The sequence below is a fragment of the Eleginops maclovinus genome, chromosome 9, assembly GCF_036324505.1.
Source record: "Eleginops maclovinus isolate JMC-PN-2008 ecotype Puerto Natales chromosome 9, JC_Emac_rtc_rv5, whole genome shotgun sequence".
Classification (NCBI taxonomy): domain Eukaryota; kingdom Metazoa; phylum Chordata; class Actinopteri; order Perciformes; family Eleginopidae; genus Eleginops; species Eleginops maclovinus.
Genome location: NC_086357.1, coordinates 20,626,113 through 20,761,292, shown reverse-complemented (window position 1 = coordinate 20,761,292; position 135,180 = coordinate 20,626,113). Strand labels below are relative to the sequence as shown.

The window sequence follows — 135,180 nt, the reverse complement described above, 5'->3', positions numbered from 1 at the left end:
CGCGCAGCTTACCAGACTTTGTCCCTCCTGAGAAGACAACTGAACCGATGAGAGTTGTGGATCACCCCGTCGGTGACTCATGTTTGTGAATTAGTTGTCACCAGCAGAGTGCATTGTTTATTTAGTTTCCAAACAAATGACTTGACATGGGCAGAAATTCCTGAATCCTGGATGTAGACTCCACTCAAAAAAAGCTCCTCACTCACATATGTCCTTGACTGTGATGGCTCTCGTACACGCTGTCCAGCAGAGAAGTAGCTTTTTTTTCCCTCCAGGAGCGCGATTGAAAGCGCGTCCTCTCTCTGCGCGCAGAGCTCTGTGTGTGAGGCTCTGCTGCGAGGTGTGAGACTCTCTCTCTCTCTCTCTGCACTCCCTCCCTTGCTGCCTCTCGTTCTGCACACACTGCAGCTCTGCACACACACAAAAAGCACTTTGTGTTTGTGTTGCGCTGGAGTTTTCGTAATGGTCTTATTGTAAGAGTGACGTCACCAGGTGTTACTTTCTTGAGAAAAACTGAACAATTGAGTGCAGAGAAACCCCAAGTCTCTATCTCTCTCAAATTAAAATTCAAAGTAGCTTTATTTGCACGAATGGTACACTACCGTTGTTGCTAAAGCCAGATCATCAACCTTAATCTCAACCTTAATATATGATATGAAACAGGATGCACATTTTATAATCTCATCACATCTTATTACATGGGTTTTAATTGCAAAAGTCTACGTAAAATAGTTTCTGCAACACATTTAGTCAATTCATTACATGTTACTGTCTTTATCTGGTGTGTGTGTGTGTGTGTGTGTGTGTGTGTGTGTGTGTGTGTGTGTGTGTGTGTGTGTGTGTGTGTGTGTGTGTGTGTGTGTGTGTGTGTGTGAAAGCAGCAGCCTCTTAGCCATGCACATATCTCACAAGCCTTATCTCATGTCCAGTGGTTAAATTCTCCTCATTCTGTCCCCCAGCGGCTTGTTGACAACATAAAGTGTTCAAATTGGATCGTGTGTGTGCTTAGCAGTTAATTATTTTGGCATTCTACAATTTTTAATTTGAGAAGACACGCATTTAGCTGTCCATATTTGTTATCTGAACATTGGACGCTGATGGGATGTTGATCTCCACCTCTGTCTTTGCTGCCAACAATGTGAACAAGAAAAGCAGTTAAAGGTAGATTTTGTGTTAAGGTGGCAGATGCATAAAGAAGTTGCCATCACAACCATAGATTTTCCATGCCATCATGTTTCTATAAATATCAGAAATATGAATGATCATGAATATTATTCAAAGAGATCCAAATATTCTTGCAAAAAAGCCTATTACTGATTACGATACAACCAATTGATTACAATATAGATGCTTTAAAAGCCTAGTTTCTTTAAGGGTCAAACAGAGGTCGTTCATTCAAAACATAATTAGGGCCAATTAGACCACTTTTCCCCTGTTTTTCTAAGATATTAATGACAACCTAGACATACTGTGAAACAGTATGTCTAGGTCGGCTTCCTCTATCTTATCCTTTTATAAATACAGCAGCTAAAGCTTATAAATTAACACGTTATACCATGTTTATTCCATTACAAAATGAAATAAACCCCAATCAAACATAAACTAAACATAAACCAAGTCAAATACTGTCCTATCTGGACTCTTCTCTTAGATGTTGGAGATGGATTCACAGTGTTGTTAAATTATAATTGGGGGAGGAAATAATAGAAAAACCAAAATTCAGCCTCCCAAAATTGTATTTACGTTTTACCTCTTTGATTTCAAATGCAACAATCTGAGAAGAAAAAAAAGGACTCAATTATTACATTCAAACAGTGGACATCCACTCAAGGAGTGAACACAATTTAACGTGGTTTGGCTTCATATATAGAGTTGAATCTAAAATCATTATGGACAAGTCAGAATTCTTTACCTTTTTTCTACAGGACAACAGTTTGAGCTAAAGATACGGAACCTAAAGATATTTGCCAAGATGGAAAATGTTGAACTGTCATTCCAGAGGATACATGGTTTGTATATTCAGCTAAATCATTGGACAGACGGTATGAAAAACATATTAATTGTGAAAACATTACCAATGAAAACTGTACAGCTTATCAGAGCTGCTGTGATCAGGCATGGTTTTCTCCAGTCTGATCATTGATTATTGAAGGAAAGATCCACCGAGTACAGAGCAGCAGGGAGGAAAATGAGCCAATTTGATTAGTGTCGCTTTCTGCTGGCCTGCCTGCTCCCTCTGTCATGGGTTTGCCGTCTAAATGGTCCTACTAGATCGTGTTTGCTGATACCTGCCTCAGATCAGAATCATTGATGTAACTTTCCTCTCTCTCTGCTACCAACGGTGTGTTCTTCCAGACATGCTGTTCTGTGGATCCCTGTGCATCTGTGTGCATACGTGTGTACGTTTATACAGTTGTGTCAGAGTGACATGCTATTTGGAGGCCCTGAGCTATACTTTTATGTGGTACATCTGTGTTATATATCTCAGCAGGGATGTTCCCTGCCTTTGTGACTCATGATCGTGTGTGCGCTGTGTGTGAGCTATGTCTTTATTTTTTAATAAGGGGGCAGTGTCGGCTGTCAACTGAAAGACAGCCGGTCTGATCCCCAACCTAAAGGGAAAGAGCCACCTGTGCCATCAGTTGTTCGTCACCTTTGCTTCACACCAATTACATCACATACGCCATCCCTAGACTCAATACTGACATGTTAAAGCTAGAGTTTCCTTTGTCCCTTTCTCTTCCTCCATGTGTAGCTATAACTTCTCTTTCCTTTCCCTTCCTCACTGTGGCTCAGCTTGGTCGTAAATCCTGTCCCCTCTTGCTAAAATGTCTTTCAGGCTGTAAGTCTTACTCCATCCGACCAACTCCATCATTTTAATGTAATTGAACCAAGATTATGATCCTCTATCAGTCACCCAGACTGCCTTTATAGTGGCTGGTCTGTTTGTTTTTAGTTTTGCCTATAAGGCTTCAGTGTCGCTATAAAGAAAACTGACTTGAAATTGGTCCAATTAAGTTTGGAATTACTTTGCTACAAGCAAAAGCCTTGCATTTAAATGTTAATGAAAGTACAAAAGTATGAGCAGCGAACTAAGAAAAAAAATACAAGTACACATTTTGCAGCCTGGAACATTTTAGAACAAAGCATATTATAACTGAGTTTTAATTTAAGGTTTGATAATAAAATATTTTGAGTAACACTGTGCATTTATAGCTGCCAGTTTTGCAGTATCAGTAGTTTTAGTACACCCCTTGCTTCTGTACTCTATATTGAAGTAAATGTGTTCACGTGGTGGAAGTCTCGGCCCTTAACACACACTCACAAACACATTTGCATCCCTTCACACAAACATTTTCTCTTATCTCCATCACTAATCCTCATTCCCACACATTCATATACACACACACACACACACACACACACAAACACGTGAGAACAAAATGGTAGTGTGGCACAACTGCTGTTTTTCTTCCATGGTTTCATAAGTAAATTACCTCATTACATGAGTTAAAAACAGCCTGGCCTGAGGGATGCTTATTTTTTATGGGTGAATGTATAGAGCAAAAAAACATGAATGTAGACTAAGCTCCAGACAAAGAACGACATATGTGTGTTAGTTTTATAGTACATCTATGTAGTAGTTACAGAATACAGGATTTATTCTACCGTACAATATTTAGTTTACATTCTGTATTATCTATACTATCTTTCATTTTTCTATAAATATCTTTTTAACGTCTTACTTTACACCATTATGACTATTGCAATAATTTCTTGCACTTTTTAATGTATTTTCTTGTTGAGTTAAGTGTATTGTATGCTGAATTGAAAGATTTGAATTGCCACAACTATGCTGTGGCTATTGTGCATGTTGCAATAAAGCATACAGCAATAAAGCATCTTAATAAAAAGTCAGACACAACGATCAAATAGAGTGCACTTCCCCCGAGCAGAGCATAGTGCTAACTCGCTCTTGACAGACAGCTCCAGTAACAGGACCCTACTCACTCCCTCTGACTCATTCCCGGCCTCGTGCCTCATCACCAGGCCCGAACTCAGCCCTGGGCTCTGATGAGTCTGCCACCGGAGGCCTGTCTACGGAGTTCTAGAACCAACTCGGCCTCCTAGATCTGATGGGAGAACATATCTTTGGGAAAAGGGTGGTGGGGCAAGTTTCAAAGATTCAAAGGCTTTATTGTCACGTGCACAGTAGATACAGTGCAGATATGGCAAAGAAAATCTTAAGTCTCAGGCTCCTCCAGCAATGCAACATAGATATATATAAGACATAAAACGGAAAAAGAAATTTAAAACGGAATAAAATAGTGCAAGAAGAAGCAGAGTAGTATAAAAGTAGAGCAAGCTTATCTTGAAACACCAATGTGCAAGTAATGCAGATGAAGTGAACTACTATACATTTTTTTTAAAAATATGATAAGCTAAATGTTGCAGAGAATGCTGTGAGTGAAAAAGTAAACGCAGGAGTCTATATACATGTATATATATATGTCTTTAGTTTGTCACTATGGCAAGAACCAGCCTCCAGCAGCCTAAATTTATATGACATGAGCACTAGAAAGCAAAGAGCAACAGGAGCGAGTAAACAATCCTCCAATCGACCCTCTGATGCAAGGCTGACCCCTGCAGGATAGGAGGGGACATACTGTGTGGCTGGCATCATCTTACTGTGAGTGTGCCATGCCCAAGATGTTTATTGGCAGAGTGTTAATGTGTCAAGTTGAAGCCAAGAAATTATGCTATAGGGCCAATTAACTGAAACACACTGGACAAAAAAACACTCTACTGCTCTGTCAATCTTTGATGATTAATGGCAGCCATGTCCTCTGTGTTTCTGAGTTTGTGTTCCTGCTGTGTTGTGTGCCAAACCTGTGTTTGTTGTCCAGGGACAGACTGGCAGTGTTCGTCACAGGCCATCAGGCTCGGTTTCTGTCACTCACACCCAAACGTCATCCACCTTCCATTTTCCATCTCAAGGCTAACGTTCACATGAGAAGAGTAAAACACGTCTGCCAGACATCAAATCTGAGCAGCCTGTTGGCCTCCAAAGCAAACCTTAGACATCCATCAGGTGACATTTCACTTCCCTGCAACAGAATCTGCAGACTAACGCAAATCGAAGTGATCTCTCTTTACGTCCCCAATGGCCTTCACCGACTTAACACTCAAATTTAACACATCACTCAATGTCTATTTTTCAGGTTGAGCTTTCGATTGAAATATTTACCAAACAAAATAGTTGTATTTCAACACAAACGCCACATATATTTAGAAAAAGTGTACATTCATTTATATGCTGAGTGGCCAGGGCTAGTTTTTTAGTTTGATCTACAAACTTGCAACATTTGGGCGATAGAAGAACAAATGCAACTGCTCTTCTTCTCAAATATAAGCCAATAAAAATATGTATAATTACTGTGTTTCGATTCAGTTATAGTTTCAGTTTCACTTTATCCACTTAACCCGGACCCAACACCCAGCAGCACAGAGCCACCTACGCTCTACACTTAGGATAGATTTACATCTCAGTTGCAAATTAAAATGATTCACTGCCCAGAGTCAATTGCATCCTTGTCAATTAAGAAGAGTAAACAAAGCCAGGCAGCAATAAAAATGTCCTTCCTGTGGCAGATGGGATGTAAGATGAGCGATATAAATGTAATCTGATGTACCTGAATGCTAAAACATTATTGTAATATTTCATAAATAGCCAATCTCTATTACAATGCCTGGTCCACAGGTTGGATGCAGGCCTGGCTGCCTTGCTCAGCTGTGCCATCAGAGCCACTATCTGACTGTGTGATTGCATAACCTGTAAAGACCTGCTCAATAATGCATAGTCAGACTAGACATGGGCAGCCTGACGGAAAACCTTACCTCAACAACTTGCTTTGTTCAGCCTGGACCCTCCAGAGACAGAGCCAATAGGAATTATAAAAAATGGGACAACGTTTATCTAATATTATCTAATTGGGCCCTAAACATTAACCATAAACCATTGCATGGGCCAACCTTTGGCCTTGAGCCAGGCTCATATGAAACCTTTGAACAGCACCTTAACAGCGGGTCTAATGTGTTTGTTTTTGTGTGATTTAGTATGTGTGTTTGTGCCTGTGAAGTACAATTCCCACTTTGAGTCTTGCTGAGTGAAATGGAAACTAATATCAGGAAAGGCAAAACATCCTGTTACATAAACCTTTTTCAGTATACAAAGGCCCTAAAAGAGAAGTGAGAAATCATATTCTGTGATTATTATTATGTCAGTTGCCTAATCTCATGGTTTAAGGATAGATGGGGAAAAAAGTATTGCCAGAATCATTTTTGAGGTTCATAAGTTCTCCATAAATACTAAACAACAACGTAACAACGTCTTTATATTAATTTACACAGCATTTTCCCGGACGAGAAGCTGAATGCTTAAAGTCCCATTGAGAGCATGGGGTAGTGGTTTTACTTCAGCCTCTTGTGGACAAAATGAGTATAAAACCTATAACAACTACAGAAAGGTCTTCATGGATCGAAAGCAAATGAAAGAAACTAGAAATCTAATCCTGGGTCAAACTGACATTGTAGCTCTGAGATGCACTGCCTTGTGTGAACCTGTGTGTCACTGCTGTTTGAAACGAAGGTCAGCAGCTGCCAGTTACTTTAAGTCCCTCCTCCTTCAGGAAGAAACATGCATCTACTTCCTACATATTATTCCTGCAACTGAAAACTAAACAGCAAGCATGGCAACTCTCCTTCGCAGACTGTTAGTGCCCGGGTGTTCATCGAGGCGATGCCTGGGAGTGATTCTGCGGGAAATGCACTGCCGGACTTCCACTCTGAATCCCCGGGACGGACCGCGACTGCTGGCCGGTAGCAGTTTCCCTCTGACGGCGTACAGTCGCACTCAAAGCCGCTGGCAGCACACAACTGCTCCAGATCCTCCAGAGGTGGAATTACATCGGTTAGAGGGGGAAGATAATGGTAGGGACACACTTACATGTGATTCAACATTGTTCAAAGGAACACGGATAGACTCTCCTTCCTGTAAATGTACAGTTTGACAGGCACCTCTCAGTCACTCACCTGATACCTCAGTGTACTGTATCTCATGTAGGACGATGCTGTAACTGTATACTGGATTTAAACACGCTATATTAGCACACGACCTGATAATTATGGGATGTTGTAATGGGAACGTGAAGTAGGAGATACTACAGATTATTCTCTTTACAGATATGTCCATCAGTGCGTATATTGCTCTTTTTTCTGAGCTTTAATCTGCATTCAGAAAAGAACCTTTATTGGGAATGTTGTTACAATATGGAAGTCCACGCTTGCCAAGTTGATAAATATATCCATTACAGTGTATGCAAAATGATAAAATAAATAGTTTCAAAGTCAGTTTTCAATCAGGGATGCAATAAAAAAGTGTTATATTTTTAATATACTGACTTTTTTCTATGTAAATTGTCAGAAAACAATGAACAAATACCAGTTAAACCATCTTTTTGTGTTGTTTCATTTTAATTAATGAACAGGCCAATGTTTTTACGAATTTAATAACTATTAAGTTATAATGTAATGTTTCTTTTTCCATCCACCTTTCTCTCTCTCCTTTTGCTCTCTCCTCTCAGGGATTGTGGAGGTGTTGATGTGCCGACACAAGGCAAGAAACGCACTGGGCTATGTGTTTGTTTCACAGGTGAGCTAATCTCTACCACCACACACACACAAACACACACAGACAGACACACACTGACTGAGACACTGTGTTTCCTGTGTGTACAGATGAGGGGGCTGGTGTACAAGCTGTCTGATGACTCCACAGTCCGTGCGGTTATCTTCAGGAGTTTAGTTCCAGGTGTTTTCTGTGCAGGTAAGTGTTGTTGCTGAAACCTGGCATGGCTCTGTATTTTTGATCAAAGCTTTTCCTAATGACATCTGTACGTTATGATAGGGGCAGACCTGAAGGAGAGAGCTAAGATGAACAACGCTATGTCTGATAACTTTGTTCACATCCTACGATCCCTCATGACTCAGATTGGTAAGAAAGTGAGCAGTTGATTCCCAAATAGCAAAGCCCCTGAGAGTGCAGATTAGTCTATGCATATGTTAACCCTCCTCTGTCCTCACAGCATCATTGCCCATGCCCACCATCGCAGCGATGGACGGTGTTGCCCTTGGCGGTGGGCTGGAGATGGCCTTGGCCTGTGACCTTCGCACTGCTGGTGAGTAACCTCTAAAACTTCTTCTTCCCTATCAACTCTGAACTGGCCAAGTATGAGCATCATGCTTTTGTATATTTAATATTCCTCTTTTCTTCCTTCAGGTGATGTTAATTGTGTATAAAAGGGGATGGCAAGTTGTCTCCACAGCTGTCACCAGAACAGTCATGTCAGATCAGTGGTTGGGTCTCAGCAGGATGTATGAAGATAGCATCCATCAAGGGACATTTTTGACAACTCCCTCATAGTATCCCACAGTGTAGAATACAGAACAAGTTCTCAACCAGCTCTATTGTTGAATTGTAAAATACTGGATAATTGTACCTCTTTAGGTCTTTTATTATCAATTAAAATGAAACAAATTGCTTCAAGTTATTTCATCTTCACATAAAGGGTCAAGAAATAAGTTTCTATCCCCTAACATTTCAAAGCACCTTTTTATTGTTATTTTTCAACCAGAGTCAGGTCAAGGTCAGGTAAAGTCATATATATTTTGCCTTCCTTTTTTTTGTAATTAGATCATGACTTTAAACTCAATTTGGAGAAACACTTAAAATCAGATTTTCCCAACTCATACTTAATTTTTAGGATATGTGTATAAAATGATGAAGACATACAAAATGTTCCATCCATCAAATGATTGACTATCTTAAATCTACATCAGGAAATAGAAGGTTCAAACTCCACAGCGGTCAAGCTAAAAACCAGTCTGTAGTTGTTGCTTATCTCCCAGTGTTAATGATTTGCTGTTGAGTTGAGCCAGGGGACTAATGATAACCAGTGAGGCCTGGCACATATGCCCAGCTGTTCATGGAGCTGAAAACATGTGAATGGTTAAATTAGTCCTAGCAGCTCTGTGATTGGCTGAGCGCTGACGGGCTAGGTGAGCAGGTGTTTGCGTCTGTTGCTCTGACAGATGCATCAGTCAGACTTTACGCCCTCCACAGCTTAATGGCACTCCGCAGCTCAGACCTTCAACTGTCCTCTGTGTGTGTGTGTTTGTGTTTCAGCACATTCGGCACAGATGGGTCTGATTGAGACGACACGAGGGCTGCTCCCAGGGGCGGGTAAGATTAACAGAGGTCACAAAAAAGACCTTGCAAAGTAAGAAAAGTAGAGGCAAAGCAGCTGGGAGAATTTGACCTTGAGGTGTTTTGTCCTGCAGGGGGCAGCCAGCGGCTGCCAAGGATGGTCGGCATGACTCTGGCCAAAGAGCTCATCTTCACAGGTGGTGTTACAGAAACGCTGACATGTTGCTGTAGACAACAGGATGCTCATCTGTCAGCGAGGGCTTTGTTTATCACACACTCTCTCTGTCTGTATGTTGTCAGGTAAGCGTGTGGGAGGGCAGACAGCTCTGGAGATGGGGCTGGTAAACAGGTCTGTGGAACAGAACGAGACGGGAGACGCTGCCCACAGAGAGGCACTCAGCCTGGCCAGAGAGATACTGCCCCAGGTTAGAGAACAACACACGTTTTCTCACTCTGCTCCTGATGCCTCCCTTCCCTTCAGTGTGTGTTTTCCTCTCATAGATGGAGACCTAATTGCTTCTTGTTCACAGTTTGACTGGGGTTAAAAAATACAATAAGAATAGAGCCTTTATTGGAAATTCTGTAACTACATGGACGTCCAAGTTAATAATATACAGTATTTACTGACTTTTTTTTCTCAAAAATGAGATACATCATTATGAAATAGTAAAAAATGTCAGTCAATCACATGTTCTTCTAAATTCTTTAATACGTTGCGTTTGTTGTTTTGTTTTAGCTGATAAATTACATTTTTCACTATGCTACTGATGCATCCCTCCTTCAGACCGGGACCTGCTCACTTACCTCTTCCTCTCTTTCCCACCAGCCATGTCTTCTTCATATTTTCATTCGGTCTTCACTCTTTCCTTGTGTATTCTTCCCATCATGTGTTCCCTCTCTCTCTCCAGGCCTCTGTCGTTCCATATTTCTTTCACTCCAGTTCAGATGCCCGCAGTTGGCAGGGCCAGAGTGGCATTCAAGAGTAGAAATAGACCACAAATAGCATCACAGACACACACGCAGCATGGATTCAGTGATTGACAGGGGTTTGCATTGAATGAAAGTGAGGTAGCACAGAGGAGATAATGAGCCGTATGAGCCCAAGGTCTCTTCTCTTCTCAGTGTTCATGTGGCTTCCTGAGAAAAAACCCTCCATTATTTTTATAAATCAAGGGAAGAAGCTTCTACAGTCCACTGCTTAAATGGTTGGAGTCCTTACAGTTTGATCTGAGTGCTTTTTAAAAGGCTACTCCACAGGTTCTGCAAAAATAAGATCTTCAGTTTAAGTGCCTTGTATGAGCCAAGCTACCAAAAAGCTGAATCCTACATTTCCCAAACTGTCACTTTCATTTTCTTTCATCATAAACACCACATTCTTTAAAACTCCTCAATTTGGAATTTAAGCTTTCTGTTAGAAATGTGACTTGTTTGTATGAATTCCATTTTTTTTTACTGCAGGCATTGCATTATGAAATGTTAATGGTGACAGCTAAACAGTATGGTGCTTTACTGATACCATTAGCATCTAATTCTTGGTGTTTTGTTGCTCAGGGTCCTATCGCTGTGCGGCTGGCGAAAGAGGCAATGGATAGAGGCATTGAGGTACATTATGATTCATGGATTTTATAGTCTTTCTGCTTCAGTGATGGTACTGAACTGAGTCTTTCTTTCCCAGGTGGACATCAATTCAGCAATGGTAATAGAAAGGATGTGTTATGCTCGGGTAAGTCTTCTTTTTTGTTTAATTACAAAAATACTTACTTCAGACGTGGCTGACCGCAATTATCTTTTCCCGATTCATTTCCAGTACAAGCAGTACATATTATAGTAGTATGTACTGCTTATAAAAGCTGAACTGAAACCCATCTCTGTTCAGCTTTGATGCTCACTCTGATGCATTTGGGAAAGCCTCTGAGGCTGCAACAAATTATCTTTATTATCAATAAACCCGCAGATCATGTTGGTCTATAAAATGTCAGAAATTAGTGTAAAATTGTAAAAATCCCTGTTTATTACAAGGTGATGCCTTTTTAGATGGTTTGTTCTGTCAGTCCAAAACCTAAACATATTAAATGTAATGTTATCTAAAACTGAAAATTGGGAAATGTCAAAGTTTGGGAAGCTTTTCCTGTCATTTTTGAAGAAAAAAAATAAAATCTTTAGACGATTAATCAATTATCCACAGATTTTTTTCTGTCAGATTATCTCCACACTGTTGTCCTGCTGTAACCCTCAATCTCTGTTTTCAGGTCATCCCCACCCGGGACAGAAAAGAGGGAATGGATGCATTCATTGAAAAGAGACCCCCGCGGTACACTGGGGAATAAACTCTTTGCACATATTGAAATGTCTCTCTCCGTCACTCAGCACTACTTCATGTCTGATAGACAATTAATGCCCATTGATTTTGTGTGTGCATCCCAGACAGTATCAATACATTAGATAAGGTCAACATTGGCAGCAAGTGTTGATTTTTTCCGAGTCATGAGTGACTAAGGGAGATGTAGAAAAAGTAGTTTTATTCTGTTTATTCACCCGTATTTCGATATTTGTTTGTCACATTTTATCCAAAATAAAAAGAATCATCTCCAGTTTATGGGAATGTACATTCTTTATTTCCAAACTTGAAAACGAGACTCTCAGCAGCAGCATGGCACAGTCACAGCAGACATACCACATCAGGACTTTTTGTATCTTTCATCTGAATGAAACTCTTATGAAAAATGAAACTGGCCTTCATTCAATGTGATGTTCGGAGGCCACAATCAAACACATCCGGAGTAACCGAAAATAGATTCTGTGTCATCTGTCCTTGTTAAAGATGATGCGATTAGCGAGCTCACACATCAACTGATTTACAGAAAACAATAAGGCCATAATTCACTGAGCAGATGAGGTGATGTTTGTTTTGCTGACAGATGTTTTAGAGTACCATTAGCTGCCCAATATATTATTTTTATTACCATTAACATTAATTATTTATATCAATCTTGAAACCCGTCTCTTATTTCTGCTGAAGCCAAATTCAACTCCGCCTCAGAAATGTTGTGTCAGGGGTTTGGCATAACTTTGCATAAGCAATAATTTGCAAACAGAAAAGTCGGTGTCCAATGCGATTTTAATGATCAATTTATCAGCCATTTATTTCCTAGAAGAACCGTTCAATTCTTTAGACAATTTCCATTTTTTTCAGGTTTTTATAGAACAAAGTCTGAGGTTATTTAAGGCGTAGTGTTTGTTTCCCTTCTGGGGTTTATTTTATAAAATGTACGTGCGCCTGGGATGTGCAGTCTTTAAATGTAAAGTTATTACATTCCAACTCCCAAAGATAGTTTGATAATAAGATACAAAATGGAGAAAAGCAGACGTCTCAACTTTTTCCTGCTTTTTTTCTGCCAGATTTGTATGCAATCACTTAAAATAGGAATTTTGTCTAAATGGTTGCCGATTATTTTTCTATCAATCGACACATCATTGCAGCTCTGATGGAGAGTAATGATGGGACCTTAATGAGAACAAAGAGCTTGTCTAGACAGCAGAAGGGCTAAAATGGCATTCTGGAGGAAAGTCATTTCAGAACAGAAAAACATGAAGATTAGCGATAACTCTCCCAGACTTTTCCTTATTTGTTTTCTTTGTTCTTAAACATCATTCTCAGATAAACACAGCCTGGAACATTCAGTATAATAATTTCCATGCAACCAATTCAACCTCTCCTGAACAAACGATTACCATTTCTCTCATTTTCTATTATGTACAAATTAAATACACTCTTTAAGATGCAGCTAGTTGTCCAGATGTACTGTACATACACACATGCTCGCACTGAAGTGCTGTCTGTTTTTAACACGCAATGGAAAGCACAGTCAACATATCGATATACAGTGGGGCAAAAAAGTATTTAGTCAGCCACCAATTGTGCAAGTTCTCCCATTTAAAAAGATGAGAGATGCCTGTAATTTTTATCATAGGTATACCTCAACTATGAGAGACAAAATGAGAAAAAAAATCCAGGAAATCACATTGTAGGATTTTTAATGAATTAATTGGTGAATTCCTCGGTAAAATAAGTATTTGGTCACCTACAAACAAGCAAGATTTCTGGCTCTTACAGACCTGTAACTTCTTCTTTAAGAGGCTCCTCTGTCCTCCACCCGTTACCTGTATTAATGGCACCTTTTTGAACTCGTTATCAGTATAAAAGACACCTGTCCACAACCTCAAACAGTCATACTCCAAACTCCACTATGGCCAAGACCAAAGAGCTGTCAAAGGAGACCAGAGACAAAATTGTAGACCTGCACCAGGCTGGGAAAACTGAATCTGCAATAGGTAAGCAGCTTGGTGTGAAGAAATCAACTGTGGGAGCAATTATTAGAAAATGGAAGACATACAAGACCACTGCTAATCTCCCTCGATCTGGGGCTCCACGCAAGATCTCACCCCGTGGGGTCAAAATGATCACAAGAACGGTGAGCAAAAATCCCAGAACCACACGGGGGGACCTAGTGAATGACCTGCAGAGAGCTGGGACCAAAGTAACAGAGGCTACCATCAGTAACACACTAAGCCGCCAGGGACTTAAATCCTGCAGTTCCAGACGTGTCCCCCTGCTTAAGCCAGTACATGTCCAGGCCCGTCTGACGTTTGCTAGAGGGCATTTGGATGATCCAGAAGAGGATTGGGAGAATGTCATATGGTCAGATGAAACCAAAATAGAACTTTTTGGTAAAAACTCAACTCGTCGTGTTTGGAGGAGAAAGAATGCAGAGTTGCATCCAAAGAACAGCATACCTACTGTGAAGCATGGGGGTGGAAACATCATGCTTTGGGGCTGTTTTTCTGCAAAGGGACCAAGGACGACTGATCCGTGTAAAGGAAAGAATGAATGGGGCCATGTATCGTGAGATTTTGAGTGAAAACCTCCTTCCATCAGCAAGGGCACTGAAGATGAAGCATGGCTGGGTCTTTCAGCATGACCATGATCCCAAACACACCGCCAGGTCAACGAAGGAGTGGCTTCGTAAGAAGCATTTCAAGGTCCTGGAGTGGCCTAGCCAGTCTCCAGATCTCAACCCCATAGAAAATCTTCGGAGGGAGTTGAAAGTCCGTGTTGCCCAGCGACAGCCCCAAAACATCACTGCTTTAGAGGAGATCTGCATGGAGGAATGGGCCAAAATACCAGCAACAGTGTGTGAAACCTTGTGAAGACTTACAGAAAACGTTTGACCTCTGTCATTGCCAACAAAGGGTATATAACAAAGTATTGAGATGAACTTTTGTTATTGACCAAATACTTATTTTCCACAATAATTTGAAATTTAATTCTTTAAAAATCCTACAATGTGATTTCCTGGATTTTTTTTCTCATTCTGTCTCTCATAGTTGAGGTATAGCTATGATAAAAATTACAGGCCTCTCTCATCTTTTTAAATGGGAGAACTTGCACAATTGGTGGCTGACTAAATACTTTTTTGCCCCACTGTATACAGCAGTTTCTCAAAAGAAAAGACAACAGCCTGGTCAATACACTTCCATCATGACTATACTGACCACATTAATATTGCCATTTGTGGCCAGAGAGGATACCCTCGTTAGCAAACATAACGATGGTATCATTTTGACACATGTACATTTCACCCTGGGTCTTCTGATTTACAGCACGCCTGGTTTGCAACTGGTACGTCTGATTTAGGAGCTGCCAAATGCTTAGGAAAAACATAAACTGGAGCTTCTTCAAGAGATACAATTTCTTTATAATTTAGGTTAAGTTTGGAACTTTGAACCCATTGAAAACACTTTAGGCAAGTGTCCTGTCACATTGAATCAAATGCATTAGCTGATGAAAAACTAAATAACGAAGTGAGCAACAGCAGTACTGAGGACCTGGAGGCGCTGGGTTTCAGTGAACGCAGCACTGCTATAAACAAACAACCAGGCATTCCTAAAATGAACAGTACCAGCATTCAGACAAACTCCAGCATGCTTGAGCTCACAGCAGGGCCATGCGTATATGTAATGAGCTAAAACGACCGACTCAGACAACCAGGGCCTTCAGTAATGTACAGGAGCTGGAGGGTGTTACCCTCAGCCGAGCTTTTAGGGGTTTAAACTCAAACTGTACACGAGCACTGAACGTTTTTTTGGTATTATATTCATCATGGTTCAAAATGAACAGCGAGCACAGACAGAAACCTCAGGATGAGATTTAAGCTTTACTGGCCAATAGTTTTCATAATTCTGTTTATAGTCACGAGTTTAACACACACAGAAATTGTTTTGTTTTGAGACAAATACAGAATCAACAGAAAATAAATAATGTGTGTGTGTGTGTGAAAATAATTGCCTAGCGTTTGTCCTTTAGTGTTTCCTTTCTCTGGATTCTTGATAAAGTGTGTTTGTGCTTGGGATATGCACACAGGCATACACGATTCCTCTCATGGGACCCAGCTTATATCCAGAACTTGGTCAGAGAGCCTCATTTTCTGAAAGACAAAATAAAAAGAATGATAAACCTCCACCGTTTGTATGAGTGATCTGGCGGGCGGAGGTTGGTGTGAGTGTCTTACCTTTGTGAGGTTACTGTGGTGGCGGGTGGCGACTGGTGTGCGTCTGAACAGGCTGTCCGGTGCGCGCTCTGTGGCGCTGCAGGCTCTCCAGAATGCTCTTAGCCAACAGTTGGACATCTTTGTGGGTCTGTGGGTGTGTGTGCACGAGCTCCAGCTGCTGCAGGCCGCCCTCCTCCAACAACATGCTGCAGTAGCGAGCGGCTGCAGACACACGGGGTGAAAATATAATGAAATCCTTAAGCTATGCGGGGAATAGGTTACTGCCTGAACAGTTGTCACTATTTTATTTGTGAATGAACTAATGTATTAGACCAGAAGAACAATAGGATCTGTTTTTGTGTCTGTCTTACCATTCTTGCTGCAGACATGCTGCATGGCCCAGGCCGCCCACAGCTGGACCCCGGGGGTGTGAAAGCACTCCAGAAGGGGAAAGAAGGGGTTAAATGACCTAAGGAAAGGAAAACAATGAGAATATATTTAGTACTTGCTCTATATAGCATGATTATGTTTAGGCTATAGATTGTTTAAGAAAACTATGTTTTCAGACAACAATTAAAAAGTATAACGCTCTAAATGAAGAAGTAAAAACAGACTGGATGAAACCTTCTCCTTTCAGCCATACTTTTAAATGGATGTATTAGTATTGTATGAAATATAAACTTGAGCAGGCTGTATATAAGTTATACATTTCTAGTTCTTTTTAAATTTATTATGACTGTAGAGAAGCTGCATCTCACCTGTAAGCCACCATTTCACACTCAGGCGCGGGCCACTTCATGATGACATTATGCTGGAGAGACACGAAAATGCAAAAGAGTCAAACAAACGATTCAAAATAACTGCAGTATTTATTTAGAGTAGTTTTGCTGATTCCTACCAGCTGCTCCAGCAGAGAAGACCGGAGCTCGGGACTGAGCGTCCAGGTTTCCTTTCCTCGTGATGTCAGATGTGCGAGGATGCCCGCGGCGAAGTAGCTGACCTCCACCTCAGAGCTGTGCAGCAGTTTGCTGATGTGGTCCAAGAAGCTCTGCACCATCAGCTCAACGTGCAGCTCCCCCACCTCGGCTATGTTGTTCTACACAACAAATGGGGAAAAGCAATAATGATGTTATAACATTGTTAATTAATTAAGCCTTCAAGGGTCATAAAAACAGTACACTCACCAGCAGGCCGAGAACCTTCTGCTGAATAGAGGACTCATTGGGGAAGGACTGCAGAGGGAGGGGGTGAGAGGGAGGTAGGGGAACAAAACAACAGTGAGTCGATTCCCCCGAAGGCATATAGGCTGCTACACAACAACATGTGATTAATTAGCATGATAATCTGCTCTCAGTCTCTCTTAAGGTACTGGATTTTTACATGTTGATATTTCTATGTACCTCTAAAACTTTAATGAACAGGTCCAGGCCCTGGTTCTCAATAAAATGGCGGCAGGTTGTTGGTGATTCATCCGTGAGGTTCCAGAGAGCGCTCAGTGTGAATTTGAGGGTGGCATCCACCACGGCCTGAGTTGCCTTCTGACGCACAATGTGGAGCAGTTGCTGCAGGGCAGGATGGGAGCATTATTAGCAACGAAATGTGAATATTTAAGTAAATGAGTAAAGGCGGAAGAGAACAGAGCAGAAAACCTTACCTTCACTATGAACAGCTCTGCTCCCAGCTGGGCTGTCTGCTCTGTGGACAACTAGGAAAAGCAAACGTCAAGGAGTTTAATAATAACTCTATAATTGTGTATTCAATTAATTAATAACAGCACAACACAACATATACCTTAGCAGCCAGTATGGAAATGATAGCCACAGCCATCCTCTGCATGTTCTGGTCCTCATGGTTGCAGAGCCACTGCATCACAAGCTTGGCAGCTTCAAACCTTGCAAAGAACAAGAGGAAGATATCTTATTAACATAAGATATGTTTTATTTCATTACAAGTTTAAGATATTACTTATTGCTTAACTGACACACATTTGCTGTTTATTGAATACATGTATTATTTATAGTACATGATAACTGTATGTTAAAATGAAATGAAATGTTAAAGTAAGAGGAGTTTTTCTCACCTGTTGAATGGAACCTCCTGCAAAATGCGGTCACTGCACAGAGACAGCAGGCAATTCTTCTGGAGCTGAAGATAGAGAAACCAAAACAGACATCAGACCCAAAACCTGAACAAGTTGAAAGATATTGGGTAAGAATGAAGGCCGATACAGTTGTATATAGATTTAGATCTTGGTGTTTTGTCCAACGTTGATGGGAACTGGTGACATGTCGCACAAACATATCTCATGGCGAGAATGTCCTGTCTTTGTGAACCGAATCAGGTTCAACAAACTGCAGGCATAAAGCTACCTGTTGGTGGTTGGGGAACGTCCTCATGGCCTCCAGCAGAAGCTGAGTGACGATGCTCAGCAGTCGCACCGGCATTCCTGCTGCCAGATCCTGCTTCGTCAGGTTGAACACACAGGCACTGGCTGCCAGCTGGACATTCAGAGTGGCAGGGTGATTCTTCATCCCCAAAACCACCAGCTAGAGAAAAACAAGAGAATATGAAGTTTAGTGATGAGGAAAATGATAATGGGGTGTAAGGCTTAGACCTTATACTCTCTACGCGGAAACTCATCACATACAAATTATTTGGTTTAGATTTGACATTGTATCTTAAGGACGACAAAAAATATACTGTGGTAATGCACTGTCTTACAGAAAAGGCAAGAGATAGAATGACCCCTTGGGGTTGTATGCCTCGTACCATGTTTTAGTTTACAAGTCTGTTCAAAATCTGCAACATTTCCCTTTAATTACGAAGTACAATAATGTGCGTTCACCTTAAGGATGTCAGGCCTGGGTTTCTCCATCACATGGGTCAGGCTGAACAGATGAAACAGAGCTTCTCTCACAAAACCTTCCCTCTCACTGTAGCGCCGCAGGGCCTCACAGATCTGGGTCTCGTAGGCTTCTCCTGTTACCTGTTTCCACACAAAAGTTTACTTTAGCAAACCAGATTTTTTGCCCAATGGTTTCAAAAATATTTCACACTGTACTCTACCTTAAGATTTCCATCTCCAGAGAGGAACTCAGAAAATCCAGCATCTGTGGCCAGAAGTCCCACAAAGGTCATCCCTGGTCTCTCCTCAATAAATGCCTTGACAGCTGCATCGGTCACCTGCAAGTTAACATTTGTTAAGAAATGACCACCATTCTCTACAATCTAAATGAGATACTCATAGATAAATACACACACACACACACACACACACACACACACACACACACACACACACACACACACACACACACACACACACACACACACACACACACACACACACACACACACACACACACACACACACACACACACACACACACACACCTGTTTCCTCCCTGACACATCCAGGGAAACAAGAGCAGGCAGGATCCCTGGCTGTCCAAGCAGTTGTCGAGCCACATCAGAGGTGAACTGCTTATCATCACTGATGTCCAGGTGCTGCACAAACACAAACAATAGTGTTGCCATTGCGATTCATCCGGATTATCATCAAAATATGATTAAAAATCATATATGCATTACGGTCTCCCTGCATAAATGAAGGCTAATTAATATTTCAAAAAATAGCCAAATTGTTAAGAGTCTGACAAAACAATAATTCATAAACAGGTTTAAATGTAGACACGGTGCAAAATTCAGCTTCCTCCTTCCACTAACCTGCAATACATTCAACTGGCCGATGACTCCCAGCATCTGAGCAGTGCTCATCTCCAGCCTCTTCAGCTGGTGCAGTGTCAGTGAGCGCAGCCGCTCCTTCAGGCCCAGCAGAGGGGTCAGGTTGGTCACTGATGTGTTGGAGAGATCGAGGCTCTCCAGCCGAGGCAGGGAACACACGTCCACAAGCCCAGAGTCATAGAAGTCTACATTGGCAAGAGAAAGGGAGCGGAGGGCTGGGAGGGAGCTGAAGCGGTACCGACTGGGTTCCTCCAGAGACGACATGGTAAGACCTGTTAGGACAAGTCGCTGGAGGGACTCCTGCAGGATGATTGAGAGGGGGAAAGCAAAACCGTAAGGGAACATTATTTTAATAAGAAGGAAGTAAAGGCTGGTTTGACAACATGTCTTTTTTTTCTCACAAGTTGATATTTTCTCACTTTACCTGACAGAATTTGTTGGTGGCCAGTCCTTGAAGAATATCAGGAATAGTGAGGTCTGCATTAACCCTGGCAGCATCCAGCTCCAGCAGTCTGTGAGGGCAGAGGGCTTTCTGAAAAGCCTCAGCAGAGATACGCGCTGTACGGATGCAGGCTCGTCTCAGCCGCAGGTATTCACAGTTACGAAATACCCCCGCTGTGCTGTCATTCAACAGACCTGTAGTGGAAAGAACTCAGGTTAAGTTTAATCTTTGGTTTGAAGACCACAGTGATTAGGCTGAGGTGACAACATAACAAAAGGTTTTTACATTTTTGTGTTATTAAGAGTGTGAAAATAAGATATGAATATTTACTGTAGTGGTTTGGTTGGTTTAGAATTTACCAACTCTATTTGTTTGTTTAGAGGGGAGTGTCTCTATGAGTCTTTTCCTATTTACATGACACAGTAAGAATACATTTCAAATGGTTTTATGTTCTAAGCAATGCTGTTTAGGTCATTAGGTCAAATGTTGGATCTATGTTTTACTAGGGGCAACACAAGGTTAGCACTGATATGTCACTTTGAATTCTTATATCATGAGACACACAAGTCTTGGGAACATATTGATGAACCCCCCTTAAAATGTCCAGGTTTACCTTCAGTGGCCATCTTGGCCAGCAGCTGGTCGGCTAGCTCCTGAGGGAAGAGGACAGCCTCTCTGAAGCACAGGGAGCCATCAGGGCGCTTCACACAGAAACATTCCAGGTTTTGGCTTACATGAGTCAGGCACAGATCTGTCAGAGCCGGCGGGGAAGCCTCATCCTGAAACATGAAGGGGCTTGTTGATGCAGACGCATTGAAATAAAATCAAAATAGCACTTTTCAAACAAAAAGGTAACTCAAAGTGCTTTACAATCCAAACAATGATAATACAACAAAAAATCATCTCCTCCTTCCCAGGTATAACCAGAGTAACACATAGCTTTGTGACTAGAACGAAGACTTAATACCAATGCAAAGAAGATCGAAGAGTGAAGAAAAGTCAGGAACAAAATAATTAAATGTAATTAATGATATCAAATGTGTAGTAGTAGTGACTGTACAATAAAACCGAAAGCTCAACAGGACCTACCGTGTTCAGGAAACTATAGGCCATGGCTTTAAAAACTCTAATATATTAGCTTATAAGACCGACTGGTGTCTTTCCACGACGGGAAAAATAAAGTAGTGCAATCAAACTGCAGCGCTTTTATCCGTCTTAGTTTTTAGTGTTTGACTGCATGAGAGCCTGAAGATATCCTAACACTGTTGACAAAATACAACCGTAACTATGGAAAGAGAGCCCAGACGATCGTTAGCGGAGAACCAGCTAGCTAGCTAACTTGTTGTCGCCTCCTTTTTGGAAAATCGCTCTCCGTACAAAGATGTCGAAAGCTGTCTGCAGTGACGGAATTCATGTTAAAAAATTGACTTTCCACTGTTGCGGCTGAAGCTCTAAATTAAAGACTCAAAATGGCAATATGGTTTTGACAGCCGGTAGTTAGGTCTATTTTTGACTAGAAGATCGGTAAACAAAAGGTCAGTGCTCTGGAAGTACATTAGCGAAGGGGCAGGACTACGGAAGCCCGTTGGGTTTCAGCGTTATTATAGAACCAGGAAGAGATCACCCGGAGATCGAGAGACACGCATGGTCATGTTTTTCTGTTGTTTTCAATAGAAAACAGTACAAATTATTCCAGCACAATTTCATAAGGATATTGTGGTTAACTGTAATCAACTCTATTGCAGTTTTTGTTTTTTAAGTATACGCTTGTGTAACACAGCTCAGTAACTCATTCATCAAGGTCACTAGTAACAGCGGCGTGGATGTAGTGGGAGATAAACCCTAATCAGCCAATGCGATTATAGTAAGGTTTAAAACAAACGTGTGCGAAAATATGGCTGGACTTATAAACTTTGAAGATGAGAATGAGGTGAAGGAGTTTTTGGACAATTTGGGAGTGGAGTACAGCTTTCAATGCTATAAAGAAAAGGATCCTGAAGGTAAAATTGTCTTGCGCCATTTAGATTAATGGTGCTGTTTGTGTCAGTCATATAGGTATTAAGTCTTGGCTAAAAGAGAAACAACATCTTTTCAACGACTAAAACCTCTGTAGACATCTGTATTAAGTTATTTTTGTGTTTGGTATTTCTTGGTGTATGTTCTGGATTGATTTGCGGATGTTTTCTTTTCTTGTTTTCGTATTACATTTGGTAAAAAATCCACTAGGGCAGGTGTTATAATAAACAAAGACACTGGACACCAGCTAGAGATTGAAATGTAATGTTTGATATGTTTAAGTGATGTTAGACTCATCATTAATCTTTTTTCCATGTTCTTTGAAGGGTGCCAAAGGCTTGCAGACTACATGGAAGGTGTGAAGAAAAACTATGAATCTACAGCACAGGTGCTCAAACTAAACTGTGAAACAAATGGACACCCGGAAAGCTGCTATAAACTAGGGGCTTACCATGTCACAGGCAAAGGTAAAGCAGCAATGTGGCTAATTGTTACCTTATTTGACCCTGTTTGATGTTCGTGGTGTGTAACACACTTTTTATGTATGGGACTATTACTATGGCATTAAGTATTCAATAAATGAACTATGAAGCTTTAATTGAAGTTGCTTTTGCTTGCATTACTTATAATTGAGTCATTTAAAAGTATGTCTTCTTTTATTAAAGAGAGGGATTTGTATTTTACCCTACAGGTGGAGTGACCAAGTGTCTGAAGACAGCCTACTCCTGCTTTTTGCGCTCTTGCAATGCCAATGGAAAGAGGTCTATAGATGCTTGCCATAACGTTGGTCTGTTAGCCCATGATGGACGAGTCAGTGAAGAAGGACCCGACCTTACTGTAGCTCGGCAGTACTACGAGAAGGCCTGCACTGGCGGCTATGCTGCTTCCTGCTTCAACCTCAGTGCTATGTTCATTGAGGGCAATACCAAAGGATTTCCAACAGATATGAAGCAAGCTTTGAATTACTCTAACAGAGCTTGTGAGCTGGGACATGTGTGGGGTTGCGCCAATGCAAGTCGTATGTACAAACTTGGGCATGGGACTGAGAAGGATGACAAGAAAGCAGAGGAGCTTAAGAATCGAGCAAAGGATCTGCATGGTGCAGAGAAGGAAAGGCAACTCAAGTTTGGGGAATGATTATGACACTTTATATTTATCTTTGTTTTGTTTTGACTATATCTGTGGTTTTCAGTCAGGTTGATTATTTTAGAGAAGTAGGTGTGCAAAACATGCTTAAAGACAGGACATAATATGTTGTTTTAAAAAAGATGAATGTGTTTGCATCATTTACAGAGTGTAGAAAGTAACAACCAGAGGGAGTATTTACCTGACTTTTAGAAATGGTAGTTTTTCAGCCAAATGTAAAAGTTGTGTAAATGATTAAGCAATAAAATAAACTGGATTTATACACCATAGTTGATTATTTATATTGATTTAGAGAATAGAGAATATGAAAACAGGGAAACCTTCTTTTTGATTATAAATTAGTAACCGGAGGGATGGTTTCACTATCACTGGTAGGCACACCGGCGGTCAGACCACAAGAGGGAGTCAAAATCCAAGACATGAACTTTGCGCCCTTTTTTGAAATCTCAAAGGGCGCTTTATCCTAAAGACCCTACAATAGGCACCGGGTATGCTACTACCATCTGTCAACATTTGAACCAACACCAAATCATAAACCTGTAGAGAATGCAGACGCTGACATAAGTGTGTGTCTCTGTAAAGAACTTTAACTAAGCCGATGTGTGTTGATGATGGGCGGACTGCTCAGCTAGCTCCGCCCGTTACCATCTCCTCAGCCCTCATTCAAAACAGAACACAGCTGTTGCGAGGCGCAGCGTCGTGTCCTGGTCGTTAGGCTAAAATCTGTTAGCTGCTGTCTGCTGCTCTGCGTTTCTGATGTACCCACTGGAATACCGGAAGAACAAGAAACAAAAGGACGTACTACGGTGAGTTATAGAACAGTAAGAGTGAAAGTTTTGTATAGACATCATTTAGAAAATCCCCCCAACCGTCGAGGTGGTTAGCTAACGTAACGTTAAGCCCCACCAACGGTTTGGATGTGTTTGTTTTTATATGCAGGATGCTCCGTTATCAAAGTACATCCATTAAGAGGCGGGGACAAGGAGATGCGAGAGAAAATATAAAAGGTTTTTTGTAATGCTGACTTTCTGTTGCAGGGTGCAGAGGTTTATTTTAGCCACCTATTTATTTTTTTCTTGTCCACCCACGTGAAGGCACCGTCGCCCCACCACACTCCGAGAGGCAGCAGCCAAGGAGTTTGATATAATGCTAATAATAAATCATGCGCTCCCCTACCACGCTAAGTCAGCTAACGAATCAAGCTAGCCGGAATTAAAGCATGCTAATGTTGAAACATCTGAGAAAACAGTGATGAGAGTCAGTGAGTTCGCAATATGTGATTTCCCCCCCTGTGCAGTCTTACTTTGTTTACTTAAGTCGCTGCACAGTTCGTTTTATTGTAGGGGAGACGAGGGGGCTTTATCTTCTGTTTGTGCTGTTAGCCGAACAACCATACCTACTGCAGAAGCTCTGCTCTGGATAGCTCATTGGCGGTGAACCCCTGCACAGTTCCCCTCCGGGGAGTGCTTTGGGTGTGGCGTGGGTTCACCCACGAACAATGCTGTGCTCGGCCACAGCCTATCTTGTTTTAGCAAAAGCGTGTGTCGGTTTAAGAATGAGCACTTAGGATCCGTCGTGAGGGTATTATGACTAAGGTAACTGAATGGCCAACAGTTCCTTACTTCGACTCCGTGATAATAGAATTAAATTAATAAAGCTGTGGGACCATAAGCTAGATAGGTTCCTCCAAAGTTCAGCTGGTGGGTGTTTTTCTCAAGTAAAGCACCTGTATGTATTCTCAAAAACCATCAGCATCAGCAAGCTGTCTTACATTTGTCTGATTACTGCTATCCTGTATTAATGTAATCAAATGTGTTGATACAAATTATCAGGATGGATGAGTGAACATTTATCAACCTCATGTATATCAGCTGAGATGAAAGCATGTTGCCCATTAATGTCATGAATCTGTGACTATGGTGGTTTTATAGCAGTGGTCAGTGTAGGTTATTCTGTCTGTATTGCTTAAACTTTGTTACTTGTCTGTCTTGTTCTCCTCAATGTGTGCAATCATGAATATCCACAGATATGTTCATGTGCTGGGAGCAAACACACACTTGAGTGGACAAGCTGTATTAACTGTCAAGCTGAATGATTATTAATCTGAATTCACATCTTTTTGACTATTCGGATGCCTTTTTTTCTTTAACAAAGCCTCCCTCTTCTCAAACTCCCCATCTAACACACTCTTTGTTAATGTCCTGTGTGACGTTTGTGTTGCTTGCCCTGCGCTTCCCATTTTAAAGGACTCCAAGGAATGTTCCATATCGATATTTAGTATGGTTGTGTGGAGCTGCTGTTCTCAACACTTAACATATGACCCAGAGGTTACTGGTTCAGACTCATGACTGGCATGCCTTTACAGTGCTGTGGCCTGGTGCCCCGAAGACCGAAACAATCTAATTGGGTGTCAGCAGTTTTTTACAACACTAATATAGATGCAGAATCTATTAATTCTATAAATTCATAATTGCTGTCACGCTAGTTTTAAAAGCATTGTTTGATTGAATGGTGAGATAAAACTTGTTTAGACCTAACGGGGGGGATGAAATCTTATTATTTCCAAATGCAGGAGGAATTAATTCCTCCATATGTCAAAAAAGGAATCTGAATAAAATTCCTTTTGGGTTTGACATTTTTTAAGGACTTTCACCAGTGAAAGTTACACCAACATGACAGCGTTTAGTGAGTTCAAAGTGTACGTCTGAAACGCTTACTGAAGAAGGGCTTAGGTTTTAATCCAATTGAATATGGTAGAGTCAGTATTGTATCCAGCATGGAGATTTGCACCCTTTGTCCTAAGCAGCACAAGTCCCATTTGTACACATTTAGCAAATGCTGCATTGCATTATCATTGTGTGTTTTGGGGGTTATTCTATTTTATCTATGTAAACAAGAAGCTTCACGTTGCATATCTGTTGCTTGCCAATAGAAACTGTGTGAGTTCCCAGAGGATACGCCGAAGCACCCTTGAGTTAGAGTGCTGTTCTTAATTTCGGTTACATAACTTTGGTGTTGCACGTTATTATCTTTGGCTATGGGTTTGCATGGATGTAATCCAACAGCCCTTAATTGAAACATTTGATCTTGCTGCAATGGGAGGGAGAAACCCATTTGGTGGTTACCTTCAAAGATGCAATAACAGGTTTCCAATCTTTATTATTTTACCTGCTTGGGTAAGACTTCCCTCAACGTCATTTCACTTTCTAGAAACTACATCTACATACCACCTCCACCTTCTGTGCAGTGCTAATCCCATGGATGCCTGATGTACACAGGCCCATCTGGTCAGCAGTGTGGTATGGCTGCTCTGTCCAAGGCCTGCAAATGTGATTAGTTGGAGATTACATCTGTTTGTGTGAAATGAAACTCCCCTTTCAGAATCAGAGCCGTGTGTTTACAAGAGAAAGGGATAAAACATTGTAGGGCTTTTGTGTCATCAAGTTCAATCTGTGGTCTTTCTCAGGTTATGTTTCTCAGCCCTGCATTGCATCATGTTCACCACACAGTTTATATGAACAGTTCCTAGATGAGTCCGTTGCAATTTATACTGTTTACTGCATCTTGCCGTTTGATATCCCTTCTGAGTGAGTAAGCAGTCATTTGCTCTCCTTCTGAGTGCTATACATATTCTAAAGGCGCTATGGGATCAAGCGTCTTCTCTGCGTGGCCTCCAACCAGTGCGGTTTCTCAGTTGCCAGGGTAACTTTATGCCTGTGTCTGGCACAGATGGAACTGCAAAGTCACACGTCGTCACAATTTTTACTCAGATTCCTTCCCAGCCTTGGCTCTGTCACTACAAATACAAAGCTAGTTATCTGTGTTCACTTTCTGCTCTGGTTTTCATGTCAACTCCACAAAGTTGTCCAACTTCTCTGTTGCTATTAGGAGTAATATGAAAGGTCTCTCTGCTTGACAAGTTGTTTTGGAACACTGATAATGATATTGTGTGTTTTGATAAATACTTTTTATATATGAGGTGTTTCTAATGTTGCTGGCAGTTGGGTGAAGTGGGTGTTGTAGATGTGAGCTTGGCTCACACCTGACTAGCTGACTGTGCGTAGGTGTGAGAAGGCAGATAAAAGACCAGGATAATCCATGTCCTGCCTTTCACTACTGCATGAAAGGCAGACACTGACTGAGTACATTGAGCAATGGTTTTTTTTGGGGGGTGTAAACAGCATTTGAGGAAGTATTGCAAAACTGCCTCTTCTTATTGTTGTGAGTACAGTTGCCATGTGGTTCCTGCTGTGTTGTAATCACAGCCCTTGTTTAGGAGAAGTTGAGGCCAACAGAGAAGCCGGACACAGATAATGTAAATGCAGAGCCATACACAGAGGGTTCGCTCATGACTTTGGCCTGAATCTCTCTCACACAGACAGACACACACCCTGCTAAATGCACGCCACAATAGGCTGAGCGGCAGCAGGAGGCCCTGAGCTTTGAGAACATTTTAGCCTGAACTTAACCACTGATGGGAGTGGCTCCCACATGAAGGGCTACACCAGCAAGTGGACAACTTTGTCTCCCATTCCCCTCTCTAGTTCCTATTCTTCTCCTTTGTGCTACTTCATTCTCAGTTTCTTTTTCATGTAGCTTGTCGTGAGTGGGATCTAACGCTATTTTAGTCCTCACTTATCAGCCTAAGATTCAGTCTGTGTGGGCAATTTAAGTATTAGGCCTAGGCAATATGCCTCACAATGCTCTGACATAGGGCTGCGTACCTAAACGTAACATCAGGTACAGGTACCGGTACAGAGGTTTAGGTACAGGTCCGGACCTATCTAGCGTGACGAATGGCCCGCTAACAGCGGCCCCCCCCCCCTAGCGGGGCCAGTTATAGCCCTAGAGTGGGAGATAAGCTGCTGGCAAACTCCCTTGCTGCCAAAACTTCCCGCCTGAAAGATCTGTTGCGTATTAGTTACGCTGTCCCTAAGTGTCACTTTGGTCACGTTTGGTGTCACATGAGGCCATGAGGTTAGGAGATGAAAACTAAAACATTTTAATTTGGCCCATGTTTTATCTCAGAATTCTACTACATTCTTAGCTTAACAAAACAAAAACTTGCCCTTAATGTTGAACATGGACGCAATGATCGTTCCATACTCATGTGGAGTTGTCTCAATCTTGTGATGACGACGTAAATGTTTTGCTATGTTAGACGTTCCACCGCTGCACTGAATGGTGGCATTACAGAGGTTGCACCTTGCGTTCTGGCCCCCTGAAAGCTTTGTTACGTGATCCCAGACCTTACTGGTCTTCCCACGTGGCATGACAAACAAATTCACTCCGCGCAGTCTGCGGCCTTTAACTAACGCGGCAAAATTACAAAAAAGCAACAAAGTCTTTTTGACCAATCAGAACGCTGGATCAGCCAAGCTCTCGCAATGTCCGGTGAGACTGTGGCGAGAGGATCTCAAATCAAAGATGGCTCTGATTTCAAGTTTCAGCGTGGCATTTTACGTCTTTTCCAGTGCTAAATGTTCGTCTTTGTGGTAGGATTTACGCATCTTCAGTCACAAAATAACCCTATACTTGGTGTAAGTTTATATTGGTACAGTACCGGTACTTCAGGATCCGGTATTTTGGACATGTGCCGAATCGATTTTCACAGTACAGTACCCAGCCCTACTCTGACATATATACAGTGGGGAGAACAAGTATTTGATACACTGCCGATTTTGCAGGTTTTCCCACTTACAAAGCATGTAGAGGTCTGTAATTTTTTATCATAGGTACACTTCAACTGTGAGTGACAGAATTAAAAAAAAATCCAGAAAATCAAATTGTATGATTTTTAAGTAATTAATTTGCATTTTATTGCATGAGATAAGTATTTGATCACCTACCAACTAGTAAGAATTCCGGCTCTCACAGACCTGTTAGTTTTTCTTTAAGAAGCCCTCCTGTTCTCCACTCATTGCCTGTATTAACTTGACCTATTTGAACTCGTTACCTGTATAAAAGACACCTGTCAACACACTCAATCAAACAGACTCCAACCTCTACACAATGGCCAAGACCAGAGAGCTGTGTAAGGACATCAGGGATCAAACTGTACACCTGCACAAGGCTGGGATGGGCTACAGGACAAGGCAAGCAGCTTGGTGAGAAGGAAACAATTGTTGGCGCAATTATTAGAAAATGGAAGAAGTTCAAGATGACGGTCAATCTCCCTCGGTCTGGGGCTTCTAGATGATCCAGAGGAGGAATGGGATAAGGTCATGTGGTCTGATGAGACAAAAATAGAGCTTTTTGGTCTAAAATCCACTTGTTTGGAGGAAGAAGAAGGATGAGTACAACCCCCCAAGAACACCATCCCAACCGCGAAGCATTGAGGTGGAAACATCATTCTTTGGGGATGCTTTTTTGCAAAGGGGACAGGACGACTGCACCGTATTGAGGGGAGGATGGATGGGGCCATGCATCGCGAGATCTCGGCCAACAACCTCCTTCCCTCAGTAAGAGCATTGAAGATGGGTCGTGGCTGGGTCTTCCAGCATAGGGCTGAACGATTTAGGAAAATAATCTAATTGCGATTTTTTCCCCTCAATATTGCAATTGTGATTTAATATGCGATTATTTTTTCTTCCTCTTCTCATGTATTTTTTAACAAACACAAGCAATAAATCAATCGTGATTACAATCGTGAACCTCGTGAGGTAGCAACAGTAGCGAGGTATGTTCTGCACAATAGCTGACGTTGCGCAGCATCTTCCTTTTTAAAGCCAAAATAATTCCACACAACTGACGTGCCGCCCCTCTTTGGTACCAACCTTCCAGCCGTACACTCTTCTGATGAGCCTGAGGCCATTGTGCAACAGGTTCAAGCGCAGCGTTGACTTCTTTCCCTGCCTGCTCGGCTTCGCTCGTCTCGGCCAGATCACGTGACCAGTCAAATCGCAGCCTTTGCGGTTGGAAAATGACGACCCGAAACACACAGCCAGGGCAACTAAGGAGTGGCTCCGTAAGAGGCATCTCAAGGTCCTGGAGTGGCCTAGCCAGTCTCCAGATCTGAACCCAATAGAAAATCTTTGGAGGGAGCTGAAAGTCTGTATTGCCCAGTGACAGCCCTGAAACCTGAAGGATCTGGAGAAGATCTATATGGAGGAGTGGGCCAAAATCCCCGCTGCAGTGTGTGCAAACCTGGTCAAGAACTACAGGAAACGTCTGATCTCTGTAATTGCAAACAAAGGTTTCTGTACCAAATATTAAGTTCTGTTTTTCTGATGTATCAAATACTTATGTCATGCAATAAAATGCATTTTTGTTTTAGATTCTGTCCACAGTTAAAGAGTACCTATGATAAAAATTACAGACTTCTACATGCTTTGTAAGTGGGAAAACCTGCAAAATTGGCAGTGTATCAAATACTCCCCACTGTATACATTTACCAGCCCACAAGCCTCTACTTCCTTCTTTCTCCCTCCCTCCCTTTTTTTTGTCCTCTAGGGACTTTTCTAAATATGTCTCATTTGAGATCACTGGTGCAAATACGGTAAAAAAAACAAAACTTCTGAAATGCTTTTGTAGGTTTTTCCCCTCATAAGACACAAGGTGTAAATTAATCTTTATGTTATTTCAGTAAAAACCTGACCTATCACTCAAAAATTATTGAGGTTGTACACCAAGCCGCCCTACTTACTGATCGTATGAATCAAAAGGCAAATCACCTATGACCTCATCCGTCATAATTGCCCTTTAATCTGGCTGCCAACTTCCATTTCTTGCCCAGCCTGTTGGTGTTGGTCCTTGTTAAAAGGACAGCTGGAATCTGGATTAGATAAAGCTCTAGCTGCTTGTACTGCGGATATTTAATTGTCACAACATTTCTGGATATGCGTGGGTGGTAGCTAACCAGCTTTGGCTCAACAAACTAATGAGATACTATAGGGTAACATTTCAATTGAATACAGCAGTAGGCTGTAGTCAAACATTTTGGGGAAACTCCAGGGCTTCCCTTCCTGCCTGATTTTGGTCCATCTCATGTGACTGTGTTTTCTTATTAAAGTACAGCTCATGAGGAAATTCTTGTTTTAAGCTTCTCCGAATGTGACCTATTATGTTTTGTCAGTTATAATTTATCAGATGGAAACCCCAGTGCTTGACCAAGGAAAGTCCCAGGTGTCAAATGATAGTGAACTGTGTTGTAGAAATCACGATCCCCAAACACAGTGTTCTTCTTAAATTATTTCAATATTTCAGTTATGCAAACTTGAATCCCTGCCTGAGTTGTATCACACACTACCTCTGACTGTTAACAGATCTTACCAAAAATAGAAAGATGACTTTGTATTGAGAAGGTTGTGTTTGTCAACTTTTCTCAAACTCCTGCTTGTCCAACGCATGGATGGTTTTCTTTCATTGCTATTTATCTCTGTGGATGTGAATCCACGTATATTTATGTCCATTATTTCTCTCTATTTTATTGAAAAGTCAACATAAGCTTGGATAACCCAGCTAATGTGTGTTATCCAGGGTTGGTGAGTCAGGTTGTATTCGTTTAAGGTCACGGGGTTAGGGGTTAAAGGTGAGTTTAGGGACAGGACTATAGGAATAGAGCCAAGCCTTAAAGGCATGCAGAATGTCCACTATTAGGGTCTCGTTCCACCTGACACTTTCAGGCTGGTCTTTTGCCTCCTGTGTCATGTGGCTCTGCATATCTGGAACATTCTCACCAGAGGAAGTATTATTTAAGGAACAAATGCAGAGCATGAAGTAAGGCAGGATGAGGTCAGTTTTAGATTGGAATTGAAAACAATGGGGTTCCTTCATGGATATAAACAGGGTGGACAAAATATTAGGAATATCTCTTAGTTTCAAGCAAGGCTGTGGATTTGACACCAAACAATCATCATCTATCCCGCCATGTCTCATAGACTTTTACTTGTATGTCCGTTGGCTCAGGTGTTTTGAGTTATATGGAGGTCAGGACGAATTGGGGAGGTTTTCTTCTACAAAAACAGCAGTTGTGCACAAACGGATAGACGCCGCTCCCTTCCACTTCCCCTTCATATTGTCCTAATCCACCAGTCTGTATTGGAGACAAGACGTGTTCCAAAACCACAGCCTGATCCATCTTCCTAATCCCTGAGTGTTTTGGCTTTGGAGTCTAACGGAGAGCTGAGCGTTGGTTATCTCATGGAAACTTTTGAACCTGTACCCGAACCCTGCCAGAAACAATAGATCAGATACAGAAAAACATCACTCCACCTTGTGTTCCTTCTCTCTCCTTTTGCTATTACTTTCATTTGCTGAGCTCCAACATTTTCTGTGTTCCTTGAATACACTGTGGGCTTTTTGGTTATTTAGATCGCCTTGTACAAATGCAAAGTCTCATCCTGCGCCCCTGTTCTGCTTTTATCTCCATTTCAATCATCCTGTAGCTCTTTAATGACTGAATAGGGATGATTCAGCGTGTCTTAGGAAGATGTCTTTCTCCGTGTCATCTCTCAAAGAATCCTTTTAGTTTTGTTTGACTGAGACAACCTGTTTCCTGTCTCCTTTGTCAGGTTTCCCACAGGTCGAGTCTTGACAGGCAGACAGAGACTTGTACTCACATGCCTACAGTTACACACTTTACATCACCAACTGTCAAACCGGGTGTTAATCCATTTCATTCATGGCATTTTTGTGTAATTGAAAATGGCTTCTGACTTTATATGAGTACAAAGACACTCTTATGCTTATTCCAGACAGAAGTTACTGAGTTAGCACAGACCAGGAGGAAATGTGTTTTAATCCAAGTATTGTACAAATCTTGAATGCAATATCATTTCAGAGTATGGCAAGACAAGAAAAAAATGCTGTGTGTATTTTCTCAAAAAGACAAAAACTATTCTGTTACATGTCTACATATTATGGACTCTATACAACTGTTATGGATTCATTTGTTTCCTTGTTTTTGCCTGCTTTTCAGTTTGTTTTTAATGTTGCTGTAAAGGATATTTGCAATTTTTATGAAGATTTTAAATGTATTTTTTTATATTTTATGTGCAAATTCAACATGCCCATTCTGCAAAACCAAATGAAAAGCAAACTCCTTCCCAACTGTAACCATAATAACTGAATTATCCAAGCTTAAGGCGTAAAAGAGACTGACACCTGACAAAAGTACCTAGAAAAACTTGATGACAGAATACATTCGAGTTGTTGAGATTTTAATGGCAGAGTTTAACCTGAAAGTTTGCTTTGCTCTCATAGTTAAAATCTGACTGAAGCTGGGAGGGTTGAGAGGATTTGGGAAGAGAAGAGGGAGGACGACTTTGCCGCTGGAAACAATGTCTTTTGTATTTTTAGTCAATAGATGGATGTTTAGTAGCACATGCATCCTGCCTGCGCTTGTCCTCTGAAAGCCGAACAGAGGCCGAACCAGTAGTGTAACCACTCTGGTACATGTTGCGTGTCTGTGTGTGAGTGTAGCCCCTGGCCATGTGGCTCTGTGGGAGAGGAGGGTCAGAAAAAGGGGTGTGAGGGGCTCATTCAGGGAGAGAGGGCACGAGGGGGAGGGGAGCAGTGCAGGCGTTGAAGAGATACAGCTGTTTCTCCGGTCTCAGCTGTTGCTCCTCTTCCATTAGATGCAGTTTCCCCCTCTCTCTCAAACACACACACACACACACCCTGACTGGAAGAAGCACACAGTGTAACATTGTTCTGCCTTGCGAGAAGGATAAAAGAATCAATCTTTCATAGCTGCTATCAGATGGGAATAATGAGTCCTCGCCATATTAGTGAGTGAGAGAGACAGTCATGGCCAAAGTAGGCAAAGTCTGTCTCTGTGTTCATCACGTTGGGTTGTTGTTTCGCCTTTCCTCTATTTGGCAATGCCCCTCTGTTTCCTTCTCATGAGGTTCGAAGGATCCAGTTTTATTTTCTTAAAGAATGGTGTAACCTTTTCAACTCTTACTTCCATTGTAGCTGTCTTGTGTTCTCCCTTGACCTCTGTGTGTGTGGGGGTGTCATGTTTTATTCCCCCATTCGACCTCTGACCTAGTGAACTGTCAGACCAAACAACTGTGTGGGTAGTCCTTTTCTTGTATGAACCTCGGCCAATGTCTGGAGAATCAGGTCCAGACATCGTCCCGGTTTCACCTTTTACTTATGATTCACGTGTCAGAAAGATTCAGACTTTCTGGAAATACTCTTAATGTGAGGGATATCTTACAGGATGTAGGAAATTATGCGGTTTACACCAAGGCTCTTGCCGTGCCTTGAATTACTCTGGCAATTTTGACGTCTGTTCTAACATACAGAGGTTCAAAAAACTCTAGTAAGACCTCTTCGTTGACATCTTCATGTCTATGACTTATTTTTCACCATTGGATGTTTGTTTTCATCTTGTTTACACCGACCGCAGTAAAAGAAGAAGGCAATCTAATTGACCGCATTTAAATACAACTTTTCATTCTTTGCGACCCCTCAATGGACTTCACACACATTTATGCAGAAGCTGCCGTATGCCAGGAATTCTCCGGACAAAGAGCGCTCTATTCAAACGGGCCAAATCGGACACACCACTGCCTTTGTAGTTTGTCAGTTTATGGTCCACATTTATTTCACCCTCACACACAAATGTTTGACCAGCTTTGTGTGACAGTATGAATGTGGTTTTGGCACAACTTCCTGGTCCAATGCTGCGTTTGAAGTTGGCACACTTATTGGTCCCGTTTTTCTCCCTCAGCTTTCCCTCGGGCAGGGCTCTTTTTGTGTTTTTGATTGTAATTGGCGTTTTATCAGGCCCTGGAGACAGGGCAATGGCATGTTAGAGGAAGTCATGCATACAGCAGTGTGTGTGCGTGCGCATTGTGTGAGCAAGCGTTAAGCCGTTTGGGAGGCATGTTATCAGTCTTGCTCAGTTAAGCAGGTTCAAAGTGACCTGAGTTCTGGATCCAAACTAATCTCATAACTAAATACTCAAGAGTTTAGCTCAACAATATCATCTACAGAGCTTTCTTGGCTGCTAACGTTTCCCCCCTCTTTCTCTCCCTGAAAACTTGGCAGTCTACACTTCATATTCATACATATGATGAAAGACTAACAATAGCTTGCCTGCAGTGTGTTTACCTTTTTAAAGACACCACAGAGTCTGATTTCAGTATTGGCTGGTTCACTGCTCTTTTGGGTCAAGTATGTGAGCAGAAGAGGCCTACATCAAAGAGCACGGAATAACTTGTTGGAGGAGCATGAGCTCATTGTGATATAGAGGGTAGATTTCCCTGTTTTTATCTGGGAATGGCTGACTTGATGTATTGTACTGAAGGAAAATCAGATAGTAAAGCAGGATTAGAAGCACTCAGTCTGTTTTCTTTCAGTGGGTCTGCTGTTATTTTCTCTTATCTCATTCTACCTCATGAAACTTAGCCTTGAAGTATTATAAATCAAGTCAAGTTTGGCTGCAAGGATAACCTTGGACCGAAGAGCACACATTCCTCCCACAGGATGGCTACAACATGTGATCAAATGAAATCTAATAAATGTCTGTTGCAGAAACATCGAGGCTGGATGACCGTTTGGCTGATGGGAGCAGGCTTATTCAGCCAGCAGCTTGCCCATTAGTTTTCTACCATAGTCCGTTTCCTGTGCCATGATGTTCAGAGGTTGTTCTTTCTAAATAAGAGCGTATTGTTGTCCCGTGTCTGTAGGAGTTTGTGTGTGTGTGTGTTTGCTCTCCTATAATCTTATGGTTTGTCATGTTGCAGCATGCCATGTCTCTTAAGTCTGTGTCTCACTCAAAAGCCCCCAAGGGCCGATCTGGAACTCGGTCCTTGGAAATGCTTCCTGACTGTCTTTGTGGTACCATAAATGTGAAGGCGGAAGAAACATGTTTTGAGTGGCAGATATGGAGATGAGGTTATTTGTTTTTTAAGTGTGACTCACAAACCCTTATAACATGACGAAAATCTATGGAGACATTATTTATGGTTATGATGTAAGTTTGTTTCGGGACTCAAATAGGAGATCTGGCGAGCGTTAACGCCTGACTTGCAGTGTTGTTCTCAGATATAATTATAAAGCAGTTGATAAAACTGCAACATGAATATTGAAAATATTTAAATGCGGTAATTAACTTCAGCTAAGCCAGCATGGAATAAAACTAAACATTTACAGTTTCTTATTAAGTTATTGTAATCACTGTTTGGGCCATCATGGTTATTGTACAAAAATCTAATAGCAGTACTTAGACATTGTAAAATGTTTTAAATGCAGTGCCAAAGCTCATTGGGTCAATGGAGCCCTGGACTGAAAGGGAAGCAACCCTTGTATTTTTGGATCGTCATGCCATGTCTCCTTTATATCAACCTTAGTTAACAGGTGATGGATGTCAGGCCATTAAAAGCACAAATAACCGAAACTAACATGCCTGTTATAGTAAATTGTGACATTGCCCAGCCCCAGTGACCTAGAAGCTGGATAGTTCTACAGTTTGGTGTTATTAACCAGTGTATTCAAACTAAATGACCCTTTTCCCATTATAATCACTTCATTTGATGTTGGACAGGGGCAAGTTGTAGCAGACTGAGGCCAAGAGACAAATAAGAAAGGAAGAAATATATGGTTTTTTTTGTCATGTCATTAAGGCCAATATCGTTTTAACGTTTATCTCCTGCTTATGCAATTCATACGGGAGTCTGTTTTCTTGTCCATAACATCATTTGTCTGCATATCTATCGTACTGTGTCCCTTTTTTTTGCCTGAATTGTTGTTTGCTCTGTCTCCATGAGGATGTTTTACTGCGGTGGGTTAGACTTGTGCCATGTCCTCTGAGACTCATACAGGAAGACATAGAGATCTTATCAGTTTCCTCTAAACATTATGGCTCTGACTGACTGCTCTGTTGCTCCGTATTGTTAGCCTGCCCTTTCCTTGTTAATAGTCCGTGCAGGGAATGACCACAGACAGCAGTCCTGCTGCCAGCTCCGCACTTCCTCCACTTCCTCTCCCCCCTCCGCCTTTCCCTTTCTTCTCCCCGACTCATCTCTCACCGCGCTCGGGTCGCCTGGTCTTCAGTGGTAAAGTTGAACTTGGGCTGGGCTGCCTGCCTGCTCCCATTCGGTCTACAAATCAGGCTGAAGTCAGCACGCGCAGACATGGACTCCCCAACTGTACGCCAGTGCTCTGCCCACACACTCTGCTGCTCTGGGCCCTGCCACATGCCACTACTTTACAAGCTTGGCACCAAATCCTCTCTTAGGTTGATTTGATGGCTAACCAGATACCCTTATCAAGATCAGTCGGCCCTTGTATTGGCTCTGAATTATTGAATTTGCTTCTAGCTTCAGGCTGGGCGATTGAAGGAAGGCGTTATGTAGGTCTGTGAGAGCACATACCAAGTGTGTCCGTGTCACTGGGGGATGTGCCAGGAGAGAGACCGAAGCAGGGCCTGAACAGCCTGTCTGTACAGCCTGAGCTCTAATTATCAACTCGGAGAGCTGAAGGGATCGAGGGAGAATGGAAGAATGAGGGTGAGAGAGAGAGAGAGAGAGGCGCAAGTGTATCTAAAAAAAGCCTAATCACACCCCACGGTGCAAGCTGCTGCCATGGCACCGATTTAGAACTAGTGGAATTTCACAAACAGGGTATACAGATCTAACTTCACTAGTGTGTGCGCTTGTGTCTCCTTGGTATTCATCATGGCTGCTGTATGTCTTGGGAGAAAAATAATCAGCTGACGATGTCATCCAGTTGACCTGGTGACCGATTATCCGTCCAAATGGTTTTGTGTCCCTTGTCAAAAATGAAGTCGTCATTTTATATCCCATGACTACTATGTGGCAGTGTTAACCGCATGGTTGTTCAAAAAAGGAAACTTGATAAAGGACATGACATTTCATTTATAAAGAAAATCAGGTTAAGGAAAAGACAGAGGAAGGCTTTTTAAAGAATGTTTCTGAAGACTATCTTGTGATGAGCAGTGCTAGAATTTGTCCTGCGCTCGGTGTTCCTGATCTTTGCCCCCGTTAGTACTCGCTCTTCTCATTTCGTACTGATGCCTACTGGTCAATGCCAGCAAACACAAAACCACAAGTAAAAACACAACAAAGAAGAATGTAGATTGGATTCAGAATGTTGAAAAGCAAAGAACAGAAGACTCAGACTTGGAAGAAACTTTATTGACTTTAACTGGTCTACTATTTTGTAATCGATTGATTGTTAATTGCAGGATGTGCTGGGATTTTCTGTTTTTATATCACACTAAAGGGATTTTTTTGGGGTGGGATTTTGGATTGATTAAAGAAATCTTCTTGGACTTCATAGACCAATTGCTTAACCGAGACATAATAGGCAGATTATTCAATATTGACATGCAAAGGATATTTATTACTCGTACCATAATAAGTAATCTAATATGTGCTGTGGCTGGTTAAAATGATGATCACCGAAGAGGAAAATCCATTTTGCCTAGTGTTCATTTTAGTTCAGACAAGTGGATTCAATTGTCAATGTAGATACCAAGAGCATTATCAGCTATTCATCAATTTTCTTACTAAGCACCATACTACATTCATGATGGTATGGACATTTTGCTGCTGTGATTTTGAGCAACACTGCACTTTTAAATGAATATATTTTCTAAGGTTCAAAGTAAGATAATTGTCTTCAAATTGTACTGTGCTGCATCTCATGCATTTTAACACCCTCTTTGCCCTTTTACCCCTAAGATGATGCTTATTTCCAGTCACAGACGGGCTTAAATATTCATGAACTGATGACAGTATGTCAGAGGGTAGAGCACAGATGCTTCAGTGTCAGGGTAGTGAGAGTCTGTGTGGTGTCACTGGGTTCATTGCCTATTGATTTTGCAAAAACACCATTACTGTAAAATTTTATGACACCATTAAATTGGTTTCATCTTGGCATTATGCTGCTGCCATTATGATGCTACCGCGATAAAATCTGCATGCTTTTTGTCTGAACGGTTTAGCGCATTTGGAAAATAGAGATCGCTTCACTTCCTGTTGTGTGTGTTTTTTTTCTGTGTTGATTGTTTCATTCGACAAGCAACGGGGCTCCAGAGTGGGGTGTTAGCTGTGTTAGCAAACCATGTGATCCCCAATAATAATAAACCTGTTCAGTGTGTGACAGTTAAAATGATAAAACACCAAGTTCTAGGATAGTTCGACTACCTTGGGCAAATACAAAAAGAATGAAACATGTTTATTATAAGCAGTTTTTTTTGTGTGTGTTTTTGCTCTACCTTTTCTGATGTTGCACTCTGTGAAGCTATTTCTACGCTTACTGGTCCACACTTCCATGCCTCTGTCACCTTATCGACCTCCATCGAGGATCTGAACACGGACGGCATGTTAAGTGATGGTGTGAAGGGGCTGTTGGTCATGTTCCCCCGACTGCAACACGCGGCCACACACCATTGTCTCTCCACAGGCAGTTCCACTAGCCTCTGCCTGAACAGCGGACCTGCTGAGTGAAAGCAGTGTTTATCGAACTGCTGTGACATGCAGCAACATGCCGTGTCCCTGTGTGTATGTGAAGGTTATTAGAGAGTGTGTGTGATCAATCCAGCACCTCCTCGCTCCAGATCAATAGTGGTCAAAGGGGGAGGCTTGACTAGAGCCCGGGGAAAGACAGAACCTCGACCTTATGTTTGCTGCTGTAGCAATACTGAACATCACTCACTAACTCTGGGGATTAACTGGCACTGCAAAAGTTATAAACACAGTTGGAAATAAGGCTTTTGTGATCTTATAAAGTGGAAATAAGGCTCTTATAAATTTGAAAAATAAGGCTTTTGTGATCTTATAAAGTTGGTAAAAGGGGTGATATTCTTGTCTTCGCAGTGTCTTCTTTTATGTCATGCAGCTACTACAATATTGTGCAAAGATAATTTGCCGGTAAGATAACTGCTTTAACTTTGAAGGTCCCAGCTCTAGCAGCCTTGTGTGTGTACTGTGTGTGTTCTGTGTCTACTAAAGATATAAAGAAGAAGGCACAGCGTAATGGGCTGTCAGACTCCTCACTGCTCAGCTCAACACACTGACCTACTTCTGTTCCCTGACTTTGGTGCATCTGCGGCATGCATTTAAAATGCATCAAGCATGTGTCAGTACAGTGCATGCATTATACAGACGGTGACAGAGAGGATGTGCTCTACATTTACATTTAAAGTGGCAGACCTTAAAATGTCCGCCCTGGTTGATTGTACCATACTGCTGGTAGCAGCACATGCAGTTTAACCCTACAGGTTCCGGATTACTGGGGCAGAGAAACAAACTAGTGTTTTTAATGAAGATCTCATGCAACAAATGGCCTTTTTTATCGTTCTGTAGGCAACCATGATTCGATTTAGTGCTGCATACGGCATGAGTGTGAACATCATACATACAAAGAGTTGGTTATTTCCTGTAGAACCTGGAGGTGTGCGGCCTGTCACCGCCAGCTGCCATCTTCTAGCTAGCTCACTGTGGCCTCTCCTTTGTCTTGTTCCGTCTTGCAATATTTTAAACAGATCTTCTATCAAAAAAAGTCCCAAAGAGACTGATGACTATTTCCTTATAGGTGTCACCTTGTGTTGCGCCAGTTAAACACTCTAAATTTCAACCTCCAGCGGTAGCAAATGTTCTATTTGTATTAACTTCATACAGCATTTCTTCTTCAAATGTTGCCAAAGACACCCAGTTTGTCATACTGCAAATATTTGAATATTGCTGTACTTTCACACACTTTCAAAACTTGTACGTATAAATATCATTAATATGAGGTCTTCACGTCCTGCTGTGAGCATGAGAGGAGCTGGGTATTTGTGGTGCGCTCTCATGCAGTGGGAGCAGATTGAGAGGCGAGGCTCACAGGACTGCTAAGTGTCAAAGACGGGCCTGCAGTGCTGCACAGTGACATGCAGAGTGTTCAAAGCTGTGAAAGTCACACAGCACTCTGCTGAAGCTGAACGTTAGACACATCTCACATGTCTGATCCTTTATTGACAGTCTGACGTCCTGTGACCCTTCCCTGAACATTCCTACAGGTCCCTCCTTCACACACGCTAATCTTTTGCATTTTGTGCCTATGTGTTAGCTCGTGCCTCGTGTTTGGACTGAGGATGAGTCGAGGGTAAACATGTAAACACATACAACAGTAAATAGGATTTGGAGCAGCCTGGTGCTTTGAATGCCAGGTTTTATAGTGTTTTGCGCTATAAAACGCCATCTGTGGTGCAGTGCCACAGTTTTGTCATGGCTACCTCAGATTATAAATTATGAACATTATATTATACATCTTTCATCAAAAGATGGCAGGGAGGAAGAGACCACTGCTGTCACCGATGTTGGTGAGGTGAATGCTAATGGGAGACTTCAGTTTATTAACACCAACAAATTCATGTACATGTTGAATACTCCAGGAGGATGTTAGGACGAGGATGTTGATTTTTGATCATTTACTAACACGAGATGGTATTTAACTTTATGGTTTGAAGTGAGTCTTTTTTCGATTGTATCGGTAAGGTAGTATATTAGAGCTTTAGCATTTATCAAATAATCTGCGTATTATATTCTTTATTAGTAATTAATGCCCATTATAATGTCTTTGAGGGAACATGTCAGACCAAAAGTCCAAAACCCCACAAGATTTAATTGAGTGATATATTAAAACAATAAATGTAAAAAATTCAATAAAAAATGTTTAATTTCTAAGAAGTTGGCGCTATTTTTCTGCTTGTAAAATTAATTGAACAGCTTCACATGAGAAGAAATAAACGCAACAAATAAGTAGCTGAAATAAGAGCCTGTGTTGTATTTTTGCTTGAAAATCACTTAGTGTTATACCAGTTATTGAAAATAAGTATGAATGAATGAATAGATTTTTGGGCCGTGTGTGCGCACTATTATTGTTCCCTCTGAACAACAACACTGTCATGCAGTGAACACTCGAGCTTTGTTCACCTTTTATTGTTGAGCAGAGGTGATGGAGACCTGCTTTCATGGCACTGGATAATGTAAAGGAATGTAAAGGGTCGGTGCGGGATGAAGAATATGTTGTCACATGCACAAATACGCCAGCATTGTGCGTGATGACACACAGAAACACTTGCTGATGCTCGTTGTGCCCTTTAGTAACATGGCTGGTTAGGCTGCCCTGCACCTGTACCTGCAGTCTGATGTGAATGTCAAAAGTCTGATAACACAAATAGAGGGAGGGAGGGGGAGCCGACTTCTCTGTGCAGTGCAATGACTCACATTTAGCCTAACATTGACACATCATCTGAGACCACTTGAGTCATTCCCCTTTCTGTCACTCTTCCTCTGTTATTCTCGCCCTCCTTCTCTAAACTCTGTCATGTGCAGTCGTATGCCGCCATCCCATTGAAACACCTTCACTTTATCGCCGTTCGTTTGTTAACCCTTCAGCTGGTCATATAAACATTCCCCACACTTGAACCTCAGCAAGTGAAGCATGAGGACACAACCACATGGAATTATGTCACCAAACACAACATGTGTCGGCTCAGCTCACTGTCACCGGTGCGCGGATGCTGCCAAAAGCAGAAAAGGCCGAGCTCTTACATCAGGAGCTTTGGCTAGTGAGGATTGGGTAGGTAGGGCAGTGACTCAGAAGGAGGGGGTTGCTGTCTCTCTCTGTTTTTCAAGTAGCATAGCTGGAGGTGTGGGCGTCGTAAGAAACTGAAGTTCAGAGAAAGAAACTGGTCCAGGGTGGTTGGGAGGGGGCACACTGAAGCAGACGAGCAGAGACAGGCTGTTGCCAGGGGGTGTTAACACTGCGGAAGGTATAGAAAAATCAACACTTTAGCTAGGTGACATGACACTTAGACTTTAGTGTGGGGAAAAATATGTTATTTCCTACAGCACCCCATGGGTTGCTCTGGGATGGTGTTTACTTGGCAAGATGTGATCTGTGAAAGAATGCATAGGCTTAAGTCAGCAGAGGTTTAAAGTTTACCTTGGTGAGTGGAAATACTAATCCGCTGTTTGTTCTGTGTGTGAGCTTTGTACCCTTACCAAGCATGATGACAACCTGGAGGGGATGACAAGATCTTAGTCCTTACCTGATGGCTAAAGGCCAACTGCGGTCTGCCAACATGCAGCATTTGTCTTCAGAGTCCCACACAGGCTTTCATCTCCTAGAGAAGTGAGACACCTACTGGTTAATGTGAGCACTGTCACATGAGATGTGTTGGAGGCAGAGAGCCTGATGGGATTTACCCTTCATTGGCTGATTTTGTATTTCCTGGGGTTCAGACAAGTAGCTTCTGAAATTCTGACATTTTATAAACCAAATAAATGAAAGATAATTAAATAAAATTACAACTAACTCTCAAATTAATCAACAATGAAAGTAATTGCTGCTGCAGCCATAGTCATGTCTTGAGTTGTTGTGTTTAATTTTAATTATGTGTTGCAGGGGCAATTTATTTTTCAGATGCAATCTTAATGTTATTATGGTATTTAGGTGACCAATAATGCCAAGTAATTATGAAGAAAATTATATTATACCACCTCTAGCTTTTGGCATTGCATTTAAGATTCCATTTGTCAAGGAAGATTTACTGATGATCAGTTTGTTGTTATGGTTACTTCTGTCAATCTGCCACCTTTTTATTTCTCCTGACGAGAGCTCATGCTGCATGTTGTTAAACTGATCAGCATCGAATCGCTACTGGAGTTTTGGCTGTGTGCATTCCTCATTTGTGTGGGTTTTCCTCATGTTCAGAAGACTCATCTTTATTTCTGTCTCTTTTATGCTCTTCCCTTTCACACAGACAGCAGGAGCCAGCCTCAGAGAAAGACAGGACTCAATAGACAAAAGCAGCAATAAAGAACAACAGGCTAACATCACATCCAACATTATGCGCATCTGACACACAACTGGTAAGTAAGGCCTTTGGAAGAATAGCTTGTTTTCAGAGGTCTGACGGCAGTAAATGTGTGTCTGTGGGCTTGCGGGGGGGCACACTAACTGTTTTTACTCTCTTGTAATGCGATCACAGTCGCACACATCGTGGTTAAGTGAGCAAAGATGACTGCACTTTGCTGATTACCACCCTGCTGTTTTTTGTTTCAGTCTGTTTATTGATTTGCCAGCAGTATTATAGAGACCCATTTTTGTGAAACTTGTTCAAGAGTGTAGCTGTGGCCAAGGAAGATACGGTTACATTTTGGAGCGAGTCCTAATCAAGGGGCAGACCCACATTATTTTTCAATCACTGTGTGGAAATGACTTTGGCAGAGGGCTGTGCTTCCTGAGAGCACCTCGACACAAATGTCTATAATAAGAGACTACGGGATCTGGGTATTTCTGTATGTTAGAGTGACGTGAGACATATTCACAGGTGACAATAGATTGTGTTCTTTATGACCTTTATTTTAACTCGATAAAAGATAGTTGTGTTGGACTCTTGCCCATCTTATAGTGTGTTCACATGATCACAGAATTGACACTAGTTTAAAAACATGTGCTGTGAGTGTTTTTGTGTTTACCTGTAGACAAAACCCCCAAGTGATAGTTGACATCATAGCCCAGAGGCACCCCAATCAAACAACAAGACATGCATTGGTATTAGAGCAGGAAGTAAGGTAATTACAGACGTATGACTTGATAAACGGACAGACTCCGACTTGTAAATACAGACTGGCTATTGCTTCCTGTGTATTCTCTGATGTCAAACAATCGGAGGGAAGTCGACATGATGTAGTGCTGTTTGCTCTGGGCTTAGCAGAGGCATCTGGGGAAAGCAGCTAATGGCTCACACACACACACACACACACACACACACACACACACACACACACACACACACACACACACACACACACACACACACACACACACACACACAGAGGCCTGCATTGTCAAGCACAAAAGAGATGCCTTTGCTGGCCTAGTAGCTTCTTATTTCTCCCTTCTGTCTCCTTGTGTGCCTTTGGCCAAGGATTCTCTTTGAAGTGTTTTCAGTCATCCTTTGGCCAAGGATTCTCTTTGAAGTGTTTTCAGTCATGGCTAGAGAAAACTATTCAGAAATATAAAGAATCCATGACTGATCATTTTTTTGTTATCAGCAAGACAATGGAAATGTATGTTGTGCATAATTTAAAATCAGTGTTCATGCTGAAGCTACAAAAGGTTTGTCAGATTAAAAAAATATAGCTGCAATATTGAGACTTGATTTAATCATTTAAGTTATTATCAACAAAACAAACAGCTTTGAATACTAATCTCTTTTCGATATTTGGTAATGTCACCAAATGCCATCACGTGTAACATTTTAGATTACAGTAGCTTGTGTTGTGTGATTGTTATTCACCTTCAGAGAGTTGCTAGGTTCTTTGTATGAAACTGGCATAAATAACATACATACAGGGCGTACGTTTTCAGAAACTCTGGATTGGCTAATCAACACTCAAGTTTAGGGAAGAACAAAATTACAATAAGTAACCGAGACATGTGAATAAACGTGGTTTTCTAACGATTCCATCGACTACATCAGTACTGAAAATCCATGAAATTAAATTGGGATGAAAATCTTCTCTCTAGTAGCCAGTCGAAGAAAAGACAAAGGAATATTTCCTGTGTTGAGATCGATCTGCAGAGTCTGTAGAGTGACTGCAGGTCATGCTCCAGTGTCAGGTGTACGCTGTTCAGTGTTGGGACTTGTACTGACAGCTGCTCTTTTCAAACTCCTTTCCCAGAGGATCTCTTCCTAATGGTCAGCCTAAGCTCCCTCTGTCTTGTCCTCTGTCGTGTGTAGTAAGCGACAGGCTGTGAAAGTGTACGTCCATATGGCCTTCACAGGCCTGCTGGGACGACTGTCAACACTTTCATCGCCATCTCAAGTTCAGCCGTGCCTATTTTTCTCAGTAGTTGACCTTTGATGTCTTTTCACCATGATATGATCCTGAGAATCCTCCTGTATTAGCCAGTAGGTGGAGCTGCTGTTTCAAGCTGAGTGATTTGAGGTGATAATTGACCAGATGAGTTGCAAAATGTAATCACTCAGTGTGCTATATGTGTTTCCAGAGGGCCGGGCGGGCTTTGCTGCAGCTGAGGATGATGAATGGTCTTGTTCACTTGAGCTAGATGGTGTGGGAATGATGGACCTCCCTAATGGCCAGTCAATCATCACCACCACCGCTGCATCAGTCTCTGAGGTGAGGCCACGCCCACTCACCACACCTCCATCTACTCTTTTCACAATTTATCCCTGGCATGCTTCTTCTAGACTTTTTCAACTCAGAATTCTAATCTTCCAATATTGAGTGACAGGATGTAGCATATTTTCAATGGCTGAGATATAATATTAACATTATTTTCTTCAGATGACACATTTAACAGCTGTGCTATTACATCATGTTGTGGTTTTAAGCCTCTTATGCCTTACATCTCTCTTCTGCTCGATACTTGTCTCAAACAGCAGAGCCATCACTCCTCTCACCTCACAATGTGTGTGTTTGTGTTTTCTAGAAGAGCAGCAGCTCAGAGTCTCTCAGCGATAAGGGTTCCTCAGACCTAAAGAAGAGTTTCGATGCTGTTGTGTTCGATGTATTGAAGGTCACCCCCGAAGAATATGCAGTAAGTGAACTGTGTCTGCCTGCCCCTGTCTGGTAAATCAAAATATTCTATGGGTATGTTGGAAAACGAAATGTTCTGTAAGCACAAATGTGATGTTCTGACTTGAGACAGGAGGAGATGGGGTGATGGAGGAGGAAATGGGGTCAGAGTTTGGATCATTAATAACTGATGATGTTTGGCAGTGCCAAGCAGGCTCTGATGGATTTCCTCTGGCTGCCTCTACACACACTTTCCATGGCATGGACAAACAGAAGTAGCAATTCTGTTGCATTGACCTTAGCTTTTTGAGAAATGTATTGTTGCTCAGGATTGTCATATAATAAATAAATAAAAAGCATGTTCCCTATGTCTCTCTGATCCTGTATCAATGCTTTTATTCCATTGGTATGCCCTGTTCAACCACAAGAGGGCACTCTTTATCTTCTTTATCTAATATTGTCTTTATTTTACACATTTCAATGCTATATCAAGGCATTTAAAGGTTCAATAAGCAAAATACCATTGCCTCTTTTACCTGCTTGTCGGGAAGTAAACCTCTCTAGCAAAAGATGTGTTGAACTGTTACAGACACTCTTAAAAGGATCCTTACAGCTCATTGAATTAACGCTTTATTCCTCCTGAAAAGGGATATTGTCTTGTATACTTGCATGCCATTGTGGTTCCATGGAATAAAACAAGATGAATTATTGTTTGATTTACCAGGATAATCTAAGATGACTTGTTGTTGGTGCCCCATAGAAAGGAAAACAAACAATGGCTATATTCTCATTCTCAACAGAGAAGGAGTCATGTTGTTTGGTATTCTTTGTGCACCACACTGAACATGAACCAGAGGAAGCAAAGGGGATAGTTGTTGGAGGAGATCAGAAGGAAAATAATAGATAAGCATCCAAAGAACTGTAGCCAACATCCCAGGGTGTTGTCGCAGGAGGAAAATCAAGCCAAGGTTGACCAGAAGGATAGTGCGAAAGGTAGAATAAAAAAGCAAGATTACCTGCCAAACAGATGCAAGCCGACCTCCAAGGTCAGGGTACGTCAGTTTCTGTTGTGTTTTTGGGCGTCCAAGAGAGAAGACCCAGAAGGACTCCAATTTTGAAAGAAAAGCTTTGAAAAGCCTGCTTGGAATTTGCGAAAAAATGCATATTAACAATCCACAAGCCTTCTAGGAGAATTTACTAGATGTTAAATGAACTACGATGAAACATGAAGGAGGCTCGGTTTCATTTCGGGGCTGCTTAGTTACGCTGGGCAGTTAGTACCTTGAAATTGTTCAGGGCACAACAAAATCTTAAGTCTATCGAAGCATCTCGAGGAAAATGAACTGCGTACTGTAGGAAAGCTGTTTTCAGCCACAGATAATGGATAATGACCAGCCGAGACCTGAATGCAGCTAATGACACCAAAGAAAGGATTAAAGAACAGTGGACTATTCTGGAAGGGCTAGACTAGTCTGGAGAATCTTCAGAATAGCAGGTGTTTCTTGAAGAGTGGGCCCCACAGATTAAGGGTCTATAATTTTTTTCCCATACCATTTTAACTTGTATTATTTTAAACTATAATGTGGAAGTCTGATGTTATGTTAGATATAGAGTAAACAATGGCAAATTGCATTCTTTTTTGTCAGTTTGACCCAATTTGAACAGCGCAAGTCTAACAACGGTTGTGTTTTTTCCCCACCAGGGCCAGATTACACTCATGGATGCTCCGGTGTTCAAAGCCATCCAGCCAGAGGTGAGCTGCACTCGGATCTGTGCTGTGGTGTTGACAGCTTTAGTTGTGACATGTAGTGCGAAAAATCAACTCATTTTGAGCTTGAGGTGTGACATTTCTAAAACTGCATCTGCACGTCTGAAACACATTTCCTAACATCTCAAATGATGCAGCAGTGACACACAAAACAGATGCTAATTAGTCAATTACAGATAAGTTGATCATTTACATAATTGCTTTTTTATGTATATTTAGGAATGTATTCCCTTCCCCTGTTATCTGCTGCCTGTCCATCTTTCTCTTTTCTTTCTCTCAAAATCTCCACACGGTCGATCGTCCTGTGGCACGCTGTGCGAGGAGCAGCTGTGATCAGTGCTTCCACAAAATGCCAGTTATCATAATTATGCAGTGGCATCTTGTTGCACACCTGGTCTTACGCTTCAGTGAGGTGCTTTGTAATTTCGTGCTTTTTTGGATTGTTGGGCCTTCCTGACAGCTGTCATGGATAACCTGTGTTTAGGGTTGGCCACTGTGGGCTTATAACAGCAGCATGCAGACCACATCCTAATGCGGTGTACAGTGTGACTCCAGCTATTGCACATGTTCAACACGTCTTGTCTCAGCTAACAGCGCACAAACACACTCCCCTGGCATGATATTATTCCCAGACCCGGAGTTTGATTTAATTTAGATAACAATGTAATTGTGTGCCGTGACCTTTTTGGATTCTCGTAAAAAGTGTGTTGTGTCTGAGTCATGGAAAAGACTACAGATTAGTCCCCGAGTAGCTTTCATCATGGCTCGGGTTAGAAGTAAAGCTGTTTCCTCACCCAGAGGGAAGTCATTGACGTCTTCTGGACCGCACAGGGCCAAGTTTACAGAGAGGCGACTGTTGGCTTATAAATGCAAACGTGCTCCTGTGCTCAGTCTGGTTTGACCGCCTGAGTGGGTTTTATAAGCATAATGAAAATGTGTCCATGCATTTCAGTCCATTGTAGCAATTTGGAAATGAAGGTGAATGTTTAAAGGGTCAGGGGTTTTACATATTGCTTCAAGCTGGTAAGATCTTTTTGAGGTGTGTGTGTGTGTGTGTGTTGGGGAGGGAGTCACTGGTCTGTTTGAGGGGCAGCTGACAGAGATGAAAGCTGCAGTCTGGAGGGAGAGAAGGAGGTGAGTGCTGAGTATACAGAGTGACCCCACAGCCTCCTGGCAGGAACAGAGTGAACCAGAGGTGCTTTTCCTGCTCTCACGGTGATTTTGTCTCGAAGCACTGGCTGAAAAAAGATACAAGGCTATGACCGAATATAAACTCAACGAGAGTTTCCATTGCTGTCAGTCTCCTCGCCCTCTTCAGACGCATAATGAGGAAAGCAGGTGTGTGTGTGTGTGTGTGTGTGTGTTGATTCACTAGGATCCCTGCTTGAATAGGAAAGTATTAAATTACATGGATCTGTGAGTTGTGCAATAATAATGTTTTTACTGACTTGCAGCCCATTCTTGCCTTTTTAAATAAGAATCTACAGACAAATTATGGTTTGCAATAGATTTGAGACGGTATCTGACATAAATTGAGGTTAAAAAGACATTATCCTAGAGAATAGTAGACGAAAGACAAGGTTAGTTTCCATGATTTAATATGTACACATTTTTGACTGATGTATATTAAGTGAGTCCTCGTGTTCTTTTCAAGGTTTCAAGTTGACATATTTAGACTTCTTCTATGATATACAAATCAAAATGTCTATAAGTTCCAAGTATGCTGGTCTGTGGTCGCACGAATCACATCTCTTTGACTTCTTTTACAACAGAGTAACTGTAGATTAACTAAGCTTGATCTTTAGTCTTTCTTTTGAAAAGTGCAAATATTGTTGTCTTCAGGCCTAACATGCTTTCTAACAGCAGTCTGTCATGTTCGGTTCGACTGGTCTTATATTACCGTATTTGAAAGACTAAAACCAATTGAAGTAGTCAGTACAGTTATTATGGAAATGACTGCAATGAACATAATAAACTAGCTATGACCTGGGGTCTGTTTTAAAGATTACATATTTTTCCCTCTCCATAAACGCATAACTGCCTTTTTTTTATATAAAATGTATTGGACTGAGAAAGAGAGCCCCACAGAGAGAGATTGAGTGTCCAAACACTGTTTTGTGCACTCAGGTTCACAGCATTTTTACATGTGTGTATGACGCACAGACAGACTTTCTGGCATGAGCTGGAAAAATTACCCCAGACAGGATTGCAGTACAACACAGGATCTCATTAACTCAAGTGTTTCAGCGCTGACATGGAGCAGATGTGTGGAGAGCAGCCTGACAGGGCTAGCCAAAAAACTCTCTGGACGAGGAAGAAAAGATAAGCATCCGTCACAATAGCAATAACGGTGTGAGGACATGGTGTGAAATCTGGCCAACACCTCGGGGAAAGAGTCAATATGTGCTATTCTCTCTTGTTCCCACCCGTGGATATATAAAGTAGGGGGAACGTTATTGATGATAACAGGATTGGCCAGTATTTCTTAAATGCTCTTTGATATCTACAAAGCTTCAAGAGAGCCAGGTTCAAAATCGTAAAGCTTGAACTCATGCCACTCTGACACATCAGACAGCAAAGGAGCTAAACTCATATGCTTTTAATAATAGGTTCAAGTGACAGCTCATAAGACATTACCATGCATGAAAGCTGCTCTAATGCACTTCCTACAAGTAATGGACCACTTAATACTTGTGGTTCTTGCTGTGACCAGAAAAAGTACAAAAAGATATCAGAGGAAGAGCTGTTGAGGGCAACATGGACAGACTCTTGTGTATAATTGATGAGAACACATGAAGTTATTTTCCGACAGTAAAATAATCTAAAGTGCAGAGCAGACTGATGTTTTATCTACAACCCTCCTCTGAATTGCTGATATTTTCTTTGGCTGTTTGTTTGCAATTGACATGCCATTGAAATGACAAGGCGGATCATAGAGAGGAGGAGGAGAAAAGATTCAAGGGAGTATCAAAATCTTCTCATCCAAATTTACGAGGCCGTGGTTACTGATGGGTTTTAACAACCCAATTGATTTTGGTTTTAATCGACAGTGAACTGGACAGCTATTGAAGATGGATCAGCTGACAAGAGACATGTAGACATTAAAATGATGTGCAAGTGAAAAGAAGATGTTGGACCTTTCCTCCCTTCCTTCGTCTCTCTGTTTTCTCTCCCAGAAGACCTTTTATAATTTTATAATCAGACCGCACTGATGTTTATGAAATACAGTTTGGGAAGGAAAGAGATTGAGTGATGTAGATAACTTAAAGAGGGGGGGGTTGCCTGCCTTTTTGTTTTAAACGCACAGTCATGACAACAGCCAAGTTAGTAATTTAGTGGCTTTGGCTGGAAAGCTTCAGCTCTCGGGGAATAGCTATCGAATTGCATTCTACGTACTGCTGGGAAGTATGTCAGTTCCTCTCACGTCTGAACACACAGCATAAAGATCCTCCGAACAGATTGAAAGTCTCATGTGAGACGATGATGACTTGTAGTTGGAGGCAGGTAACGTTTCATATACTCAGCCTTGTCTCGCTTGCGGGCTTAATGTTTTCCAGTACTGATCGTGAGATGAAACACATTTGCTGAAGTACTGCGTTTTTATAACCGTACATTGAATGTTGAACGCCGTTTTCCGCACGCCCTGTATTCTGCACATGTTGTTTTGTGGAGGAGGGTTGGACAATAGTTGCAGGACAACAAACACAGAAGGGAATCCCACCCACACCAGAGCCTGTCAGCATGATGGTTAATACACATTCATCATGCTGAACGGTGAAGAAAATAATGTTTTGGCAGTAAAGAGAGACAGAGAATGAGCCACAGGGAAAAGTTTTTCCTTTGTAGAGTGGATTTTGTCCAAAACACTGAGAATCAATTTTCAGAAATGTGTCGATGGAATACTTTTCCAAGGCATTGGAAGAAATCATCAAAACACCTTTAATAACATTTGAGATGTAATCATGTGTACTGTCTTCCTTTATAAAATACCAGTAATTATTATGATGAAATCTTATTGCCATCTAGAAGATTAACAATGAAATCTTCATAAAAGAACATGCTATGTCTGGTCTCACTTGCCATGAAAGAATGCCTGTACTGCCATAAGAATAATGGGGTACAAGTACATGTACTAAAAGACCTCCTGGAAAAGTAATTCTTTCCATGGTGTGCAAACGGTTATGGAGGCTTGTGCTCGCTTGTAGGTCCCTGCCAAGGTCTATAGTTTAAAACTGTCTGAGAGAATAATGCATTTTACTTCTTCTCCTTTCTTTGTTCCTTTTATTTAATGTTCTGCTTTGCTGCCTTTTCTTTCTTACTTTCTGAATACAACGGATGGTAACAGGTTAACCTGTAGACTAGTAACTTTGGCACAACATCAGTTTAGGCTTCCCCTGTTTTGAAGTACAGAACAGAAAGAGTATTTTTGATTTTCCACTGTATATCTCGACCATCCCCTTTCTTTTTGCAGCAAACCTAATTTCTTGTTCTCTCTTCCTCCCTTCTTCTTCATCTTCTTCCACCCTGTTCCTATTAGTCCTTCATGTCTTGGCCTGTGGCCTCTCCCTCATACTTCCTGGGATCCCAACACTTCAGTTTTCCATTTACAATGAAGAGAAAAAACGACAAAAGGAATCTCTGTGGTATCTTACATGAGGTCATAGCAATTTGTGGCTTAGCCACAGCTGGTTATCTTATTCAGCCTGTGCCATGTTTATGTAATACTGCTCACAGTGTGGTTGTAAAACACAGTAGACTCAACTCAAAGCTGAGTAAATAGTTATGGAAATCTAAATGTAATTTACGGGTTGTTTTGGATTAGGCAACGTTTTGCTTTGTTTGATACTTGGATATGAATATTCAAGATGGAAACTTTCCATGGGGACTAAAGAGAAATAACAGGAATAAAATGAAAATAAAATGTAATATAATTATACAAACAAATCATTTACCTTTATGAGCATATCGTATCCACTTATTTATTTATTAAGTTTGCCGCATTGTAAGTTTGTTGAATTACAAGTGAATTAAAGGAAAAGTGTCCTTTTTGCGCTGACAATTTTATGGTGTGCAAACTTGGTGTTTAATGTGAACAACTAACAATAAATAACAAATGGACATTGAACAAAGTTAAACTCATTAATTAGCATGCTCAATCAGACGACACCTCGCATGATAACGGCTAACAATCACAAACTAGCAGAAGACCCCTACAAGCTATACACTTTGTATCCTGCTTTAGTTTACTATGTACTGGCCAACAGAAATAATCTACCTTCAAATCTATTCTCTCATGTAATGTGTAGTCTCAGACAGTGCTGCAGTTTGGTCTGCACATGGAGAATGCACTGTGAATGCAGAGGGTTCAATTTGACTGAATTCCTTTTTAATGGCAGGCAGTGAATTAATGTGTGTGATGGAAAAATACTCTGCTGAGTTCAGTTCATGGTTTCAATTTAATAGGCATAGTCATAGCTATAGCGTGCCATAATAAATAGTAGTTAAGGTTTATTTACGCCCTAAGTTAGCTCACTATTCAATGGTATGATTTTTCTATTGAAATTGTGCAGAATTCCTGAGCTTAGCATCATTAAGACATCTTCAGAATTTATTCAAAATTTCAAGACATTTCCAGAGCCTTTGCCCTAATGTTAGCTATATATGTGCCCAAACAGTGCAGGTAAAGACAGTTTCTAGCAGCGCCACAGTGCTGAGCTTTAATGAAAATGCTGCTGTGCCAGACCAGCATGTGGAAATGACGGCTGGCTGTGGCTTGGCGGCGCAGGCTTCTCTAAACTGTGCTCTTTTTTCTGCAGCCTTAAAAAGTCTCTCTTTACCAAAGCAGCCTCGTCAAAGCCTTTCTCTCAAGTCTCGACTTTTGTCAGATAAATGTTTAAATGTAACTTGAGTGTGAAATAGCACTATAAATGTGCAGGGAAAATAAAGGAAATAAACTCTATATGTTTCTGGAGAGGCTGTGGATCATTGCAGGCCTGCTGTTCAAACACACACGAGGCACTGGCATCGGTTGTTACACAACAGCGGAAGAACAATAGAGCGTGAATTACTTCAAACCTGGCGTGATGGGCAGATGGAGGGGAGGGTTAGTTTAGAAGACAGTCCCAGGTGGTCCAGGATTGAAGGATTATGTAGGTTGTTGAAATGTTGTGGTGAGGAAGACGTAGGACGATCTGTGCACCGCCTACCTGGGTGGTCAGGTGGTGGTCCGAGCTGCCAGGCACACAAACACATCCACCTCACACTGACTATGGAGCGTCCTTGTTTTAGAATCATCACCAACTTTGTGTGTGTTGGACAGAAGAGTGATGACAGGAAGAGGGAAAGCGCTTATATAAAAAGGACAGACGTTAAATAAACGATGGGCTCTCCCCGATGAGACGGGATAGTGTCTCCTGCCCTCTGATTTAGCTCCAACCTGTGACAGGGACAAGATGCTCCGACTCTCAGGAGGCTCCTCACAGGCTTGGAAAAGTTTTGCGGGGGATGCTGTTAGGTCTTCTACAATGTTGTCTTTTATAGTCCTATAGTCCCTTTAACTCTTCCCCACTCTCATTTTTCCTCTCCTCATCCTTACTCAGGCAACATAGTCCCCCAAGGCATAACCTCCCCACGCATGAACGTCTGCTTTTAACATCTGTATTTGATATGTTGCCTTTTTTTTCACCCCCGCCGGCTGCCTCTAACAGCTCAGACGCTCACCCCTGAGTGAGCATGAACTCTCTCTGCAAGGAGCCTTCCCGATGTGGCCCGGGTCACAGAGTTGTGAGCGGTTAGCTGGAAGTTATGTGGGGGAGCTGCAGCCTGATGCGGCTCTTCATATTTGTAGCCCAAGTGGGCCGGGCTGGCAGGGGTTAAGAGGAGAGCTTGCACAACATTTTTCCAACTGTTACGTCAGTGTCCCAGGCCCCCGGACAGCCAGTCGTGGCCAAAGAGGGTCTGGGTTCCCCTTGCTGTGTCTGTGTGGTCTCTGTTTTTAACTCAGCTGCAGGGCAATATTACTTATTGCTATTTGTGTGTTGTTCAACTTTTCCAAATCCATGCCCTTTCTCTTCTTAAAAAGCCGTGAAATTAAATTTCTGTCTGCACTACTGCTCCTACAGCTGCCTCCACAGCTGCTGTTATCTATTGCTAATACACGTGCAGAAACAATTCATTAAATAATAAATATCATATGATTACACAATAATGTTTAGACTGAAGAAATCAAACTACTACATTTTAAATGCGACAATTGGCAACTCTTCTGTTCTTGTCGTTAGTTTTAGCTTTTTGACATCACTCGTCTTTTATTAAAGTTTGCTGTTTTTTATTAATTTTATTTTCTTTAATTTATTTGGATCTATACTGTACCAACGGTAGTTTTCACTGTTCATTCTTTGGCTAAATAACCCCTGTGTTCATGGCGTGCATTAGCCTCTTCCTGCATGGAAAATATTAAATTACATTAAGTTTTGGGTGTGCCAGGGCATGACTAAATGGGGCAGGGTTTCCATTAATATTACTATTTACAGTAGTGGTTTTACTTACTTCAATGTTAGCTAAAAAACTCCACAATGACAAAAAAGTAAGTGAGCAGCTTGGTTGAACATTGGAGTACGTAAAATCAATATCACCAAGTGTTCCTACCCAGCTTCTCATGTTTGTTTTTGCGTTCATCCATCAATCTGTCTGAGCCTTCACTGGATCACATTCTTATTTTTTCTTCCTCCTCATCTGCTTTCCTCTACTATCATATCCTGCTCTCGTCTTGCCTTCCCACTGAGTGACCTCGGCTCTAACATGACTGTTTAGTCCATTCAGTAAAATGTTGGCATATGCAAAAATATACTTTGGGCTCAGTGCATACAGTAAATGTTTCCCTTTTTGTTTGTGTATTTTCAGGAGCTGTCAAGCTGCGGCTGGAACAAGAAGGAGAAGCACATCTCTGCTCCAAATGTTGTGGCCTTTACTCGCAGGTTCAACCAGGTGAGATGCATTCAGCTTTGTCACTTCAAGTATGACCTCAATCGATACTACTTTTTTGATTTACAACTCTTACAAAGGGCTTCACAAACTCACAGAAATTTCAATATGGGACTGATAAAAGATCTAGATCAATTAAAAGAAAAATTCAAAAGGTGGTAACTAAGGTCTCCGCCCATAAAAGGAGAAAGAAAATAGTCCCTGTACCAATTTTAAAGATTTATGAGCCTTGGTCTTCGAGGAATGGAGAGCTTACAGCTCGTCTTTCCATCGTGTCTTCTGTCCATCCTTCAAGTACTAAATCAGTTCCCCAGCTCTCTGAGAGGTGGTGTTTTCGAAGCGCTGCTTTCCATGGCAGTGCCCAATAATCATCATAACAATAATGTGTTTGTCCCTGCTTGTCATGTGTTCATAAATAGCCCCCAGATGAAAGGGGTCAGATGGTAGTTTGTTTTGTCTCCAGCTTGTCCTTGGCTCTGGCACTCATTAAGTTATTAACGCACTTCTGCATGTTGGCGCAGCATGTGTGGAAACATAACCAAATGTATGCATCAGTGGGTATGACATGCCCCCCCAGCGCCCTGTAAAATCATCAACAGGAAGTTGTGGGTAATGATGTAAGGGGCAACGATGCCCTTTAATTCCCTTCCACTATTATTGCCAGGCTCCTTTCAGACTCACTTCCATGGCCTCCAGTATAAATATGAGATGATCTAACAAGAATGTGTAGCTGTGGAAACTTCCCTATGTAAAGCAGATCCCAAACTGTGATTCAAGATGTTAGCTGCACACATTTCAGCTGCTTGGGAGACAAGGAAAAGGAGCTTTTTTAAATAATGTGACTTGGATCAGGAGAGCAGAGAGTCCCAGAGTGCTCCTTAGAAAGAGCTGAAGCCTAATTCTCCTCTTCCTTAAGTCCAGCCAGTGGAGCAGAAAACTGGGCCGTCTATCTAACAGGCGGCAAAGGGAGACTAGTTCAGCCCATTATGATCAATGAGTAATCTGTCTCATTGAGTTTTGTGCAGAGAAATCATCAACTTGCATACAGTAGTCAAAAAGCAAATGTTTATATTCAGAGATAATTACAGGAGTTGAATAGAATTAGTGATGATTATAACCAAAACAGATTATATTCTAACCAGAAGGGAAAGAAGAAATCACAGCAGTGTATATTCAACAGACAGTCAGAAATACGAGTAAACCTTAATTGTTTTCTTCATCGTTATACATTTCCCAAATAACAGCACTGCGTGAATGGCATAATATTTGCATGTAAAGTTGAATGGCAGTAACAACAACGCCACTGGAAGAGCGCTGACATCTGCCAAGGTCAATGCTACTTCATTTCTGAAGATGGATAGTAATTCTTCCAACTTGGTTGTAATATGGAAACCACATAGACATTCAAAAGAAGGGTCGTTATACGCCTATGTTACACCTCAGCTTTCAAGTATTTGTTTTTCAACGAAGCACATAAAAAAAATAATATGCAAATCACGAGACGTGTAGCAAATTGTGCAGACTTTCAGAGTCACGTGAATCTGCCTAGTGGGGGTATTTATTTTTTTCAATCATACCAACACCTTACACATGCAGCACAAATGTACAACACAGCGTTGTTGACAAAAGTGACATTTGAGTGTGTCTATCGGACCCCTGATGTGATCTGCTTCCAAAGTTAAATGGTCCTTCATTGACCCAGCCAATGGTTTTTCTGTAATCCTGCTGGAAGTCCAACAGACAAATTGAAGCAACAACATAACCTTGTTGGTGCAGGGTATTGAATATGCTGTCAGATAACGGTAAAGGAGTGATATGACTCCACTCAAAAAGTATCAGCTGTGATTACAATTCTCCACCTTTCTCGAGCGAAGTGGCTTCTTAACGCAGGTCAGTTGCCTCAAGTCTGCCCGTCGTCCCTGTCTTTGGCATGATCTTCAACTCCTTCCATCTCTTCCTCCCACCAGGACATTAAACGGGTTGATCCACAGCTATGAGCTCTGTGACGGGGTCTGTATGCTTCTGCTTTTTTATGATTATTGAAGCGCCGGGGCTTCTCAGCTCCATCTGGAGGCCCTGATAGACTCATAAACACAGCCCCTGCAAATACATGGTCTTTTCTTCAGGACATAAAGTGAGTTCAAGACAAACCCCCTTATCCCCAAATCCCTCGCTCAGACCCACATACAGACTGGTGAGTGCACTTGCGTAGAGTCCTGCCATCCTCGGTGATCTCATTGCTGTTTAGATTTGGAGGCCAAGGCTGTCGAGGACACAGGCTCTGTAATAAGACCCATGGGAAAGCGATTTGGACAGACATGCTTTGTCCAGATTGACCTTGCATATCAAGTGAGACCGCTGAGGAAACTAAATGTGAAACTGCAGCATGTTTTGCTTCCAGATTGGAATCACATTTTACAGTCAATGGAAACTCCTGTCTACTGTACACTGAAGGTAGAAGGAAGATGTGACAACACTTGAGTTTTTATTTTCTCAAGAGAACCGCTTTTCAACATGAGGTCACTGGCTCAAGGCAAAAGATATCAACTTAAGTTAACGCCAATGCAAGTTAGGGACCACCGTCTATGTGTTCTCTGTCCGTTTTCATCACTCCCTCATCTTTTTGTATAGACGTCTAATGAAAAGGCGATAATGAAACCCATATGGCTATGTTTCCTGGTGATACAGTACCTGCAGGGAATGAGCGTCTGTGACATGTGTTTATAAAGAGAGATGGAGAGAGACTCTTAAGTAGGTTGATGAATTTATCTCCTCACTCCTCTCTCCTAGAACAAAAACAAATCGAGGGGCTTTATTCCACGAAAAAAGGGACAAATCCAGCTATGGGTACACAAAAAACATTTTTGAGGAACGGGTCTTTCAACATTAATTTGACCATTAATCAAGTCTTTAATTGAGATGAATTGTTTTTTGTTATAGTTGCACTGAATGAATATGCTGGTGGTAAACTTTGAGGTTTTGCTTGTAGTTTGTTTATGTAAAATGATTTGTTTGATAGAGACACTTTTATATTGTAATTAATGTATTAATTTTATTCTTTGTGTACTTGCCCAGGGACTGCGGATGGAATAAGCTAATAGCTAAATCTGCCATACGTAATTCCCTTTTTTCAGATGATCATTGCTTGGTTCTAATTTAATAAAAATGTTCGATAATTTAATAAATGGTTCTCAGATCAACAATGAAGAAAACCATGGTGAAGCATACACAAACATACCCTTATTTATCGAAACACACAGAAGAAACACCTAGTAGTCTTCGGCATGAATGGAGGGGAGTCTATTAAACAAGCGCATAGTACAATCCAACAGTAGTGAAGAATGAGTGTTGAGAGAAGAATTGAGAGATAAGTCTTTGTGACAAATAAAAATAAAGATGGTAAGTGAGGGATGGCCTTATCAGAACACAATGTGCAGACAGATGTGTGCTTTGAAGGGCCTCAGAGCCCTGCAGCCATGAAGCTAACTTCCCTTCCCGTTAACTCCTCTCTTCCCTCAGTCTTCTCCTTTTCCGTCTTCCCAATCCCCCTCTCTCCAGGGCTTTAACACTGATTGATTCACTGACTTATCCTTGTGTTTGTGTGTGTGTGCGTGTATAATCAGAACTTTGGCTTTACCAGCATTCCCCCAAAGAGACAGATTTCCGAAATCACTCTCTGCCTGGCCAAGTGCTATAAACGTGCACACACACACACACACACACACACACACACACACACACACACACACACTCTTCTCTCGGTTGACGGATTAGGAGTTATGGTGTGTATCTGTTGTGTAATCAGTTGGAATCAGTTGGATTTTCCTCTGAAGCTCTTGTTTTTCCTCAAGATCTAATTTATAATCTAATCTAATGGAGCGTTCCCCTTAGCAGCCGACCCGCGCTCTCCTGCCCCGCTTTGTCCTGGTATCAGCCCAGAGTTGTCATGACAGTCTGCAGGCCTTGGCTCCAGACTCAAAGATTGAGATTTAACAAGGCAGAACAGCCTGTCTTTCTTTGTAAACACCTTGAGTCATTATTGTGCTTTGGAGAAGGAAACGCATGAGAAATAAAGTTTCTGCATCATCAGTTCTGCAGCATCCTAGGTCGTTTTTTTTTCCTCTGAGTTTTTAAGAGTAGCTTGGTGTTGTAATCTCTAATCTCTGTTTGTGTGCATTTTCTTTAGACGAGTTTCTGGGTGGTACGTGAGATCCTCCATGCGCAGACGTTGAAGATCAGGGCTGAGGTGCTGAGTCTGTATATTCGCACTGCCAAGGTACACACATCCACGCTTAGCTTGACATTGTTGTTCTACCCTCAGTGATGTTTGTATTTTAAACCCAACTCAATATGCGCTCTTTGTACTTGAACTTTTCACAGAAACTTTGTGACATGAACAACCTACATGCGGTCATGGCTGTGGTGTCAGCGTTACAAAGTGCCCCCATCTTCAGGCTTACCAAAACATGGGCGGTGAGTATATTTGCCTTAGTTTGAAAGAGAGTCTGGTTTATTAGTAGAGGGCTGTTAATAAACGGGGATGTCGCGTAGATCTGCACAAAAACACTGGAAAGATAAACAAACTCTAATGAAAACTAGCACAGAAGTGACATCACACGATGAATGGCAGAGTTCAGGAAAATGAAATAAATGAACGCCACTGTTTATAATATTTAAACCTTGAAATCACCCCTGTTTATGGGATGCAATGAGAATCTGATAATCCTCCACCCAGGAGAACTTGAGGTTTTCAGAGTGATGGCTGTGTCCTTTTCTGTCTTATCTTATTGCTGTCAATCGTTTCGTGAACTACCCAGAACCTCCATACAGTATCTGGAGCAGGAAGATCTTGAACAAAGTATTTTTTAGTATTCATTTTTCGTGCAGGAATTGATGTGGAAAAGCATGTAAGGAATAACCCATCCATCCCAGTGTTTTTAATGAAAGATCTGACATAATGGGATGATGATGCTCTGATGTAATGCTGAAACTGTCTTATACCCGGCTCCACAAAACCACAGGAGATTCCCTTTAGCCTGTAGGGAAATGCTGTTGCTAGCCAGGACATAGCTTCGAGAAGACAGAGGGCACGCACACATACACACACAAACTGGTCTCTATAGGTATCATTAGTACTTTCTGCTGTTGGCACAACCGTTAAACTTCCCGTGTCAGTAGATAACCCTTACTGTGGTCTGATGATTTACCACTCTCTCATAGCTCAGTACTCTGAAGTTCAATCCTCTTGCAGGATATACACTTCCTATCTGTAGCTGTTACAAATGGACTAACAGACACACACACAAGCATGCAGCTGTGTCTATTTAAAAAGCTGCAAGCACTGTGGCAAGTTCATTAAAACATGCAGCTGGTTTGAGAGTAATGCTTTTATTCTGCTGAATGTGACCGCATGTATAGACTCTCAATAATACATATACATTATAGCTGTGTGTTTCTGTTGAGCGCTCCTCAACTCATTACACTTTTTCTGTGCCCCTTTAGTTACTCAGTCGGAAGGACAAGGCAACGTTTGATCGACTCGACTACCTGATGTCCAAAGAAGACAACTATAAACGTCTGAGAGACTTCATAAGCAGCCAGAGCATGGTCTCTTGTATACCATACCTAGGTAAAAGACACAAACATGCACGTTATTTCTGCTTCTTATCTTTATGGGCTGTTAACGGGCTAGGCTAATCTAAAGAGAAATCATCTGAGTTTAACAAAATGAGCTGCCTCTGCATGTGTGTCTGGAACCATTATCTCATGGATTATTCAGCGCTAGAGTCATCCGTCAGTCACGTTTTATAGTCTGTTGTTTCTCTGGTGTTCCTCTGTTTCAATAAGCTACTTGTTTCCACTGTAGCCTCAGTCGTTTAATTTCCTGGCTTTTCATTTTACTCTGCTTCTTCGGGTAGAGGAATGTCGAACATAAATTTGCGGATCCTTTGTGAAGCATCTCCAAGTAGCTGGAAGAAACACATGAATCAGCGAGAAAGGAAGAGGAAGAAAACTATATTTCTTCGACTTTTTCTTAAATATTTTATCCCGTCTTTCTTCGGCTCCACTCTATCCCACAGCAATCGCTGATGAGTTTCGAAAGGAAAACACTCTACTGTGATGTAAGAGTGGACACGTGCATGTCGTTTTATGGCTGCACTGTTTGTTCTTGTTTTGACTTGATGATGAGTGGAGGACTTTGATGTTCTTTGCTGCCACGGCTGTTTCTCTTCTAACCATCAGGCTCTCATCATAGCTACTGCTGAGTGATTAGATGCGCAAGTATTTTCCAACAAACACAGACAAAAGCACAAACAAGCTCAAGAGTCTGTTTGTCATTTTTTTAACTGTTTGAATGCTCATTTTCCACATTGCGTACGTCATAGAAGTCTGGACACAATGACAGATCATGAAACAAACGCAAAGCTAAAGCTGTCAAACGCATTTGCCAGTTTAACCCCATGGCCCCCTCATTGTGTGTGTATGTTAGGAAGATTTGGTAAGCGTTTCAGTGAAGTGTGACTAGTTGGCCGTTATTAGGGTGGAGTCTCCTTGGGTTGTATGTCGTTGTACGTGTGAGCAGGCTGGTGTTTCCTTCCATTCTGCGCCTGTCAATGATGTGTGTGGCCGTTTGATGTCTGCCCAGCTGGCTATCCTTAGGGCTGTCCTGAGCCAAGTTGGCACCAAGAAGGGAAATCACCACTCTCTTGTTCTCAATGCGCCTCCTCCATCATAAACCCACTGAAAGCCGCATTGCTTGTTCCACAGCATCACCCCCAATAAGTGCTGGGTGTGTAACGGTTAAATCTGGGCTTGGGTTTATCCATAATGTCTGTGTGCTCATGTTTACCTCTCTTGTCACATCACACTGTTGAAGCTCCACAGCAGAAGTCTAAAATGACCCTGTGTGTTTTTTCTAAGTGCTTAATACACCTCGGGTGGGTTCACTTCTAAAAAGTGTATCTGTGTAGTTTTGAGACTTCATATCATGTTCTTGTCTTCGCTCCATGTGCACCTTTTTAGGTCTGATGCTTATCTTTAGTGATAACGGTGCTGGAGAAAGAGCCTTTGTCTGTTATGTAGTCACCAAGCTTTAATTTTTCCACAGTGCTACACTTGTACTTTCCTGTGTATGTGTGTGTGTGAGACTGTGTGAACCCTGACCTGCTATTAGGCTTGGCAGACACAGCCCCCTCCTGTCTGCGCTCACCACAGGGCCAGCCTGTTAAATGCTCAGATGAGCTTGTTCCTGTTCTCTGGCCAATCATGCAAAGACAAAGAGCCCAAAGAAACGTATGGCTCCACTGTTACAAAACACACACACACTTTAAAAATTTCCCCGAGCTGTTATGCTTTCACCTTCACGTTTACACCACCCACGTCGTGAAAGCACCACAACAGCAGTAGCTTCAAGCCTTCAGTGATGTGTAAAAACATTTAGGCTAGTTAATTGGACGTACTGCAGTGCTTTCAAGTGTTTTTACAGTCCCCACATTCCCAAAACACTGTCATGTAGTGACATTTGTAAGAGGAACAAACATTTGCAGTGCTTTAAAGCAAATCTAACAGTTTTGTTAGACAGATGAGGGAGAATCTGAACATGACCTTTTGCAAACACTCTGTAGGTGTGTTATTGAGCAAGAGCTCATTATGTTGCAAAAGAATCCTGCAGTTTCTGCATTGTATGCATAAGAAACCGTGAGAAAGGTCGCTAACTAGGTAGTTGGGATAATGATGATTTAATGATTTTCCTAAGCCTTTTCTTAAAGCACATCATCACTGGAATCCTGTAATAGTCTCTGTCAGTGGAAAAAGACTAAAGAGGGCCAGAAAGCGGCACAAGGCCCCTTGACTCCCTCCTGCTCCAGCATGCTGTTGCTGTAGTTTTCGTTGTAGCTGTGAGACAAAAGCAATGCTGGAATAATCGATACACGGAATACCATAAGGGGTAAGGTGTCATATGTGTCGGATCAGAAATGCAGTAAACTCTGACAGTTCCTTTCACCTTCACCTTTTTGTGTCAGGAGATATAAAAGACAAAAGAAGCTAGTACAGCCAAGCCTGGGCTGTTGGACTGCATGAAATATTTTAGATGGCTGACAGCAAGCCTACCTGTCAGTTTTGTTGGATCACTGTGTGTGTAAGAACTTAAGCCTAAAAAAATGGTTGACGGTGTGTCTGAGCTTCTCCTTCTGCAGTGTTTGCATCAGACGGCTCCTATCTGTTCTGACTTACAGCTTCTCAGAGGGAAAGGTACACAGGGGAGCCACAATTTTCGAGATATACGTTTGTAATTTACGGAAAGAAAAGCTCAACGGTTTAAGTGGAAGGAATGTTCCATCCTCCTCTTCCCCGTCTCTCCATCTCTTGCCTTTTATCATCTTTACTGTCTCCCAGGTTCTTATTTCAGTGTAAAATCTTCCATTATGGCATCATTTGATCTCCTCCACGTTATTTATTTATGACCGTAACTTGATAAATTTCAATCTGCTTCTTCAAGACTTTCTTTTTACCCTTAGATGTTTCTTTCAAAACCTCTCCTTTTCTTTAGCTGAATAATTAATATTGAATTTCCTCTCACAGGTTTTCAAAATTCTTCTTTATTTTGCCTACCTACTTACATTGATTATTAAGTTAATCGTTATCCCTCTGACCTCCTTCAGTCAGGTATTGGCATGCTTATATTGCACTTCAATCAGAACAAAGAATTCTAAAAGTGTTTCATTTCAGGTAATTGTATCAACCTTTATACCGATAAAGCCTAAGCTCATATTTGACATACTTCAAGTTTGACAATAACAGTGCAAATACTTTTAAAACTTGTATTTTACTATTCATTAGTCTCACCTTGTGAACTAGAAAATTAACTAACTTTGTGTGTGTGTCCTTAATGTAGCAGTACATGGAGAAACAATTTTTAGAGAATTGTTTTATTACAGGGCTTGATATAAAACAACCACGACTATACTTACTATAAATACACTGATAAATAACAACGAATGGCACAAAGAGTGACAACATTGTGAATAATCGGCCTGAGCAGAGTCACACCGCTTAAATTACCATTCACAAATAAAACCAAATATATTTACATACCATAGCCAGCTCAGCCATATGTACATTGGTCAAGCACACTGTTGCACAAGATCATTTTCCAGGGGGTTGGATAGAAACCCCAGAAGTCCAAAAGGAAAAACCCAGTAACAAGTAGACTGAAGGTTGAGCAAGTCCTGTCACCTAACCGTTGGATCCTCAGGGAATCTAAACGGCAACACAACATTTGAGCATTTTGACATATATTTGTTAAACATCCCAGTAAATCCAATTCCCTCTGGCATGGGTGACACTACTTTAATTAAGTCATCATTAGCTGCTCAGAAGAAATCTCTAGTAAATGACCATTTCCCTTTTTTTAAACATAGAGTATCATCAAGATTGAGTAAAATAGGACATTTGAGAGTAATACTGGATTATCCTAGAAAGCTTGATGGACCATTACTTCCCAGACTGAAAATGGAGGAGAGCAGTAACTTAGAAAAGGCAGTGGCATCAGTTTTTATCTCAAAGTCAACTTGGGAGCTAGCCATAGTGCAACACTGCTAGAGTCTTTAAATTGTCCGGATACGCATGCCGCCGTCTCTTTCTGCTTCGTATTTTACAAGGCACTGTTGTATGATGTCATGGATTCCTGGTTCTGCCTTTACAGTCTTTGTTTATGGGTAGATAAAGATAAGGAGTGAAACTGAGTTGCGTTCAAAGGGAACCGTGGTCAGTGTGTCAGTCTATCGGTCGGATCATGAGACGGACCGACTTAAGGGAGTAGAAACCTCCTCCATAGTCTGCCCAGAAGATCCCATCCTGAAATTTGCTCCGGTAAACTCCCCCGCTGTACCACACGCCATTCAGGTTAGTCTGGCCACATGAGTTGTACCACCAACCACCCTTATGGAAGTGGGCGCAATTGCCTAAAAGACAGAGAAACAACGACATAAAATACCATGAGTATAATGAAAAGACAAAGAAGGAGCTGACTCTTTTGATGTGTTACTTTACTGCAGGTTATTGAGAAAAGCATTTTGAATTCAGCTAGCTACTCCCCCTTACCTGAAAATCCATCCTTATCGCGATCAAGCGTGGTGAACTGTTTGCCGTTGTGACTGCTGAAGGAGTCCCCGGCATTGCCCTGGTAGGTGCCGAGCCTCAGCCGATAACCCCCACTCTCTGGCTCCAGGTGGAAGCTGCTGTACTCGGCGTACACCTTCTTTCCCGTCCAGTCCTCCAACTCTATCATCAGCTTATAGTCGCCCTGCTTCCCCAGGTTGTAAATGTTTTCCAGCCCAAGCCAGTGTTCACCGTCTATGTTTCCAAAGCCTCTCTATAGGGGACAAGCACCAGAGCATGTTCTTTCTTACTCATTGTCAGTTGTGGTTTCATGTCAAAACGGCATTGCAATGTAGCGCAAACCAATAAAGTTCTGTATTAATACGAGTAAGTCGACACTCAGTGTGCCAAGTGGTGAAAGAACCGTTTTCTTTTTATTCTGTGGTTACAGAGCGCCTACCATGTCCAAAAAACATAAACAGTAAAGCTGAGCGAGGTTAATAAGACTTTTGAGGAGGGTGCTGAGTTTAAAGGAGTCTGCAATCAAGTAAAATGAAATCAGATCTGCTTATTGTTGAGCCGCTAATGTGTTAAGGTTATGAAGCGTGGTTTTCACTCAAGACAATTATTGAATGGCCCGGGCAATAAAGATTTGGCCGCCGCTGGATTGATACTTGAATACAGCTAAATGCAGAGAAACATTTCTGTTCCTGACAAACGGCGCGTTAGTATTGGTTTCTTCAACCAATTTTATGGCAGAGAGGAAAACTCTTGCCATTTCCAGATGTTTTTCCGAGGAACCTTGGAGACTTGTCAGCCTGTATATCAGTGATTATTTTTATTTCATTGTTATTTTTTTTTAAAATGTATCTGTCCCCCGCTTTGTTAGTTACTTTATCATCTCAATCACAACATTTGAAGCATTATAAGAGAAGGTCGAAGTGAACTTTCCCAGTGATGTTGAACTGTCAGCCTACAGTTTCCTATAATTCCATGCAGATCCCTGGTTCTAGCTCTTGGCTGTGATTTCAGTGTGAGGAAATCCCCCTGCCAAGCTGTTTACATTGATGGAGATGGTGCTGGCTTAATGGCCCCGAAACGAACTGCTAAAAGTGGGTCGCTTAAGAAATGGGAAATGAAAAGCTGTGAAATCATTTCTCGCTCCTGCTTAAAGATATTTAGTTCTTTTCCCCCCAAGAATCAGATTAAAAATCTTGTACTAGGCTTATCTTGTATAGGGGGTGCGAGGGATGTATATAGAAAATCACAATATGTATTACCACATACCCCAATGTACATATTGCAACAATATGTGCTTTTACAAATTATTTACACCATGTCATATTTTTATAAAGAATCATCAGTAATATGTATATAACCACTAAGTGTGTTAAGTTAAAGATGAAGCATCTAGAATAGTCTGGTAAATTCATTAAAAAACATCACTTTACTGTGATCCAGCCTTTTAGACCAGGAAGACACTTTGGCTATACAATGTTATGCTATCCCAAAGCTAAGTCGATGTCAACCCTACCTTGTAGTTATCCCAGTTCCGAAAGAAGTTTACAGAGCCATCTCTCCTCCTTTGCAACACAGTCCATCCTCCATTGTCAAGGCCATGTTCACACCAGGCTTGGATTAACTGGTCACTGCCATCGGTCTTAAGCAGGTACATCCCACTGGTGGTGTGGCCTGCCTGTCGCACCTGGAAACAGTCTTTGAACGGACCTGTGGACAGAAAGAGGGTTGAATGGAGACATGATTTGACGGTGTTTGTTTTTAAGGGAATCCCTTTTTTAATCGCCATTTTCTCACAGTCTATTGTAATAGGGCAACTTGCATTATCATGATATTCCAAATATTCCTCGGTTTCCAAGTATTTTAGGTTTAGTAGTTCATGATGCTCAGCTCAACTAGTAAAATGCCAGTTTGGAACTCGTAACTCAAAATATTGTATAGGTTGTTTATCCATGTGTTTTTGTTACTAACTTTAGTTATGATTTCTGCTAAAATCCTCCACAAGCTCACTGAACTAATATACTGTACAGTTCCTTGAGTTGAACAAGATGTCTGGTTTTATTGCATATGCAAAACTCATCATCATCAAGTCTAGCAGTTCGAGACAGCAGACAAGAGAAAAGGGAGTGAAAGTTTGGTTTGACTGGATGAAGTGGTCACATTCTTTTAAAAATCCCTTTCTATTACAAAGTTATATAAAGTAATGTAAGTAGAAATGTACACAAACTTACATGTGTACACTTCCATTGTTAAATGAATATTCACTTAGGTTTAGCCTTTGAATTAAGCAATATGGTAGCACTGCACCCAAAGCTGAAGCAGCTGAACCCCAACCCGCCATATTTCCTCTGTTTTCCCCTGTGTGAATGTGTATTAAACCGGCATGAACACCAGCATTGTGTGGGGGCCTCCGGGGCCTAAAGGTCCATGGAAGATGGTTTTCTCAGCTGAGTGTAGGCGCACATAGGTACCCAGTGTATTGCTCTAGCACAGATACCTAAAACTCCCCAGCATAAGCTTGTATTTTTCTTGTAATGATATGTCTTCATCAGGCCTGTCAGTGAGGGGGTTCTCTAATGTATTCCCTCTTTCACTTTCTTGTTAGGTTCTTCGAACAGAGCTTTTAGGGGTTGAGGTTTAAAAATAAATCTGGCAAACAAGCACTGGGTACAAGGTACTGTGCATTTCTACAGCTAAAGTAAAGTTCCATGGTCAAACGCCTAATAGTATTATTTGGTGGCTTGTATTTATGGGGGTGAACTTGTACCTATTTTCATTTCTGATTCATATCCCTTGATACCAAAACTTGTGTACATTTAACAAAAAGGACAAGTACACATCCTTATCACAAGGAATAAGGTAAATATGTGGTATGGAGACGAGATGTAGGAATATTTGTTCTTCTACTAGAAGTTAAACATTGATGGATGATGCGTCAGCCAACAAATCCAATAGGATCCGTCTCTGGCTTTCCGTTGCTTCTTTTGGTTGTAAATACAACGGGATCCAGATTGAACGCTTAATTTATGTCATTGATGCACTAATACTTCAACTTCTCCGAAGACCTCCCTCTCAGTTAAAGACCATTCCAAAAATGAATGTCTCCCATGGGTGCTATCGCTCCATTGTTGTGGTTGTTTCCATGGTGCCCAACCCACACCATAGTAAATGGATTTTTTGTTTTTACCTAAACTCTTTTGTGAGTGATGCATTGAATTTCAAATTGGAGATAATGTTGCTTCAAAGTGAGAATTCCTCCATCTCTGTGGAAAAAAAACTACAGCGGAGTCTCTTCTTTCTGATACCTTTTGATGTCCATCTGAAGTGTTTGTTTAAACCTGGCTCCTTATTGTTGCATCGGCTTACTGTAAATCTGACTAAATCCTATGAAGAAGCTTTATATTACTGTTCTCTGATGTATTTTTAAGGCAATTCGAAGAGGTCTTATCTGCATCCCATTAATTTAGTACACATGCTCAGTGTAGTGCAGCCAATACAAACAGCCAAGTAGGAATCATAGGAATGTATGATTTCACTGCCTTTATACAATTACAAGGATTAGTCTGCGCCCAACAATACCAACCTTTTCCAAAAATTACGTTTTTAATAGCATTTAGTAATTGTCCTAATTAATCTCACACAAAACTTCCAAAGAACAATACGTAAGTGTTCAGACAATTATTTCTTCAGTATCCCATGCCAACTTAAAATTGGTACTTACCATCAGAGGTAAGTGTTCCCTGCGGTGGTGGCGGGTCAATCCCAAAAGGACTTGCAGTAGGGGAGTCCATGCGTGATCCTCTAGGAAAGGCCCGGTTGTTATTGTCCCTCTGTATCTCATTGGTGAAACGGCTGTTAACTGGTAGATGCTGCGGTACCACCTGCACCAGTGGGGGAACAACAGGCAACTCACTGCGTCCCAGAGTCCTCAGACACTGCTCCTCCAGGGCAGAGATGAGAATCGACTGGTTGTTGACCACTCCTGCCATTGTTGCAAACCTGGACTCCAGCTCCTTATACCTTGAAGCCAGTCGCATCATTTCAGAGGTCACATTGAGGACGCGGTTTTCCAGCTGGGCCAGCTCCAGGGAGTTGTCTCTTTTCCTGATGATCTCATGTAGCAGCTGCATGTAGAGTTGGGTCACCCTGGAGTTCATGTTCCTGCTTTCCTTCCGCAGCAGCTTCATCTCATTTACCAAGTTGCCATCCACATCCACTACCAGCTGCAGCGTCTCAATCTCACGCCTCTGTTTATTGAGCACCTCCCGCACATCTGAAATGTCCATTCGGGTCACTCGGTCCGTGTCTGGCTCTGGGCCTGTGGTGCTGGCACAGATTGGACCTGTTGACAGATATGAAATATTAAGGGGATTACCAGGAAGCGATTTGGATTTTTGAAAAGCAATGTTAGGAAAAACCAAAGCTATGTGACTAAAATAAGTTATCATTTGAACCTGTGATTCTCTGCTCGGGCACAAGGAAGGTGTAGGAACACTTTTTGCCATCAGGATCGATGGGGGCTCTTTTACTCCTACGGAGAGTAGGCTCTTTGGTCCTGCGGGCATCAATGGAGCTCCTGCAGCAACTTTCCTCCCAGAGGGAGAGGCAGAGCAGGGCACACAGGCTCCACACCAGCCCCTGCATGCTTCTGGCTGGTTAGATGGATAGATGGACAGCTACTGGTGCTCCCTCCAAGTCCCCCCAGGCCTCCCTGCAGGAAAACAAGATCTTAAGAGTCAGGACCCTGAAACAGACACTTCTTTGTTTACTAAAGTTTACAAAAGGAACGTCGAAAGCAGGGGTGTTGGATGTATGCTGTACCAGAGTCGAGGAACTAGCTGTCATATGCTGCACGATTTTAATGAAAAGGTATCTGACACTTTTTCAAATATTCAGACAACCAGTTATTATTATTTTAAGTGCTCACCCAGTGTTTAACCAGAGTTGTCAGGTCATTGTTTCACATTGAGTTGTTTATGTTAAAAGAACGAAAGAGAGAACATATTTGCTGTCCAGCCCACAGGACGAGGTCTGCTTTCTGTCTCTGGTAGTTCTCCTGCTTACAGACACCCCAGTTTTTTTTAAGGTCCTGTTGCTTTCCCCCCTATCAAAGGCCCTGTTCAGACCAGGCATTAACATGGGTATTTTATGAATGATCTCACGTGGACTGCTGGCAACAGAATGTGCCAATAAAATGTCTCTTGAATGACCAATTGTTAGAAGAAGACACTTCCTCACTCTATATGTTAGTGAACACATCATTTCTGTTGGAATATACAATATACATCATGCAAAATCTTTTAAATTGTGTGTATGAATATTAGATGGTACTGTCATGTAAAGTACAAGATTGGCCGTCTTTTTGGAGCCTGTTTGGATAAACAGAGATGCAAACCCCCAAAAAGAACTTTAAGCTTCTGATTCATTTTCTAAGCGGTTGGTTTAAAATGCCTCTAAAGGGGATCAAGCCCTCCTTTCCTGCTTAGATATCTGACATAATTGTCCCGTTCAACACTTGACTCGTAGTAAAACACATTGAACCCATATTCTGATTTGACTTTCCTGTGAGAGCGGTTAAATGTGCTAACTACAGGGGTAGGAGTCAATGCAAGGAAAACAGTATGTGCTAATCTGAAGGGGGACTGCTGGCACTCCCTCTCAGTGCACAGACAGACACACACACACACACACACACACACACACACACACACACACACACACACACACACACACACACACACACTGCTCCATTTAACACCCTGACTTGGGCATGCACAAGACTATCTATTCCCCCTCATCCACTCTGTCACTCTCCATCCAATCTTTACTTGGTGCCACGTCATTAAGTCCTACCTCCACCCTGAAACTCAGGTCCTTTGTGACCCATATGACGCCATTGTGGTTCTTTAGGAATTCTGGCCATTCTGTCACTTGGAACAATATCGAAATGGACAGAATTACAGCTAGTACTGGAAATTTGCTGGTATGCATAAGCTTGTGTGTCCATCTGTATGATTAAATACTGTGCGTGCATGACTATCCAGAGACATTATTCTTTTTCATGGCCTTGTGTTTTTCCAGCAGCCGATGTGTCTGACAGCGTAACCAGGTACTGTATCCTTGCTGACCTCAGTGAGAGATGCTAATGAGTTTAACAGCAGCGTCAGCAGTATCGAATCTCTCAACTATGTCTTCTCTTCCAGACTTGGCTTTTTCTGTTGTTGCTTGGGGCTCCATAAGTGTTTATATCCAGCATCATTCACATGCCCCCTAAGTATGAACTGGATCGGCAACATTACAGCTCATCCATCAGCAGTCACCTCCTTCAAATATTTCTTGTAATACTTTTACTTTTTCCGTCTCCTCCACTCTGTTCTCTCTTTCCTGTCTTCTGGAGTTTGATTTCCTCTTGGTAGGTGGTTCTGAGTACGAAGGGACCTAGTCCCTTTCATGGATCCACAACATATGAAAGACATTCCCGGGAACATGGAGAGGTCACCAGTGTGTCTTTAAGTTTACAGCGCTTCCTCAGAACAAGCAGAGCAGCTTTTTTTTTCTACCCGTACAAACCAAAACTGGACCCTGTTGAAGTACTTGGGGACTGGGAAAGCCTTGGAGTGGAAACTGTTAAGTGGTCCCCAATGGGAATAAAGATCCATGCAAAGGAATGGGCCTTTGCATACCAGGTTTGCAGTCAGTACGTTGTTTTTGCTGAGATTTGGATTTCCCGCTGCAAACTCATAGCTTATAGCTGATGCTTGTACAGATCTGTGCAGCTGCCCTGCTTGACCAACTATATTGGGTTGTCAGTATTGGAATGGGCCATTAGTCTATGAATAGCATCGGCATCTTTTCAGATACACCAGAAATACTAAAAGTCCACTCATGGCTGACCAGAAAACCACTTGGATGTTTCTCAGCAGGATGCACTTACATTTGAAGGACCAGTCTGTTACTGAATCTCAGTTTAGGTTACAATAGAAGCACGTTGCAATTCCTGTATTTAAGTGTGTGTGCATTTTCTACAAGTAGAGAGGATGTACTATATGCTTTGATTTTTTTCCAGTTTCTGTAGTAAGACTACTGTTTACTTTAAGCTATTGTGTTCTAATACTACATGTCTGTGGTAGTGTGCCTTGGAATTTATAAGCACTCTTCCCATCATTTTGTGACTCAAGTGTTATTTAGCTAGAAATGAATCACTGGTCTATGAGAGCAGATACTCCAGAGACAGAACAAGGGAAGGAGATGATATTGAAATGATAGTCTGTAAGTCAGCAACAAAGTACTCCGATTTAAAAAGAAAGCAAGCACAAACAGCACTAGATTGAAGATGTGAGAGACTTACAGGGATAGAGTGTGTCATTTTCCCATTCCTGGCCAGGTATGAATTTAAGGCATTGTCTGTCTTGGATTGAAAAATTCTTCTTCCACCTTAGCCTTGAAAGATTTGCACTTTTTCCTCTGTCTATTTCTTTCCATTTTATTACTTTCCTCTCTGTTTAAAACCCATCCTTCTTACTTTCCTTTCCTTTCCGCTTTTGAAAACTTTCCTTCCTCTTTCATTTTTTTTCTGTTTTGTGTCCCCTATTTTCTCTCCAGGTCTTTCGGTTACAGCTAAATCACTTAAGCAGCAGGTTGCAGACAGATATGAAAGTCATAGGCTGTAAAAAGTAGAGCAAATGATAGAAATGTAAATGGATTATCTCTTCAACTTGACTAAGATTTGTTACATTTCTTGTTGGCTCCGGCCTACTGATAAATAAGATAAGATAAGCTGTTAAATTCCGTAACATCCATGTGAAACGTGGAATAAAAGACTTGCAATGGGCCCTAACTTTGCCTATATTTTGTCATCGGTATGAGCTTCCCAAGTGCAGTGCTTGGTCCTCACCACACTTATAGTTATACATAGCCAACAGACACATGCCAGTGTCTTTTTAATTGTTCTCATTTCCGTCTCTCTCTGTCTGTCTGTCTGTCTGTCTTGGCTGTGGTTTAAATAATCATCATGGCTGTGGCAAAGTTTAAGGAAAGGCTCTGTTTATATGTGACATACTTTTGCTTTTTTTACACTTGATAAAGCCCACAACTCTTTCATTATGGGTTTTTCTTGTTTAAATTATGTTCACCCCAATCTCACACTGGAACTGTGCATATAGTGAGGACACTATCATTTGTGTGGATGCTTTTACTTTAATGATCATTAGCAGTGCCCCCGAGTTATTTTTCTTCTGCATGTCGTCAGCGAGGAAATGTGCAGAGAACTCATTAAGCTGGACGGCTGCTTACATTACTGCTGAACAGGAAAAATGTGTTTTGCCACATTGGTTAAACAGTGTAATGGATGTTGGTTGTTATCTCAAAGACATCCATATGTCTCACTGGTGGCTTCAGGTTACTCTGTATATAGAACACATACATCCTCCGTGATCCAAGCCAGAGCATCCTGCCTAATAAACTAATTGGTGAACAACTTTTAAAAATGCTTTCATGGAAAATTGGCCCGATGCAGGTTTATGCTGTATGTCCATGTATTTACTATACTCATGTTTACTTATAACATGACCATACAAGCGAATTTAGATCTCTCTTAAACAGTTTCAACAAAAAACTGAACAATATAACATTGATGAAGGTAGATTTACTGCAGAACTGTTGTATGAATTATTTGTAGCTTGGTTTACCTTATACACTGGCACAGTTTATATCTGTACATCATATATAACAGTCGTAAGAAAAGGTAGCACAGAAAGGCAGAAATTCCAATGTGATAGTTTGCCTCTCTTTGAACTCGCATGAAACACAAATCAACACATGAATCAGGTAGGATATGTTGTGATGATGTGCTAGTACATATTGTGCACTGGACCGTTCATGCATGCATCAGGTGAGAAGCGTGAACTAAAGCCCACAAGAGTGTCACATTTATATCCAGGCTGTCATCCTACCAGAAGCACTGTTTGACTGTTGCGTGGGTTTCAAAGCTCCCGGTCTCCTGCAGTGATTTACCCGTACAGATGTGTCTCTTGTAGCCTGATGAAATGCTGGAGACAAATTATTTATATTTTTATAGCCGATGTATTTTCCAGCCTCAAAATCCCTAGCTTCCACTCCTACATCTGGCCCTCAGACTTTCCAAAAACAAGTCCAAAATGCCCTAAAACATACAACACATCACTGTTCAGAAGAGAAAGGGAAAAGTAAAAATAATCTGGGGTGAGTGAAGGAGAATAGAGAGTTGAATAAACTGCAGCACTGCTTTACATGACAGCATGGAGTGCAGCCAGTCTTTTATCCACACATGATGTCACCAGTGGCCACTGTTTTAGGGTTTCATGACCATTCATATTCTCTTCCCCTCAAAAGCACAAAGTGACTCTTTCTTTTTTGTTTGCTAAAACAATTGGTTACAGAGCCACGAGTGGGGAAAAGGGAGAAACACTGATGGCTGAGAAACAGTCTGACTAATCTGTAATTGAGGACGGCAAAGAAATTGCTACGTGAGGTTATTGAGGACAAAGGCTGTGAGCCCAGCATTTAAAGTGCTGACATTATGAAACAATTACAGAAATCAACACTACGGTCTTAAAGCAGCTCTAACAAAAACAGGGAAAAGTCATAAAATCCTCATCAAGAAAATTGAAGAAAGCTAAGTGTGATTAAATGCTGCTACTATAGTGGAGTGGGAAACGTGTCTCCTCATTGAACAGTGTATGTTGGAAATGAAAATGGGAAAGGTGAATGCAATAAATATAATGGGATTTTCTCTTTGTTTGATAACTTAAGCTAGAATTTGAGACTGGAGCCTCCGGGGTAGACTCAAACGAAGAAAGATGATGTGGAAAAACAAAGGCTAATTTTTTTTTTACCTAGGAAGACATCAGTCTGTGGCTGGAGCACAACCAAACCAATAAAATTAAGACGTTTCTGCCTCCTGCTTTCAGGCTGCTGAGTGGTCTTCCTTCATGATGCTGTATTACTGAGTGGGGAAACCCCAAACACCCCTGAGGCCCCACGGCCCCCATCTGTTTTCTTTCTTCTGTAGTGAAACTCTAAACATGTGGGCTGATGTTGAGGGTCAGAGGTCCATATGCGGGATTAGGGTGCAGCCCCACCCTTCCTCTGCCTCTCCTCCCTCCCCTCCCCCCCCACCCGTCCGCTCAACAACCCCCTGCAATCAATAGGTCTTTGTGAAAAACGGGTTCCCCCTCTTCCTCTTTTTTCCCCTTTGTATAGCACAAACATAAATGCACAAACACACACCTCTTATGTTCGAGGTATCCAGAGTTCAAATGAGGCCGCCTCTCTCTATCTGTCATACTTTGTCAAGATAAGGACTCTCCAACACCCTCCTCCATCTCTCCATGACATCCTCTCACCTCACCCCAACCCAGAACAAACACACAGCCTGTCCATCAACACAAACACAACTCTCATTGTGCACAAACTCACAATGATATCTGCCGGCGAAATCTTAATTTAGACCCAAAATCTGCACCAGTTTATCTCAGCAATTTATTACACAGGCTAATAGCTTAGTTGTTCCCTTGCCAGCTCAGGTGGCTTTTTTCTCTTATTGAATTCTACTCGTAAAGTGACACTAGGCTTCAAACAAACACATGCTGCAGCTAATGTTTCACACATTGGAAAAGAGCTGGAGGAGGGTCAGGGCAGAGAGGAGAGCCAGGAGGACGGACTATTAACATTTTACAGCATTTATACAGATGTTTGTTTGCCTGGATGGTGAACTTTTTCAGATTTAGGAGATAACCATTTAAATTCTTTCTTTGTTTTTTGAGTCGCACCTCACCTTCAGCTCATACCTCTGACTGCACATGCTTTGTGTTAGTTGAATTGGCAAGCAAGAACACATAAATTCAAACAAACACACGCTCATTGCCCACTGGCTCTACTTAGTTACATACCTCCACTTCTCTTGAGTGTTTGTCCTGACCTCCAGCCTGACCTCTTCCTCCCTATGGTGACCTGTCTGCTCAACTGTGTCCAAGCTCTCATTAGGGAGATCCCAATTAAGCTTCACATTGCAGCTAGAGACTTGTCTTTGATTTTTTTTGCTACAGCCTTGGCTTGTTTTTCTTTTTTATGATTCTTTACCAAATCCAGCAGCGCTACAGGCAGCTCTGGTGTATGATTTAGGTTTGAGTTTTAAGAGATAGAATGTGTCTTGCTTGTTTTTGCTCTGGCTGGTTAACCGCATGTGGTAAGCAGTGTTTTCAGACAAGCGCATGTCTGTATCCAGAGAGTGTTATCTGTGTCTGCTGTTCTACTGATAAGCCGAGCCTGTTTCTGTGCAACACACAGCCTCAGGTTGCATAGTGAGATGCGATTGGCCGCGTGCCCATCACCTTAAGAACACAAGTTGACTGTTGCTGGCTGATTGAGCTATCAATCTCCTGCTGCGTAACAACATAGTGTGTAACAGGGCGGCCGGGGGAGGGCAGCGGTTAACGGGCTCCGACTGCTGCCACACACACTACATGACCGCTCTTTATTGCCATGTCCTGGGAGTTTAAAAAACTTAAAATAGGAAGGACATCAAACAGAAAGTCTGATGTGATTTACAGTCCCGGTTAAGGGTTAAGAGAATGGTTAGTTTATGTGTGGGTTGGTGGTAATGACCCGTTTAAAACTTTCTCCCAGACTCTTGTCCCCCATGCAGGTGAACCAGAGGGCCATGTTTGACCCTACAGCACAGAATGTTCTGGATATTTCTCACAGCTGCTCCCTCTTTGTCTTTATCTTTTCAGTTTTTCTTTTTTCTTTTCCAGGCTGAGTTATTATAGGTATTGATATTCTGATTTATTACTGTAAGGGACAAGCCAGCAAGCTCATGAAATGTTTTCTCAGCCTTTTGCCATCTCTCATTGAAGCCCTTTTTCTCTAAGCTTTTTGAAGCTCTGTGTGTGTGTGTGTGTGTGTGTGTGTGTGTGTGTGTGTGTGTGTGTGTGTGTGTGTGTGTGTGTGTGTGTGTGTGTGTGTGTGTGTGTGTGTGTGTGTGTGTGTGTGTGTGTGTGTGTGTGTGTGTGTGTGTGTGTGTGTGTGTGTGTGTGTGTGTGTGTGTGTGTGTGTGTGTGTGTGTGTGTGTGTGTGTGTGTGTGTGTGTGTGTGTGTGTGTGTGTGTGTGTGTGTGTGTGTAGCGCTGTCCAGCGCTGTCCTCGCTCATGGTCGTTTACAGCAATCACAGATGTGGCTTTGTAGCGAACACAATATTTTCCACGGAACCCACCAACAGGCCATGAATGTAAGTGAAAACATTTGAAGATAATTGTGAGTTGCTGATATGGAATGGCTCCAGATTGATGCTATTAAGGTTCAAAGCCTTTGAGATCTTGGCATTTCAATCGCTGTCTCTTATGTCCATGGGGTGTATGAGATAGAGGCTGTAGTCAGGGTTGGATTACATTGTATCATCACTTGCACCCCCAGCCCGCTAACAGACTTCTCTTAGAAACATTGTGATAACTTTGAAGGAAACGGCAGTGTGTTTTCTGTGCATCTCAGTGATGTCCCGACCTGCAGGCGAGGAGAAGCATGTGCTGAGAGATATGCCCATCACCTCATTAGGCTTAACATTATTGATCTAATCCTGATTCTACCGGGTTAACTCGCCGCCAGCCCTGCACCCCACCACCATATCGGCTCAGATGCTGCTGTATTAGGAAACCAAAATCCCCAAAAATAAACAAGCCTGGCTCCAGAGCTCAAATCTCTCCATCCCATCAGACCGGTCTCACTCGTGTTTTGCTTTAATGTCCTACTTTCATTTCTCCCTTTCTCTCATTAGCTTTCTCTTATTCGTCAGATTCTGCATTTTGTAAATGTTTGTTACATTTAACACCTCTACTTGCTCCATAAGAAAACAGTTTATATTTTCTACACAATGGAAATGCTAAAAGCACCGTACTTATCCGTTCCTGTATTTTGCCACCACAAATGGCATTCTTTCACCTTTTAACATCCGATATTCCCATAAGCTACAGGTCACATGTGTTGAATTTATTACAAATGATGATGATGATGATTTCAGCATGCTGTACACAGTGTATTGCAGGCCTCAGAGTCTAGAGAAAAGCCAAAGAAGCGTTGCTAAATGTTTCTGTCTGCAGCCGGAGCCTCCAGTCACGAAACGTCCTAACCTCTCCAACCTCTCAGCCAGAGCTCTCGCAGCTGCCCAGACACACACCCATGCTGTCATGCTGACACACACACAGACACAAACTCCAAAACAAACTTTAAAACAGAATTAACAGAGGCAACATTTACCTTTTTTCTGTTACCAGTAGTGGGGGTGTGTTTCCTTCAGTTATAGTTTCACGTGTGTATTGTTTTGTGTCTTCACCGAGCTGCAGTGTTTAAGACTCATCTCTCTGTCTCTCTGTATCCCAGTCTTCTGAGTCGCTCCTCCTGTCCTGCAGCATGAAATCACAATATCAAAGCTTTTTTTTGTGCTAAAGCTCTACTTCCGAAAGATGCGCTCCTCTCTGTGGGCTCAGCTGTCCTTGGGCCCGGGCTGGGGCATGGTTCAATAGCCGGCCACTTCCACAGACTGAGCCTTGACGACTGATGCCTTGAGTTTTTCACAAAGGATGGGGGAGACCAGTAGAGGGAGGGGAAGAAGGAATAGAGGGGAGGAGAAGGGGGATGTGGGAGTTTGAGATTGCCTTTTTTCTTCTTTTTTTTTCTTCCCCTCTCAATTTTTTTTGTGGCCAAGCCTACCTCTGATGTCACTCTGATGGAAAAAGGACAGAAAAAGAGAATAACAGAACTGCCTCATTAAGTTTGCCATCCTAAGCTATATCCGTCTTGGTTCTAATATAGAAAAAAAGTGCGTTGACTGAAAGGAAATGAGACCTGCTTGACTCCAGAAGTGTTTGTGCCAAGTGTGGGGCACAGGTACAAACTGTTCTGACCCATTTTCTTTAATGACAACCTAAATTCCCCTCTTTCTCTTTGCTTTTCCCTTTCGCAGTTGGAAGAGCTGATTGTAATGCTGCCGAGGTTTTTGAGCAACTTCCTGTAGCGCTCCAGCTGGGTTTATGAGAGCAGGAGAAAAAGGAAGGCAGATAATGAATCCTTGCTCCGGGTGCAGTTGAGCGGGTTTGGTCCTTATCAGTGCTGCCATTTACTTTGTGTTCAGCTGAGTGACACATGGACACATATTTGGAAAATTTGGAGGTTACTACCTTAAAAAAGCCGATAGAGGATGAAGTTTTCTTTCAAATTTTCTAATTTGATTTTCGTAAACGTTTGGCCACATGTGAACACACCGTAACCACTGGGTGTGTGTGTGCGTGTGTGTGTGTGTGTGTGTGTGTGTGTGTGTGTTCGTTCTCCAGTCAGTATGGATTTGTCCATGACTAACTGCTGTTATCCCTGACATGGCTTTCAAAAGTGCAGCTCCAGCAGCTAAGCCTTCAGGATTCCTCTTCTCCTCATCTCTCACCTCCCCCTTTACAGCTGTGTCTCAGAAACTCTTGTAAACTGCTTCTTCTCTCTTTGATTCTAATCAGGTAGTGTTGTCTTTGAGTGGGTGTGGTAACCTGAAAACAACGTTCCCCCTTTTATCTGCTAGATCTGTTCCTGCAGTTCTGTTGTTGTTGTTGTTTATTTGTTCATCTGTGTTTAGACTCTGCGTACATAATGTTGTAATGCATGTGTTTGCGAGCACATCTGTGAGTTCAACACCACCTTCCAAGGAAGAGGGAGTGTTGGTGTCATGTAGTCTACTTTGAGATAACTCTTCTTACATCTGCAGTCAATCTCGTCGGTGGTGTGTGACAGAAACATTTAGTATGAGAGGGAGAAAGAGAGAGAGGAGGAGAAACGTTCACTTCTGAAGCTTGTTAATCTCCGTTTTCAGAACATTGGGAAGGCACTACTGGGTTTGTCTCTCACTGTTAATATTTATGTAATGAGAGGCTAAGAATCTCAGCTCTCCTACAAGTCTGCCAAAAAGAGGCAAGAAGAAAGGGAAGAGGGGAAAAGAGGGATGGTCGTGAGGTGGAAAGGCTGAAGAAGAGATCAATCATCCTCTCAAGGAAATACTTTAGATCCATAGAGAGCAGATCAGGGAACCAAAAAAAAGAATCCTTGCAATAAGAAAAGCTGTGAAGAGTTCTTGTGAGAATTCAAACAAGTAATCTGTGATTACCAGCTGGTGTTCATTCTTAGAAATCCACAGCTGCAAGGCATCATGAATCCAGGAAAATCTGTCCCCAATGTCCATCCTTGTTTGTGTTTATGTGTTTACTTTGTAATGAGCCAGGGTTTCTGTGTTCAGGGAGGAAAATCCTTGTGTCTCCCACTGGTGTCTCAAATAACACCCTTAACAGATGGACCCTGTCCTCATTTGGCTTGCACGGGGGCACTTGACTCACCAAAATATGAGAGGGAATGTGAGCAGGGCTGTGTGTTTCTCCTGGTTTGTTCTAACATGGCGCATATTTTTCTGCTGCTTTATTTCAGGGATGTACCTGTCCGATCTGACATATGTAGACTCAGCCTACCCCTCCACGGGAAGCATACTGGAGAACGAACAGAGATCAAACCTGATGAACAACATCCTCAGAATCATATCGGACCTGCAGAGATCCATTACCTACGGTGGGTTTTACACAGCCACACAATCCTTGGAGCGTGATGTGCAAAGTGACAGATCACCCCAGAATCAAAGATACATTATTTTTCTCTGATCCAAACAAATATTTCTAAATGTAGATTAATTCTGCCTTTTTCTTGATAATAATTTACCTAGATGGCGCTCAGCTTGTGGTGCTCAAAGCGCCAAAATAATAAAATCAGGACCCTGTCGAAAACAATCCACTGACCTTTTGTAAAAATGTTCATGAAGGAACTATTTTCTTTCTACAGAACAATACGAACAGACAAATAAAACCAAGTTCTATTCCTTGCTGTACCCCTCAAGCTTTTGTGGGTTTGTAGACTAATAAAGATTCAAGTGTTGTTGTTACATGGAGAAAGTCGACAAGAGATTATAAAAGGAATTAAAGTAGGTAAAACAAAGCAATGCTCGGGCTACAGGAGTAATTTGAAGTAAAACTTGAATCATGTATACACTTTTACATAATGCATTGTTGTTTAATACATCATGAAAACATTCTGCATATGTATTTATTCTAATGTATTTCCTATCTTCTCACAGATGTACACGTGTTGACTCATGTACAGAAGTATCTGAACTCAGTCCGGTACATCGAGGAGCTGCAGAAGTTTGTAGAAGACGACAATTACAAGTAAGACACCAATCTCAGATGGAAACCGTGCTGTTGCCAGTTAATCTCTGATTTAGTCTGTCTTTCACAGTCCTCATCTGACTTTCCCTCTAATCAATGAGGATGAATTCATTTGAATGGTTTTATCAATGTTTTGATCTAGGTTGTCACAAAAGATTGAGCCTGGCACCAGCACACCACGAGTAAATGCTTCCAAAGAGGATCTTGTCGGTACGTTTTTTTTCGTAAATGCAGAATCAAACCAGTTTATCCCCTCTTTTCTCTCTTTCGTCCTGGTAAATAAACTTGTCCTTTCCTCCCACTTCTACCTACAGGCCAGGAAGCATCATCATCTCCTCTCTGCGGCCGTAAATGTACGATAGCAGCTGAAGGAACCAAAGTCCCGGCCACACCGCCCTCCCCCAGGAACCTTCTGCCCTACGGACACAGGAAGTGCCACAGCCTGGGCTACAAGTCAGTTTTAATTCTTGGTTGAAAAACTGTATTTTTTCGTCCGTCATGATGCATCAATCCTTTAGTAGATCATAATGAAAAATGAAGCCCTGAAAACCAAAGTGGTAAAGCATTAATATTTACTTCCTTCTTCCTCCTTCTGTGTTCTGTGCCCAAGTAGTTTCATCCATAAGATGAATACAGTAGAGTTTAAAAGTGCTACGTTCCCCAACGCCGGGTCTCGCCACCTGTTGGACGATAGTGTGATGGAGAGCCACAGTCCCACCAGAGTACATGCAGAGAGCTCAACTCTGTCCAGTGGTATTTCACTTGGTAAGACAAACACATATAAAACCTTTTACTCTGTTGCACAGTTTATTTGTTCTGGGACATGTTGTGTAACTTTTTTAAATGATTTGTATCTGCACACAGGGAGCAGTGAGGGCTCTGAGCTCAGTGAAGAGGTTTCTTGGCCGGCATTTGAGAGGTAATGTTACAACGTCTGTCTGTGCAGTGCTTTTTCATCACATCCACATGTTAAGATCCTAAAATACGCCCATCACTGATGTGATTGTATAATTTTCCTTGCTCTGCCCTGAAGACACAGCTATGCAAAACGATTGTCCATAAAACCTCGCTGCGTGCTGCCTTGCTTTTAGCCTTGCAGCCAGGGGCTTTCATGCCTCATCCCTCCACCGCTGCTCTCAGATGCTTCTGCGGCAGCCTGAACGTTTTAAAAAACGAAACAGTTTAATCCCCTAGCCAGTAGTCCCTCTGTGTGCCAAATTGTGTCTGGAGCCACACTCACTATTTGAAGAATTAACTGGCTCTGAAAATCATCTGAACCGTCTTTCCTGTACACACATATTCATCAATCCTTCCTCCAACCGCCCCTCCATCCAGCCCTAATCCATGCAATCAAGGCAAAAAACAACAACAAAAAAAAGACCCTCATAGCCCTAACAGTGTCCCGTGCCCCCTATTCTATCCTGTCTTATCCTATTCTGAACAGGACTCGGTTCTATCACTCTCTGGGCCCAGTGACCCGTGTGGCCCGCATCCCCTACAGAGGAGTCCTGAGGCCCAGCAGGTACACACATCCCGACCTAAACCAACCTGAGCTCAACCAAACCCTCTCTTATCCTCACTTCACGGCCCTCAGCCCCTGCCAGGGGCCGCTGTGTGCTGGTGCTTAGAGTGTGTGTAGTGCTGGGAGAATCTGGTGCTGGGACGTGTGTGAGTGAGTTGGTGGAATCATGAATCAGGTGGAGAGCAAAGGATCTGTGCGGGTCATGATTTTACATCTTTTTGCTGCTTACCATGAATCTTTCATCCACCTTTTTTGCTTTCTTAAATTTCTTGCATGTCTGCCTCACACACACATACACACACTGAGAGATTATGGTCAACTTGGACTTCTTCTTGTGATAAGTTTACGAGATATTTCACAGCCTGGAGCTAAACATGAGTTTCCACAGTCACACTGAGCTCCATGTGTTACTGGAAACAAACCACGACATCCTCATTCACGAGAGAGACAGGAACAGACCCTTCAGGATTATTAAAGCCAACTCTCATGGACGTTGCATATAAAAGTGTCCTATGTGGTTAGAGATGGGTCTCCCACTGCCTCTGTTTCTATTTCCACCAGGCTTCACTGGGCTCCTTCACTGGGCTTCCTGCTCTGATACTCCAGACGGACACAATCTGCACACCACCTTGTCTGCCTCTGCTCTCCTCTCTGTTGATAGGGTTAGGATTTATAGCTGTGAAATTCACATTCATGAAAACAAGACAAAAATGTTGGTGCGAGTATGAAAATGTACTTTCATGAAGCAGAGTTTAAGGTGGCTTTGCAGATTGTGTCTGTCTTTACTAGTACTTCATCTCTGATTTTGATCTGGTGTGAGTGTGTGCATGAACATACATCTTCTTTGTGTGCCTGTGTGGATAGCTTCTAACGTGTGTCTTTCTTCTGTTGTAGCTCCGCGGAGTCAGAGGAGCTTGCCGTTCACCTTTATCCCGGAGCAGTCACAGTGCAGGGGGTGTTGAGACGGAAGACTGTGCTCAAGGAGGGCAAGAAACCAACAGTGAGATCCCCCACACACACACACACACACTCATATATGCAGGCAAATTCACATGTGTTTAAGTGCTGTGAATACACCTATACCTACTCACCTACTACACAGGAGCAGATGGACTGTAGAAGCTGTCTGCAAATAGGCCCTCAGAGACTCTTTAACCTGCACCACATCTCTGTTTCAGCTGCTCACACTCTCTGTAATGCTCCTACTCTACTTGCTTGTAACTTCTACACCCCAGGTTTTGCTTGCTTTGTGTCTCTTAAGCCATTTTTATATTTGCACTGAGATTATCCTATTCTGTTTTGACTGGAATCAAATCTGTAGCTCTTTATGCTGTTGAAACCACTTCAAACTGTCAAACGTATAGTTGATGATTTACGGCTCCTTTCATGATGTCTAAATTCCAAATCTGGCCATAGCGTCAGGGCAGTATTAATTTGCAGGTTAATTAAATCCCTTTTTTTTCAAATGCTGTTCCCTCATACCATGACTCCCTATATTATTCTTGTATCAGCTTCTAAAGCTTTCAGTGTTTATGGAACGAGATGTAGTTTTGCACACTAATTCTCTGGTCATCCAGCCAAGCATAGGATAGCGAAGACTTACAGTATAGTTCCCTAAACCCGACAATCTTCTTCTCTGTGAATATTTACTGCCTCTCTATGTCGTCTCTTTGTCAGTCCCAGTCAAAGTTATGTGAGTGATTCAGCACAGAACCATATTGAAACCCAAAAACATACAATACAGTTGAGTCTAAATAATACTCTGATAGCACATACTGTAACATTTCATTGACTGAATTAGCGGAGGTGGAGTCTAAGACTAAATTTCACTTTGGTACCTCCAGGTGGCGTCATGGACCAAATACTGGGTCGCTCTCTGTGGGACCCAGCTCTACTACTACACTGCCAAGTCCCTGAAGGCCACTGAGAGAAAACATGTAAGTATTTGCATTAGAGCTGCAACGATTAAATTCATTTCATGAGACAGTGACTTTTCCTGGAAAGAAAGTATAATTGGCTGGGTTCGTCCTCTCAAATATGTATCTTTCTTTCTCTCTTCTGTAGCAAAATAAACTGAATATTTTTTGCGGTTTTGTGCCGCTGAAACACAACATTTGAAATCATAACCTTGGATTTAAGGGATGGCCATTTTCACTTCATCTAGAAAATCATCCTTGGATTAATCCAAAATAAAAATAATGCATCAGTTGCAACCCTCATTCACACTCATCTATCACCATGATATGTTTAAAAACCTGAGGGCATACTTCATGTCTGCAGGGGATAAAACATGTTATATTATAGAGGTGAAGACAATATCTAAGCACTACTAAGTGAGAAATATACAAAATTTCCCCAAAGCACACTCATTTTAAAAGAGATGACACATGATAGCCATCACTTACTCATTTCTTAAAGATTCTGATCTGGCTGATTGTGTGGGTCAGAGCGTTTGGACTGCATCAGTTTAGCAGTGACATAAATTGAAACTGAACAGAAGCTCAGAGAGCATGGAAAAGACTGGATTCAGAAAGGGATGATAAGAACTGGAAGAGTACCTAAATGAGTATGTGCGGATGTCTGGCGCAGCGGGGGCACAAACACATGGTAGCACTCATTGAATAACGAAACCAATGACATCACTGCAGTCCTGCGTGTCACTCACAGGCTAATGAGAACCTTGTGGCGTGCACACACAGGCTCACAGGCGAGATCAGGAGGATTCTCACACCTGTGTTTGGTGTGATTTTCCTAAGAACCTGTTGTCGTCTGAGGGAGTTAAAACAAAATGGATTCTTCATGAGAGAAAACAAATCAACTTTGTGTTTTTATTTTTATTAAGTTCAAGTCAACGTCCAATAAGAGCGTGTGTATCGTGGGTCTAATGGCCATGATGGCGGACGATCCAGAGCATCCCGATGTCTTCTTGCTGACAGACTCTGAGCATGGTGAGACACACACACACACACACACACACACACACACACACACACACACACACACACACACACACACACACACACCAGTTGCCACTGTCCTGCACTTTTCCGCTGTGTGACTTTGTTTAAATGTTACCGGGCGGGCGAGTCAAAGTGAGGCTTCAGCCATCTTTCCAGGTGGAAACGAAGGACCTGGCATCTCACACTGTTTGTCTCTGTTGCCTAGGTAACACCTACAAGTACCAAGCGGGGAACCGAATGAACGCTTTGCTGTGGTTCAAACATCTGAGCGCTGCCTGTCAGAGCAACAGGCAACAGGTATGGAGACGGACACGGAAATACATTTAAACCACTTTTAAAGTATTATTGCTAACGGGACACTCTTTAGTAGCCGACAAGTGGAAACAATCATACAATCGCAAACAAACTCTGAAACGGCTTAGAAGATTATACGAGGGGGTTGGCTTATTATTAATATTTCAATATGTATCCACCCCTGACTTCCTATCTGTGTGTTATTTCTGTGTCTTTGTTGTTGCAAATCTAATCAATTAAAAAACATATATTGCCTATATTTTTACACACCTCACTTTCTTCCCAGGTGCCAGCCAATCTGATGTCCTTCGAGTGACGTCGTATGCTGAGGAGTGTGACTGAGCAAAGTGAGGGAGGGATGAAGAAACAGGAGGAGGAGGATTGACTCAGAAGTGGGAGCTTTCACTGCCATGAGCCCTGACCGCCGATTCTCCAATTCTAGCCCCGGCCTCACTGCAGCCTCGCCTGCCACCACTGCCTTAACCAGAGTTGTGTGTGTGTGTGTGTGTGTGTGTGTGTGTGTGTGTGTGTGTGTGTGTGTGTGTGTGTGTGTGTGTGTGTGTGTGTGTGTGTGTGTGTGTGTGTGTGTGTGTGTGTGTGTGTGTGTGTGTGTGTGTGTGTGTGTGTGTGTGTGTGTGTGTGTGTGTGTGTGTGTGTGTGTGTGTGTGTGTGTGTGTGTGTGTGTGTGTGTGTGTGTGTGTGTGTGTGTGTGTGTGTGTGTGTGTGTACTGACTACTGATCGAGGACCTGCACCACTGCTCGTGTCTCCCATTTGCTCTGTGTCTTTTAGTTTTTACTGTCCAGCACTTCAGTGGACCCGCCTGACTCCCCTTCTCCTCTCCCACATATGGATTGTCCTCGGAATGACAGAAAAATCTGCTCCTGTTTTTTGTTTTTTTAAATGGGGTTTACTATTTTTTTGTGTCCCCGCCATGCTCAAATGCAAGATTTCCGCTTTTTTAGTCGGCTGGACAAACAATCACAACACGCACACTCACACCGGACTAACCCGTTGGACTTTGGAGGGTTTGAGAATACTTTTTTACCTACTCGGTTCACACTTTAAATTGTTGTTCTCTTCATTCACTTGTTTTGGCTTGGAGTCACAGGCTTATTAACCACCCTTACTCATACTCTCTCACACACAGCCTATTTGATCACGTCGACGTAAAAACGTAAGGGCTCTGATTCGCAATCGATTCCAGCAAAAGCAATCCCCACACTTTCTGAATGTGTCTAGGTTTTATTACAGAACACTCCACCACCCCCCTTTTTTTTTCGCATAAACTCGCTAAGTGTTCTGTATATTCTGTAGGGTTGGGGATAAATAGGCACATTTGCAAAGTCACAGGAATCTTGTCTATGTTCCACAAAGGTACGATGAGCCCAGAACCTAAGCTAAGACGTGTTGGTTAGTTAACCCTTTTACAAACCTGTATTTCATGTTCTCCAGTGTTGTCTGCGATGCTTGGTTGACCAGACTCACACATGTACTAAACACTAAAGACTTGCAACTGTGAAAGAGTCCAAGAGAGAGAGACAGAGAGCAACAAAAAACTCACAATTTTGTCCCCTCTTATCATCTTGTTGCTTGGTATGGTCCGAGCCTCTGGTCTGGAGCAGACATTCAAAGCTTCTTGGAGCCATACAGAGTCTACTTTAAGTCTTGTTTGTTAATATTGTTTTGTGTTGTTAGTTTGGTTTTTTTGGGAGGGATTGTAGAGTTCACAGTATTACCATGTAGTAGATGACCGCACATCAATTTAGCTTTGTCTGTTACATTTGAATGTTACATTTTTGTGTTTTTCTCCCCTTTTGGATCTGATATTTTGAACATATTTTATGTACATGTGAATTTTTTTTTATGTCTTCATTTTTGCCCCTTTTTTGTATAACCAGGACCCGGCTCAATGTTATGCCCTTACTGTGTTACATCTGATTTGGAATATGCACCGTGTTTATGATTAGTGCCAAGTCATGGAAGAGTGTTGCCGTCTGTTTTTCGTTTGGAGCAAATGGCTTCCAAATGAACAGACATGATGAGGAGGATGGAGATGACAATGATGGGAAGCTTTTCACTCTCTAAAATTCATCAAATTCTAACCCTTTTTTAAATTGAAATGGCTGTTTACACAATCTTTTGCCCCAAATCACAATCCCTTCAATGCTCCACATGTACTCTACAAAGTAGTATTACAGTATGTAGAAAACAAATGTCCTGCCTATCATGGGGGGATATTTAGCTCAGTGTTTCAGGTCGTTGATAAGTGGGTAACAGGATGGAGAGGTGAACAGCAGCACCCTAATGAAGTCTTCTCCAGTCAATAGAGACACACTGATGCATTAAGCGAACAATTCACTCTTTTAGGTCGGGCAGACAAAAACAAACTGAATCAAAGACAATTTAATGCCCATAAAGAGATGTTAAATCCTTTGTAAATGAACTAAAGAAAAGATGGTAGAGGATGAACCTGTGGATGAGTGAAGCCAAAGACAGGCATATTTAATATGTGTATGCATTTGTGTGCCTGTGTACTCTATTTTTCTATGACAATATAATTAAAACTTCACAGGCTGTTGTGCTGGGGAGTTACCAGCTGACTAATCCTCTGAGTGCCACGACTCCACACTGGCTTGTGTGCTGAAAGAAACTCATGACAGGACAAGAAGTGGAAAATGGTACTTATCTAGTTCCACTGTGGCCTGTGAAAGAGCTTTGAGCTGCAAAAGTGACAAAATCACAGAGCTGAAGCACCTTGGAGGACCCAAAGGGTCTGTAAATGAAATGGGTGAAGCAGAGCTTAGAGGATTTAGAGATGGTTTACTTGTATATATCTACAGATGGTGGAAATCAACCTGCTGCCATTTGCAAAATATTCGCAGATTAGTGCAGTTAAACACCAATTAAGGCTGTCTCCAAAAAAGCAGGAGGAGCTAATGTATGTAAACGAACCTGATGTAGACAGTCAATATCTCCATCACATTTCCCTTCATATATATTTGCTTTGTCTGATGTTAATTGAGATGGTGTGAATTTGAGTGTCATACATAAACAGATATTTGAGGGAGCATCTAAGAAAAGGCTTATTTCAATCAGTTTGGGTTAAACAATCTTTCCTTCAAGAAAGACCCAGATCATGTTGAGCGCTTCTGTGAGTTTTCTCCTTACTGTAACCTGAGTTTACACAGTTTTATTATCATTTCTGTACAGTCTATGGTCACAATAATGGAAACACATGTTTCATTTTGGGATGTTTCGTGGTTTTAGCTGACTCACTTCTTAGATTTCAAAGCCAAATACTACTTACATAATAACCCAGTGATGGTCTATTTTGGAATGAGTGGAAAATTCAAAAGTCGCTCCTCATTTTAGATGGTTTTTGGTTATTAGAGAGAAACTTGATGCTTGAAAAGGATCCACTTTCTGTGGAGAGTCTTTGTTGTTTCCTTTGAATGGACCATACTGTCAACAAATGCACAATTTGCCCTGTATTAACTGTTTCTGAGTGAATCTGCCTTTTGAATTCATTCTTTTTAATATTCATGTTGAAATGAAGATTTCAAACGGAGGAAGTGCTTTCAGTGTGGTTATACTATGCGTTTGTCCTCTGACTTGGTGGAGAAGTGGAGTCAATGTGAATCTGGACAGGCATCATTCACTGTTTACCAAGGACGTCATCAAAAAGGGGTGATGTGTAATGACCTTTGACCTTTACCTGGCTGTGTGTGTGTCTGTCTCTGTCTGCCCGTGTCATGACTGTGGCGGCGCTGTGACCTCCCCGCTGAGTGATGCGCTGCCTGCTGTGAAGACTGAGAACCAATAAATACTCTGCCCTTTTTTACTCCACACATCTGTTTCATTCTCATTGTTCTGTTACAGATTGTGTGACTGTTTATCTTTGAGGGAGTTATATTTTGAGTGAAGTGTGATAGTGAGTGTGTATTTTATCAGAGTTGTATTACAAGGTTAAATACTTTTTTTTTAATACAATCAGTTCCAGCATTTGTCCAAGCTGCTGTTTGAGTTATTGCAGAGCAGTGGGGATGACGGAGCTACTGGAACTGAGGAAAATCGCCTGCAGCAGAGTCGGTTTCATTTCTTTGTTAGTCTTGCTCCTTTTATAACAACTCATCACAAAGTTACTGGACTTGTTGGCAATTTATTCAGTCAGTCTTATTATTATATATTTCTTTTATTAATGAAGCATAACCATGCCGTTACAATCACATTTATCACAGTTCCTATGTTTGCTTTTTTTTAAATCTCAAACTAACTGAGCCGCTGTAGGTTTATCATAGGGGATGCAACGTAAATATTTGGGATGATATTTTAAGAAGGAAAAGCAGGATTTTGTTGTTGTTGTGGATAACAGGAAAAATTAAATACTATTTTAAGGCCTCTGTTAAAGAGGTTCTCAACACGTTTTTAGCCAAAGACCCAAGAAGGAGAACATGGGGACCTTGTAATGTACAATAAGGGACGTAGGGTCCCAAACGCAAAAATACAATATTAAGATGCATTAAAATACAGACACCTTATGAAATCTTAACAAATCAGAGACATGTGTATGAAGTCAGATATAAAAATAATAAATACTAAAGCAAGCAGACTGAATATGTACACGTAATAACCTATAAACTAAACTAAATACTTTTAAAACAAATGAATTGCACATCATACACATATAAGTGCTCAGTTGGATAGGTACGGGTATGTGCTCATCCTCTTTGGCATAATGTAAATGTTGTATAGGAATGCTTTCACCCAGCAGTGTGGATGTAAACAGTGCACCACTGCCGGCTGCTGGCTGCCTGCAGCTCCTTCAGCAGGAGGAAGTGTTTCGGAAGTGGACAGGCAGGCCGGAGAAGGAATCGAAGGAAAAGGGCGGAGGAGAGGCAGCTACCGGGGGATTGAGTAAATGATAAGGCACCGTGACTTTTAGCGGAAGCAGCGTTTAATAAAAATAAAGTCAGTATTGCAGGACTTTGCAGACTATTTGAATCTCTCCGGTGAACGTCATATGGCCATAAGGTAAGCCCGCTTGGTCTGCAGCAGAGAAAACAACAGACGACGTACTGTAACGTTAGCTAGCTGCCAGCGTTAGCTAACCTACAACAAGGTGTGCATAAGCTTGATAAGCAGCTAGCACTGTCTTCATAAATGTGATGATTTATTACAGAGATGGTGACCCAAAAAGATACCGGAACTATCCTCGTAGAAAGCATCTCAGTGGAGCCATGGTTGGGAGGTTTTGGGTGCTTGTGTGTAGTCAGTTTGGCCAACCGTTTCCTCTCTGGTGTTAAAACGGGGCAGTGCATATTGCCATATTGGAGATTGCCTGCGTGGCCAAACCTGTTTGGCAGAGCTGTGTCAACACCAGCGAAACTGTAATGTATTATGTTTGAGTCTATTAATGGCCAGAAGTGTAAAGTAACTAAGTACATTTACTCAAATACTGTACTTACGGAAAATGTTGCGCCGCTTGTACTTCACTTAAGAATTTTAATTTTTCGCTACTTTGAACTTTTACCCCACTACAATTCAGAGGTAAATTGTGTACTTTTACGCCATTACATTTATTTGATATCTTTAGTTACTTTACAGATCTGGATTAATGATTTTAAATATAAACAACACCTGAAAAGGATTTTAGTTACACCTGGAGTAAATCCACACGCTACCGTGCAGCATACAAAGTCAATAAAATGAGCTGCTCCTTTACCAGCTTTGATAACAAATTAAGTCATACAAAATTAAAATCAAAACATATAATAATTATTCTGAAATGCTAATACTTTTGTACTTTTACTTAGGTAACATTTTTGATTACAGCACTTAATTAGAACAGAGTATTCCTACACTGGTACTTCTACATTACTTAAGTACACAATCTGAATACTTGTCCCACCTCTGTCAATGGTTCGATTAGTGTCCTTATGTCACATTTAAGCAGTGGTGGGCCGTCAGGGCCAGCAAGGCCTTCTCTGCTGGCCTAAACATCATCAGAATATGAATTAAATTTTGATATATTTTTTCCACAAATACGTATTAAATTATTCCCCATAGTCTATTCTCTTCATTTTATAGCGTTCGTCTTGGCTGCGCTGCTTCCAGCCTCAGAACGAGATTTGGAGGGCTGGCCTTTATGTTAGAGCTTTTATCCAATCATATTTCAGCCATAATGTGTTGCTAGGGTCAAAGAAATCTGCCCTTAGGCCTTCAGAATCAACAGTGCGGGCGGCTGTAAGCTTAAAGTGAACGCAAACAAAACTGTGGCGTTAACCAATCAGATTTCGAGGTGGCGACAACGGGCCAGCTAGCAGGCGTACGCTAACGTTAGCACGTGCACATCTTCTGATTGGATACGCACTATAGAGAGGCAGAGCTAGGCAGTAGGCAGAGCCATACAGTCTATGGGCAAAGCTAGCAAACAGAATTAGAACTTGAGCGAGCTAATTTGTGTAGATTTCTACAAGCTATTTTTTTCAACCCACAATGGCTGAAGGAGGAGAAGAGATGAATTTGGTCGAAGATATAATTACAACGCCATTTTCAAAACGAACTTTTCAAGTAAAGCTACACATCTTTAAAAAGGGAACGACCAACTCCAACGCTAGCGAGCCTAGCACAGCAGGGAAACTACGAGCGGTACCCCTGGCTCACAGCCTCCGAGAGGCACTGCAACTTGTACTGCCGGGAATGCCTGGTATTTGCAACTGATCGATTTGGTGTTTGGAGCCACACTACATTTGCAAACTTGAGTTGTCTAACCAAGGCAGCAGCGAGACACCAAAGCACGGCTGGGCACTTGGAAGCACTGGTGCTTTTGAAAACCTTTGGGGACACCCGAGTGGATCTACAGCTCAACGAACAAGTGCGCAGGGAAACGGAGCTCCACAACGAAAGGGTGAACAAAAATAGGGAAATATTGAAAGACTGATTGATTGTGTCCTGTTTTTGGGTAAACAGGAACTTTCATTTAGGGGACACGATGAAAGCGCCGAGTCCAGAAACAGAGGAAACTACGTGGAGCTTCTTTCTTTTCGTGCTGAGAACAACACAGATTTGCATTACCACCTGTACACAAACAACATGTTTACTGGGACGTCAGGCAAAATACAAAACGACCTGATTTATGCTCTTGCTGGAGTGATGGGAGGAGAGATCAAAATGAAGATTAAAAAAGCTCCCTTTGTCGCTGTTATGGTGGACGAGACGTCAGATGTGGGTAATGTAGCACAGCTGGCACTTGTCCTGCGTTATGTGACAGACACAGGTGTCAAGGAGCGGTTTGTCAGATAATCTGATTCATTAAGTTAACTGTAAATGCTGATGTATTCATTATAAATGCTTCAGAAATATTAATATAACTCTGTTGTACTTGACTATGTTAAGGTGATGCAACGCCCGGTTATACTGCGTTTCTGTCTAAATGTATAGTTTGTAGAGCCATGGCGTCATAATGATGGCATTAAGAGGTGGAATAATTCAGGTAGGACTGTGTAGGACATCACTGAAGGCCTAGGTGTGAAATGCACGGCCCGCCACTGCATTTAAGATAGTATTAACCTGTGTTTATTGGCGTTGAATCATCCCAGCAGAGTCAAGTTACCTGCCAGTTGAACGTGGCAGTTGTATTAATTTAACTTCTGTGAAGGAAAGCTTGCAACATGCAAAGCAGACATGTTTCAGCAGGTTAATTCAACATGAGGCTTTGTAATTAGAGGAACATGACTTGGGTTAATTTCTATTTTGTAAGGTACAGCTTGGGACCCCCACTTCATTGACTTCTCTGCACCACAGCAGTACCTCTCACTAGAAACAGGCAGGGTCTACAGAGAGACAGAGTTCCTCCTTCTTCCAAATCCAGTGTTATAGAGGGATGATATTAGCTTCCTGAAAAATGAAGGTTTGAAGGATGTAAACGTTGCCCCACTGCTGGTACACAGCCCAGGTTATAAAAACGTGTTCAGTTTACGGCCAAAGTACACTTTACTGTTCATTATGCACGCAGTTCAAGTGTTGCACACGTTTACTCCGAGCAGACTGTGTCGTCCTGATGTAGTTACATATCCTGGACAGGCTTCAACTGTGCTGCAGTACTGGGTCATCATCTGCCCCGAGGGGAAACAAGCTAGATCAATCGGTTCTCTCTGCACATATTATTGACAGTACATTTTTCATCTCTCCCTCTTTTCCCTTTCCTAGTTCTCGTCTGTTTCCACAACCTTAACTTTGTCTTGTTTCTCTCCCTCCAGGTGCAGGTTTGCTCAGATTCTACAAGAGAACAGCAGCTCCTCTCCTTCACAGTCTGTCTGACGTCACAGGCTTGGCGGCGACTTGGGAGTTACAGGGGACATGCATCAGGGGTGAGGGGGATTCGCTGCGGGGGACACACACAGCGTCGGGTGAGGAGGGGGTCGGGGCAGGTCGGTGAGGAGATGAAGCTCAAACAGCGCATTGTGGTGCTGTGTGCTGTGCTCCTCCTGCTGGGCCTGGCCAAGATCTTCCTGCTGGATGGAGGCGAGGGATCTGCGGCCAGCCGACGGGACCTGAGAGCGTTTCGCAAGGTCAGAGTGCCAGTCAACTGTTTTGATTTTTGTGTCGTTTAAAAATACATCAAAACATCAGTTTTGTAGTTTAGGAGATTAATAAAAATGAACGTGATAGTAATCGACTAGAGCTAGTAACCATACTCCGTGTTGTAGGGACAATACCTTTACCATATTACATTATATATCATTTGTCTGGCACTTTTATCCAAAGCGACTTACAATAAGTGCAAAAACCATAAACATTCAAACTCCGACCAACAAAGAAAGTGCACGTATATTCACTTGTACTGCACGTCATTTTGCATAAAGTGTTATTATGTCCCACCCTTAACAGATGGAAGCTGGCCTCACGCTGTCTCGGGCAGCACGCCTTACCCACACCCTCCAGTCTCCGTGGGAGATAGCGAGCCAGTGGGTGGGCCCAAGAGAGGTTTACCCCGAGGAGACCCCAGAGCTGGCTGCTGTGCTCATGTCCCTCAGCAGTGCCAGGGTAGAACGAGCAGACGTGGGCTATAAGGGCACGCAGCTCAAAGCCCTGCTGGTGCTGGACGGGGGGCAGAAAGTAGTCTTCAAGCCCAAGAGGTCAGATTTGTGGATAATGGAATAAAACACTAATATTTTATGTTTAACGAAATGCTAAATGACCATTTGAAGAACACCTACTCATCCTGTGTTACATTGAATTCTTCATGGAAACGTCCTTATCTGTTTTGCATGCCTCCATGGGGAATAAATGATTTAAAAACAGAGAAAATGATGGAGGAATTAAATCAGATAGGGGTCACATTTAAAAGCTGCAAAAATATGGTAATATCGAAACATACATATATAAAGTCGGCCACAATTTATGCAGTATAATCCATGTCTTATTTATCCTGTATGATGAGTAATTATTTTAATACGTGCATTTTCACTTACACCTTACTTTTAATACGCTCCTGCACAAACAATACTCGCACAGAAAAGTAGCATGCGTGTGCAAGCATAAAACCGTTTGTCTGGAAGAGTTTTTAACACTCAAATGTGATTGCCACCATTTACTTAATTCTTCAAGAATATGTTCAGTGTTTGATTTTCTTTTCTTCACCCGAGATGCATGCAAAAAAAGTTTTCTTCAGAAATTCAGCGTAAAACAGAGTGAGCTATTGATATACAAACATTCATTTTGACATTAAAGTATTCCTTTTAAGTGTGATTCAGCTTTTTTATTCGTGTCCTTTCTACCATTCCATAGATATAACAGAGACTACGTGGTGGAAGGCGAGCCATACGCAGGGTATGACAGGCACAACGCAGAGGTGGCCGCTTTTCACCTGGACAGGTGTGTGAACATCATTATCAGAGCGTCTGACATGTATCCTTGTTGATCTCATTAGAGCTGCTGTGTAATAATGTTCCTTTACATCCGTCCTCTGCAGGATCCTGGGGTTCAGGAGAGCACCTCTGGTGGTTGGGAGATACGTCAACTTGCGAACAGAGATTAAGTCTGTTGCCACAGACCAGCTGCTGAGCACCTTCCTCATGCAGGGTGAGTACTTGCCTTAAAGTTGAGAATTTAGTGTTTTCAGAGATCCCAAAGGGAGGTAGGTGTGATCTCATAGGGGTCATTTCCTCTTCTTTTGACACATTTCCCCACTTTCCCACACAATCTGATTTCAGTCTTATCTCACTCCACTTGACTTTCTCAGCAAATGAGATCAGGGTTAATTTGCCTAATCCTGTTTAGTGAGGGTAATGCGTAATACAGTTGATATTGAATATAAAACCATAACTGACAATCTCAAAGATACATGGATAACTTGTACTGCAAGCAAATACAATATCCCTCAGTAAATGCTACATTTGGTAAAGGGGAAGTCCAGCAGTGTTACCCACAAAAAAGTGTTTGAAAACTACCTTGATGATGTCATTGACGGTTATTTTGTAACCAAGTGGATGTTTTTCTAAGTTGTGTTTGGGGTGTGTTTGGCTATTATCAGCAATGCCAATCAACAGAAGCAGCACTTACATTTGAATATTGGATTTTATCTATAAAGAGTTTCTCACTCCACCCCAACATTCTCCACTCTCCAAGTATCTAACAAGTACCCAGCACTACTGCCTACAATACCCACAATGCAACTCTACCAGTTGGTGTTTAAGGTGTTATTCTGATAGAAATGCGGGCCACGAAGGTATGGCAGGTTCCCCTCTTTCCAACTCAACCCCGTAGTAGTAGTAGTACTTGGCAACGAATAAACTGACGGGGTTGACCAGCTGTTCTATCCACATGTTTTATATTCTGTAAGTTTCATTTACCGTCAATAAGCGGGGGGGCCAGAACAGCACCTACCCTCAAAGGGGCACAGGCAGCCACACAAATGTGTCATTATGTCACAATTACAAGGGTTAAATAAAGATTTAAGTTCAATGGATTGGTTCATTTAATAAAAAACTCCTTCAGGCCTCAAGTCATGCAAAAAGTATTGGTTTTATCCGACCAGGTAAAATGATATGACGACAAGGAAGTGAATTTATATTTTTCTGCTCACAATGTTGGAACATTTAAATTGGTCAGACATCCTTTACAAAATGTTCCATTCATTTGTACTGTATACACTTTTGACTGCTTATTCTTAGAAAAAACTGAACACTGTAAAAAACCATTTATTTACCACCGCTTTAGATGAATCAGAAATCCTTTACTCTCTCCCACAGTCGGGAAGTTAATATGTTGAGGGCAGAGGGATCGTGCCGATACAGAGGCTTCAATAAGATAAGTGGAAAACATATCAAATAAGGATATGCTGCTTGAAAATGCACCTTTGGAAATGTTCTCAATGGGCTTTAATGTAACCCTTTGATTGACTTTCAAAGACAGAACCAACCGTTAAAGCGACTTTCCGTGAAGCTGAAGGTTTTATTTCAATAACAAATCCTTCATGTCTTCACTTTGTTACTGACCTCTCTGAAAGACCCTCCTAATCTAGACATCTTGCACCCCTCTCATATTTCATCATTGAGCGTTTACGTTGGGGTCAAGTGGATTTATTTTGATTTGTACCGTTTGTCTCTCTCTCTCTCTCTCTCTCTCTCTCTCTCTCTCTCTCTCTCTCTCTCCAGGAAATAACACATGCTTCTATGGAAAGTGTTACTACTGTCGGGAGAGCGAGCCAGCGTGTGCAGAGGGGGAGATCATGGAGGGGTCTTTAACCCTTTGGCTGCCGGACGTCTGGCCGCTGCAGAAACACAGACACCCCTGGGGACGTACGTACAGAGAGGGGAAATTGGCCAGGTAGGTGTCCAAAAAATGAGTTTCGCTCAGGGAAAATGTGGTGACAATTTTCAATTATGTATCATCAGGAGGAAATGGAAATGTTAATGAGATGCTCAGCTTCAACAAGTTCGCCACAGTGGTGGTTTTTAAGGTATAGGGTGACAGACAGGCTGACCTGTACTTTCCTGATCTATTAAACAATGTCACTCCTACGCTTTTATTCTGAGAAAAGCTTTCTTGGGGGGGGGGTATGCTGTCATCAGTTATCCTACCGTTTGATGAGTGTTTAGATGTGTCCGTTGTACCATGTTGTGGTTTCAGTGTGGGCAGCAGAGATTATTGCTGTGAACGACTTCCAAAGCCTATATTTGAAAGTGAATATCACTACATGTTGAGCAGTGAGACATTTATCTGATTCCATTGAGTTATAATTTCTCTTCCGGTAGGTCATTTCAATTACTCCATTTAGAATATAACTTCCTGTTTCATTATCTTGCCCTGTGGTTCGTGACTCTAGAAACTATTTAGGTTTCTATTCACAACAACACACGTTGGACCAATTCAAGAAACTAAAACTGACAACTAGTTGTAATTGCTGACAAATATGGATTCACCACTAGGTTCAGTTAAATGAGAAAGATTGCTACAGTAGTTCTGGATGGCCATTTCTCATTTTAAAGTGAATGGATCGGCTGCTGTTGTTCTTTGAATTCTGTGGTTATTGTGCATCTGGCATGCAGATGGCTTGGGACTACACAGTCAGTGTGTCAGGTTGTCTCTGATATTACATATTACTGTGACTGCTTTACTGGAAAACCCTGCGGAGTAGAGCTGAGCAGTAACTGTCACTCCCTGCTGAGCACTCATTATTTTTTGTTTCTGTGCAGACATTTCCCAATCATCACAGTTGTGGTCAGGGAAGCGTTGGTGGGTGTGGGTCGTATCCAGATCTTTGTGATTATCCTAAAAATACTCTCTACCATATATATCTCTACCAATGTGGTATTAGGGCCGGTGACATCAGCAGACTTATGAAACTGATTAAGAAAGCTGGCTCTGTGATTGGAGTCAAACAACAATTTTGAAGCTGTGGTGGAAAGGAGGACATTGAACAAACTGTTATCAAATCATGGATAACCCCAATCCCCCCCTCTCCACCAGCAGCTGGACACAAGGACAGATAAAGGAGAACACTGTTCTATAGCTTCTCTTTTGTTAGCTGGACTTCACACTGTACATTATACCTTTATATTTCATTTAATATTCCATTCCTTACACACTTAATGTAAATAATATCCTGCTTTATATTGTGTTCACTGTGTATTTTATAATCTCTAATGCCGGTTTATTTTATTTTTTCAATTTTGAGATGTTTATATTTAGAGATGTTTATACTCTTCTAATTTGTAATTATGCGCAATGCCTTACTTTTTTATGCTCCTGCAACAAAAACATTTCCCAATTTGGGATCAATAATGTATATCTTATCTTTATCTTATTGTATCCTATGTGAAGAGAATACACCTGTTTCCAAACGGTTCATCTTTCTCTCTCAAACACAAACATGCTGGAATGAAACGCACAGAAACGCCACCTCAGATATTTGTTGCTGTCATTTTTAAATACGTGGCTTCATTTTTACCTTAAAACAGAAAAAATAATATATATTTATGCGAGTGGTAATGGTTTATCGTTGTGCATGGCTGTCATACCATTTACTGTGAACACGGTGGAGTTTCATCAGATTTTGGTGGATTTGTGTGTATCATCCAGGTGGGAGTACGATGAGAGCTACTGCGAGGCGGTTAAGAAAATGCCTCCATACGATGCGGGGCCGAGGCTGCTGGACGTCATCGACACGGCCGTATTTGATTACCTGATCGGGAACGCTGATCGCCATCACTACGAGAGTTTCCAGGATGACGGCGGCGCCAGCATGCTCATCCTTCTCGACAACGCTAAGAGGCGAGTAATAATGTCCGAACAGACAAATTTCATTCATGGTCAGCAGTTATCCTTTGCAGAGTTGCTATAAAAAAATCAATCCAAAAATTGAGAAAAACTTTTGTGAAAAAAAGAAAACCCATATTTATTTATACGGAATCTAAAACAAAAATCCAGAAAATCACATTGTATGATTTTTAAGTAATTAATGTGAATTGTATTGCATGACATACAGTAAGTGTTTGATACATCAGAAAAACAGAACTTAATATTTGGTACAGAAACCTTTGTTTGCAATTACAGAGAGCAGACGTTTCCTGTAGTTCTTGACCAGGTTTGCACACACTGCAGCGGGGATTTTGGCCCACTCCTCCATATAGATCTTCTCCAGATCCTTCAGGTTTCGGGGCTGTCGCTGGGCAATACGGACTTTCAGCTCCCTCCAAAGATTTTCTATTGGGTTCAGGTCTGGAGACTGGCTCGGCCACTCCAGGACCTTGAGATGCCTCTTACGGAGCCACTCCTTAGTTGCCCTGGCTGTGTGTTTTGGGTCGTTGTCATGCCAGTCATGCCAGCCACGACCCATCTTCAATGCTCTTACTGAGGGAAGGAGGTTGTTGGCCAAGATCTCGCGACACATGGCCCCATCCATCCTCCCCTCAATACGGTGCAGTCGTCCTGTCCTTGTTCTTCCTCCAAACACGGCGAGTGGAATTTAGACCAAAAAGCTCTATTTTTGTCTCATCAGACCACATGACCTTCTCCTATTCCTCCTCTGGATCATCCAGATAGTCATTGGCAAACTCCAGACGGGCCAGGACATGCGCTGGCTTGAGCAGGGGGACCTTGCGTGCGCTGCAGGATTTTAATCCATGACGGCATAGTGTGTTACTAATGGTTTTCTTTGAGACTGTAGTCCCAGCTCTCTTCAGGTCATTGACCAGGTCCTGCCTTGTAGTTCTGGGCTGATCCCTCACCTTCCTCATGATCATTGATGCCCCACGAGGTGAGATCTTGCATGAAGCCCCAGACCGAGGGTGATTGACCGTCATCTTGAACTTCTTTCATTTTCTAATAATTGCGCCAACAGTTGTTTCCTTCTCACCAAGCTGCTTGCCTATTGTCCTGTAGCCCATCCTAGCCTTGTGCAGGTCTACAATTTTATCCCTGATGTCCTTACACAGCTCTCTGGTCTTGGCCATTGTGGAGAGGTTGGAGTCTGTTTGATTGAGTGTGTGGACAGGTGTCTTTTATACAGGTAACGAGTTCAAACAGGTGCAGTTAATACAGGTAATCAGTGGAGAACAGGAGGGCTTCTTAAAGAAAAACTAACAGGTCTGTGAGAGCCGGAATTCTTACTGGTTGGTAGGTGATCAAATACTTATCTCATGCAATAAAATGCAAATGAATTACTTAAAATTAATTACTACATGTTTTGTAAGTGGAAAAACCCGCAAAATCGGCAGTGTATCAATTACTTGTTCTCCCCACTGTATCTCCCTAGAAAATTCTGCTCTGAATTCTATCAACATGTTTTGGCCTTTCTTTTCTTATAAAGTCTCAGTTTTTTTTTTAGATTTTCAATAATAGAAGACATTTTCCAGACATATGTCAGGAATGTGTTAACGCTTAGAAAATGAAAGCTTTCAAAAGGTTTATAACTGACTCATGTTTAACCGCTATTTCTCTGAATTCAGGACATCTATACAATAACCCCTCTTTGAACTAATTTAGCTTTGGTTACCGAAACTGGAAAAAGCCGTTTCACAGCTTGACGTTTTCTTTCAAGAAATGAATCACAGTTGGCAGGATGGTAGAATGAAAACTGACCATAACTCCATCTATCTCTCACGTACTTCCTCTGAGTAATATCTGTGGGTTCAGAAAATGTCTAACCGCAGAGTGCTGTTCTTTTGTTATAAAGCAGCTAAATCAAAGAATCCCATTGAGGGGCGGAAATGACCTTTTTTTCTCCCTATTACATCCTGTTACACAGCCCTAAACCTTTTTCATTTTGTTCAAAGCAGCAGTGTCTGCCTCGGACAAGTTCTGGACAAGTTACAAACCACATATTTGTCATCCTAATGTGAAACCTCAAGACTCTCTGCAGCCACTACAACTCTCTCTTGTGGTCAGCTCTGCTCAGTGGAGTGTGTTTTAGAGACGTTGCATTTCAAGAGTAGTTTAGAGTAGGTGTGCAGTCCTCTACAGCGCCGATGGCCAGCTGGGTGTAGCTAATGCATTTGAAGGCTTCTCCTTACCGCAATGCAGACAGGCCTCTGGCTTCAGTCGCCTTACTTTATTTTTTATTTTGTGTTTTTTCTCTCCTACAGCTTTGGGAACCCAGCTTTGGATGAGCGAAGTATCCTTGCTCCTCTCTATCAGTGCTGCATGTGAGTTCTTATGGAATGATCAAAGCTCTATTGTTGATTTTGTGATAATTCTTACTAAACTATCACTATCTTTCTGCATCAGGGTTCGTGTTTCAACATGGAACAGGTTGAACCTGCTGAGAAGTGGAGCTCTGAGTTCAGCTATGCGCCAGGCGCTGGCGTTTGACCCCATCCAGCCCATCCTGGCTGAGCCCCACCTCGCAGCCCTGGACAGGCGTCTGTCAGGGGTCATAGCAACTGTCAAGCAGTGTATGGAGACACAGGGCCCCGACAACACTCTGATAGAGGACCGAATTAACCTCCCTCACCCTTAGACACAAGGGACAGGAGAACACAGCGGGACATGAACAGCCAGGATCCTCAAAGTGAAGGAGCTTGTGGGGTCAGAGGAAGCAGAGAGTGAAAGGATCCACAGGGCAGAACAGACAATCTACTTCTTCTCCTTGGTCCTTTCCATGTTTTTCACTTTGATCGACTGGAGAAGCTCTCTAAAAGGAATCACTGGACTCAAAGGGGTGTCACCTTAGCTATAGAAACTCTTTCTCAGGACTGTTGAACACTATAGGACGCTATCCGCTGTGAGAACCCCTTCCTCTAATACTCCTGCCAAATTCTGCCTCCAAGTCCTAGCTAAGGAGGGAGGATGAAACTCAGAGAGATGTAGACACTGAAAGGAGCAGGAGGGAAAGTGAAAATGAGCCACCAAAGTCTCGATGAAACAAACTGTTCAGCCGCGTTGCAGACTGTTAGAAACTTACAGTCCAAGAAACTGAGAATGAACTTCCTGTTGAATTGACAGGACCTTTTAGAACTGAAAATGTTTTTATTGCTTTTTTCTCAAATTAAAAGTTTGATTGGAAGGAACGGAGGACCACCTTCCCCCATCATTGTGTACATATTTAACTAAGTAGTGACATAGAATTATGAGGCAAAAGACTGTACATCTGGGAATTATAATATTAAATGAATTTACGGTGGGTAGGGGGGTGTGTGTGTGTGTGTGTGTGTGTGTGTGTGTGAGAGTTTGCGAGCGTGTATGTGTGTATGGAAAAGCGCCATATTGTGCCATCAATAAAGAAGCTACTGATATGACAGACTTGATGAGGTGACATGGAGGGCTGTGTGTGGGTTCATCTACAACATTAAACTATGATCTATTTATTATTGGTTCTCTGTCATCTCTTTTTCCAGTTGGTTGACAGTCTGTTTAGAAATATGCGTTAGGGTACTAATATAAGTGATGCAACGCAGTTTTCAGCAATAATTATATATTTTATTTTAGTCAGATTTGTTCTGGGACTTGTTTTCATTTTCCCCCTAATTTAATCTGTTCTAGCAACCTAAATTAAGCTCAAATTGATAGGGTCAGCAACCTTATAGTAACATACAAGACTGATTATAGGTTTGATTACAAACTGCTGTGTCTTTGCAATTTTAGCTTAGATGGTGCCATCTCTTTGTCTGATTTCGACCCAAAATTTGATCAGACATTTGGTTAATTTCGTTGTTGGGGGTATTTACACATACAATATATAACAGCTGTGAGCCAGTGCTAATGCGGTTTGCACATAGACATTGATGATGTTTGAAGTGGGGAGGTGTTTTTCACTTGTGGTTTGCACACCTGTGATGAAGTCTTCAACATCCAGCTGTCTGTCTTTTGAGTTGTACAGCTGGTGTAACAAAACTCATGCAGGGCCAAGAATGTCATTTTAGGGAAGTTTATTCCAATGATTCATTATCTTACAGTTTAATGAAGTATTTTTCCATCTTGCCCTTTATGCCTTTTCTTGTGGCCTCCTTGTGTCTTTCCCTGGTTAAAACAAAAACATGCGCTTTCTCACGTGCCAATCCCACCTACACCAGTCTCCCATAAATACCTTATTACCCAGTGCCCAAAGCTGCCTTCAAAAAATAAATATTCCTAATTACACTTAATAATGATGCATTTATTGTTTACAAAATCAAGAAAAATACATGTTTAACTAGTAAATCATATGAATCAATAACTAAGCATGCCCAAAATGTCTGAATGTTTCCTAGTTTAGCAAATCCTGAACCTCAGTTATGCATTTGGACCTTTCACATCATGTTTGGGACTGAAGGGGAAGGAAGGACTTTGAAAATAAGTGTGGGCTGCTGATTATTAGTCAGATAACTCTTTTTCTTCCTCAGACTCAATCTTTGCTCTCATCCCCTTTGAATCTGATATATCAGGCTTCCTTGAATTGATATGCGATTGATCTCGGTGTTGTTACAGCACTGCTGCTGATGGATTTCCCCATGTAAGTGAGTGCTACTGTTACAAGTCATCTTTCACCGCAAGCTTTTATCATTTTCACTCGAGATGCACTGCGTGTTTGTTAGCTGTGCTATTGGTGTTATCAGGGATACAAAGTGTTACCTTCAACCACAGAAGGGAAACTTAATTGTGAAACCACGATGCCGCTGCCGCCCCCCCCCCCCCCACACACACACACACACACACACCCCCCCCACCATCGATCTTCAACCTCAGCTGCCTCTCCAGCTTCTCTTTGTTTATTTGGTCAATAAGCCAGATGATGTGGGGCACCTGTTTCGTTTAGACTAAGCAGGTGCTTTACTTGAGATACATCTTCCAAAACATTGAAACATTGATTCAAACCACGACTTTCATCATGTCAGGGCATGCCAGGTCATGTCCGTGAACAGGGACAGTACTGACTTTCCTTATGAATTCAGTTTGTTTTGATACTCAGATCAAGTAATATTTGTTTCTGTATCTGCCGTTATACCAAACAAAATTCAGCCTTTATCATTTCACTTTTCCTGCAACCTTTTTCACTTCCTCACATCACTCACACATTTTGAATCTGTGACTATCATTTTTGCACCTCACGGTGGGCTCAAATAAGCAGACACATTAATTTAACTAATTTCGACGTGCTAAAGACATTAGATGTCCTTCCCTTAGAATATTTTATATAGCATCTGGGATGGACACCATACATTATTTGTAAACTCGACACTGAATATAATAGATAAAGCAAGAATTCCCTACACCTGCAGACTCAGGAGTAGAAAAATCTGACTGGAAATGAAGTCAGCCTCTCTTTAAAGTAAACAAATGAGACTAATCACTCCAAATAATAAAGCTGCTATACCACTACTATAAATTTGTTTAACACATTTTGTTATAAAGGGTTAGGGTTAGGGTTGTTTGCATTTTTTAATACACACCACTACAGTTTATGGGGGACCATTTTGTCAATTGCATTCTCTATGTAGGATGTTTTCAGACCTATCACTATAAAAAAAAAGGCAGTTTTAAGTAAGCAAATAGAGACAATAAAAGTAGCCTATATTATTCCTGCATAACAGTTGTCTGCTTTTAAGTCTGACTCACTCACTCACACTCATCTGGCAGGTTCATTATTTCAACTTGATTTATTACAGGAAGATGAAGAAAAATACTTTTATTACGGTCACTTGTTTTTTTAGAAACAAGTCGTCCCTTAACTGATGAATATTATGGGAACATCATTGAAGCACACAATATGTGGGAGGTTAGTATCATAGAGAGCCCGACTGTCAACCAATCAGCTACCTGTGCGCTGGTTTCACTCCTGCCTCTTGCTTTGAGTCTGTGCGCGTAGCCTTTATGTGTGTGTGCACAAGCAAGCTGCAACCCCCCCCACCCACACAGGAAAAACTTTAATTGTAGTTCACCAGTGGTTTATTTACAGTCACTCCTCTTACATTGCCAAATGTCTTTTAAAAGCCGTTCGAAGTGATTCATGAGCTCACAGAGCAGATGGACGCGAGAAGGAGGATGGAGGCTGACGGAGGCCACGCGCTCCATCGGGAAAGGCGCACGGGGCATCTCGCAGTTATCGTGGTGCAGAACGTGCTGGTGACCGCGTGCTTGGCGGTCACGCTCTACGTGTTCTGGGTTGTTCAGGTGAGTCAGCCGTGAGTGGATTCTAGATGATGCTGTTGTTGGGTTATTATAAACATGTATAAGATATACTTTCAGTGTGATCCTTTTATGTAAGTAAGTAAGTAACTTTTTTTTCGGTGGTGACAAAAAAAACAATATACAATTTTGAGATTAAAGTCAGAACTCGCTTTTTTAAAATCTTTTGGTCACATCCCAAAATGTTACTCATGTGGCCTCTCCTAGAGACCACTCCAATTTGTTCTGAAATCTTTATCTTTACATGTATGGCAGTCATTACAGTTTGTGTTGAATTCCAACACAGAAAAATGCCACTGTTTATAGAATACAATAAACAAATCAAAAATCATTTCACTCAAAAGATGTACCTTTAAAAAATAAAACAAGAGTGAGCGATAGTGCTGAAGTGGCCTCACACCTTTTTCCACACCTTTTTCCCACGGCTGTATATTACTTTAAACCACCTGTACATAAATGCTGCTGGTCAGTGTAGATTTATTCCAAGTTTAACTCTAACATTAATTTAAAACATGCAATTAAACCAAACTTACTGGTTGTCCAAAAACCATTGCCTTATTGCATTTACAACATGGACTCTTAACGTGAGACATGAACGTTTTTCCCCATACTTTATCACACATTATATGGAAACTGCCCCCTGAGTGTGGCTTTTTTTAATTCATATTATCTGTGAGGAAATGCTTGTGTTGTGTAGGAGTCTTGTTAATAAAAGTACTTTTTAAATATGACTACATGGCCACACATGTGAGGAGATATATGAGTGGTACAGGAGTCTATTAATGAATGGTAAATGTCCTGGAGTTTGGCAGTTAAATAAAAACACAGGTTTACTTTGATACATTTTAAAATAGTACATTGATAACAGAGCTGTGAATGTATTATAGAGCTATTGTTTCTGTGATAAGTAGTTTCTTCTTGTGTTTGTCCTTTATTGAAAGCAGTCATTCTACTTTCACTAAGGTAAGCAGACATTTTAAGATTGCAATAAAACTATTTCCCCTGTCAAAGACATTCCTATAAGAGAAACATGGTTGTAACATGGTTGAGCATCACTATATTGGAGATGGACTGTTGCAGTGAAGTAGGCTGAAACAGGATGACACATTGGTCCTTTTGCCATGATCATATGAATTTAAAACTGTCTTTACAAATGCTACCTACACTGGTGGTTTTCTCTCTGAATCTAAAGCCTAACTTCACATTTTAAGGGGCGTCTGATTGAACAGAGCAACAGTAATGTCGCTATTTAAAAGTCAAAAGGAACGGGAGTTTCTCCAGATATGACCTGGATGACTGATCATCTGTATGAACATATATGCAGTGTAACTGTATCATGACTATACCATGACTAACATCTGTTCTACATTTAGAGTCTATTGCAGCTCTCAATACAGTTATTAATCATCCGAGACTTTCCCTAGTTTCAGTTGGCCTGCTGTTTTTCACATCACATCACTAACCACCAAATTTAAAAAGTGCTTTTTGTTTTCCAGAATCAAACACCAAGAGCAGAGCAGGCTGTTGAAGATAATGTACACATACAATTCTACGAAACAAATGGTGAGAAAAATACTTTTTTCCTCTGATTTGTATGTTTTTGTTCAACACACATTGGAAAAGAGGTTCTTTTAATTTTCTCAAAACAGGATGTGTATTTTTTAACCCTTTTCTCCTTTTCTATCATTCCCTTTTCTATCTCACACGCCTCAGTCCTCTCACAAAATGGGACAGTGCAGTTTATTGGAGTTAAAAGCAGCAATATGATGAGTCTGGCTAACGGGAAGAAAGATAAGATCTACATCAACTGCACGGGACCCTATGTTTTGTATATGAACTTGTGTTACACGACAATGAATGAACAGGAGTTCGAGGTGAACCTTCAGCTGCAGGTGCCGGGGAGACTTGTCAGCAATTTCTCCCTGAATGCTGAAAGACGTGGTCAACAACTGGACTGCAGGGGGCTCCAAAGTACCGCCTACCTCCGCAGAAATGAGGAAGCTAGTCTGCACGTGTACACCTTGAATGGCTTCGTGTTTAAGACAGTGACTGTGGGTCTGAACTATCTGCTGGGGAGTCGGTGTGACTACTGATGAGTGCAGATGAACAACGAAGACATAAAGATTGTAAATGAACCGGGACACTTAAGGGAGCTCTGCACATGTTTATCTGCTGCTGTGAGAACGGACACACTAAGCAGGACTCACACAGAGGGCATCACTTTACTGTGTTAATTAGGGTGACCAGACGTCCTCTTTTGCCCGGACATGTCCTCTTTGCATGTCCTGTCTGGAGCGTCCGGGGGCGTTTTATAAATTCATGAAAACGTCCGGTTTTCACAGTTTTTCATGGGACCATTAAGCGTGTACTTAAATTGAATGGCGCTTTGCACAGAAGTCTACTGTACTTAGACTTCCCCCCCAACAATCGCAAGTGTCCTCTTTTTCGCCACCTCAAATCTGGTCACCCTAGTTAACTCCTCCAGCGATGCAGTTTGTTTGGCAACAAGAAATCTCAACAAATTGTGCCATGGCAGGAGCAAATCTGCTGGTGGTGTTTGTTATTCTCATTTCAAATAAAATAACGTAATTTAGCACATAGCTAACAAGCACCTCCTTTCTTTATGGTGTCCAACCTCGTGACACCGATCTTGAATTGTTTTTATTGATTCATTTATTTCATTCTATATGAATATTATTATCAGATAATAGTGTGAAAATACTGATTGCCATTGTGTCAAGATACTCAGGTAACTAACTCTATATGTGGTATACAAATATTTTTTAACAGGTGGATCCATCAATTGTTGGTATTTTGTCTGATAAAGGATTTATATGCTCATCATTTATCAAAACAGTTGTTTATACTTCTGATAACTGATTCTGATTCATGTGTTTTTTAAAGAAAGCTCCTTGAAGTTTGCTATTAAAAAGTTTGAGTGGCACTAAGCCATATGTACCATAGACTGTATATATAGTCTATGATATGTACAGACCACCTTTTTAGATGTTTTATAAGCTTCATATGTTAAAGTGTTTTGTTCAGAGAAAATTGGGTTTTTTTTAAAAGAAGAGTTTGCAGGTGCCGTAGTTTTAATGGCGTATATTTATTGTTAATATATATATTGTTTGTAATGTATTTGTAATTGGTGCATTTATTCCCATGTGAAGCTCCAATCTCATACACTTTTCGGGCTCCAAACTGTTTTTAACTCGCCAGGATTTCCCCACTAGGACACCGTCTGTCAACAGCAGTCTCACTGATATGTTTTGATATTTGGATAGAGAAGGGCTTAACTCCTTGGTAGTTAAACACATGTCAAGCAGGTTTTAAAAGCTGCAATAACCTCAGGGTAAAGACCAAAGACGAGGTGTGAAGAGGGAAGTTCTATCTTTTGATTGTATCTGCTCTCTGTGATGTTTCCCACATGTTGGTCTTTTTAATCTGGCTTGTAGTTATAAAGCAAGAACCAAGTGTTGAGTGTTTCTTGTTTATACTTTATTAGTGATGCTATGTTATTTTAAATGAAAAACCACAATGTAATAATGATGTATAATATTTTTGAAGTATGCTGTAACATTGCACTGTAATCTTCAAACCATAAAATAGCAGGTTTACCATTTGGGTCCGAGCTGTAAACACTTGTTTATGTTCACTCAGAATTGTTTAAATATGTTTGAATCATTTTATCAGAGATCACGTATTTAATCCCAAATTGAATATCAGTGATGGTTCAATTTAGTTACCACAGTTTCATATGAATATAAGCAGTATAACAGAATAATAATCCAGTGGATAAACTGTGTAGCTACCTCATTATAGGCTTTGGCACTGATAACCTGTTGGATTGAAACTTTAATAAAACAGAGTTTCCTCTTGGCAATAATCTACCTCTCTTTGTATTCACCGTCCTATTGGCTCACTCTCTGTCAGCAGTTTCATCATTATTGCCTGTTGTGTGAAACTGTGTGAAACCAAAAGTTAAATGAAGAAAGAGTCCTCTTGCGTCACCTGATGACCACAAAGATCAGGCAGCACAACAATAACTGGTGGCTTCGAGCCAAAGGTTTTAGATTCACTTCCAGGTGTTTTTTTATGTTTATAAAAGGAGGTTATGATCTTGGTTTGAAGATCTGAGTCAGACACTTGTGTTTTTCCAGGCTGGCTCCTGGCGTTTCTTATAATAGAACAAAGCAATATTTCCATTGAAAACCTGTTTGGGCAGGCTATTTAGGAGTTATGTGGGAAATGTTTCTAGGAGTAGGAAAATGTTGCACGGTGTAACAGTTTTTCATCTATGATTGTATCAGCAAGAAGGATGGGTTATGAAATGTGTGTTTTTAGCACCAACATGTACTGTAGGTACATGTGTGCACAAACATGTTTTTGCTAAAATAAAACCAATTAGGATTGCTTGAAATGTATTTATAGTTGTGATTGTCAGCCATATTACCCAACTTTGTATCTATCAATCAATTATCAAGATCTATTTTTTTAATTCTAAGAAAATCAAACACCAAATTGCAACTGAGAGAGATTATTTGCAAGCTAAACTGCAGAAAAACAACATATCTTATCATCTCAACAAAGGCCTTAAAAACTGCAGGCCTATAGTATGACGCTGCATGTCTAGGTTTACACACTTTCAGCCACAAGATACACATCATTAACTGTCACACAGTCCAAGTATTACAACAAGCTCAAAGTTCAGCTCCAGAAGATACGTGGGAACAAGCATGCATGAGATGGAAATTAATGTGCGGAAACTTTGACCAACATAAAGGCAGCAAAGAAATGATTGTGCGTGTCGTAAAAGGAACGACCATCATTGACATACCTGATCATCATGATATTATAACACCATGATACATGTGATTTACAAAAAACAATAGGTTTGAACATGAAAATGATAAAGACAGTTGTAAATGTCAGTTTTTATTTTCATCCTTAACTTTTAGCTCTGCGAGTGGGGGGTAAAAACCGCTGGGTCACTGAGTTCTCTTTAAAGTGGCCCTATTACGCTAATGTTCAGGTTCATATTTGTATTTTGTGCCTTTACTGTGACATGTTTACATGCTTTAATGTTCAAAAGGTCTTTATTTTCTCAAACTGTCTGTGCAGCACAGCTCTTTTCACCCTCTTTCTGAAACCAGAGCCCAGTCTGCTCTGATTGGTTGTCCTGGAGAGCAGTATTGCTTTACCAAGTAGTCACATCCTGAACACATTTAAAGCCTAATAAGCTACATTAATTCAATAATTGCTGCAGGCCTTTTGTAGTCAGTTGCTCATGATGAACATTAACCAGGGTTGGTGCTTTAGGTACTTCTGTGGTGGCAATGATGGTTGATTGCTTAGCCCAACAATGTTTTCCTTACTTAGAAATCCCCTTTTCATTCAGACATTCTTGGTTACCAGAGAATTATTCCTTTGATAAAAATATGATTCTCTATTTCTTCATAGAGCTGTGGACTCCCAGTGTTGTGTGCAGCTGCCAACCTTCCCGGGCAGCATCACGCACCTGAGGTAGATACAGTAATGCTTAATCTCAGATTGAGAATGAGGGATGTGAAAAGGCTCCAACACATCAACAGTGTCACTCTCTTCAACTGTCTTTTTGTTGTTGTGAACAACTGTTTTATCTCTTCAACTGTCTTTTAAACCTTCTTAAAAGTATGATGATGGAACTGTGTACACTAAAAGTGAACACATGAAGGCAGGCACTGTTAGTGTGGTCAGAGTGGGAACTCAGTGAGGGTTCAGGGTAAATCCCTATGGGTTCAACAATAACTCAACTGTAGTTTCAGGATTACAGCTGTTTCAGCGACAACAGGTTTCTTTACAGGTAGCAAAGTAATGAAATATGAACATGCTGACCTTTACCGGGCAACTTCTCTCGATATCTACATAAAGTAACATGCTGGTGATGCGACTTGGCTATACCCTGGTTAGTGTCATGTAACCTTTCTTTACATTATCTCAGAATGACTCTGCAATAAGATTCTTCATGAAATTAGAAAGTCATTTTCAGTGTCTATTTGCTTTAGTTTCTTGTAACAAATAACCTATCAATCGCAGTCCCCTGGTTATTAACTGTGATAATTTTTTAGCAGATTTTTAAAAATTGTAGTGAAATAATTTCCCAGGAAATACCGACTGCCTAAATGGTCTGTATTTATATAGCGCTTCATTCAGCCTTAAAGTCAAGTTAAACATTGACTTCAATTAAATGTATTATGTCAACAGGTATTAAGTTAGTTGAAAGCAATGGTGTGAAGTTAAACCAGGTTTTTTTTGTTTCAACTAAATATATGCTTGCAACTAACCTAATACAGTTGTGTGAAATCTGTTGACATAATATTTTCTGTTATTAAAGTCAAAGTTTCAGTTTTTTAGTGTACAGAGCAATGAGTCATTTTCTAAAGGACTAAAGTTTGTCCGGTGACCCTTTCTTCCTGTGGTGAGTAGAACAAAGTTTGTTTTGTTTTGTTTATGCCAGTTAACTGTTTGGTTTATATTGATGCTCTTTCCCGGCAGCAACCAGCCAGTTCAAATGGATTAGACCAAGGGTGTCCAAACTACGGCCCGGGGGCCAAATGCGGCCCGCAGGCTATTTTAAATTGGCCCTCAGCTAATTCAAAAGTATAATGTCATATGGCCCACAATTTAAACTTGTGATTGTCTTATAGTGTACTTAAATACAAGACAAGCACTAGACAATATGTAAACATATATAACACAGTTTTCATGAGTTAATGAGCCCCCTTTTCAAATAAATTCAGTCAATTAAAGTTGAAAACATTTTTCTAACAAATCTAAGTTCATAAAAAAAAGCCCAATAACTTATTTACATAGCAAGCTTGAAATATACCCTACTCTGAGCGTGCCCTACAGAGATCTGTGAAGTAGTCTCTTAAAGCATATTCAAGTATCAAGCATAACTTACCTACATTTGATTGATTTGGCTAACTTATAACCTAATTTATGAGGCAATATACTTCCCTAGTAAGGGGCCCAGACCTTCGTATATTTTTCTGTGTTTGGCCCTCGGTGAAAAACGTTTGGACACCCCTGGATTAGACCATCTAACCTCTGGCATCCCTGTTCCAGCACTGCTGCAACAAACTATTGGAGCTAATCAGGCAATCCAAGCTACTCAGTCCACCATCTCAGTTTTCCCTTGTCATACTCAGGAAGGCGACCCTACCATCAAGGATTTCCTGAAGTTTTAGACCAGGAAGCAGGGCCCGGATGCTGCTGAACGACGACAGGTCTCCAAAGGAACCCTTTTGCTGTGCAGACAGTGGGACCGGATAACGGAAAGAGATGGGCTGCTTTATCGCAGAGTTTGCCGACCTAGGGGAGAAGAGGTTCTCCAACTGGTGCTTCCAATGTCACTCAAGAGCCAGGTTCTGAATCAGCTGCACCAAGAACATGAACATCAAGGTGTCGAATGAACCACTGATTTGATCCATCAGCGGTGCTACTGGCCTGCAATGCATCATGATATCAAGCAGTGGTGAACGTTGTCAGGTAGCTAAAAACACTCAACCTGCTGCATGTTCCTACATGAGCCATCTGCCCGCTTCTTGCCCAAATCAAATTATTGCTGTGGACTTTACCATGTTGGAGCCATCTAAGAATGGAATGGAAACTGTCCTTGTCATGACGGATGTCTTTTCCAAGTACTCTCAGGCAGTCCCAACTAATTACCAAAGAGCTTCTACAGTGGCCAATGTGTTAGTCAACGAGCGGTTCTGTAAGTTTGGAGTGCCAAGTCGTATCCACTCTGACCAAGGAAGGAATTTCGAGAGCAACCTCATCCAACAACTCTGCAGTATGTATCGCATTGAGAAAAGCCACACAACTCCCTACCATCCAGCTGGTAATGGCCAGTGTGAGAGGTTCAATCGCACCCTGCACAACCTCCTGCGCAGCCTGCCGGTCTCAAAGAAAAGGGACTGGGCATGCTATCTGCCGCAAGTTATTTTGTCCTACAACACCACTACACATCATACCCCGGTGAGTTTCCATTCTTCTTGATGTTTGGTCAAGATCCTCAATTACCTGTTGATTTCCTCCTGGACAGAATACAAGAACCTGTTTCTAGAAGTACCCATGACTGGAAAATTGAACACCAGACCAGACTACAGCATGCATTTGAGGGTGCCACAAAGCATCTGGAAGTCTCGACTGCGCATCGCAAGAAGCACTATGACAAGCGGGTGAGGGATGCCCCCCCCCTCCAAGAAGGTCAGTTGGTTTACCTTAAAAACATTGAATTAAGAGGCCGCAACAAGATCCAAGACATCTGGAGCTCAGTAGTCTACAAAGTACTGAGAGCCCCAGCAGAGAGTGGGTCAGTGTACACCGTTGCCTCTGTAAATGACCCTCACAAAGTTAAACATATCCACCGTTCACTACTGAAGAGTAAATAGAATACTGTGATTGACTACCCCTCTAGTGAGCCACAACCAGAGATGGAGCCCCTGCCACTGGATCAGCATTCACAAGATGGTGAATGGTTTGTGCTGGTCCCTGGTAGTGCCGATCCTACATCAGTGGTCGTCCGACCACATCTGCAGAATCATGCCGACCTTCCACCAAACCAGCCAGAAGCAACAGCTAGTGATCATCCAAGCAACAATGAGGAACCTCAGAGAAGGACCACCCGTGCAAATGCTAGGAGGCACAGAAACCTCAACCACCTACCCCAGTCAGCAGGGAGTAGGGCAATAGGGGCTACAACTTCCCAGGTATCTGTGGCTAATGTTTCTCCTATGTTTATGCCTTGGCAACAAGTGTCAATCGTCGGATCTGTGATTCAAAACCAGGGGGTAGATTGTAGTGGGGTGCTTGGGAATGCAGCTCAGGGCCTGACTCCCCCCCCAACCATTCCCCTAATTAGGGCAGAGTATAAATTGCACCTGCTGCAATTGTTCTTTCCTTTGGATCTGCCTTCATGGTCGGTGGTGCAGGTAGGCTGCCACTCTCAAAATATGTCTCAGTTACTTCTAGTTTTTGTTGAGCTCACTTGCTGTTTCCTTGCAGTTTGTCCGGTGACTCTTTCTTCCTGTGGTGAGTAGAGCAAAGTTCTTTTGTTTTGTTTATGCCAGTTAACTGTTTGGTTTATATTGTTTGATTTAGTTCATATTGTTTATTTAGCATTTTTGCTTGTTTTGTTTATATTGATTGGGTTAGCTTGTTGTTCACCTGGTCTCACAATACACAACAGAACATTAAAAAATCCCAGCAGCGACTGTACTTCCTAAGGATGCTGAGAAGATTTGGCCTGCCATCCAAAATTCTCAGCAACTTCTACAGATGTACAGTTGAGAGCATCCTTACCAGTTCCATCACAGTCTGGTATGGAAACTGCACTGCTCAGGACAGGAAGGCACCCCAGCGTGTGATAAAAACTGCACAGTACATCACAGGAGCAGCCTTCCCCTCACTTCAGGACATTTACACCACAAGGGTCACCAGGAGAGCACCCATCATTTCGCTGTTTATATATATATTTTTTTAATGCGAGGTGGACTAGCAAAGTAAGATTTTCATTGTACAGTGTAACTGTCTGTTTTACTGTGCATATGACAACAAATATCTTGAATATTGTTTAGCCTTTCTCTTTATAGTATAGTTTCAGTTAGTTTTTGTTTAGCCAACTGGGATTCCCCTTTGTTTGCTTAAACTTGTTTTCAGCTATATTTTTTTTCCGTTAGTAAAGCTGAGTGCCAGTCACTATCTGTTATGGTGAAGATCACCGGGGAGCACAAGTGAGTGACCTGTTTGCGGTGAGTATTTGGTTGCACCCCAGTGTCACGAGAAGTGCCACCCCATTAACTGGCCTCAGCTCACTTTAGATTTAGTTTCTTTTTTTGTATAGACTTTTAAATGTTACATTTTAGATAACGATTTTAATCCCATTATACAATAAAGATAATTCTTGCTTTAAACCCCATTATTTTGTCTTCCAGCACCGTTTTCCTGGGTTTCCTTTTCCTTTTGATTTACAATTAATAAAAGTTACTTTATTCTGAAACACGTCTCTGCCCCTCAGTCCTGAACCTGTGTCCTACTCTTTTTATTGTTTATATTCTGGGGTGCAAGTCCCCAGGTGGCATTGTCGGTCCTCCATCCCACTTCATTACAATATAATAATAATAATATAATTCAGGACAGATATTTGAAGAAACCTACATTGTGCTATTAAAACCTGTAGGAGTAGTTATTTAACTGTATTTAGATTTCATTTTAATGTCCAAAAAAGTGATCAACACAATTTAATTGAGGCTTATTTTCTTCAACTTTCCCTTACATAGACTATGAAACTTCAGTTCTCACTCTGTAGATGAAACGGAAACACAAAAACGAACGATAAGAAATATACTTGACCACACTGTGCAAAAAGGCCGACAGATAAGCAGTTTTACTTTGCCGTGGGTTCTTGCCCAGTCAAGTGTTGAACGTTTGAACGTCAGACCTGGCACCGAAGCCAAAACGAATGTAATAAAACAACGGTGATGCAAGAGCTGTTCTGCTCAGAACGTGGGAGGGACAATAACAGTGATGTAACAGCAGTCAGTTTCTCTCAAGCAAGAATTTCCAACTTAATAGGTAAACGAGTAGGCTGAAACACTAGTTGTTTTGAAATTCCTATTGGTTTTGCCACCCCTGCATTTGAGTGAAACATGTTGCACAAATAAATACAGGTAGGTGAAAGCACTATATGCAACATGTGCTAGCCAAGTCTTATCACAATGTACAGTGCAGCCTTGTCTGTGCTGTCATGTTTATATTAAGATACTGCTGTTTATAATGCACCTGAAATACATTTTCTTTATGTGGGAAGGAAAGACAAAGCTGCAATTTAAAACAGACACAGAGATACCATGGCAGAGGCTTCAGTTGTTCATTCATGCTTGATAATTTACAAAATTTATTTACAAAATATCAGATCTACTTCCATGATCCGAAACTGTGCCTGCCTGTGCATGTTTATCTGACAGGTCGAGGCGATCACACTCGGCTGTGTGTGAAAATGAATGTAGGCGTATAAGGGTGACAATTGATTGAGGACTACAATATATTGGAGTGTGTTTGAATGGTGAAGCGTAACCGGAAACAAACAGAGAACTGACAGACAAAGATAGTTGGTGATGTTTTTCAGTTAAGCCCTGGTAGATAATAAAATAAAGCAATATAAAAGGGAATACCCGGGTTAATTATTAAACTAGTATTGCTGTGTGGGTGTACGAGGGATTCCCTCTGCTATTGACGGTAGATTTTTATTGAACAAGGGTGGAGTTAATAAGTTTGGGATTCCCACTTTCTTTTTTTGTGTGTGGGAAGACAGGGCCTATATTAATGAGCAAAGAGGCAATCTCCTAGTATCACAGTCTGCATTATGGGGAGAGAACAAACAGGACAGGAGGAAGCACTGGTGGACGTTAGGGTGAGAATGGAGCATTTGGAAGCTGAACATCAAACCAGAGGTTACCCTGCTGACCGCCGAAGCTGCTTCAAATGTGCGGTTGTTTTGGCAACAGTGACGGGATTGGTCACTTTCGTTCTGGTGGGGGGCTTTTTACTGCATTTATTCCTGTCAGACAGCCAGGTGAGAAACAACTCATGGCATTTATTAAAAGTTCTTTGAGCAAAGATGATATCCAATGTACCGTCTTTATTCATGCATGTCTGTTGATCAGTCATCTCTCTTTCTACAGGAAGCCCAACCATGTAGTGATGCTGCAAAATTGAATGTAAACCCTAAACTAGGAAGTAAGCATCACTTATATTTCAATTGCTTTCAATATTATTATTGTTGTATTCCTCAGTGTTCTTATGGAAAATACTTCCCTCTCCTCCATAGACAGACAAGGAAGCTATGACTTCTTCAAGGTTGAAAAACCTGCAACCTACCTAATCTACGTATGGCTGAAGTTCTCAACAGACACAAAAGAAGAGGTCACTCTCATACACAAGTTTGGCAACGATGACAGAACCCTGAAGAAGACGAGTGCCAGCAATAGAGAGATCTTCTTTTTAGAAAGGGTCAAACTGGTTGATGGCAGTTTGAGCTTTAACATCAAGTCTAACTACACTGACAGCTCGATCTTTGTCTATAAGCTCTGACCAAGATGAAATCAGACTTCCACATGTGAGCGATAAAAACTGCTGTCAGGGCTTCCTGTTTACATACGGCATAACCTTGTATTACATTTCTTAAAGCTCAAGATGTTGTGCAATTTCTCTGGATCTATGTTTGCACTTATCAGGAGTTAGTTTCATGAAAGGGGAAGTTGTTCTACACAGCTATGTTTGCTGTGGAGAGAGTGGGTGTCTTTGCCCTGATTTCTCAAGAATCACAAGTTTGGGATGTGATTTTTGGATCAAGGAGTGCTGACTGAGAAACTACTCTGTTGTAGCAGAAAAATGTTAACGATTGAAAGCAGAAAGTTCCATACGTTGAAGTTGTTCATTGAATTTGAAATACATAAATATGTTGAGAAGAAATTCTAAATTGAAAGATGTCTCAGAACTGTAATGTTCACTCATAATGTGCTCTACTGTTTTAAAGTGTCTTGTTAGTCTCTCTGATTGATTTCTGTCACCTGGAAGGATGACCGACCAGGCACATGTTTCATTTCTAATTCACCGTTTGTCATATTAAAGCTTGTAAAATTGACACCGGAGAAGGCTTTAATACACATATATCTGTGCAATTTGCTTACTGTGAATATTGCTTGCATTGTATTACATTTGATTCTGTTGTGAGTTTACTGGCAGTTAGATGTAAACATACTGTATTGGCATGCCATATTGCTATTCGTCCAGAATTGTATGCTATCCAAATAGCAGTAGCAGTAACAGTTTACTATAATCAATGTGTGATTCTTTCTGCATGTACTTATAATAAAGTTGACTTTACTATAAGTTTGTTGTGTTTTTGGTTCTCTGTTTGTCTCAAATGTTGTATGATTTTTGTTGAGTTTAAAAGAAAAGTTCACATACTTTCAAGTTTGTTTTTACTACAATACCGACAACCCCATATTTAAATTTAAGGAGTAAGTGATTGCTGTTATTGATTTTCTGTTTTCTGTTTTTTTGTGTTTTTATCTGTACATGTTATCATGTACAGATAATAACATGTAATAGCAATTTAGCTGAGAAGCTGACTGAGTGCCAGCATGACGCCCACATGTCCAGTATCTGGGTTATTGTGCGCTGTAAATATGTCTAGCTTAATGAGTATTTAAGAATGATCAACATGACACAATGTTTGAAGTAACACCTACACCGCCTACTTCAAGCATCCGCCCATTTATATCCCCCTCAACAAGGGATTTATGATCGAGTGATGAATTAAAACTTGAAATACAAACGTCATCTCCCAAACAGCCCCTGCCTTATACACCCACACATATTGTGGCAGTTACATAACTCCGTAGATGAAACTATTCAGATTGGGAACACAAAAAGGAGAGAGTGAAAAAAACACGTTGCACTGGATTTACTGTATGAACATACACAAGGCATTTTAACTGGCATGTTCTATCTTTAGATCATTTGTAGTATTGTTTCATGTTGTCCATACTTAGTGTACAAGCAGAAATACAGGTTAACTTCCTTTACAAACAATGTTTTTGTATCACTATAGTACTTCCTTAAAATATGAAACTCTCTTTAAATAGTTTCACTAGAACAATATTCGTATATGTAAACTGCAGCTGTCAGAAGTTAGGCTACCATTTATACTTTATGCTAATGAGGTGTTGAGTAGGAAGCCACTCAAGGGTCATGTGCAACAGCAAGGATTTTAAGTGATTTAAAAGATCTTAATATAAGATATACAGTAGATAAATAGAAATACAAGAAGAGGTTGGATAATTCAATTATGGCAAGGCCTATCTGGGCTTTTTTTTTAAAAGTAATTATGTATTCGTAGGCTGACTCAATTCAAAAGGGCAATAGGTGGCCAGTCTAAGGAAGCCAGGGCTGATGTGATATGGTTTTATTTTTTTACGCAGTCCAGAATGAGGGGAATAACCCGAATTAAAGAAGTCTAATGGACCGGTGATGATATGCATATTGTGTCAGATTCTCATCAACTATTCACTTGGGTCCCACAGGGTTAGGGTTAGGTTTGGCCTCGTTCCTCTCCTGATGTTCTCTGTCCACCAATTCACTTGATTCTCTCATTTGATCTCATGGTTCGCCTACCACAGCTATCTGATTCCCAGACTGAAACCAAGGTGGTCGCAGGCATCTCTGATTGTCTGGCTGACACCTCTCAGTGGATGTCTGCACACCACCTGAAGCTCAAACTAAACAAGAGTGAAATGCTCTACATCCCAGTTAAGGACTCTCAAATCCAAGACCTTTCTGTTAACAATGGCGCCTCTGCTGTTACCCTGACTCAGACTGCAAGGAACACTTCTAACATCGCTGCTGCAACCTGCTCCTGCAGATACACTCTGTACAACATCAGGAGGATACGTCCCCCACTGACACAGAAGGCGGCGCAGGTCGTGGTCCAGGCTCTTGTCATCTCATGCCTTGACTATTGTAACTCCCACATGGCTGGTCTGCCTGTAAAAGTCATCCGACCTCTAAAGCTAATTCAAAATGCTCCTTATTTTCACATCACATTACATTTCAAATACAAGGCAATGTGATGTGATATTGGTTTCCATATTGCTGATAGAAAGAAGGGGTCTGCCCCTTGAAATGTCTCTGATGCCCCTTTTTTTTTTTAGAATGCAGGCATTTCTAGATGTCTCGTAAAAAACATACAAATATGTTCACTACACACTAAGGAGGCTTTTATTTTACCAGCAATGTGACGTCCAGATGTTTGTTTTAATGTATAACAGCATCAGAAGTGTAGACAATTAATCATGTGAAATATTTAACCTCCTCACCATGTAAACCCCATCCTCTTTCTAATGTTTGCAGCCAAGTTTAAACATGTGTTTGTGTTTATTAGACGAAGGAATGACTCCAGTCTCCCACTTCCGGGCAAGTTAGATCATGAAATTTCTTCCCAGTTGCAGAAATGAGAGGATGTTGCTGAGATATTTACTTCCACTTTACAGTAAAGGATGACTGTCTCATGCATGTTTCCGTTAGACACTGTAAGAAATGTTGGTTTATTCGAAGCCCAGGTGTCAATTCAAAAGAAAGAAAGCAAACCTCCTCTTGTAAGTTTTTAAAAGGAGTATTTAATAAAAGTTTCACAGCTGTGGCTCAATAGCCCGGGACACGCGTCCACAGGCCACTGACTGAGTGGAGCTCATCAGTAGTTACTGTCTGGCGGTCCGGAACAAAAGAGAGCCCGGTTCTACAATACAAACATGTTTTATAGAACCACCCCTTTCCGGCCAAACAATAAACAACTTCAAAATAAGACGCGCTCCGCTCTTGTGCTCTCATCGGTTGGTAGCGGGGGGCTGGATCCTGTTGGCCGCTTGTCACATGGGGTTCTCCGGACACTTCTATAGGCTGACGTCGTCGGGGGCGGGTCCTCTTATGACGTCACCGGCGCCATCTTGTTAGCGAAGTCCTGGAGCTCTCAACTACAATATTCTATTATGCAATCCTTCTGAGGTTTATCAGTTATTAAACAGGCAACTGTATCATTGCAGCATCAATGAGTGAGAGGTAGAGGCGGTGTGTTTATTATGTAACTCCACTGGTCCTTCTCCCTCTACTCATATATACAATACAATATTAGCTTTATGCTATCTGAGGCAAAAAACAACATCCGGTAATACTACCGGAAGTGGACAAATATGATCCGTCCAGAAACAGTGAATTATCTTTTAAAGTTCGGCTCCAATATATTGCTTATTTCTAACAACACACAAAGACTTAAAAAACTTATGCTGTAGATAATTTAATTTGTTTGTACTTAATTCCTTATATTTAAATGTGAGTAAACTCTTGTTCTGTTAAGTTTAAGATCATGTTTTTCAGGGGAAATTCACTCTAAATGGTTTACAATTACACACTTGGGCCCAAAATGCACACAGAGCTACTGCCGTTAAGAAAAGATGTTTCATACATTTGAGTTGGTTAAGCAAAGTGTTTGGCTTTGACCCCAAAGGCAAAGCAAGCGTATTCATATAGCACCTTTCAACACAAGGCAATTCAAGGTGCTTTACAACAATGAAAAACATTAAGAAATAGTACAGTTGAATCACATTATTAAACAACATTTATATTCATTCACAATGTCATTAAAAAGCTGAGAGAAAAAAATAAACATAAAATAAGCTAATATGGGATAATACAGGTATGAATGCGTGTTGTGTCGCTGTGTTAGTATGAGGAAGTAAAGACAATGCTTTAATTCTCTGAGTATGAAAACTGAAAAAAACTGCAGATGAAGAAGAAAAATATACAGATATGTAACAGAACTCACAAATATCTAAAAGCAAGATGATATATTTGTTTCAAATAGGCTCGATGTGATATCATAGCTTTTTAGTACATTTCCAAAACTTCTGCGGTGAGGCCAGATGTAAGCTTACTGTGAACGTTTCTGTTGTTCAGGTTTTGCTTTACTTTAATTGCTTCCTGTTTTTATTGTTATTCTTAATACCGTTTAATAAGAGCTGATATTGATGATTCTCAAGAGCACATGCCAGTACCTGTGAAATGTTATGATACTTATAACGTAATGGAGCTTGAGTGGCTAGGCTGCTTCAAATAAGTGCTCCCTGACAGACCCAATGTCTGGTTCAGATAACACCTCAAGTAACATTTATTTTCTGTGGTTGTTTGTCGCACATTAACAACCACTTCTTGAGAAGCAGATCAATCAGAACATAATGGAGTGCATTTTTCACTTCTTGTGTATTTAGGAAAGTCTGTGGTGTGATGCTGTACGTCACAGAACCTTTTCATTTTTCCACCAATAACACAATCCATCATGTTGCCCGTCTGATCACCTATAAATCTACGTGTGTATGTGTGTGTGTGTGTGTGTGTGTGTGTGTGTGTGTGTGTGTGTGTGTGTGTGTGTGTGTGTGTGTGTGTGCCAATATCACTGGTCTATCTTTCCGCTGTGACACATAAACATCCCCCGAGACAGCCGATCTCCCACCACACAGGTCAGCTGACTTCCTGTGTAGCTGCCGGGTGTTGAGGGCAGGTAAACAAATTGTCCATTCATTGTCTCTCTGTTCCCCCACACATCTCAACTGAACATGTTAAGATGCGTTTTAACGTAACAATCCTGAGAGATTGTTCCGGTTTGACACCCTTTTCTTGGCACCTACTTGGGATTTTCACCTCATTAATGCTGTCAAAAGAGCAAATGTAGTTATTCCATCCATCAATTGTTATTAACAATTATAAATGATCATAAATAAAACATTTAATATTTTTAAAATCATAAATAGGAGATGATAATATGTGGCACTACAGATTAGCAGTGCATAAGCTCACACCATTAAATATGGATTTCAGAAATAATTCACAATTATCTAAATAAATATAATTATAGTTATTTATTATAATAAAACTAGTGTATGTATATCTTTCCACATGATTTTTTCCCCTATACCTTAAGTCTACAGTTTCTCACTGAAGATCAGTTGGTGTAAAGAATGAAAATATTAACAACATATATGAACCAGCAAGAAACACAAAACAGAATCTAAGGAAACAGAGCCAAAAGATTCGCTAGTGCCCTTTTTCCATACCAAACTGCACAAACAATAAGGTATATTGTGATATCCTTGTATCAAATGTAGAGTGTTTAACTTTAGTTCAAAAAGGTTAACAATTTTTATGCCATGAGGTCACCACAGACACACCGAACATCAGATGGCATTTCTTCCATTTTCTGCACGTAAATGCCACCCATCTGCTGCACTTAACAGCTTTGGACACAAAACTGTGCAGGATATCTCCCCCACAGTGCTAACAGGAAACAGTCAGTAAATAAAGGCAACTTCAGTAGTAGATGCCATCAGCCCCGTACACAAACAGGATTTTGAATAACTTGTGAAAGTCCAAGATTTCTGCAATCCTTAAACCGAATCATTCCTCATCCCTCAATTGATGAAAAGTCTCCTGAAAAACTACATATTTACAGATAGACTTAATACCTTCAACCTAAAGGTTGAACATTATGGACCCCTTCAGTAAATCAGTTTCAGGGAGCATTACTTTCATTTACAGTTAGCTTTCCATGGTAGACAAATGACGGCTTAGTCACTAAAACCCCCTGAGACAAAAAACCCTAAGAAATATTTTATCTGAACGAATAACAACAAAAATGTTCCACTATATCAAATGTGCACATTTACAGCATATTTGGCAAATTGTTCCTTAAAAAGCAAAACCTATATATATATATATGAGTTTTGATACACTACCTCAACATCTGTAGATGTCATGATTAAGGCCCCTGACAGCTTGGTTTTAGGTATTACCTTATCATTTTAAATATTCTGTTTCATCTGGACATATTAAACATTATTCTCGCAGTTGATAAACATACAAGATTTTTACTAAAATAGGCTTACAGAAGAACACAGTAATCTCTCATTTGTAATAACCAAAATTGTTCTAGCCAGAAATGTTGGTTTTCATGTGGGATCACGTTGTATGAAGCCTAATTGATTCAACTTTTCTTTTCTTTTAGCCACATATCAATTCATCCCTCCGCTCTTTTAACTTAGCCAAAGCCAAAAATGGGAAAACACAGGTTTAACTACGACAATGCAAAACATATTGAAAGAACAGCCCGCAGGTGACTTTAAAGCCGGTTACTATAATATTCTAGGGCAATATCTGTAGATCATTCTCATATGATTAAGTTTGTCCTTTGCAGGCCACCGTAGCTGGTGCGCCACCCGGTGACGTGTTAAGATAATAGGCATTCAGTTGTTAGTCGGCATGCAACGTACATGTTCACTGTTCATGCTGTGGTCATAAATAAAGCCACCACTTGCCTATGCATTGTGTATTCCTTGAACATACACACATGCATGTATTAAGAGGTATCGAAAACTTCTACATGGTGTCAGAAGTGGGATGGAAAACGGTATCTGGTGCTGGTTGACTCATACTCTGGCTGGTTTGAAATCGACCTTCTCCGGGATGTGACCTCATCAACTGTGATAACTAAATTGAAAAGGAACTGCTAGCTGTCGTGTTTGCCTGTACAAAATTCAAAGACTATGTGTATGGAAAGCCTGTAGTGGTGGAGACTGACCACCAACCTCTAGTGACTATCTTAAAGAAGCCCATCCACACAGCCCCTGCCCGTCTGCAGGGGATGTTGCTCCGGCTGCAGAGCTACGACATCAGTTTGGTGTACAAAAAGGGCAAGTATATGTATGTAGCAGACACACTTTCACGTGCCCCAACCACACAAACATCTCAAAGCCCTGCTGAAAATGATGCTTACGAAGTTATGTCTGTGAGCTACATCTCCACAGCCCGCTTGGAAAAACTCAGAAAGCACACAGCAGAGGACAAAGATCTGCAAGCCCTCAGTGCAGTCATTAATAGAGGATGGCCCATCCGACAGAATCAGCTCCAACCTGCTGTCCGTCTCTTCTTTCCCTACAGAGATGAAATGACAGTAGAAGAGGGAATTGTCATGAAAGGCCACAAAACGGTCATTCCTCAGTCCCTGCACTTAGAGTACATCAAAATAGTGCACAGAGGGCACCCCGGCATTGAAGCAACCAAACGCAGAGCAAGAAGCATCATTTTTTGGCCAGATATGTCTAGAGACATCACTGAGGAGTTGCTTTCATGTGCGGTGTGCAACAGCACCAGATCCCATCAGCAAAAGGAGCCCCTCCAGCTTCATCCTGTGCCAGATCTCCCATGGTCCACATTGGCAACAGACATCTTCGAGTGGCATGGAAAACGGTATCTGGTGCTGGTTGACTCATACTCTGGCTGGTTTGAAATCGACCTTCTCCGGGATGTGACCTCATCAACTGTGATAACTAAATTGAAAAGACATTTCTCTGTTTTCGGCACACCACACACACTCATCTCTGATAATGCTGGACAGTACGCCAGTCAACATTTCAAGGACTTTGCAAAACAGTGGGACTTTGTTCACATGACCAGCAGTCCTGAATACCCACAGTCAAACGGACTAGCAGAGAGAGCAGTTCGCAGTGCAAAACAGCTGATGGAACGTTCACACAGAGATGGCACATATGTCTTCCTCAACCTGATAAATCTCAGAAACATTCCCCGTGATCTGACGTTAGGCTCTCCTGCTGAACGCCTGATGTCGCGACAAACACGTGCAGCCATCCCTGTGAGCACCAAACTGTTACAGCCAAACCCAAACGATGCAAAACTAATCAGAACACAACTCCTCAACAAGCGGCTCATCCTAAAGCACCACTATGACATCTCAAGTTCTCCTCTAAAACCCCTGGCAGAGGGACAAGTGATCAGGATGCAGACCCCAAAAGGATACGATCGGCTTGGCGTTGTGAAGGACGTGAGCGAGAAACCACGCTCTTACATAATCCAAGCCAACGGGACTTCATACAGACGAAATCGTCGTCACATCATTCCTGTTCTCGAGCCGCTGCCCCAGCAACAGCAGCCTCAAGATTTCGACCCTCAAAACACCGACGCCTCTATGATGGACTGTGTACCCCACACACCACAAACACCTGAGAGAAACAGCAGGCTGACACAGAACAGTTCCCCTTCACTACCAAGACACACATCACATTTCCCTTGCAACAACAGTGACACACCATACATAACACGATCAGGTCGCACATGCAAACCAAACCCTAAATATGTGCAGTAACACTGTTGGACAATCTTGTTAAAGTGATATGTTTATTCATTTCCTTTTCCTGTTACCTGGTAAGGTATTTTTGTAATGGTTTATTGTTTGTGTCACCAAATGCTAAAGGAATGTTCAATATCCTCTGCCTGAAATGTTATTTGCTTTCAGATAGAAACATCAGCTAAAGAGAAGGGATGTACCTTCATGTGCGGTGTGCAACAGCACCAGATCCCATCAGCAAAAGGAGCCCCTCCAGCTTCATCCTGTGCCAGATCTCCCATGGTCCACATTGGCAACAGACATCTTCGAGTGGCATGGAAAACGGTATCTGGTGCTGGTTGACTCATACTCTGGCTGGTTTGAAATCGACCTTCTCCGGGATGTGACCTCATCAACTGTGATAACTAAATTGAAAAGACATTTCTCTGTTTTCGGCACACCACACACACTCATCTCTGATAATGCTGGACAGTACGCCAGTCAACATTTCAAGGACTTTGCAAAACAGTGGGACTTTGTTCACATGACCAGCAGTCCTGAATACCCACAGTCAAACGGACTAGCAGAGAGAGCAGTTCGCAGTGCAAAACAGCTGATGGAACGTTCACACAGAGATGGCACAGATGTCTTCCTCAACCTGATAAATCTCAGAAACATTCCCCGTGATCTGACGTTAGGCTCTCCTGCTGAACGCCTGATGTCGCGACAAACACGTGCAGCCATCCCTGTGAGCACCAAACTGTTACAGCCAAACCCAAACGATGCACAACTAATCAGAACACAACTCCTCAACAAGCGGCTCATCCTAAAGCACCACTATGACATCTCAAGTTCTCCTCTAAAACCCCTGGCAGAGGGACAAGTGATCAGGATGCAGACCCCAAAAGGATACGATCGGCTTGGCGTTGTGAAGGACGTGAGCGAGAAACCACGCTCTTACATAATCCAAGCCAACGGGACTTCATACAGACGAAATCGTCGTCACATCATTCCTGTTCTCGAGCCGCTGCCCCAGCAACAGCAGCCTCAAGATTTCGACCCTCAAAACACCGACCCCTCTATGATGGACTGTGTACCATAGGCGCCGATTTATGTTTCTGCCGGTGGGTGCTCTAAAAAGTTTAAAGCCCGACCCTCGACAATCTCCGTGTGTGCGGTTAAATCTCCGTGGGTGCTCGGCAATCTCCGTGGGTGCTCGGGCCCCGAAGCACCCACGGTATCGGCGCCTATGCTGTGTACCCCACACACCACAAACACCTGAGAGAAACAGCAGGCTGACACAGAACAGTTCCCCTTCACTACCAAGACACACATCACATTTCCCTTGCAACAACAGTGACACACCATACATAACACGATCAGGTCGCACATGCAAACCAAACCCTAAATATGTGCAGTAACACTGTTGGACAATCTTGTTAAAGTGATATGTTTATTCATTTCCTTTTCCTGTTACCTGGTAAGGTATTTTTGTAATGGTTTATTGTTTGTGTCACCAAATGCTAAAGGAATGTTCAATATCCTCTGCCTGAAATGTTATTTGCTTTCAGATAGAAACATCAGCTAAAGAGAAGGGATGTAGATCATTCTCATATGATTAAGTTTGTCCTTTGCAGGCCACCGTAGCTGGTGCGCCACCCGGTGACGTGTTAAGATAATAGGCATTCAGTGGTTAGTCGGCATGCAACGTACATGTTCACTGTTCATGCTGTGGTCATAAATAAAGCCACCACTTGCCTATGCATTGTGTATTCCTTGAACATACACACATGCATGTATTACGAGGTATCGAAAACTTCTACAATATCTACACAAAACATGCCTGTGAAGTGTTTTGCTCCAAATACCAAACACATCACCCATTGTAGCATGCCTTATAACCCTCTTATTTCAACCCTGTTCAGGAAGCGCTTATTCTGTGACTGTCGCTTTAAATCTGAGCTGAGCTGCTGCTGGCCACGCCCCCTTCAAAACCACATCAAGCATTATTTCTGAAACACTGATTTTCTCAGTGCTTACCACTAAAACAGTGACATGTATTATGTCTCTTTCACAATTTGAGCCCGATGGATCCGGGCATTGTCATCTTGGAACATGCTCGTGCCATCAAGGAAGAAAAAATCCATTGATGGAATAACCTGGTCCTTCAGTATATTCAGGTAGTCAGCTGACCTCATTCTTTGGGCACATAACGTTGCTGAACCTAGACCAGACCAACTGCAGCAACCCCAGATCATAGCACTGCCCCCCACAGGCTTGTGACCTTTTTTTGGCCGGGGAGCTGGATCAGCTCGTTTGTACTCCCGTTTTTTTTTCTTTTTTCAATGCACACACAAATGTGTTCCATTTCATATACATGTAGATAAAATCCAAATACAGAAAAAAGTTTTACATATGTATTTTTCATCCACACATATTTGTTTTCCGTTTAAAACCGCTGAACCTGCGAACCGCTTTCTGTGCATGGATCGCTGTGCATTCGTGTGTGGGTTTTTTGAGACTCCTCTGACGCTCACCTGATTCATACTTGTAATGTTTTCTATCTATAGCCAAGCACATGTATCCTCCATTCTAAGCCAATCACATGAACACGCCCCCACGAGGGTATGATTTCTTGCGGTTATGACATATATGCATTTTGCGCTGTCCGGAGCTGACAGGTCAACTTCAACATGGCGTCTAGCACAAGTGTAAGTGTCTCTGCGTGAATGATTAAATATGTTTTATGTATGACTTCTTGTGACGTTAGTGATGTGTTACTGTTAGCATGGAAGGAATATGGGTCGCAAGTTAGCTATATAATGATAATAGACTACCTAGGACCTTAACCGCTTAATCCTATTGAACGTCAGCTCTAAATGTTCAATTCTACTCCATCATTAAACACAGTGGAATATATTTCTGCTATTTTGGATTCATTCTTGCTAAGCTGTCCCTAAAAATGAAAACAAGAGAATGAAAGAAGTTAAACACATTTATGGCTAATGTTAGCTTTTTAAGGTAATAATCCTAGGTAGTCTATTATCATTATATAGCTAATTTGCCACCCATATTCCCAAATAATATAAATATACCCAAATCATACCATCGTGGGGGCGCGTTCATGTGATTGGCTTAGAATGGAGGATACATCTGATTGGCTATAGATAGAAAACATTACAAGTACGAATCGGTTGACCATCAGGGGAGTCTCAAAAAACCCACACACAATGCACAGCGACCCTAGCATAGAAAGCGGTTTGTGTATGCAGGTTCAGCGGTTTGAAACAGAAAACAAATATGTGTGGATCAAAAATACATATGTACAACTTTTTTCTGTATTTAGATTGTATTTACATGTATATGAAATGGAACTCATTTGTGGGTGCATTGAAAAACATTTGTGTGGATCCTGAAATACAAGTGTGAATGCTTTTGCGGATCCTTAAATACAAGTGTGTGCATTTGTGTATTATGAGACTGATCTGACCCCATGTGGGTAAGGAGGAAAAGAGAGAGAGTTGTATTTTCTGACACATATTTATGTATAAAAGACATCAGGAAGTGCATTTTGCATAATAGGGGACCTTTAATTATAAAAAAAAATTGAGATCAGATGTAACTTTTTCCATCACTTTGCTTTGCAATGATCTTAACCACATAACTCATAGATAATACTGTTTATTTATTTCAAGATATGCAACCTACTCTTCTGGTAAACTCATACTTTCCATTTCAATCACACAGAGAGGAGTTGGGCACATTTCTTGGACAACACACCCACGCTTTTTGTACTGTGCTCCCAAATCAGTAAGTGTGACGGCTGTGGGGAGAGGAGAGCCACGTGGAAAAGGTTTCTGCTGCCAGATGAGTCATTATGAAACATATGTGCATGAGAGGACATTGTCAGAGGGACACTAAAGGAGAGAGAAGACCTACTTAAAGATCTACTGGTGTGTGTGTGTGTGTGTGTGTGTGTGTGTGTGTGTGTGTGTGTGTGTGTGTGTGTGTGTGTGTGTGTGTGTGTGTGTGTGTGTGTGTGTGCGTGTGCGTGTGGCAGGGGTGAAACTGCTGAGAGGATGCTATTGGCAAAGATTGAAATTAAGAGACAGAATAGAAAGGGAGAGGGCAGCAAGAGAGTCAGACAGAGAAACAGTAAAAGATTTCCCAATATATGGACAGGGGAGTCCCCCAGGCTCCACTACTGCGGGGCTGCATCTCACCTCCAACAGGCTTTATCTCACATCATGAGGGGGCTTCTGTCAAAGGTGTTTAGGTTGCTTTTCCTTAATAGGTTCAAAAAGCTTAAGATGGCATGGGAAATTCCCCCTACATCTCTCCGCCAGTATCTGCAAACTCTCTTGAGCTTCGTAGACATGTCGAAGATATTTTCTGAGCAATTTATATAGATTAAATGCCTACTGTTCAATTCCAGGAACCCTTCTGCTGACTAAAATAACAATTGTTGGTGGACCCCCTACAGTTGTTGTTGGAACAAGAAAGACGGTGCAGTCCCAACAACAATTGGAGGTGCCTTTTACATGGTCGAAAGTTGTGGTATCAGTTACAATGGGTGTTGATTTAATAATTAATAAATAAAGGAATCAGATTACATTACATTCAACAATAAAGGTTTCACTGACCCCTGTGCTCAATTTTGGTAACTGCACAAAAAAGGATATTAATACCTAAGTAAAAGTAGTCATACCAAAGTGTACAAATACTGTAAAGTCCTGCATTCATAATGTATTCAAGTACTATATATTTAAAAGTTTTAAACTTACATTCTAGCTTTGTTTTTAGTTTCTATCTATTTGGCTGTAGGAATGTGCAGCATTGCATTTGTCTTCCTATTTTACCATATACTGCAGAATGTCAATAGTCATGGGCTCAACGGTGATATGTGGCTAGTGAATATTCCCTGTTAGATTTTTGCAATGTGGGATAATTTTAGTCAATTATAAATATAATATAATAAAACTGTCTGGAGAATGCAGAGAGCTCTACAATAAAATAATAATAATAAACAGAGGTGGGAAAAGTACTTACATATTGTACATTAGTAAATTAGAAGTACCAGACTGTAGGAATACTCTGTTACAAGTAAAAGTATTGCATTCAAAATGTTACTCAAGTAAAATTACCAAAGTATTGAATGAAAAGTAGTACTCATTATGCAGACTGGTCCATTTCAGAATTATATACAATATATGTTTTCATTGTAATTATTGATGCATTAAAGTGTTATCAAAGCTGCTAAAGTTGCAGCTAGTTTGAATGACTTTGTATACTGCAGGCTAGCTTGTGAATTTAGTGTTACTAGTCTTATTTAAGAGTTGATTATATTTCACATCATTAATCAAAATCTATAAAGTAACTGAAGGTTTTAAATAAATCTAGTAGAGATAGAGAGCACGATTTAAGTAAATACTCATGTAAAGTACCCACACTTGGCACACATGTTGAGCAGTAAAAAAAGTGTGTCAATAACACTTTGGTATAGTTTTCATGCAAAGATTTGTATTGTAGGAGTCTTATAGTATGCTTGGGGCAGATTCCCAATTTTTGCCACAAGGGGGCTTCGCTCTCCAGTGAGACCGCATGGTGTGGCCTGCAGCCGGCTCGTTATTCTCATGGATGTATAATAAACTATATACAGCGTAGGAGGCGGGACCGTCGTTCATTCCTAAACGTATGAAGACGAAATGGCCTGAAATTCTCGAGAGCAAAACGTCACAAATTACCCATCATGCCTGGCTGTCGAAGGCATGGAGCATGCGCAGTTGAGTTTCCCCTTATGTCCCGCACCCGACCTCCTGCTTTCGGCTCACTAAAATGAATGGAGAGAGAAAAATACATCTGGATTCAGCTTTTAGCGTATTTTACAACTTTAAGGACCTAATGTTTTTAATAAGGGCTATAAAAATGTTCATACTGGGTAGTTTATTTAGATTTAAAAAAGTTATCCACCGACTTACAGACGTCCCTTTCCGCAAGTAAGTCCATGGGAAAAAGTATTTCTGGGCCGGGCGACGTCACGGACTGATACGGAAGTTGCAGTACCCGGAGTTTGGCCACTGCGAATATTTTCTCAAAGTCCGTAGCACTGATTGTGTTAAAGCATTGAAATACGAGCAGGTGCACGTGCACAATGAATGACAATGTGCCCAAATGCAATGAAACATGCACCTAATACTTGTATGTTCATACACGCTTATAATTAACTCCAACACTTTCACACACAGCAGGCCTACCTGGCTGTAGACAGTACGCGGGTCTCTGTGAGAGTGTATTGTATTGACTTCCACTGTTGGGTGTAACGCGTTACAAAAGTAACGGAGTTACAGTAATGTATTACTTTTTGCTGTAACGCAGTCATATAACGCATTACTTCTGAAATGTGGGTAATATAATACCCGTTGCAATTCTCAGTAACGCAGACAACACATTTTAACCCGAAATGATGTGGTGTTTAGTTTCTAAGAATTCACAAACATTGCGTGAAATTCCGACACCAGAGAAATAATTGTGCCGGTAGAATAGTAACTCAGTAAGCCTGTTTACTATTGATTAAGAGGGCTGCAGAAACAGATTCACAATGTAGAGCTGCAGGCTCACAATGCAGAGCTGCAGTGGCTCAGTCTGTAGGGGCTTGGACTGGGAATCGTAGGGTCGCCGGTTCAAGTCCCCGAACAGACTT

The 135,180-nt window shown here is 41.5% G+C and overlaps 6 protein-coding genes and 1 long non-coding RNA gene across 11 annotated transcripts; 5 read left to right on the top strand and 2 right to left on the bottom strand.

Annotated features, from left to right (window-relative positions):
- Positions 1-6,689: 6,689 nt before the first annotated feature.
- On the top strand, positions 6,690-11,861 carry echdc2 (enoyl CoA hydratase domain containing 2). Its single transcript, XM_063890907.1, has 11 exons — positions 6,690-6,990; positions 7,644-7,711; positions 7,798-7,885; positions 7,967-8,053; positions 8,145-8,237; positions 9,245-9,301; positions 9,400-9,462; positions 9,566-9,690; positions 10,817-10,867; positions 10,941-10,988; positions 11,515-11,861. Exons 1-11 carry the CDS (start codon positions 6,750-6,752, stop codon positions 11,590-11,592), a joined length of 999 nt encoding a protein of 332 aa, XP_063746977.1. The 5' UTR covers positions 6,690-6,749; the 3' UTR covers positions 11,593-11,861.
- Positions 11,862-15,323: 3,462 nt separating this feature from the next.
- On the bottom strand, positions 15,324-21,562 carry zyg11 (zyg-11 family member, cell cycle regulator). Its single transcript, XM_063892093.1, has 18 exons — positions 21,089-21,562; positions 20,613-20,778; positions 19,982-20,193; positions 19,540-19,857; positions 19,207-19,320; positions 18,880-18,996; positions 18,659-18,799; positions 18,183-18,359; positions 17,894-17,958; positions 17,605-17,704; positions 17,468-17,518; positions 17,214-17,375; positions 16,998-17,045; positions 16,712-16,909; positions 16,572-16,624; positions 16,185-16,282; positions 15,835-16,035; positions 15,324-15,750 (listed from the first exon to the last, which is right to left on the bottom strand). The coding sequence occupies exons 1-17, from the start codon at positions 21,110-21,112 to the stop codon at positions 15,845-15,847; spliced, it is 2,235 nt and encodes a 744-aa protein (XP_063748163.1). The 5' UTR covers positions 21,113-21,562; the 3' UTR covers positions 15,324-15,750; positions 15,835-15,844.
- A 16-nt stretch (positions 21,563-21,578) lies between these two features.
- LOC134870078 (cytochrome c oxidase assembly factor 7) lies at positions 21,579-23,442 on the top strand. The gene is made up of 3 exons (XM_063892094.1): positions 21,579-21,999; positions 22,342-22,482; positions 22,707-23,442. Exons 1-3 carry the CDS (start codon positions 21,894-21,896, stop codon positions 23,150-23,152), a joined length of 693 nt encoding a protein of 230 aa, XP_063748164.1. The 5' UTR covers positions 21,579-21,893; the 3' UTR covers positions 23,153-23,442.
- Positions 23,443-23,812: 370 nt separating this feature from the next.
- On the top strand, positions 23,813-91,449 carry ralgps2 (Ral GEF with PH domain and SH3 binding motif 2). 5 transcript variants are annotated; one of them, XM_063891573.1, is made up of 21 exons: positions 23,813-23,967; positions 43,897-44,001; positions 46,148-46,278; positions 46,592-46,699; positions 48,380-48,430; positions 56,348-56,431; positions 60,615-60,704; positions 60,809-60,901; positions 61,931-62,057; positions 82,037-82,174; positions 82,734-82,824; positions 82,967-83,034; positions 83,139-83,277; positions 83,435-83,589; positions 83,689-83,743; positions 84,269-84,346; positions 85,241-85,346; positions 86,191-86,283; positions 87,189-87,294; positions 87,512-87,603; positions 87,887-91,449. In XM_063891573.1, the coding sequence occupies exons 3-21, from the start codon at positions 46,219-46,221 to the stop codon at positions 87,914-87,916; spliced, it is 1,764 nt and encodes a 587-aa protein (XP_063747643.1). In that variant the 5' UTR covers positions 23,813-23,967; positions 43,897-44,001; positions 46,148-46,218; the 3' UTR covers positions 87,917-91,449. The 5 variants fall into 5 exon arrangements, with proteins under 5 accessions (XP_063747643.1, XP_063747644.1, XP_063747642.1 ...); XM_063891574.1 differs by having other exon boundaries at positions 43,893-44,001; positions 83,438-83,589; XM_063891572.1 differs by having other exon boundaries at positions 43,893-44,001.
- On the bottom strand, positions 65,013-80,138 carry angptl1a (angiopoietin-like 1a). The gene is made up of 6 exons (XM_063892330.1): positions 79,835-80,138; positions 71,002-71,258; positions 70,269-70,889; positions 68,064-68,257; positions 66,533-66,803; positions 65,013-66,393 (listed from the first exon to the last, which is right to left on the bottom strand). Exons 2-6 carry the CDS (start codon positions 71,189-71,191, stop codon positions 66,206-66,208), a joined length of 1,464 nt encoding a protein of 487 aa, XP_063748400.1. The 5' UTR covers positions 71,192-71,258; positions 79,835-80,138; the 3' UTR covers positions 65,013-66,205.
- A 948-nt stretch (positions 91,450-92,397) lies between the features above and the next one.
- fam20b (FAM20B glycosaminoglycan xylosylkinase) lies at positions 92,398-104,911 on the top strand. The gene is made up of 9 exons (XM_063892016.1): positions 92,398-92,632; positions 95,860-96,171; positions 96,491-96,738; positions 97,391-97,477; positions 97,575-97,684; positions 99,259-99,430; positions 101,186-101,377; positions 103,690-103,749; positions 103,832-104,911. Exons 2-9 carry the CDS (start codon positions 96,043-96,045, stop codon positions 104,061-104,063), a joined length of 1,230 nt encoding a protein of 409 aa, XP_063748086.1. The 5' UTR covers positions 92,398-92,632; positions 95,860-96,042; the 3' UTR covers positions 104,064-104,911.
- A 14,206-nt stretch (positions 104,912-119,117) lies between these two features.
- LOC134870038 (uncharacterized) lies at positions 119,118-120,601 on the top strand. The gene is made up of 3 exons (XR_010166490.1): positions 119,118-119,324; positions 119,434-119,488; positions 119,580-120,601. It is a non-coding gene; the product is annotated as an uncharacterized LOC134870038 (long non-coding RNA).
- The last annotated feature ends 14,579 nt before the right edge of the window (positions 120,602-135,180 follow it).

Coding starts and splice junctions, on each gene's coding strand:
- LOC134870078 (XM_063892094.1), top strand. CDS start 21,894: ATGGCTGGACTTATAAACTTTGAAGATGAGAATGAGGTGAAGGAGTTT. Junction 22,000..22,341: donor TAAAGAAAAGGATCCTGAAG/GTAAAATTGTCT, acceptor TGTTCTTTGAAG/GGTGCCAAAGGCTTGCAGAC. Junction 22,483..22,706: donor TTACCATGTCACAGGCAAAG/GTAAAGCAGCAA, acceptor TTTACCCTACAG/GTGGAGTGACCAAGTGTCTG.
- fam20b (XM_063892016.1), top strand. CDS start 96,043: ATGAAGCTCAAACAGCGCATTGTGGTGCTGTGTGCTGTGCTCCTCCTG. Junction 96,739..97,390: donor GTAGTCTTCAAGCCCAAGAG/GTCAGATTTGTG, acceptor ACCATTCCATAG/ATATAACAGAGACTACGTGG. Junction 97,478..97,574: donor GCCGCTTTTCACCTGGACAG/GTGTGTGAACAT, acceptor CGTCCTCTGCAG/GATCCTGGGGTTCAGGAGAG.
- ralgps2 (XM_063891573.1), top strand. CDS start 46,219: ATGATGGACCTCCCTAATGGCCAGTCAATCATCACCACCACCGCTGCA. Junction 46,700..48,379: donor TCACCCCCGAAGAATATGCA/GTAAGTGAACTG, acceptor TTTCCCCACCAG/GGCCAGATTACACTCATGGA. Junction 60,705..60,808: donor TGTATATTCGCACTGCCAAG/GTACACACATCC, acceptor AACTTTTCACAG/AAACTTTGTGACATGAACAA.
- zyg11 (XM_063892093.1), bottom strand. CDS start 21,112: ATGGCCTATAGTTTCCTGAACACG. Junction 16,910..16,997: donor AGAAGGTTCTCGGCCTGCTG/GTGAGTGTACTG, acceptor TTTGTTGTGTAG/AACAACATAGCCGAGGTGGG. Junction 16,283..16,571: donor TGTGAAATGGTGGCTTACAG/GTGAGATGCAGC, acceptor TCCTTTCCTTAG/GTCATTTAACCCCTTCTTTC.
- echdc2 (XM_063890907.1), top strand. CDS start 6,750: ATGGCAACTCTCCTTCGCAGACTGTTAGTGCCCGGGTGTTCATCGAGG. Junction 9,691..10,816: donor CCAGAGAGATACTGCCCCAG/GTTAGAGAACAA, acceptor TTTGTTGCTCAG/GGTCCTATCGCTGTGCGGCT. Junction 10,868..10,940: donor CAATGGATAGAGGCATTGAG/GTACATTATGAT, acceptor TTTCTTTCCCAG/GTGGACATCAATTCAGCAAT.
- angptl1a (XM_063892330.1), bottom strand. CDS start 71,191: ATGCAGGGGCTGGTGTGGAGCCTGTGTGCCCTGCTCTGCCTCTCCCTC. Junction 70,890..71,001: donor GCCCGAGCAGAGAATCACAG/GTTCAAATGATA, acceptor ATCTGTCAACAG/GTCCAATCTGTGCCAGCACC. Junction 66,804..68,063: donor GGAACTGGGATAACTACAAG/GTAGGGTTGACA, acceptor TGTCCCCTATAG/AGAGGCTTTGGAAACATAGA.